The sequence below is a fragment of the Mercurialis annua genome, linkage group LG1-X, assembly GCF_937616625.2.
Source record: "Mercurialis annua linkage group LG1-X, ddMerAnnu1.2, whole genome shotgun sequence".
NCBI classification, from domain to species: domain Eukaryota; kingdom Viridiplantae; phylum Streptophyta; class Magnoliopsida; order Malpighiales; family Euphorbiaceae; genus Mercurialis; species Mercurialis annua.
The window spans coordinates 53,281,516-53,424,990 of record NC_065570.1 but is presented as its reverse complement, the minus strand read 5'-3'; the positions used below and the strand labels follow the sequence as shown (position 1 = coordinate 53,424,990).

Below are 143,475 nucleotides of genomic sequence, written 5' to 3'. Positions count from 1 at the left end.
TTTTCCACTCAAAAAATGCTTATCAAAATTATGTTACAATTAACGAAATTAAAACTTTAGTCAAAAATAAAAATAAAACGATTAAAATTATTTATATTTGAATTGAATATTTTGGCTGCAATTAAAATAAATGTATCAGCTAGGTAGCACAAAAACGGAAACGGAAAACGGAAACGACATGAAACAGACACGGAAAAACAACAAATTTTTAAAATGAAGGACACAAAATGTGGGGAAACGTGTAAATAATAAAAAATAGAGATATATTTATAATATTAGAAATTATAAAATATTATATATATTAAATTTTATGCCAATGAATAAAATAAATTAAACATAATTAAATCCAATAAAAATAAGAAAATAGTTTTATTGTAGATAAAGTAAATAATAAAAATTGTGGGTAATTGATTTAAAAATTATTAATTGAGAACTTTTTAGTTTTTTTATTACTATATAATTTTTTTTCATTTACGGAAACGGTTCGAAATGTTTCCTTATGAGTCTACAAGAGTTTCCGGTTTCTGAAACGTTTTCGAAACGGACACGCAATTTTGTCAAAGTTTCCGTGCTTCGTATCAGAGTTAGAATAAAAATTAACGTTTCTAAAAAATTACTCCCTCCGCCCATTTTTAGTTGTCGCTTTAGGCTAAATTGCTAAGATTAAGAAAGTGCTTCTTTTGTCTTAAATTATAAACATAAAGACTACTATAACCCTATTTATAAACTCCACTATTGAAAAATTTAGTTTTAAAAATAGAATTATTAACCCACTATTGGATGATTTAGTTTTGAAAATTGAACTATCATTTAATGAAGTGATTTAATAAGAAGGTCAAATTTGGAATACTAGTGTAAAAGTCACATAGAAATCCTAAAATAACAACTATTGATGGACAAAAATATTTGTCTAAAGCGACAACTAAAAATGGACAAAGGGAGTATACCATTAATAGAAAATGAAAACGTTGATTTTTTTTTTAAATGATCAAACATTTAGTTTATCATAAATCCCTCACTATAAAAACTGAATTTGATATTCATTTGTCACATGAGGTTTTTGCTTAGTACATGAATACAATTTTCTAGACGAAGTAGTCGAATAATATGCATGCATCTTAATTTTTCTTTGCTTCCAGATTGCAATCAACCTATCACATACGTTACCTCTCGACGTTGATGGGGTTAATTAGAATTTTCTTTCTATGAAGCAGGATTGAACTTCGAATTTTAGAATCTTTCCAAATTTAATTATATCCAAGTGTTCAAACCATAAATTTTAATATTTTTATTGAATAGGCAGCTCACCTCTTACCATCTATTTTTCAGGAGATAGGCCTCATTTATTTAGGTTCGTGCAGTCAGTTGATTAGTCTTATTAGGTGGGTTAACGGTGTCATCTGAATTTAAATTTTATTTAAGTATAAGTTTCAATTTTCTATGAAAAATTAATTATTATTTTTGAAATTAGTATTTAGCTTTTTTTAAAAAAAAATTCATCGGATCTCATTAAATTGAATATGAAACAGTTACATTTGTAAGAAACTCGGGATAATTTGAAAACTAAACCCGATGACCTGACATGGAATAAATAACATGTTGCATGATTCGCAGACCTTACTTACGAAAATAAAAATAAATTATTAACTGTTTCGCGAATTAAGTGCAGTTTTCAATCACTCTTCGTTCGAACTTCTCCAAACACCCACAAACTCACAGCATCTGATTCAATCAACACTTGATATATCTCCTTCTAAAAAAGAGACAACAACTCCTTCTAAAAAGGAGACAACAAACCTTTCACATAGAAAGGACAACAAACCTTTTATAAAAAAAAAGACAAAATAATACATTCAAAAAGAAGAAAAACAATAAAAAATGAATAAAACTAGTATAGCTCATAGACGAATCCATTTTATTAACTAAAGATCTTCAATCTATCGTCGATTCTTGATAATTGAATTGCGCTTCGTGATAAATTTTAATCCGTCAGAAAAATGAAAAAGAATTGACTATTTATTATATTCTATGAAATTCAAATAACATAAACAAAAGGGGGTGGCTACCGTCAATAGAAAAATTAAGCCATTGACGGCTGCCGAAGAAAAATTTAGCTTCTGTTTAAAAATTGATATTTATAAATTTAAAAAAATTGTATCATTTTAAGGTCGTTAATTAATGACCGAATAAAGAGATTTTTGAGATTGTATTTTGAGTTATGGTTTTATTATATTTTTTTGAGAGGGGGGCTACATATATAATTATTTTTATAAATGTATAAGAATACCTCTCTAGAAGCTAGTAAATTCAACTAACATCGTAAGTTTGTCGGCTAACAAATAATTAATTATCTTTTCAGTAAAATACTCTATAAAAGTATGAAAAGTGCATGCATCATTGCATATTACTGTGTGTATGTGTATATATAAAGTAACAGACAATTTTATTAATTTCTTTCGATATGTATATTGTTAAGAAAAAGTTTGATTTTTTAACAGGAATATGTTTTCCTCATCACTTATAAAATGGATAATTAATTCTGAAGGTGTCTAAACTATTATTTTATTATATTCTGTGATCAAATTTTATTTCGTTTTATTGTAATTGCTAAAATTTAATTTTATTAAGTTGTTCATCTAGAATGCTGATGCGGCAATTAAATTTTACCTGGTGGCAATGATTTTTTATTTGTAATTTTTGGACAAAAAAATACAATTTGAGTGCCACATGCATCTTTTGCAGAAACAATTTGGTTGAAATAAAATTGAAGCTTAATAATTAAATTGTAACAAAATTCAATTTGATAATAATTGAAAGGACTCAAAATTTAATCATCAAGATGCAAAAAAATCGATATTTTGGATACCCTCGACCCTTATAAAAATAATACCAAATACATCATAAAACAATAATTATAAAGTATTCGAAAATTATATTATATGAAACCATTAATTTATTTAAATAAAAACAAACAAAAATCTAAAGATAAAATTCTGGCGTCATACAAATAATTCGAGAAATTCAACTAATTATGAGAATTCTCGGACACTATTTATTTTCTTACAACTTTCATCTTCAATGTATGCTTTATTCTTGATATATCTCAATGATATGACAACAACTTTGATTCATTAAAAAAATGAATTTAAAGTTTAAAAAACTAAACAGTATTGATCTAATTAAGAACTAATACACCAAAATAAAAGATACTATCATCAAACACACATAAAATTAATTTATGTGTTAATTGTCCTTTATTTAATTTATATGTTAATTACCCTTTACTTAGAGCATCTCCAACAACGCTCTCTATTTTAAAGACCATCTTTAACTAAATAGAGAGCATCTTTATAAATAGAGATGCAAAATTTAAATTATATTCAATGGACTCTTTAAATTTTCTAATTTTTCTCTTTTTCTAATTTTATTATTCTCACTTTTTCTCCTTTTAAAGAATCCCAGCCAAACACAAGCAGAATTTTCTATACTTTAATTATTTGTAAAGATTGAAGTCTCAAATAATCAAATAATTTTAAAGAACATGGCACTTTGTTAATCTATTGTTTATGTTTTAGATGTTATGATAATTACTCTCACATGAACCAAGCATGTTCTTCAAATTTCCAGAATATGTGAGATATGTATTTTAAGAACTTTGAAATTTTTTGCTAGTATTCAAATCTGCTGGAATTAATCAAAAACCCAACAATAAAGAAAAGGGCATAGCAGCTAGAACTTCAATAATTCATCACAGTTAACTTTTCACCCAACTCGTTCAACAAAAACAACAACCAAATTTCAATCCTACAAAACCAAATTCATCAAAGTAAAATTTGACATACAATTACTTTAAACAGAGAAAAACCCTAAAAATCTCAAAAGTTAAATTAATTACTTACTTCAGTTCAAAAAGAAGAAAAAAAGAAGAGAATCAAAGATAACAAACATTAAATTACACAAACTCCATCAACTTGCCGATTGAAATTCAACTGAAATAAAAAAGAAGTGCAATATGAAAATTATTATTAAATCGGCAGTTTTACAATTAGTAGAAGAGAGACAATTTTCCTCCTAAAAATCAGGAAAGTTTGGAAAGAGAATTGATTAGTGATAAAATAAACGTGATTTTCAAAAATACAGAGTTGGTTTGGCTCTCTAGATGTGGAGAGCCAAACTCACTCTTTATTTTTAATTTTAAAAATAAAGAGCCCATTGGACCACCATTTTTAAATTATACTCTTTATTTTAAAGAGTTTTGGACTTTTAAAGAGTCCATTGTGGATGCTCTTACAAGTTGAGGAGACAAATTGTCAATTAAGTTGAAAATTTTATTACAGAGGAAAAATAGAGAGAGGTGAGAGGAACCACTGTTTCCTCATTTTTCAAATGATTGATATATCCTCTCTCTCTATCTTAATATAATAGTTTTATTTTTAAAAACACAAATATTTAAAAAAAAAATAGTTAGTATAGTTATAATATTATATTTTTTCAATTTTATCTCTAACTAGTAATTACGATTAAATTTAACTTTATTAAAAAAATTAAAATATTAAATAATAATTGAAAAGTATAAAATTTAATTAATGATTGTCAAAATTAATAATTTATAACCATTTTTATTGTAAAAAAGTCGACAAATGAGTTTTTTAAATATCTCATTTACTGCACCATATTTTTTAGATATTAACTTAACAATATTTAAATAAAAATTATGTTAATTAATGGGACTATTATTTTGGAACTGATAAAAATGAAAAATGATACTATAATTTTAGAACGGAGAGAGTATTATTTATTAAATGATCGATACATTTGAATATTTGATATTTAAATAACAAAAAAATTATTGTGTAGCTTATTTAAAGAGATCATCGAATTATTAATTTTATTTTAAAAACGGTGTTAAACTATGAACTTTGTTTTAAAAAGGATACTAACTTTGGTTACTAAAAAGAAATAAAATAATAATTTAACATTGATTTTTGATAAATGACATACGGTAAAATAAAATGATAACTTTAATGACAAACAAATAAAATAAAATAAAATAAAATAAAATATCTATTTTAAAATTAGTGAAAGTTTAGTCAGGACGGAATCAGGCGTATAGTTTGAGGGGTCATCCGCCCCGTATATCTTTTAACAAAAATACTCTTCAATTTTCTTTTTAAATTATAGTTAGTTTTATGCATTTAGCCTCCTAAAAAGAATTATATGATTATGTTTTCTCATTTAATAAAAGCTAGTTCCTCTCCTAAGTTTAGTAATATATAAAATTTTATATTTTATTAGAGAATTTTTTAGATAGATTCAGTTTACCACGTGATTTGTGTACTAGCCTATTATATTATAACATGTCATTAAAATAATGATACTATCGTAATATTACTATTTAAAAGTGTAAAAATATTATAAAAAAAATTATAACAGTGTCACTATTTTAATTACGTGTCATAATATAATAAGTTAGTATACAGATGATGTAATAAAGTGAGTCTATCTAAAAATTTCTCGTCTTATTAAAAGTGAGGCGGGTTGGAAGGAAAATTGAAGCAAATACTCAAAAGAAGGGGAAAAAAAGTCAAAAATGCAATCTATGGGTAGAAAGAGGCTATCCTAGTTTGAGTAGATGAGAAAATAATAAATGGAAAAACAGCCACTATAGATAAGAAAAACAGGAAATAATAATAATTAAAAGTTTGACGAAGGAAGTTTCTATAAAGATAGTCAAAAATGAACAACTAAGAGTAGACTAAAATTGAAGAAACATGAAGCTTCCTCTCCTCTCTTTCTGATGCTTTATTCACATTTCTTTATTCCCTATCTTCTCTTATATTTGCACATGCTTATGATTAAAACTACATAATTGCCCTTCAAGGCCGTAAGAAAGTGGTGTACTGAATAATTAATCGGTAAGAATAATTAATTTTATATAGATGAAAATATGATAATTTATTTATATATTATATAATATGCTTAGGTTCAATCATAATTTGATAACTAATACTAGTTAATAGGTGGTTGAATCTTAACATTTATAAATTTATTTATATTTGTATTCATAAACAACGTGGAATTATTTTTAACACTTCCTCCCAAGTACAACCAGAACTGAACATTCAGTTGTCACTTAAAATTGAAACTGCCCCTAAAATTCTTGCGATTTAATACGTAACGTCGACGTCAGATCGGGCCACTGAGACTGAACATCCAGATGGACAACCGTATATTTAAGAATCCGGGTCAGACCGCTTGTATACCATATTAGAAATATAATTTAATTAATTGACAAGAGTAGTTCATTTTATATAGATGAAAATGTGACAACCCACATACTTATGAAATGTTATTAAATTTAACCATGACTTAATAACCAGTACTAGTTAATAAGTGGTTGAGACTTCACTTATAAATTCATTTATATTTATATTCCTAAATAATGTGAGTTATCTTTAACATCACCAATTAAAAAAAAGTATATGTGTTGCGGCGTCTAATAAGATCATGAGTTCAAACTTCCCATCACTACTACTAATATTTAACAAATGAGACTTTAATAAGAACTTTATATATATATATATATATATATATATATATATATATATATATATATATATATATATAAAGTAGGTGCAGACCCACTAACTAAAAAAAAGTGAGAGATAATAAAATAAATTGCTTTCAAATTCTCCACATATATCATAATTTATACTTTCGTCTTTCTTATTTAAAATTAAATAATATAGTTTTTTTATTTTCGTTAATATTTTAGTCATTCCGGTCATTTTTATTGTTAGTCAATTAAATTAAAAGATTTAACTAAGAAAATTCAAGTTCAATTTAATACATTGTTTTTGATAAATAGTTCAATTTAATACATAAAATTATATTTTTAATATATAAATAAAAATTATACATTATGAAATTTATCGATTTAATAACTTTAATTTAATTTTTAATATTTTTTTAGAATTTTTATTTATTTTTTAATTTTAAAAAATGACTAAAGTAAGAAAATTTAAAAAAAGAAATAAAAAATGTATAAAACAAATTAAATTGAATTTTTTTGTTGACAAAAAAATAATCTTTCATTAATATCAAACAGTTACTAAAGTAAGAATTTATGAAAGTTATAATTGTTTTTGATAACTTGGCATGAAACAAGATGCAAAATCTTGTTAGCACATCGCCTCATAAAATTAAAATTAAAATTACGCAATTGTTTTACCATAATATAGATTTAATTTTTCGCTGTCTAACACAAATAAACCTTTCATAAAAAAATGACAATAAATTTTTCATATAAAAAGACAATTACCACAGTAAAAAATATAAAAAAACTAATATAACCTCTAAACGATTAGTCTCCAGGCTTAAAAGATCTTGATCTATTTATGATTCTTGATTCGTATATATATTGAAATTGATGTGCCTCGTCGATAAGTTTACCAACAAAAATAAAAAAAGATTAAAAAATTCGGCTATTTATTTTATTCTACGTAAAGCAATAAAAAAATGGCTACCGCCAAAAGCAAGAATACACCATTGACGATAGCTGAAGTAACAAAAACTCTTGACAGATGGATTTTTTATTTGAGAGGGAAAAAAGAGAGAAAAATTTATGAGCTCACTTAAATTAAAATAAATTTAATTTATGAAATTATTTAATCTCGTGAAAATATAATTTTATTTATATTTGTATCAATTATAAATTTAAGTACTAGATTAAAAAAGAGTCAGTGCAAATTAAATCACGAACTCTAACGTGACTTACAATTACAACACGAATTTTAAAATTTGACAATATCAATTACCAACTTTCATTTTTTGACAAGTCAAATTTATGAAATCATTTAACCTTATATTATTTTTAGCATCGCGTAAATGTGGTGAATTAGTAGGAACATAAACGAGTCGAGTTCGAGTTATACCAAGCTAGTGCTAGAGCTCGAGTGTATTATACAAGTTCGAGCTCGAATGAGGCTTAAACTTTCAAGCTCGAACTTGAGCTCTCGACGTCAACTCGAATTTATTAAATTAAAATTGAAAATTACCATATTTGATATATTTAATTTTTTTTCACTATATAATATGAAATTCAAACAATAGATGATATATACCTAAATTTAGAGGTATAAAAATGCACGTCTAAGCTCACGAGCATGACACGTCTTTAATTGATTTTTGAGTTTGATTTAAATTTTTTCGAATCTATTTTGATTTTTTTTTCCAAATGGATCTTAAAATAATTAACGAGCATCTCAACTCATTTACGCTCTTATGTACTACTATAGCAATATCATTTCATTTATTAAAAGTTATATTATATTAAACAAAAATTGAAGTGCTACCAAATAAATCAAATGACGAATAAAATCTACTTAAAAGATAAAAAAATAAAATAAATAATTAAGAATAAATTTAACGATATTAAATATGCAGAAAAATTATTCATGTGTGAATTTTCATAATACTATTCATATTCTTAAAAGTTTCATCTTCAAGAGTCCATCTATAATATGACTTCAATTAAATCTAAAAAAAACATTGATTCATCAAAAAAATTCCAACTTTAATGTAACTTATGTTTTCAATCTAGAGGAATTTGCACAAATTTTTTTTTTTAAATTTATTTGTTCTCAATGTCTCACTTTCAAAAATTTACTTTTTTATTTTATTTTTCTTTATTTTTAGTTGTACCTCAATTAGCAAAATACCGCATTTGCATTTTTACTCTCATTTTTTTAAATACATGCAAATTTCATTTTATCTTTTTTTTTTATCTCTCTCCTCTTTTTCTTATTCTTTTTTTCTTTTTTCTTCCTCCTCCTCCTTATTTTTCTTCTTATTTTCTCTACAACTTTTTTTTTAATTTCTTCCATAATTTCTTAGCAAATTCTATTTAAATTTTCTATAAATTATTTAATATATTCGATTTATAATACTAACAATCAAAGATTTGAAACAAATAAGAAATCAACGATGAAAAAATCAATCGTATTCGTCTCAGAAAATTTAAAGCTACGGAATATTACGTCATCGCCATCATCATATCTCTTATTCTGGATCTTCTTCTTCTTCTTCTTTTTTATTTTATTTTTATTTTTTATGTATTATTTTTTAATTTTTATTGATGATTTATGTTCACACGTTTGAAACTATTGTAAACCGTTTGAAACTGTTTTTAGAAATCGTTTTAAATTGTTTGTTTGAAACCTTTATAAACCATTGAACACTTTGCAAATTGTTTTTATAACTAATTTATTTTTTTTATGAAATGTTTGACACTGTTTTTAGAATCCGTTTGAAACTGATTTAAACTTTTGTAAACTGTTTGAAATATTTTTAAATTGTTTGAAACTATTTTTAAATTGTTTGAAACTATTTTTAAATTGTTTGAAACTATTTTTAGATAAAGGTTGCAATTTGTATTTTATGAAACTGTTTGAAACCTTTATAAACTATTTGAAATCTTTGTAAACTGTTTGAAACTCTTGTAAACTATTTGAAACCATTGTATAATTTTTTTAAATGACAATAAATATGTGTTTTAGAAATTGTTTGAAACCGTTTGAAGCCGTTTTTAATAGATTTTTAATGAGAATAAATAAATTAAAAATTTATAGTTTTTTTGTTTTTGGAGAAAGTTATGATTGTCGGATTTGGATTCCAAGTAGAATTTGAAGCGATTTGATTACGAATTAAAAATTCGAGCGGATCTGAAACTAAATTTAAAACTCACAATAAATTTTAAAAATGTGGCGATAGTATTAGAAAAATCAATCTATTTAATTTTATGAGCTGAAAATTTTAAATATATTGATTAAATTATTAGTTATTTTGATTGGATGAAGTGAAAAAAAGAAGAAAAAAGAAGAAGAGTAAGAAAAAAAAGGAGCATGAGTATAAATTCAAAACGGTAAAGTATAAAAATAAAAGAGTAGAATAAAAAAATAAAGACTGAACACGCTGGAGTATGGAAATCAAGTTGGAAAATTATAATCAAGAAGAAATGCTAATATATTATTTTTAGATATTTTGTTAATTATCCTTTTAATCTAACTTGTGGTCTAGGTACTCAAATACAAAATAACATCAAAAAACACCAAAACAATCATAGATTATAGTAATTTCTCGGTCAGAGGCTATAAAAATTATTCCTCCCAATTTAAAAATTGAACTTTAGTTGAAAGTTTTCTTTTAGAGAAAGAACACGGAGAGACAAAAGGTAAATGGTTCTTTTAGAATGAAAAAGATTAATGTTTTTTTTTTTTTTGAGAATTAGATTAATGTTATTTACTATTATTATTATTGATCTTTTTAATGAAATAGTCTTAAAGAATTCCTACTATTTTTGCCTTTAAGCAAGTAAATGAATATCGTGATTACTGGTGCAAAGCAAAGTGGGTTTTTGATTTTTGTGTCCGTAAGGCATTAAAATTTCCGATTTTATGCCTTCTTGAAATTTAATTCCAAAAGAGTGTCTGGGTTCACGCGTTCTGCATTGCGGGAATACGGAACACGTGGCGTTCCACATTCCTACAATGCGGAACGCATTAATCAACTGATTAATTACTCCCTAATGATTGGGGAGTACTTTTGTCTCCCCAATCATTGGTGTACCAATATTATTTATATACAAATTTAATCTAAAAATTATATATTCATTTCGTCTCAATAAAGTTCAACCGCTTAAAAAAAATATACCATTGAGAAAATCGATTTGACATTTGTAAAATTTAAAAAATTAGTATGATAATATTAATAAAAAAATTGAAACAACCCAGTTTAATGAGTTAAAAATATCATACTGCGTTTTAATTTTTTTTATCAATACCATACAAATTTTTTAAATTTATAAATGTCAAGTCGATTTTTTTAATAGTATACTTTTTTTAAGTGATCAAACTTTATTGAGACGAAATGGATATATAATTTTTAGATTAAATTTTTATTTAGATAATATTGGTACACTAGATTTGCTTTTTGTCATTTGTAGTAGATGTTGTATTTTTAATATATTATTTATTTTGAAAATCGTTGTTTAAATATAATTAATATTATATCGTATCTTAAAATTATATCATTTGTTAATTTATATCGTTTGTTAATATTAATTTAAAATCATTTATTAATATTATATCGTTTTTTAAAATTGTTAAAGTGCCCAAATATTAAAGTTGCTTAATTAGCTGATTATTAATTTAATCAGCTAATTAATGCGTTCCGCATTGTAGGAATGCGGAACGTCACGTGTTCCGCATTCCCACGATGCGGAACGCGTGGGCCCAGATATTTTTTGATATTAAATTCTAAAGAGACACTAAATCGAAAATTTCAGTGCTTTATAGGCATACAAAAATCAAAAACCCAGGCAAAGTTTAGTTGAGAAGTGATAGCAACGACTTTTTTTACCAGTTGACTCACCCATTAACGTTATAGTGGTGGAATTGTAATTATTACCATTTCCAGTGTCATTACACCAACCTTAATCCATTACATATAACCTCACTCCTACCCTACAATTTCAAACCAACCCATTCCCTTTCCCGGCAAAATCCCCCTCGCCGGAGAAACTAACCGTAACACAAAACTACCCCTCCAAAATGTCCAAATTCCCACTCCACTTCTTTTTTCTCTTCTTGATCTCAATACCCTCCAAAGTAATTTCACAAACCACCACCAACACAGAACAGTCCACTCTCTTGAGCATCAAGCAACAGCTAGGCAACCCCCCTTCCTTACAATCTTGGAACTCGTCATCCCCGCCGTGCACTTGGCCGGAGATTAACTGCACGGATGACGGCACCGTCACTGGTCTGTTACTCCGTGACAAGAACATCACAGTACCAATTCCATCAACAATCTGTGATCTCAAGAACCTGAGTTATCTTGACTTGGCTTATAATTACATTCCTGGTCAATTTCCAAAATTTCTTTACAGTTGCTCCAATCTTGAAAGCTTGGATCTTTCTCAAAATTATTTTGTGGGCCCAGTTCCTGATGATATTGATAATCTTTCTAATTTGAAATATATTGATCTTGGAGCTAATAATTTCTCTGGTGCTATTCCTGCTGCGGTTGGTAATTTACCAAAGTTGCAGACTTTGTTTCTTTATCAGAACCAGTTCAATGGTACTTTTCCTAAGGAGATTATTAATTTGTCTAATCTTGAGCAGTTAGGGTTAGCTTTTAATGGGTTTGTGCCTTCAACTATTCCTGTGGAGTTTGGTAATCTTAGAAATTTGAAGTTACTGTGGATGAGAGATGCAAATTTGGTAGGTAATATACCTGAAAGTTTGAGCAATTTATCGAGTCTCGTGGAGTTGGATTTAGCAGTGAATAAACTTGAAGGTAAAATTCCTGATGGGTTGTTTTTATTGAAGAATTTGACAAATTTGTATCTGTTTCACAATCAATTGTCTGGTGGGTTATCTCAGAAAGTAGAAGCTTTGGATTTGGCTGAAATTGATATTGCTATCAACAACTTGACCGGTTCAATACCAGAAGATTTTGGCAAGTTACAGAATTTAAAAGTTCTGCATCTCTATATGAATCAACTATCTGGTGAATTACCTCGAAGTTTAGGACTTCTGCCTGAGCTGTCGTCTTTTCGGATTTTCACCAACAACTTGAGTGGAGTTCTGCCACCGGAAATAGGCCTCCACTCAAAGCTCGTGTCTTTCGAGGTTTCGACTAATCGTTTCAGTGGTCAACTGCCGGAAAATCTCTGTTTTGGAGGTAAGCTGATTGGTGTTGTTGCGTATACAAACAACCTGACAGGACAAGTGCCTCAATCGCTCGGCAGTTGTGCTACTTTGATCACGGTTCAGCTTTATAATAACAGGTTTTTCGGCCAGATACCTTCAGGTATTTGGACCGCAATCAATATGACATACTTGATGCTAAGTAACAATTCTTTTTCCGGTCAAATTCCGAGCTCTTTGGCTCGGAATTTGACAAGGCTAGAGCTTAGCAACAATAAATTTTCAGGCTCGATTCCGACTGGTTCCTCTAGTTGGGTGAATTTGGTTATTTTTGAGGCAAGTAATAATCTGTTGTCAGGTGAAATTCCTGTGGAATTGACCAGCCTCTCTTTCCTTAACAATCTTTTGCTTGATGGGAATCAACTTTCCGGTCAGCTCCCGTCCAGGATTATCTCCTGGAAGACATTGAACACGCTAGATCTTGCAAGAAATGATCTTTCTGGTCAAATCCCAGCAGCAATGGGATCTTTACCTAATTTACTTTACTTAGACTTGTCTCAAAACCATCTCTCCGGAAAAATCCCATCCGAATTCGCCAATCTGAACCTTGTATCTCTCGACTTATCGTCTAATCAGTTTTCCGGTCAAATCCCAGAGAAGTATGATAACCTTGCTTATGAGAATAGCTTCCTGAATAATTCTAATCTTTGTGCTGTGAATCCTGTTCTAGACCTTCCAAATTGCTACACTAGAACTCGTAATTCAGATAAATTGTCCTCTAAGGTTCTGGCCTTGATTCTTGTTCTTACAATAACTGTTTTCATAGTTGCTGTTTCGTTAACTATGTTGGCTGTTCGAGATTACTTGCGAAAGAAGCAAAAACACGAGCTGGAAACATGGAAGTTGACATCGTTTCAGCGAGTGGATTTCACACAAGCAAACGTTTTGGCGAGTTTGACAGAAAATAATCTGATCGGAAGCGGAGGATCAGGGAAGGTATACCGAATTCCTGTAAACCGTGCAGGAGAATCTGTTGCTGTAAAAAGAATTTGGAATAACAGAATGTTCGATACAAAACATGAAAAGGAATTTCTCGCCGAGGTTGAAATCTTAGGCGCGATCAGGCATGCAAACATAGTGAAGCTGTTGTGCTGTGTTTCGAGTGAGGACTCGAAGCTTCTGGTGTATGAGTACATGGAGAATCAAAGCCTTGACAGATGGCTTTATGGGAAGAAGAGAATATCATCAGCGGCAGGGCCAAATTCTGTCGTCTTGGATTGGCCTAGGAGGTTGCAGATTGCCATCGGAGCTGCACAAGGACTATGCTATATGCACCATGATTGCTCTCCACCGATCATTCACCGGGACGTGAAGTCTAGTAACATCCTGCTGGATTCTGAATTCACGGCAAGGATAGCAGATTTCGGGTTGGCCAAAATCGTGACCAAGGAAGGAGAAGCCCGTACGATGTCTGCTGTAGCAGGCTCTTATGGCTATATAGCCCCAGGTGAGAGCATAAGCTATCTATGAAACTTATCGAGTCCAACGTTTTTGCATTTCGGATTTCATTTTTGAGAAAAAAAACAGCTTCCGAAAGAAATTCTATTTTTATGATCTTTTCTTGTAAAAACTATCATTTCTCTCTCTCTCTTTTTAATGCTTTCTGTTTCCACGTTTTCCATTGCAGAGTATGCTTATACAGTCAAAGTGAACGAGAAGATTGATGTCTATAGTTTCGGAGTTGTTCTTCTAGAATTAGTGACAGGAAGAGAGCCAAACAGCGGAGATGAGAACTCCAGCCTTGCAGAATGGGCATGGAAGCAAAATGCAGACGGAAAGCCGATTGTCGACTGCTTTGATGAGGAAATCAAGAAAACATGTTATCTGGAAGAGATGACTGGTGTGTTCAATCTAGGGCTTTTTTGCACTAGCCAACTTCCAAACCAAAGGCCTTCAATGAAGGATGTTTTGCAGGTTTTACGTAGATACTCTCCCAAGTTTAAAAAAGACAGGATAGCAAGTGAGTTTGATGTTGCTCCTCTACTAGGCACTGCTACATATCTTTCGAGTTATAGACGGAGTAAGAGAGTATCGGATGCCGACTACGAAAGCGACTTGGTCTTTAGCAGCGTATGATAATACAACATACACTAGTGTTGTTTTTGCCGATATTGTAGCATCGAAAATAATGCACAACTCTTACTAGGAGTTCATTGTGTACTATAGCTACTTTAGCAATACAATTTTCAAATTTTCTACTTCACCCATCAGAAAAACATGAAGATATTTTGCAGCTTGGGCCATCATTTTTTCTGATGCGCTCAGCTGAATCATCAACAGAGCAACCTCGGACAATCTCATCCTCGGTTTACTGCAGACTGAACTGGTATGTGTAAATTACAAAACAAATTGAGTGCAAAGAAGCATTATGCCGTATGTATTTCTTTTCAGATAAGTAAAGCCAGAAGTCTCAAAAAGACATGCTCATGTATCTATTTGTTTGATTTTTCTCGTACGGAAAATTTAAAAAAGAAACAAGAAAAATCTCTGTACTTGAATTACAATGTAATGTATAAAATGCCCTAAAAGCCACACAAAAGGCTTGAACATCAAAAAGAGAAGCAAACGCCCCCTTCCATTGTTCCATGTGAATATTGGGTCCAAGTAACCTTTAAAGGGCCCGACTGGACCAGAACCACCCAAAGTTTCAGGAAAATAAAAGCATAAAAATTCCTGAACTGTGCAAGGAGAAGTTATTCACTGCTCTAAAACAGCAGAGAATGTTATCAAAACATCAGCAAGTTCAACGGTTTCCTGGGAGCTAAGTCAGCAACAAACACTGCAAATCTGAGAAAACTGGCCCAAATCACCAAGCAAGCGCTGTTGATGCTAATCTCCCCGTCCACATCACAGAGCCAAGGCAGAAACCCGGTAAACTGATGAAAGCCAGCAATAAATATGTGCACTTACCAAATTGCTGGCCTCCCACTCTGAAACACCGAACCCGTCAGATAACGGATCCCGAATGTTGAGCTGTTGACTTCAGGCTCAACCTGCTAAACCAGAGGCAAGGAAACAAACAAATACAACAGCATAAAGATATTTTGATTAGGAAAACAAAATTGAGGTTCAAAATGCATGCCTTATCACCGGCTTCTGCCAAAATTCTGACCTAGCTCCTTCAGAATTTACAACCTTTCCAGTTTCAGTATTTGGCTAGAACAACACAGAGGAATCCAAAAAAAAAAAAAAAACAGTAGTTAGGCGTTTGAGTGCAAAAAATCAAGGTCGGTCATGTATCTGAGCCTTAAAACACTAAACATGGCCACATTCTTAAGCACAGTTACTTGAAGCATAGCACTTATAGTGGTGCAGAACCTGTGACCACATATGCACCAGTTAGGAGATCTTCTATGCAAAACAAATAGTATGAAGAAACAAATGTTTCAGAATTAGAATTTACTGAAATTGTAAAAAAAAAAAGCAACTTAGTATATAAGCAAAAGATAATATGCCAAATTTTAACCTATTAACATATAGAGATCTTATCAATTGAAGCACCTAATACTGAGCCTCATCTTACTTGGAAGTTCTGCAGCACTGAAATTCTCAGTGGAACTCTTTACCAGCTAAAATTTACAGATTACCTAAGTCATCATTATGATCCAAACTCCATAAAGAAAGCACAAGAAAATGATAAATAAGTAGGCCAAAAAGAAAGTTACTGGATAACACAAACTAATCAAACAAAAATAAGTTGAGGTCAGCAATCTAAATAACATACCTCTAATCTTCTGGCAATGCACTTTGAAATGCTCTGCCCGTATTTAAACAGCCCTGAAGTGTATCTGAATCCGCAGCTACCATATCACCCTGCAAAGATTCCCACTCTCACTATCTCCTCCATAACTTCGGCTAATGTTTCTGCCATCCGCTACAATCTTTAACCCAAAATCTTCAAACAGAATAACTCACCTCATAATTGAGGTTCCGAGCACTGGAATTTGAACCTAAAACATTTTGATCAAGTTCTACCACTGCTGTTTGATTACAAGGTCTGACTAGCTCTTCATCAACCTCCATAGCAATTGCTGCCCAACTTAACAATCCCTTGGTAGATCCATTCTCTTCATTCTCCATGGAAGCTGACACTGGATCTCCAGTTCTCTCTATGCTGCTGGTCTTATGTGCTTTCTCTATTTCAGCATTGGATGTTCCACATGGATCAAGCAACTCCACTTTCAGATCTGGACTGACGAATTTGCATTCGGCTTGCTCCATCTTATCTATTACTACAGGCAAATGTTCCAAATCCATAGAACTACCAACACTGGATACAGCTTCATATTTAACAGTTTCAGCCACCTGGACAACACTGCCAAAGATACCTTTTCCAATGTCTGACTGCCCTGTATGCGACTTAGCCTCAGAATTGCTATAAAAACCCCCAACAGTGGCAAACCCTATTTTAACCTCTTCAGAGAAGCTAGCCAGAGATGTTCCATCGCACCTACTACTATTACTTTCTGGAGAAACAGAATGAACCCTTTGTGGGCTTATAGAAGCCCGTTTCTCAGGTTTAACTGGCTTTACACCAACCACTTCATGGTCATTCTTTCTCTTAAGATGCCCCTCAACGGACCCAGCCCTTGGAGTATCTTCACTAGGTTTACCAGCCTGCTGGCTTGGATGCCTCGATGGACGAGACCTCTTGTATCCATCAGGAAAAACAAAAGCCGGAAGCTGCCTTCTGCGAACATGAGATACATAAATTTCCATTCCTGGTTTCCAAAACATATACATGTTTATATCTTGCCTAAACTCATCAACTGTTCCCCGTATATCAAATTGCTGGCCTTCCTGACCACTTAACCCCTCACTCCTCTGTAAGCCCATGAAGAAAGCACAATGTGGACATTGCTTGGATATGTCAATGTACTCATTTGGATAAGGATGGCATTGCAGCATCCCATTTGTATCTCTTTCTATCTGCATAGTGCACATAGGAACACATGAGAGAAATAACTCCGGCTAAATCTTTCGATTAAAAGCAAGGGAATATACAACTAGAACAGAGGAGGTAAAGCCCTTGCCTTCAAGGTCAATTGTCTAAGCCGAGACTCCACCCAGCCTTTCCAAGCCAGCAAATCATCAGCATCTGCCGCATTAATATCAATCTGCAAGTAGTTTTTGTATGCCTCAAAGAAAAGATAGGGCTCAAACAGAGCACTCCACTGAGCCTTGTTCAGCTCAATCTCCTGCAGGGGTGACAGAGATAAAAGAAAATGCGTCAGTAGCATAATGTAGGCAGCTGAGGCAGAAACTTAACACTTATGCTCTCACCTCACATATCTTGTTACCACATAGAAATTGCTCCATCATCACTCGGAGAGTACTCACAGACACATTGTAGCTAGAATTCATACAAGGATAAGCAGGTGTTATAATTGGCATTTGATGAAATCGGTCTCGAGGGTTTCTTCGAGGATCCCATACAGGAAATCCATGTTCATCTTCTTCTATTGAACACAGCATCACGGGGTTCGGCCATCGCCATTGTGTATATACTCTAAAAAATCGAGAAACTAGCATGCTAGGGATCGCATTGGGATAAAGTTGGCATAGCCGTGCGACTAAAAGAGCCCAATTTACACCACCAAGGAAACCAGTAACCTATATAATTCGAAGGCAAATGAAAAACTGTAATATTAAGGAAACAATTTCTATGACATAGGAAAGCGTGCTCATCTTACATTTGAATACACACCACGCCTTTTAGCCCAAAATTTCAAACATCTAAGCGTCGTTCGAAAATGCTACAATTTTGTCAAGGGTTAAAATAATATTTAAGTAACAAAATAGTAAAATAAGCCAGGTGAAATCGCACAGTATGTTCACCTCAACATTAGGCACAAGTTTAAGGATTTGATCAGCAACCCTGCACCCGTTAAGACTTCGAACAGTTTGCTCATCAACATCAGATAGCACAGACCCATGAGAGATGTCCAGGTCCTGTATAAATTAGCTCCAATATTCTACATTAAATGCTATAAACAATTCAAAGCATGACATCATAAACTCTAGAATACATTCATACGCAAATTGGTGAAAGAGCAGAAAACAACAAAATACAAATCTGAAAGAAACTAAGACCATATTACTCCACCAGTGCATAAGTTGATCAGTAAAACAAAAACCTGAGCATCAAATGCATAAAAAGATTAAATACAAAATTACATGGACCAACTAGCAACAAAATAAGAAAACAATGAACAAAATGCATCGGAACTGTATAATTATATTTGAATAGGTTATATAAAGATAACCAAACATATCTAAACTAAAATCCTAACTGCATCATTCCTCCATAAAAAGGGGCCATTTGTCAATAATATTTAGAAGAGAGAACTTACGTCAGGAACAACCAGACAAGAAATACTTGCATAAAGAAGATCAACTGATATTCCCTGGAACTTGAATTTCATAACTGGGACGTGCGCGTCTGGAACTGGTTGAAGCTCAGTAACTTCATCCATTTCAGCCAGAATGTCATGTAAAATAATGAAGAAATCTTCCTGAAAAAATGCACTCAAAAATGTTAAAGGAAACCTTATGTGGAACTTACTGAAAATTCCTTATGCAAGAAAGTCATGATTAAAAGTCACCTCTCGGTTCACATAAGATGGCCCGACGCATAAGGTGTCTATGTCAGCCCCAGGACCATGAACCTGTTAAAATAGCAATTTATTACTCAATCTCAGGTTGTACATTTCATTTATCTGCAAAAAATACACTTTGTTCAACAAACACAAGGAGTAGAGAATTAGAAATCCAGCTACTTTTGACAACCAACCGAGTAAACATTTTCCATCATTTCAAACCCACAAATTCAGGAAGGAATAACAGTATATACTCAGCCACGGTGAATTATCCATTACGAGGTTAATAAGTATTCAAATTTTTTAGCCAAAAGGCTAATCTTGAAGCTTGTGTATGCCTTTAAACTTCTAAACTATTACACATGCCCCAAAGACCACAAAGTTAGGATTGAAAAACTTTCCCAGTTTGACAACTGAGTCAAAATGTTTCCATCAATTCAAGCCATGAATTCAGCAAGGCAGAATGAACAGTTATATGCTCACAGCCAGCCATTACGAGGTTAACAAACATTCATTTTTAGCAAAATGAATGCTAATGTGGAGGCATGTGTATGATATACATATACTATTAAAATATTACACGCGCTCAAAGATCACGAAGTTTGAATTAAAAAAACTTTAACAATTTATACTTCATTCAGAGTTCAAAATTCCTAGAAAATAGTCCCATATAGGAATGAAAATGTGAAACCAACGTACAAGGATATATCAGCTACCAACTATAAATGCAACCTCATATAACCAGCAACGTACAAGGATATATCAGCTACCAACTATAAATGCAACCTCGTATAACCAGCTAGTTAATCACCTTAAGATCACATAAAAAATTAGTTCATAATGCTAGGGCAGTGCTTTTACAGCACAAGAACATATTAAAAATGACAAAGCGAAGCCTCTTATAGCATAAGAGGACTTATTGTTGGGCATGCTTACCCCCAAACGATAAGACCCAAAAGTGAAAATTACTGCATTTCCTTCCTCCACCATTTGTTCTGTGTAGCCCCTTTGGCGTGTCAGGTGCTTAACCCAACCTTTTACAATCTACGTAAAAAGCCAATTTTATCACAAACACTGTTTCAAAATATCAAACTGCATCCCATTAGAAACAAAATGGGATCACCTATTGCATAGGATCTGAAGAAAAATAAGAGACCCCTATAGGTAACGGTGCGAGATTTTGAAAACGTTCCACTAAAGATAAAATTAGTTTATAGTTAAGAACTGAAAATGAAAAATCTAGAGCTTAAATCAAATAAACTCAAGTTAAAGTTCTTTCTTGAATGATTAACGAAAGTCAGCAGGGATTGTAACCTTGCAAAATCATTTACTGGTGGCATGATTCTTTTGCCTTCAAAATTCCTTGTTTTTGTTTAAGTCCAAATAATTGAATTTAAGCAAGTAAGCAACTATAAGCTTTTCAAAGAGATTGTAACTAAATCTAATTTTTGCTTTCTTTTTCCATACTCTTGGGAACACTGTGTTGAACAGTGAAGCCAAAACCACCATAAAAATTCTAGTCCTCTTAAGAGTTTACTAGTTTAAATCGTTGGTTCAGCTAAAATAATAGCTAACATTTTGGCAATTACAAACTGAAATACCTGATCAATGCGGCGAAGAACCTCTTCTCTTTTCAAATTCTCCTCTTTGTTCTCGTATAAACCCGAATCAACCAGAAACTTTTCAAAACAAATGTACATTACAGATGAGATGAAATCACTAAAAAAACAATAAAAACATTAACTCCTAGCTGCCAAAATCAACATGAAATGCCTGAATGAATTTCCAACAGTAAATTTAAAAATGTGGAGTTCTTTTACCTTCTCCAGATCAGCATTACGAAGAAGATCAGCCTCAGTAGGGCCAGCAAGTGAAATTGGCTTGGTGATCCCATACCTCTTAGTAGAAGTTGTAGTACTCGTTGGTTGCGATTGTGAAGCTCCGTTAGTACCCGGAGAATCCCCCATTTTTCAACGATAAGACTTAACAAAAATTGAAAATCGCAAACCCTAAAAAATTGAAGCAATGGAATCAAATCCACAAAATAAAACAAAAGGGAGCTCAATGAGATTGAGAATCAATCGATGGAAGTAAAAAGCTGGAACAGATGGAAACCCTAATTTGAAAAAGTCAAAGATGAAGCACAACTTTTTTTTGAATCACGAGTTTGAAAATAAACCAATTATGAATCTATTAAAAAAATTTGAAAATCAATTAAGGGAAAAACGAAAGAAAGAGAGGAAAATAAGCAAGTGAGTGAGCTTGGGAATTTTTTCTTTTTTGGTTTTGGTGGAAACAAAAATAGAATTGGAAAATATGTTTTTACAGTTTGGCACGCGGTTTCTCCGTCTCTCTGTAATTTATCTCTCCACGTGGATTTTTATTCTTTTATTACTATAAAATTATTTGATGAATGCCGTAATTAAAAATTAACCAGTTTACTACTCCTTCAAAAATTTCATGAAGTATAGGTGTATTGAAAAACCGTTCATGTAATTTTCGTTATTTTTTTTGGTGACGAGGACTCACTCTACTGAGCCGAAACTCAATATCATTGTCAAACCCCGGGATGTGGACCGCCCGCAAGTCCACTTACCTGGTAATTCCGGGCTATAATGGCCAGCAATCCAACCTCAATCACTCCATATTAAGAAAGGGCGTAGCCGGGGTTCGAACCCGCGACCTTCGGCGCCCAGATGACTGAGTTTTAGACCACTAGACCAAACCCGTGCGGGCAATTTTCGTTATTATTAATGAAAATTTTAGCCTTTGTTAAAAAAAAAGGGTGTGTAGCGGAATGAGGCGTGCACATAAAATTTTAGTAACCACAATACTATTAGTTATTAAAACTTGAGACAACTTGTGTAAAACAAGACAAAAAATGACGTGTAGTGTTAGAGGTGGAAAATGATTGATTTTGACGAGCGGGAGTTTTAACCTTCCGCGCTCTCAAAAAAATAGGGGGAGATTCGAAAGATTCAATGGGGAGATTCGAAAGATTCAATGGGGAGAATCTCTCACCAATAGAGATTTCATAACATTTTCACTAGCCCCTAGTCCAACCTACTTAAAGCGAAGTATTCTTGATAGAAATTGGATAGCGTTCAATTATCTATAACTCTCTTTCCAACTTTTCGATCTTCCCGTTCATTCCTGTTTGCAATACCTCTTCTTTTTCATCTTTTCGGGTTGAGAAGTTACTCGGAATGCTGCCAAAATATCAGTATCTTTGGTTTCATATTCAGGAGTATAATAAGTCAATTTATAATCTTTAACACCAGCCTTGAACCCTACACTTGCTTTTAGTCTCTGTTTGTGGTGACATAAGTCTCTCCCTACAAATCATGAATTAAGAGTTGATTCAGGAGCTTCTTCTTTAGTCTAGATTCTAAATAACAATAAAATAAAAAGAAACGGCTGAGCGAGAACAAGAAGCGATCGTAGTCTGCAGCCGATAGCTCTACTAAGCAAAGAACGGCTCGCTGGTCTAGAAAAGTTGTGCACCCTCAAAAAGCACAACCACACTCTATCTTTCTTCCTTACGAGTATTTCTTTTCATTTTGAAGACGGGCCTTGCGTTCGATTCGAAAGGCATGATTTTCAGTAATGTCTCTCTGGTTTGATGGTTGCACATGCTAAAAATCCGGCACATTCCGTTTTGTTTTTCATTCCAGTCTTTTGCAATACTTTCTTGAAAACTGACTTCAGATATGAAACTTCAAGTATTCAAAGACGCTCTTGTTATTTCCAACAATATAACTCGGTAACAGATGGCTTCTTCCAATATCGTGATTGGGTCGACCGGACCAAATCATGAGTGAAAAGAAAATCGAAAATGTACATAATTGTATTTTTTTTTGACTCTACCAATTGAATCAGAATGTCAACTTTATTCATGTTAGGAGGCCGAATAATCAAATTGCTCACGCTCTAACTAAGTGGGGAATGTTTTTTTTTGGTAAGAATTGTAATTATAGCGGAGAAGTGCCCGTTAAATGAAATTGTAAACCCCATTGTTTGATGAATAAAGAGCTTATTTCTTCTAAAAAAAAGAAAAAAAAAACTCTATTTCTGAAAAAGAAAAATATTCTCATCGGGGGCTGCAAATTTTCTCATTCTAGACCGCCGTTCCCTTCAAGCGAATTAAAAACCAATTAAGAGTTCAAATACTTTCTGAAACGAAGATTATTCATATATGCTCCCTCGCCTTTCTTCCTCCACCCTTCCAATGGCGCGTCTCTTCCTACGCGCCACCTCTCTTCCTTTCGCAACTGCCATTATCTCCTCTGCTCACTCTTCTTCTTCTTACGCACTTTCCTTCGTCACTCCCAAATCAAACCCTTTCAATTTCCCTTCAGTTTCTAAACAATTCCACGCTCTCCCCCGAACAAATCCCGAAATAACCGGCGCTACAGTTTGTCTTGCACAGAGAGGTTATCGGAAAGTACGGAGACGAGCACTCGCCAGAAGTAAAGAAAAAGAATTGCACCTTAACGTCAGTATTTGTATTGAAGACGGCCTTCCTGATGATCCCGAAATCTTGGTAACATTTAATTATGGTTAACTGTTCAAACATTATTAGTATTCTTGACTGAATTTCTTTTAATTTTTAATTTTGTGCAGAGTATAGCAGAATTGCTTAAACTAAATGTACCAATGGCAGTGAAATTAGCATTTGATGGATTAAAAGATTCAAATTACAAGACTCGAGATACTGTAATATCTGATCTTGGAGGTTTTGAAAGTGTGGAATTGTCTGTTTTACTTTGCAACGACGAGTTTATTCGCGAGCTTAATAAAGAATGGAGAGATGAGGATCATGCTACTGATGTTCTTTCAATGTCTCAGCATATTCCTGGTCTTGACCTCCCTGTTGTAAGTACTTTTGGGCAATTGTTATTTTATCTGTTTCGACTAAAAATCAATGAGATAAGTGCTTTGGAATTTTAGTTAGTTGACGTGGTAAAGTTCTTGCAGCTTATGTTGGGTGATGTAGTTATTTCCGTTGAGACTGCTGCTCGACAAGCTGAGGAACGAGGGCATTCTCTTGTTGACGAAGTTCGCATTCTCTTGGTTGGTGCCTAGTTTCAATGTTGGTTCAATTGAATATGCTATATTGGTAGTTTTTTTTTTTTGATTTTGCTAAATATTTGAAGATTGCTATTAAAAGTGTCAGTTGCCTATGACTTCAGCTGATATTCAAGAGAATCACCTATAGATAACACTCATCGTGGCAGTACAGTCATAATAACATTTTAAATAATGAGCTTGGGAAAATCTTTGACTTTGACTTTAACTTTGAAACCCCTACCCGCCCACGGAAAGTGAAACTTTTTCTCATTTTTCTAAGGGAAAGCAACCTTGTGGACATGCCTCTTTTTATTCTAATCTTCTAAAGGCTGTGAGTTGGATGAGGTTTTTGGAGAGGCGTTCAGCAAGGAGACGAGTATGTTTTAGTTGTTAATTTTTGAAGGATACAAACATAACAGACTGAAAAAGACGGCTCTATGTCTAGAAATGTAGTTGCGCCATAAGATTTTAACATCAACCACATTTCTAAATTCCTTAACCTATCATCATTTGCAGGTTCATGGCTTGTTGCATCTTTTAGGATTTGATCATGAGATTAGTGAAGAGGCTGAAGCTGAAATGGAGAAGGAGGAAGAACTGCTTTTAAAGAGTCTTGAGTGGAAAGGAAAAGGACTAATTCAAAGTGCATATGATAATGACTCTGATGTGAATCTTCAAACAGAAAATTTAGATGGTAATTACAATGTATTATTTTTTGTCAATGTAAGTTTAAGCTTGCTTTTAATATTTCAAAGTTACCTTCTGCTACAAACGCAAATGTTCTTACATAAACTTTGTCAAAAGACAGGAAGAAAGAAGGCAGCCTTCGATTCTATAAACCAAAATTCAGCTATATCTTTTGTGATATGGATGGTATGCTTACCCTGAAACTTGGAGAATGATGTTTCATGGCTTTAGCCACTGACTATTAATATTTTTTTCCTCTTTATTTCTGAATGTAAGGAACCTTGCTGAACAGCAAAAGTCTAATTTCCTCTGCAAATGCCAAAGCTCTAAAGGAAGCTTTGTCAAGGGGTCTGAAGGTGGTGATAGCAACTGGAAAAGTAAGAAACTGTAAATCCTTCCTCTTCCATTTGCAGTCAATTGATTACCAGGGTTTAAAGTGTATGTTTAGTCACAGCTTTTTTTAGATGAGCTTCTATTTTTTTCCGATTCATCTTAACATTGAAACTTAAGTTTCATGTTGCTTTAAACTAAGCTGGTTTGTCATTCTGTCTTTAATTATCTATTAGCTGAGGTTTCCTATGCTTTTTTTTTTTCAGTCAGTTTGTGATGTATATTTTGAAGCTTCTAGTTGATAATTCTTGATTTGAACTTTGGAATAGGCTCGTCCTGCTGTTATAAGTATTATGAAGATGGTAGATTTAGCCGGCAAAGATGGTGTTATCTCTGAGTTTTCTCCTGGAGTTTTTCTTCAGGTTTTTGCATTCTCCTTTATTCGTCAATCTTCATTTTGTTCAACTGGCTATAGCAAGTTTCGCTTATTAATGCATATGTTTTTTCAACATTTTTTTTCAGGGACATTATCCGCTGTTTAGAGATTTTATTTCAATACAATTGTCTATGCATTCTTTTAAATAGAATCATATGCATAAAAAATTTCTTAAGCTCAACCTGCATTGAGCATAGTATTTGTCATGCAATTTGATCTCTGTCTTTACATTCAGGTGCTCCAAGAGCACAGCTAGATTACTGCCTTTTCTTCTCTCTATGGCTACCACAAGCTAGAAAAGCACCAGTCTTGAAGTGATCCATACATTACATTTTAAGCTCTCCTGCTAATGTTACAAAATTAACAGTTCTAACTTGGGGCTTACATTTATAATGCTCAAGGAACAATGGAGAGGAGACATGTTTTTTAATTTGTGATTTGTATAAATGATTAGATGAGTAATAAATGAGGGGCCTGACATACTATCATGAATCCTTGAAGCTATAAAAGTAATGTCCAAATTCTTGTTTTCTTAGAGCTATTAACATGTAAATAAACACCTTTTCTTAAGATGTTGCACTTAAAACTTTCTCGTATGTGCTCTACCGCCTGTTTTTCTCTTTGAGTTCTAAACAAAAAGGCCAATATTGATTTAATTGTACTTCTGGTTGCATTTAATGTTCTTTCCTTCAGTCTAGCTGTTGATTAAATTCCTTTTGATAATCGCTTATTATTGGTTTCTACATGATCTCAGGGATTGCTTGTTTATGGTAGACAAGGTAGGGAAATTTATAGAAGCAATTTAGATCCAAGTGTCTGCAAACAGGTTAGTAAATGTTTGAACTCAGTTCAGTTTTAACTATATTCATGTGTGGGAATGTAAAAAAAGTATTTTACTTTAATTCAAACACACAGAAGTCTTAATACTATCTGTACAGTTGGTTTTAAGTTCCATTGTCTGGTGGTACTTCATTGCGACGTCATTATGGCATTTTTTGCAGTTGCACATTGTGATGTTATCATTGATTAGAAGTAGAATTTCATGTCCTTGTCTTGTATGATTATCTTCTCTGCTTCTTGGCTGCATGTGCAGTGCGGCAGTGTTATTTTGAGGTGGTTGCCTGTGAGATTGCTTTAGAATCCTGTTTAGGAGTCAAGTTGTTGGGATTACAGAATTTGTTTTAACTGCCCTCTCTTCTGGATTGACACTGGTGCATTTACCCGAGCATTGTTGAATTGTCTGTTGTTATCGTTATTGTTATTCTTCTCTTTGACCATCATATAATCATAATTGCAGGCATGCCTCTACTCTTGGGAGCATAAGTTTCCTCTCATTGCATTTAGCAATGACCGGTGCTTAACATTATTTGATCACCCTCTTGTTGATTCACTACATACCATATATCATGAGCCAAAGGTGCACACGTAATAATAGTTCTCTTGGTATTGCCTTAAAAATTTTGCTTAAAATAACTAACAAAAGCAATCTTTACAGGCCGAGATCATGCCTTCAGTTGAGCATCTCTTGGCTGCTTCTGACATTCAGGTATGGTCACAAACATCGTCTTCTGTTCACTCTAAGAAGTAGAATAAACATGTTCTACTAGAAAGGTGTAAATTGTAATAATTACATTTACAATGTGACTGACACCAGATGAGAAAACAAAAACACCAACAAATAGATTATTCATTTTATTTATTTGAGTGTGATTTACAAACCCATCTTTCAGTTTGAATTTTGTTAATGCTGTCAGTCTCTAATATGACTCTTAGAGTCAGAATATCAAAGGCATGCTTTGTCCAAGTTTGAGTGCATCTCACTCTAAAGCAAATTATTATTTCCCATATGATTTAATTAAATCAGATTTCAGAATAAGTGGGAGCATGTAATGTACTGACATCTATTCATTTATTTATGTATGTGAGCAAAAGAAAGTTGATGTTTCTATCTTCCTTCCTTTTTTACCACTCCCCTCTCTTGGACGTACAGAAGCTTATATTTTTAGACACGGCTGAGGGAGTGGCCACTACATTGCGGCCATACTGGTCAGAAGCAACAGGGGATCGTGCCAGTGTTGTGCAAGCTGTTCCAGACATGCTTGAAATTGTTCCGCGTGGAACCTCAAAAGGGAATGGAGTAAAAATGCTGCTTGATCATTTGGGTGTCTCCGCAAAGGAGGTATAGGATATTCTTCATTTTCTTTCATGCATATCTTTATTAAGAAATAATAAGGCATCTGAAGTTATAGGTGTAATGGCCCTTAAATATTTCAAAAAATGATAAAGTGGGAAATCAGTTAAAATAGATGGAAGTATGTGAAGCTAACTGGACAAATTTTTGGCCAAACATTGTATCTGAAATTCAGTCAAAAGACATGTCTATTTACTCTTATGAACTTGTTCCTGATTGGTTCTTGTCAAATAACCATTCCACATAAAAGGGGTAATTAATCCTGAGGGTACCCAAACTATCGCTTTATTGTATTTTGGTGACCAAACTTTGGTTCGTTTCATTTTAGTTATTAAACTTTATTTTTCAACAGAGATTTTCCGACCAAAATGCTGACGTGACAGTTATGTTTTGCCACACGGCAATCATTTTTTACTTGTATTTTTCTGAAAACTTGTCACTTATGCATAATTTCCATTTTTCGGGGAGTTTTTCGATCAAATTATGCATACATGTCAAGTTTTAAAGAAAAGAAAAAGTAAATTCTGGCTGTTACATATGCGATTTTTGTCGGAAAACCTCTCGTGGAAACAAAATTAAAGTTTAGTAATCAAATGGAAAAGAAATTAAAGTCTGGTAACTAAATTGAAACGAATCAAACTTTGGTGACCAAAATGCAAAAAATTATGATAGTTTGGGTACCCTTGGGATCAATTACCACATATAAAAGTTCAAGATGTTAGTTGAGGCTCCAATAATAATATTATTTCTAATACATCAACACACGCGAATGCTCATTAAATATCGAACTCTAGACCTTCAATTATAGAGGCTCTAATATCATATCAAATAACTGATCCACCTAAAAGTTCAAACTGATATGTGAGGCTCCAATAATAGTTTTTAAGTCTAACATTTCAATAAATTAGTAAAAAAACAAGTGATAAATCGATATAGTGAACTCATCTCGCGGATCAAAAGGAATCATTTTGGAATAAAATTTAAAAAGTTTCTTTTAATTTTCGATAATTGAAATTGAGACGGATAGTTTCTTTGTAAACTTTCTTTATAAATTATCAAATAATCAATCCACGTAAAACTTCAAGTTGTTAGCTCCAACAATAATGTTAATTCTAACACACTCTGCACATGGATGTCATTGGCCTTGAAGTATGAAAAAGTATAGGCTCACTTTACCTTATGTATCTAACTAATCAAATGGGGGTTGATCATAGAGGATACGGTACTATATCTTCACCTAAAAGTTCTAGTAGTATCATCTTTCAACAATTCTAATATCATAATTTTCAGATAATGGCTATAGGAGATGGTGAAAATGATATTGAGATGCTTGAGCTGGCCTCTCTAGGCATTGCCCTTAAAAATGGAGCAGAAAAGACAAAAGCTGTGGCTGATGTAATTGGTGTGAGCAATGATGAAGATGGTGTAGCAGATGCCATCTACCGGTATGCATTTTGAGCTTCGGAAAGCTTTGAGCAAAATATCAGAAACATATGGTGCAGGATTTAACTTGCCAGTTTTGATACTAATTTGTTTTCCTTCTGAAGAATCATTAGGCTATTATTACAAACTAGAATATCCTCACCCCTCATTTATTAAATGAACAAATAAGGGAATAGGCAAACAGCCAGCTCTGATCCTGCTGAAGCTGAGCCAGGATTACCTCCATGATAAATGTAGTTATTATTTCAGCTTCATAGAGGTTCTTATGAGGCTTATATTTTTTAAAGAATAGTGTTATTCTTTATTTATATGAGATTTCAGTAAATAGTTCTTGTTAGAATTGTTTATGCGATAAAGTCAAAATCTGCATTTATATTTACCCTCCCAGTCCGGTAGGGTAAGGTAACCACGCTTGACCGTAGGGGTATGCAAAAGCCGAATCAAACCTAATAGTCGAGCATAACCGACAAATTTGGTTTGGTTAGGTTTGACATTATAAATTTCTTTTGGCTTTCGGCTTGATTCGGTTTGAAAAGTAAAAAAGAAAAGATCAGTTTATTTTCGGTTCAGACAGAACCAAAAAATCAACCAAATTGGCCTATTTGGTTCGGTTTGATTTAAAAGTTTCTAAATTCCTGAATTCCGCTTGATTTTGAAAAAAATTAAAAATTCAGGTTTGATTCAGTTGGAAATTTTCTAAACCCTAGCTGACTGTAACTAACCTTATAAACAAAACAAATCCTAATCTGGCCAGCAAACAGTCAACAAACAAAACGATAGTTGCCGGAATAAACTTGTTTATCAAATTGGACGGACCATATGGACAAACTAGAAGAGCTTCTCTTAGGGACCCACTCGGTTTAATGAAAACAACATAACCATTAAACAAAAATGACAAATAAAATATTGTTTCATCTTCTGTAAGAGTCATTCATAGCAGAATGTTCATTATACAGAAGAAAAAAAAGAACATAGGCCTTACTCTCCTATGAATCAACTACGATTGCTCCTACTAATTCTTTGTTTATCGTTCTTCCATGCCGAAGCTCAAAACGCTTTCGATTCTGATCAATCCACTCTGCTCAAGCCGCTCCGGCCGAGCATTGCAGTAGTCATTGGCATCATATCAGTTATGCTGTCTGCAACATTAATCATACTCGCCTATGCAAAATTCTGTCGCGGAAACAGAACCAGTGATCGTTTATTCACCGATACCGATCACCAAAGTTCCATACTCGGTGGATCAAGGTCGAGATTTTCCGGCATTGATAGAGAACTCATTGATTCACTTCCCTTCTTCAGGTTTTCTTCACTCAAAGGCTCAAAACAAGGATTAGAATGTGCAGTTTGCTTATCGAAATTCGAAGACATCGAAATTCTCCGATTGTTGCCTAAATGCAAACATGCTTTTCACGTTAACTGCATTGATCAATGGCTGGAAAATCATTCTAGCTGTCCTCTTTGCAGATACAAATTCGATCCTTCCGAACTCAAGAGCTTCAGTTATTCCAGCAGCTTGCGATACTTACATAACCCGTCAAACCTAACCGATGATCCTAACATTGAGATTTTTATCCAGAGAGAGCAAGATTATCATCAGCAAGCGTCACCATCAAGATTCAAACTCGGAAAAGGCGAAAAAGAAGAATTACTTGTTCAACAAAGCAATAACAAGAAATTTTGGCACAAGTTCAAGCACAAGATCATTGTTTCTGATGCTATCATCAAGAGCAGATGGAGCGATGTTAACTCCTCGGATTTTTTATCGTTGAGTTCCGAGATGCTTCATATCATGTCGAGCAACAGATTCTCGAGTAGTGCAAGATTTCAGAATACTTTATCTATCAATGAACAGATAGAAAATATCAAAGAGGATATGGAGAGGAAAAGATCGTACGAATCCAAGATTATCCGAGCTGACAATTCTGATTCAGCTTCTACCTCGTATAAGGACGAATATGAAAATTCGTCGAAAATGATTAATAATGTTGAGAAAAGATCAATGTCAGAAATTACAGTATGTTCAAGGTTCAATGACTTGAGTTTAAAGGAAGACAGAACAAGAAGGCTTTGGTTGCCGATAGCACGAAGAACAGTTCAATGGTTTGCAGGTGAACAAGAATCAAATGTTTGATATTTGACATTAATCTTGATTCGTTGCAACTTTTCTACGATTATAGATTAGAAATTCAGATGATCCTTAGCAAATTTTGAATTCAATGTCCTTGTATTATTAATCTTGTGAATTCAACAAAAATTTAATTGAATATTACAAACATTCAACAAGAAAGATTATTTCAATTTTAGTTTATTTTTTTGTGTAAGTAGCTAGCTTTCTTCTATATAATATAAATAACAGTTGTTCTAAATAATGATCATGACATATCAACCTGCTTCTTTGTGTTGTTTTCAGCAAACGAATCTATTAGTTGCATTCAGACTCTAAATTGACATGCTTTTCATATTTAATTAGTGTAAATAATTGTATGACTTAAATAACAATATCTACATGAACATTTTACATGTCAGACAATTAGCATAAAAATTAAATTGATATTAATAAATATTTTTTTTAATTAATTTTCTGTAAAAATTAATGTTGGTGCTAATTGAACAAAACATACAAATTAGTATTTAGTTATTATCATAACCACCACGTTAGGTTCAGAAAAAAAAAATCACCATTCTAATCAAGTGGGTGAGTAAGTCATCACTAACTTATTAATTATAAAATAGCAAGGCAGAGCAAAATGCCAAAGAAATTGATGTTAGCATATGCAATTACTTGGATTTTTCCAATTGATAAAACTATTCCCTCTTGATCAATGCTTGTCTTACAATTCATAAGAGGTTCAAAAATTGACAAATAATTAAATTTCTCATAAGACCCTGTTATAATAAAAGTAATAAAAGATAATGACATCAAGTTTATAATAAATGATGACCTTTATTGCAATTTAGCTACAAATACATGCATGTATAATCCAATTAAAAGAAGGCTAAACCCATCTAGGAGCCCCTGTACTACTCACTTTTTATTCATCTGGTCCCTGTACTATATTTTCACTCGTCTGAATCCCTGTACTTACCTTTTTTTGTTTTAAAGGTCCTTATTTAACAGAACCATCCGCGCGTCCGCTCACACTCCGTCTACGCGATTCAACTCCTTTATTATACGCCACAACATTAACACGTAGGAAAAAAAATGCCACATCATTATTTTCATGCCTAATCATCAAATAACAAAACGTCACCGTTTTAATTCATGTTTCTTTAAACGGTGTAGCTTTGATACCTCAAGGTTAGGGATATTTTAGTAAAACCCGTATCACTGTATCAGTTGGGGGACTGAGAAAAGAAAACCCTAAAATCTAAAGAGGAAGTCGATGAGTTCTTCATGGAAAGAAATTTATGTGATACTGTTAAAGAGATAATCATTTAGGACTCGTTTAGGGTTCGTTTTGGGTAATTCGTTTTGAACAAGAATTCAGACTTGTAAGCAAAATTGTGGATGTAATTTAGGGTTCGTATTAAACAAGAAATTTCAGATTAAAGAATTTATTAGTGACGCGCAAAAGGACAAGGTTGTAGGGTTCGTTTTCAGCAAGAGAAGGATTTAAAATTCGCTGGGACCAGTGCCTTAACTGTTAGTAGGTAAGTGCTAGTTTTGTTTAGTAATTTTTAAATGCATCCTGATTATTATAATTGAAATTCTTGTTGAATGTGGTCCCAACCTTTATTGCATTGGCTTTTAGGGTTTGTTTATCACTTTTTTATGTTATATTTGTAATTTTGCTGACTTAGTTAGGGTTTGATGTAATTTTATGCATGGGTGTTGTTAGTTACTGCATTTTTTCATGCTTTAACATTAAGTGTTCTGGGTTTTTTTTCGTGTTACTTGATTTGTCCATGATTGTGTACAGTTGCTTGTGTTATTCTGATGCAGGATGGGAAAGGCATTTGAGGTTTTTCACACTTTGATTATACATCATGGTGGTTATTTGAGATTTGACAAGTATACAGGGGATAAGGTTACAATAGCCAACAGTAAAATTGACTTCGACAAATTTTCATATGTAGATTTATTGTCTTACTTAGAGGATGTTGGGTGTGTGAAAGTGCAAATGATTTATTTCAGGGCTGATGCAACAAGATATGTGTTAGTATACAATGAAGAAAGTTTGTTTCATATACTTTCACAACATGAGGATGCTTTAGAATGGCATTTTTATGCATGTGAGTCTCAACTACTTAGTGTTGAGTCTAGTGTTGTAGCTAGGGCTGAAACTAGTGTTGGAGTTGGTGTTCAATTTAGGGCTGGAAATAGTGCTGGATTTGGTGTTGAAGCTATGGCTGAAACTAGTGCTGGAGTTGGAGCTGGAATTGAAGCTGGCATAGAAGCTAGTATTGAAACTGATGCAACATCTGGAAATGAAGCATATATGGATGATGGATTGCCACAAAAAACATTTGATAATCTTTGTGTCAATGTCAGTATCATGACTGACGATGAAGATGATGATGAATTAAAAGCTGCAAGGCACAATGTTAGGAAGAATAAGGGTGGAAACAAACAAGCAGAAGGGGATGAACAACCTAATCTTCAAGCAAATGAGAATGACATCATGGACAATGAACTTTCTGAAGTAGATGCATCTGATTATATTTATTCAGATAGTGAGGTTGATGAAGATGGCACAGCTAGTGTTTACTATGATAGTGATCAAATTGGCAGCTTGTATAGTGAGAGTGATTCAGAATGTGCGGATGATGCTTTGAGGAGGTCAAGCAATAAGCTTTATTATGATTCTGAAACTGCAATACCTATTTTTTGTGTTGGAATGATTTTTAAAAATACTGAAGAATGTAGGGATGCATTGGCCAAGTATGCCATTTTGAAAAGACTTGCTGTACGGTTTGTTAAGAATGACAAAATCAGAGTTAGAGCGAAATGTGCAGCCGGCTGCCCTTGGGTTTTTCTTGCCTCTAAAAATGAAAAAGAAGGCAATTTTATAGTCAAGACATACAAGTCTCACCATCAATGCCACATTGTGAATGAGAATCCGATGGCAACAAGCAAATATTTGGCTAAACATTTGATGGCAAGACTAATGTCCCAACCACACATGAAAATCAAGGAGATTAGAACTTTGTGTAGGGTTGAGCTGAAATTGAAGGTCAGTTTTACATTGTGTCAAAATATCAAGAGACTTGTTCACAAAGATATTCAGACTTTATACAAGGAGGAATATTCCAGACTTCATGACTATGTGAAGGAGATCAAAGCAAGTAACCCTGGTACTACATGTATGGTAAAAGCTTCAAAAGAGGATAATGAAGATGGGGAGAATCGATTTGTTAGCTTCTACGTCTGCTTTGATGCTTGCAAAAAGGGATGGCTTGGTGGCTGTAGAAAAATTATTGGTCTTGATGGATGTTTTCTCAAGGGGTTGGTTAAAGGGCAACTTTTATGTGCTTTTGGCTTTTGTTTTTGTTTTGTAGGACATGAGTGCTGAACCAACTCAAAGACCTAGAAGGAAGAGGAATGCAAAAGAGTCAAGTGCACCACTAGATCCATCAGAAGAATTACTGAGAGAATTTTCTCGGTCAAAGAAAAAGAGAATGGAAAAAAGAAAAAGGGTGACTACACAGCAGAGTAGCCAGCCTTTGTCTGGCTGTGAACCACAACCATCTCAGGATGAGTTAGGCACGGTTGATCTTAGTCAAATGGCATACTTCTTTAATGACTTCACTAATGAGATTCTAGGTACCGTTGGTGATGAGATGCAACCTGCACCAGAACCACAAATTGGAAATGATGAAAGTTTAGTACCACCTCCTACAGCAGAAAATGGAGGACAGAAAAAGAAAAATAAGACTGCAAAAACATATCAGAGAAAAGGTTATAAAACACCTTATTTTAAGAAGCCAGTGTATGGCTATGGTACTCTTATCAATGATGAAAGTGGACTGGGAACACTAGATGTAAGTTCCATAATACTCTTTAGTCTTTATACTAGTTCCTGTAATATGATTTAGTTTCTTACAATATATTGATGTTGGTTTTGTTTTTGTTGGTTATGTATTGGTTTGTTATCATGTAGCCTGGAACAAACAGACAAAAGCCTTTGTACCCGATCTATCAGTCCCTGCAACCTCAGGTGCCCTCTAGGCCAATAGTTGGTACTGGTTCAAGCAATGACAATGACTTGGGGTTCAAAAGAAGGGGTTTGCAATGGAAAGGAAAGACAGCAATGACAGGTTCACAATTGTTGCAGGAAGCTGCTATTGAAAAAAGATGCTACTAGACAAGCTTCTTTGGCTTCTTTGGATAAGTTGAAGATTGGTGGTTCAAAGCAACGACAAAAGTGATTATAATAGTAGTTCACTATTTTTTGTGTTGATCAATTTTAGGTTTATATTTTGGATTGGTCAACTTTATGTTAGTATTTTGGATTGATCAACTTTAGGTTTAAGGTTGTAATTTTGGCTTGATCAACTTTAGGGTTCAAGTTGCTATTTTGCCTATTTTGGATGTAACCAGTTGTGTTATTAACATTCTGGGTTTTAATACCAAATGCTTGTTCAGGTTATCAATCAATTTTTTGGATTTGTATTTTGTTAGTTAATGATTACAGGTTTTATTTCAGGGACCTGCATAACTAAACCCGTATAGTACAAGGATCTTGTCAATAACACATGAGTTAAGCACAGGGACCTGCATAATTAAACCCGTATAGTACAGGGATTTAATTAATAATACTTTATAACACAAGTGTGATAGTGCCAAGTTAATTGCATGATCTTGCAAGAAGTGTACCTAAGCTACACTTGACATAATAATTCAGTTAACAATGTCCAAATACTATAATGACCTCAAATACAGTAATGACCTTCATATTTTAATTAATTAAGCTATAACACAAGGTTCTTAACAACAAAATACATTCAAAATCCATATATTATTCATGATAATATTTTCCAAAATACAAGACAACATAAGGCTCTTAACTAAACCAATCAACTGTAACTAGGATCAGTTGGTTGTCATTACAACACATTCACTTCATACCTAAAACAAACTAACTAAAGCATAACACAACATTTGCCTAAAACAAACTACACTAAATAGTCATAGCAAGGACAATGCACAAGCATAGAACAACAACTGCAATGAGAGACTTTTTGAATAAGCCCTTCTCATACTTCAATTCCTTGTTCTCTTTCTCCAATTCAATCATTCTGGCAGTATTTCCCGTTAGTTGTTCAATCTCAGTCTCCATAGCAATTGAGTCAAGAACGGTGGATCTATTATTCAGATATTTTTGGTAGAACAATTCACCTTTAAGCTTCTCCTCTTCTCTCAGCAGCGCCTCTTTCTCCCTTCTCATTGTTGTTAGCATATGCTTAATGTGGGGAGCATATTCTTCATCATACCAACTGAAGAATGTGCATTGTCTCGACTAAACAAAGAAACAAACATATAAACATCTTTAAATTACTGATTAATTGATAATATAATCAATTGAAAAAAAGAAACAAACAAACTCCTGTTTTACAGACTTCAGAAACACAAACCCTAGGACTTTAAAATCCTATCAATTATTAACTTATTTTTAAACTCCAACTAACAGAATTAAGAATTGTTTTACATACTCAAAACTTGTTATTTATAACCCTTAAAATAACAAAATTAAATTTCATTCAAAACCCTAAAATCTCAGAAATTTATGAACTTAATTTATTACCCTAAACTCTAGAAATTAAACTGCGCGATTTTATCAAGAAGAAATATGAACTGAAAAACTCAAAGACTTACCTTCCAATTGGCGCAACGGAAGAACCTTCGACCAGGATTTTTTTCAGTCCAGGCAACCATCACTTTCGCTTCAACTCCGCACTTGCAGTTCGGCACGTCAAAAACAGGGAAAGGATCTACATAGTCCTCTTGATTGTTGAAAGTATCGATTCCTCTACTTTGAGACATCACTTTTTTCTTTTCAATTTATGTTCTAAGTGTTTAATTATCCACAAAAAAAACGATGTACAATTTTATACAACTGAAACCCTAAAAATATACCCACCCACTAGTTTATGTCCCAACCCATGACCCATGACCCAACAATATCAAGTCAAGTGGTTTTAGCCAGATCATTCGCTTACATGTCATCGTTTTTTTCCAACGTGGAATCATTAAAGTACAACTCCGTTAAATAGACGGAGTGTGAGCGGACGCGCGGATGGTTCTGTTAAATAAGGACCTTTTAAACAAAAAAAGGTAAGTACAGGGATTCCGACGAGTGAAAATATAGTACAGGGACCAGATGAATAAAAAGTGAGTAGTACAGGGGCCCACAGATGGGTTTAGCCTTAAAAGAATGGAAGTAATTAAACTTAATACTAATACATGTGGTAACCTCCTTGATCAGAACTATCAACATCTGAATTACTACTAGAATCACATTTCTTCATACTCTTCAATTCTTCAACTCTACTAATGCTACTATTAGGAGTCCCATCCCTTCCCTTTTTCTGATTTTTCCTCCATTTCCATTTTCTAATCCAATGCTGAGCCAACAAATACCCTAATCCCATACAAATTCCAGCTGTGCACCCACCTCCTATACCCATGATTGCCACCAACACCCAAATTCCACCCCATCCATTCCCATGTGGCAAAATTGTCCACATCCCCGCCACGTACGCCGCCGCCATGAATGACATGGACACCCACATAACCTTATGAGTCAACGCCAACAATTTCATCATCGACTTTCGCCTAAAAGGGATAATGCTGACTAGGAAAATAACTATACCAATTGACATAAACAATGCCACCACGTTACACACAACAAATACCTTAAAAGAAGTTTTCATCCCCAATATTGCTTTGCCGTTATTTTGGTTAATTCCACCGGGAGGGTTTATGCCGGCGGCGAACGTGACGGTGGCGATTAAAACTGCCACAATTGTGATTGTATTTCTTGCATTTCGTAAGCCTTCAGTTTGGATTTCTAGCTGCTTTTCGCGGCGGCGACGGTGCTTGTGGCGATGATGATGGTTTGGAGGATCTAGCATTTTGTTTGGAGGGAAGTTAGGGTTTTTTTCTTGTAGAATATCGGTGAAAGTTGGTGGAACTTGGTCACTTCTTTTGCCGCCGGCATCCTGGATTGCTGGTAAAATTAAGAGTGCACCTGAATTGCTTACGTCTGATTCTACTACATCAAGAGCTGTTTGTCCCTTGCGATTTATAGCGTTCACATCAGCATTATGCTTCAGTAGATAGATCACCATCTAAAATACCATATAATCGATCTTAAAATATGTTAAGAGGTAGTAAATTTATAATCAAAAGTCTCACTAAGCAGTATTTATTTTTTGGCCTAACGGCTTTAACCTCCGACCTTTTAACCCTTTTTCAATTCTACCCTAACGTTGAAAATTGGTCAATTTTATCATATTTTATATTTTATCATTTCAAATGTACACTAATTTTTTAATTTTTGTCAATTTTTTATTTAAATGATAAAATCATTCAATTAACTAAGTTGAAAGATAAAATTAATTTTATTTCAATTCAAAAAAATACAAATAAGTCCTTTATTCTTAAAAACCAACTAAAATCCATAATCAAATTAAAACTAATTTAAATTCTGAATTAATTTAACTAAATGTAAATAAATTTTAAACACATACAATTAATATATGCTAGACATGGAGAACGTTTTTAAATTTTTTTCAAATGAAAAAGACGTCAATTTAATATTTTAGGGTACAATTGAAACATAAAAGTGCAAAATAGTTTTTTAAAACATTAGGCCTTATTTTTAAATTTTGGGTTGATTAATTGTTTGATAAAAGGAAACTCAAAACATAAAGATGATCGATATTAATGAGCTAATATCAATATCTAACTTAAACTTGATCTATGAAAAATCTATAGACCTATTTAATAAAATGTTAGAAAATCTAATTAATATATATTTCTCACTTTTTATAATTTTCTCTCTTTGCTCATTCTCTTAGCATTTGATTGGATATAGGTTCATGAATTTTTCATGGTTCGGGTTTAGGTACGTAAAAATTTCCCATGAGCTAATATCATTAGGGTTGCATAACAGTTGGTTCGGGTAGCTGCCTATATCCGGCCTTTAACATTTGAAATTTGGAAAAAATACCGTTATTTATCTAATTTTAATTTGTTTGTCAAATATATTACATGTTTACTGTTTTTCTATGTACGCTGAATAAAATTAGATTTGTCCATTAAAGATGTATAGCTTTCCCCACGTCAACTTCAAACAAATTATTAATTGAAAAGATGATGATATATGTAGAGTATTTCAAAATTATGACATATTTGCTAAACAGACTAAAATTATGGGCTAAGTAGCACGAAAGCAAAAAGCAAAAAGTAATACGAAACAGACCAAAAAAACAAAAATGTTTCCAAAATAAAGGACATGCAATGCAAAAAAGACGTGTAATGTAAATAGTAAAACTATGAAAATATCCAAATTATAAATTGTTATCATATTTGAAATTTCACCTATATATTTCTGCCATTTGCTATATAAATCTTTTGAATATGTTCAAAATGTAAGTTCACAAATAATAAATAATCTACTGACTTTATAATTATAATTGAAATTCATGTTTTAAATTTTTACAATTTTTTTCAAGTTCTAATATGGTTCAACAAAATTTTTTAAAAAGAATTTATTATACAAAATGTAAATAATAAAATATATAGATAATTAATTATATTTTTTATTTGCGGGTAAATTATTCTATTTTTATAATTGTCCAGTTTCTATTAGTTAACAGTTGGAAACAATGCATACGAGTATCTGGTTTTCGAAACGGAAAACACATTTTTGTTAAAGTTTCTGTGCTTCCTAGATTGTGGGTAGATAAAATATATTTTTGATTTTATTTTTTTTATTAAAATCAATATGAGTTCGAATCCGTATTAACTCCGCTTTTATATGGGTGGACGTAAATTCACTACAAGAAATATTGTATTTGATTGTAGCTAATTATTCTTTTTACTGCTAAAAGACTTTTTGCAGCAATAATCTTAAAAATTGTTGTCATTACTTAAGTTACAGCAGCATTTTTCAGCCATTTTATTGCCGATTACTTAAGACAACGTTCTATTAGCAGCAACATGTCACGATTTTTTTTGTTGCTATATGTTAATAGTAACAATTTTAGCACTATTAGTAGCAAAAATATCTGCTATTAATTTTAAAATTCCTTATGGTGATTTTTACAATTAATAGGTCTGAAAAAATCGACAAAGTCTACCTATTTGAGTAATACAAATTAGGTCCGAACCAAAGGCAGAACTAGGACCCATCTCGGAAATGTTAGAGACTGATGAGTACTGAATAATTATTGTAAAGAAGATTAAATAGTTTTATAAAAATTTGAGTCAAAGGACATATGTCGTTTCGTCTAAAAAACTTTTTAAAAAAAATAAACAATGTTCGGTCTAAACAAACATGCTGTTTTTTTTTAAAAGTTATAGGTTCTATAAAAAGTAAAAACCGATTCCAGCCCACTTGAACAAAATTAATAGTTCTGGCACTGGTCGGAACCAAATCCGAATTAACGAAGTTTGAACTTAGTACAGTAAACCCTCTGATAATTAATATTTAATAAATTAATAATTCTAATAATTAATAAAATTTTAGGACCAATTTGAATATTACGTCTTATAAAGTATTCAATAAATTAATAATTCTAATAATTAATAAATTTTTAGTCCACCATGTATATTAATTATCAGAGGGTCGACTGTATATATATAAGAAAGGTAATTGAGAAGGAAATGAAGGGACTTACTGTGCTAAGTTTTCCGGCAGTGGCCAAATGCATGGCTGTATTTCCGTCATGATCAGGCTTATTAATAAGTGTAGTAACGTTGAGATTTTCCATTAGGTACTTAACTGCATCGAACTGATTATTTTTGACAGCAAGATGAAGAACAGTCTCTCCATCTTTGGTAATCATCTCAGCAGATTCAAGACTCACACACAGAATCTCGTCGATTATGTTCACTCGTCCTTTGATCGCCGCCCAATGGAGCGGCGTTCTGCCGTTGTTGTCTTGTAAAGAAGACAGATCCACGTCCAATCGGAGCAGCTCCCTTGTCGTCTCCAGATGGCCTTTGCTACATGCTAAGTGTAAAGGAGTGCACCCATTATTGTCCTTTTTCCAAGCAAAGTCTTGCCGAATCTTCAGGATTTCCTTCACTATTTCTGCACCATCAAATAATTTAAATCAAATTATACTATTCAATTTTCGGGTTTATTGAAAAAATAAATTATGAACAATTGCATCTTCTGCGATTACAACACGAAGTCTAAGTTTTCATAAGATCAGTCACCTATTTCATAATAAATTGGAACACCAAACAATTTTTCATTGAAAAAATATCTAATATACCTGCCACATGGGTGTTTTTTTAAGGAAAATAGTTAGGTGTCTCAATTTGTCAAACTATGGAATTTGTTACTGATTTAGCCAAATTTTAAATTCCATATTTTATTTGCAAATCGAATTAAATTCTGATTTGATTTGAATTTAACCCTAAAATTTTATAGGCTTAATCACTCAAAACCCCCCCACCTTTAACCCCTTTTGCAAATACACTCTGACGTAGGAATTTCTCCAATTTTACCCGAATTTGTCCTTTTATGTTTCAATTGTACCCCAAAGCATTAAATTGACCTCTTTTTACTTATAAAAAAATTTAAAACAGTCTTTTATTTTTTATGTTATTAATAATATTAAGGTCTAATTGAAATATAGGCTAAAAATATAGGATTATTTTATACTTTTTTTTCAAGTGAAAAGAGGTCAATTTAATGCTTTAGGGTACAATTGAAACATAAAAGAATAAATTAGGGTAAAATTGGAGAAATTCCTATGTCGAAATATATTTGCAAAAGGGATTAAAAGTGAGGGGGTTTTGAGTGATTAGGCCAATTTTATACTAATAATGTTATTTAAAATTTATGACTGCTAACATATTACTCCTCCTCTCTCAAATTGATTGGTCATCTTATTATTTTTGACATTTCAATTTTTTTTGTGAGAATGACATTTCAAATTATAATATATATATATATATATATATATATATATATATATATATATATATATATATATATATATATATATATATATATATATATATATCCAAATAAATTAATTATTTCGTATTTTAATATAAAACAAATACTGATTTTACTACCAATACAAAATAAAATGGACTAGTCAACTTACATATAAAATGCATCAATAAAAAATCTAGTAAAAAATATGTAATATTGAAAAAAATTAAACAAATTAAATTTCAAAATAGATAAAAAGTTAATTTTAAACAATTTAAATATTTTTTTAATTTTATATTTGTTTAAACGAATTATCATTTTCTAACGAAAGAGTAGAGTTTTTCCATTACCAAACATAACTAAATTTTGAAATGATTTGGAAAAAAAGAAATTGAATATGTAATTCATTTGATATATCTACAAGACCCTCTGTACCAAAAAAAAAAATATCTACAAGACCGTCTATAAAAACAGGTAAATCATTTTTTTGACACTTGATTTTGTAAACTTTTTGGGAGCAAATATAAAGAATAGTTACTATTGATCATACTGAATTATAATTACATTTTTTTTTATAATTTTTACAAATTTATTGTTTCTTAATTCTTAGATATTAATAATTAAATAATTACAATTTTCTTATAATAATTTTAGTTTAATATTAGAAGTGATAATAAGTATTTATAAATATAAAAATTGTACAATTAATTTGTGCATTTAAGAAGAATCAAAGATTTCTAGAGGAAATTTTCCAAGTGCCCAAATTTTCGGTGTGAAAGGAAGTTGTCATGACAGTAACAGTCGAGAAAATTATATGATAAACCAAGACCAATAAGTAGTACTATTAGGTCTACTCCACACAAAATAATACTAATAATCATTGAAGTCGTGTCGAATTATTTATGAAAAAAACCAATGAAATATCTAAAGTATTGAAATATATAATGATTAAAATTAAATACTAAATATTAAAGAATAGTAACATCTAATTGACTTGTTCTATGGATAATATGTTATTAACTGTTGCATTAAATAATTATTAGAAAAAGACAAAACAAATAATTTAAAAAATTAAAGTATATGTATATTTTTTTTATTTTTTTTAATATTTACTAGTTAAATATAATTAATATAGATTACGAAATTATTAAACCAAATTAACAAATTTATTTATTTATATATTTATCAATTTTACTATAGTTTTGACTAATAATAATTCATTTTACCTAAAATTGTACATAGCAGTAGGGGCGGTTAATTTTTTATTAACCCGAATTAAGTTAAGTATTTCGGTTAAGCAGGTTTATGTTTTTGGGTAATTTAGTTAGTTCAGTTGTTTGGCTTCGGTTTATAAATAATTTTGATTTGATTAAAAGGTTTATCATTTTTTAAAATAATTATTTACATGAATTAGTTGAACATTTTCATTTTCATTTTTTATTGTTATATATAAATAACCAAATAACTTGGTCTATTAAATCGGTGGATTTTTAACCGAATCGACACTAACTGAAGGTATGTCATATACCTGTAAATCCTCCTAAAGCAGCAGCATAAAGAGAGGTAGTGACAGCATCAACCTCCGGCATAAGTAGCCCTTGAAATTCCAGTAAGTAGTTTACAACCTCAAGCTTACCCCTTTCGCAAGCAACAAATAAAACACTCTCATTTTCTCGATTAAGCTTATAAAGCACCCATGGATCTGTTTCCACCAATAGTTTCACCATCTCCACCTTCCCTTGTCGGCACGCCTCATGCAATGGACTCTCCATCTTCTTGTTCACCTCCGATACCATCTCCGGCCTCAGCTTCACGATCTCCTCCGCTAGCTCGAGATGTCCGAACCGTGCTGCCATGTGTAGAATGGTGTTTCTTGAGCCTGAAGGCATTTCTTGGTTAATTATGTTTTCATTTTCTTGAATTAGGGCTAGGAATGTTGGTATGTCGCCTTTTAGTATTGTTTCTTGAAGTCGTCGGTCCATTTTTAATTATATTTATAAGTATTAATGAAATTGTATCTGTAGCTATGATTGAAGGATAGTAGAAGAATTTATTGAGTTGTAGAAAATATTTAGAGGGAAATGGAAGTGGAAGAAATATAAATAATAGGAGAGGAGAAATCGGTTTTTGCTTTGACACAAGTTCATGTAAGAATCCATGAAGTTTCTTTGCAGTTTCTATATATGAAATTAATAATTTTTTCTTTTTATGGACGGGGTTGAGATGGGGTGATAAATTAAGACTCTTTTATCCTTAATTAGAAGTCTTAAATTAGATTTAATTATTTATCGTCCTAGCTACCCGATACAAATTTTTGGTTATCAGATTAATCAGAGCGGCTATGGATATCAGATTAATTTTTGGTTTAGGAATTTTTTTGTTCGTTTATTTCATGAAGTACTAGTGTACCTTTTTAAGTCCTGTGCAAAGTCAATGGGAGGAGGGGTGAGATGAGAGAGAAAATTGCTTGCTCATGTGTGAAAGCAAAGCAATTAACCAAATTTGGTAGTTGAGAATTGTAACGGAGTCGCAATTTTGGAACTTATTTTAGGCTTTCATTATTTTGGAGTTGAACAGTTGTAAAATTAATAATAGAAAAATCAATATTAAAACTTGAAGAAAGTACATGTTTAATCAATTTCAAATATTTATTTATAAAGACTAGCTAGTTTTCTTCGACACGTGTAAATTTATATTAAATATGATTTTTATTTGAGATTTTTCCACATAATACTATGGTTTATATTATATTTATATTGAATATAAATAAGTTAATACATAGAAAGACCCTATTATTTTCCAATAAGCTATCTGTTAGATAATTTTTGTAAGTTAACAGTATCAAAATTTGAATCGTTCATCCGCTTTTCTAATAGTATTTTGAGAAATGTTTCAAAGCCTACACGCAAAAATACTCAAGATAAGACAAGTCTAGTTGAATTTGCACAAGACAAAATGAAAATCAACAGTAGGTAAGAACTTTCAAAATTTTGCAATTAATAACACCAACACTGCTTTGGATATAAAACGACACCGTTTTAGATTAAAACGGCGTCGTTTTGAATGTAAAATAACTCAATTTTTCAAAGGAAAACACACGTGTTAATTGCAAAAAATTGGAAAGATCATGTTAAATATGCCAAAATTAAAAAATTGTCTTAAATACCAAAAACACGCGAAAGTTCGTGATTTTTAGTGTATTTAAGCCTATTATTTTCATCCGAATTTAGAGTTGCTAAATTATCCTTACTTTTGAAAAGATTTACTGAATTTGGAGCTGTGGTTTTGAAGGTTTCTTCTTTAAAAACCAATCAAATTGTTGAGCTAAGTCAAATTGGACGGTTTATTTTCAACCGGTTCGACGGTTTTTGATTTTTGAGGGTTTTTTTCGGTTCAAATAGGTTGAACCGGATTTTCGATTAAACCGCTTGAACCAGTCAGTCAGATCCAAATTTTAAAACACTGGTGTTTAGGTCTTCTTAGAATATGTAAATTTGTTATTCTAAAAAAAAGAATATGTAAATATAAAAAATGACCAATGAGCTGTAGCTCAAATGGTATAAGCGCTAGGCAGCAAACTGCTAGGTCGTGGGTTCATTTTCTCCCACAAGCGCTCTCTCCTCCCAAATTATCAAAAACAAAAATATAAAAAATGCATCAAAATTCAAAAACTCATTCAACGATTAAGATTAGAAAAATAGATTGGATTTTTTTCAGGTTCATTTTGAACTTGAGGGGTTTATATTCACGATTTACACTGTTTATTATAAAATAAACAATATAAATAAAAAAATACAATTTTTATTAAATTAATCTACACCGTTCATTTTATTAATGAACGGTGTAAATCGTGAATATGATTCCCTCAAGTTCAAATGAATTTGAGGGAATCCCTATCCTAGAAAAATATATATAGTGTATTTTTGTCCATAAATGAAAATGTTCCCCCGCTAATACACTTTTATATATTTTATAGATTTATAGATACAAATATTTTGAACTGTTTAAAATTACACTTCCCATTTTGCTTACTTTAATTTTTTTTTTTTAATTTTTTTTTGTTTTTTATTTATATATTACTGAAAATGAGGGCGTGGCAATTTTAAGAATAGCCGGTGGTGGCCATCAGCGGCAGCCGATTGCCAGAATTTGATCGGCCAGCGACGGTCAATAATGATATGTTGACGGATAACTAAATATTAATATTTATTATATATGAGTTGATTTTGCTTGATAAGAGAGTAGAAAATAAAAAGGATAATAATAACAAAGGAATGGAAGAAGAGAGCTTAAAAAAGAAAATTATATTACAAATTTGTTTGTGTTTGTATATATAATATGATTGAAAAGGTCAAAAAATAAAAATTTATTTTTATTTGGAAAAATAAGTTTTTAAAAAACAAAGATATCCTAAAGTTAATTATATTTTTAATTTATTTTATATCATTTTATTAAAATTAATTGACTATTAATTCGTACTTAAATCAATTACTTCACATATAATAAAATTTAAAATAATAGTATTCTTAATTTAATTAGTAAAAACAATAAATTATATGAAATTAATTTAATCATAATAAAACAAAAAAATTAAATAATAATAAAAATCAATTGAAAAGATGAGGAGTTTATTTATGATTATTGTCTAATAAACTAACTTTAAATAATATTATTAAGGCTTTTTAGAAGAAATTACTCTAAAGCACCCTACATATGTTATAATTTACACTTTGATCCATTTTGTTTGAAAATCAAACGATTTAGTCCCTCATTTTTATTTTTGTCAATGGTTTAGTCCTTCTGTCATTTTTTATGGTAGTTAACTGAGTTAAAGAATTAAATAAAAAAAATAATTTTGAAATAACGATGTGGTTTCCCATTTTTATTTTTTCTACGGTTTTATCCCTCAAATTTGAAATTAATTTACTATAAAGTCTTTTAACTTGGTTGACTAACGGTCAAAATAAAACAGAGAGACTAAATTGTTGACATAATCAAAAGTGAGAAATTAAATCGTTTGATTTTTAAATAGTAGAGATTAAAATGTGAATTCTAATAAATGTGAGAAATTTTAAAGTAATTTGTTATTTTTTTAATGATATAACAAAAACAAAGTAATATTCTAGAAAAGTTTAGCTTTCTGATCTCAATAAAAAAGAAAATTTAATTTACCTTTATATAGAATATCGTACTATATAGACTTAACTCATGTAGAGATCTTTATACTATATCATTTTTGTTTAAAAACCCTTTATACTATATTTTTGTTTTTTTGGTCGCTCTATTTACTTAATTTTTGATTTTTATGTCTTTTTTTAGCTTTTTCCAGTGTCTTTTACTTACAATTTTTTGTTCCTCCAGTTCCTTAGAAGGACCTGAAAATCAGGATTCGCCAAGTACAGGAATTCGAACGTGAACAATTTTTAGATAGGGGCCTTTCAAATAAAACCTGTAAAATAGAAGGGTCTCGAATAGATTTTGCCTACGATATATTGCCACCGATGGAAATAAAATTAGAACTAGCTAACCGGTTAGATGTTTGGATAAAAATTCATTGAAACAATTAGCAGTCTTCTGAAACTATTTTTGATTTGTTTGTCTATTTTAGGTGGTCATATGGCACAAATAACAACCGAAAAAGTGGGACAGATATAAAATTAGTATAGTAATACTCTAAAAATAAAATTTCCATTACCTATGGATAAGGATGATAAATCAAACAGACTGTGTCAGCCACAAGCCAATTATAAATATCGAAACAACAAGTTACAAAATCTTCATTCGATTCAGTGTTTTTGATTTTTTCTCACAATCTCTCTTTGCTAGCCTTTGTTTTTGAAATGGATCCCTACAAGAACCGACCATCAAGCGCTCATGACAGCCAGTTCTGGACTACGAATTCCGGTGCTCCCGTATGGAACAACAACTCATCCATGACCGTTGGACCCAGAGGTCCAATTCTTCTTGAAGACTATCATCTGATTGAGAAACTTGCAAATTTCGATCGAGAGAGGATCCCGGAGCGTGTTGTCCACGCTAGGGGTGCTAGTGCAAAGGGGTTCTTTGAAGTCACCCACAATATCTCCGACTTTACATGTGCTGACTTCCTACGAGCTCCTGGAACTGAGACACCAGTTATTGTCCGTTTTTCTACCGTTGTTCATGAGCTTGGAAGCCCTGAAACCATAAGGGACCCTCGAGGTTTCGCTGTGAAGTTCTACACTAGAGAGGGTAATTTTGATCTTGTGGGGAATAATTTTCCCGTTTTCTTCATTCGTGATGGGATGAAGTTTCCAGATTTAGTGCATGCTTTTAAGCCTAACCCTAAGTCTCATATCCAAGAAACTTGGAGGATTTTTGACTTTTTGTCCCACATTCCTGAAAGTTCGCACATGCTTACCTTTCTCTTTGACGATTTGGGTATTCCGCAAGATTACAGGCATATGGATGGCTTTGGTGTTAACACTTATACTCTGATCAACAAAGCCGGAAAAGTCCACTTTGTCAAATTCCACTGGAAACCTACTTGTGGCGTAAAGTGTTTACTTGATGAAGAAGCAATCAAAGTTGGAGGGACCAATCATAGCCATGCAACTAAGGATCTATACGACTCAATTGCTGCGGGTAATTATCCCGAGTGGAAGCTATTTATGCAGATAATGGATCCCGCTGATGAGGATAAATTTGACTTTGATCCACTTGATGTGACCAAGACCTGGCCTGAAGATATTTTCCCCCTGCAGCCTGTCGGACGCCTGGTTTTAAATAAGAACGTTGATAATTTCTTTGCTGAAAATGAGCAGCTTGCATTCTGCCCTGCTATCGTAGTCCCTGGTGTTTCTTATTCAAATGATAAGCTACTTCAGAGTAGGATCTTTTCCTATGCTGATGCTCAGAGACACCGTTTGGGACCCAACTATCTACAGCTCCCTGTTAATGCTCCGAAATGCGCTCATCACAACAACCACCATGATGGTTTCATGAATTTCATGCATAGAGATGAAGAGGTCAATTACTTCCCATCCACATTTGACCCGGTTCGCCATGCGGAGCCTTACCCGATTGTTTCCGCCGTCGTCACCGGAAAACGGGAGAAGGTTGTGATTGAGAAAGAGAACAATTTCAAACAAGCAGGAGATAATTATCGATCTTGGGATCCTGAACGACAAGAGCGGTTCCTCAATCGGATAGTTGAGGGCTTATCTGATCCTCGCATAACTCATGAGCTTCATACAATTTGGATCTCTTACTGGACTCAATGCGACAAATCCTTGGGTGACAAGGTAGCAAGCCGTCTCAACATGAAACCAAGCATTTGAAGATGTGTTCAGAAGCTGCAAAATCACTTGTTGTTAATATATACTAATAAATCAATTTAGCACTTATTATATGCTTGTTATCAGTGTTTTAAAAACCGGACCGGACCAGCCGGTTCGACCGGTCGAACCGGTAACCGGTCACATGTCCGGTTTTTAAAACTGGAGAATCGGAAATTCGGTCCAACCGGATTGGACTGGATTAAACCGGATGAACAGGTTAGAACCGGTGAAGGAACCGAATAGAACCGGCCGGTTCAATTATAAATTTATTTTATAATATACTTTTAAATTATATGTATTACCTTTTTTAATTATTTCTTTCTTGATTTAATCTTTCCATAATAAAATTAATAAAATGAATTAAAATATTTAATATATATGTAAATTATTTAATATTTGGTAACAAATCATGATAAATAATTTCATTATTAATTAAGGTAAAAGTGAAAAACTTGCAATTAAATCAAATCATTTGTTTCCATGTCAACTATATTCATATTTCATTCATATTTAAGATTAACTAATGTGATTTTGAAAATATACTTATACTTTAATTTTATTAGCTTAATTAAAAGTTAATTTATTTTATTTCGTATATAGTAATATATTAATAAATTTTAATAAATAATTTGAATTATTAATTGAATTTCATTCCATAAATGTAAATTTTTAACATTTTAAATTAAATAGGTTCTTTGTTTCCATGTTAATTATAGTCATATTTAATTTATATATGAGATTATATAATGTGATTTTAAATATATAATTATGTTTGATTTTCATTTGCTTAATTAAAATTTAGAGTGTAATATTTATTTAATTTTTTTAGCATTTGATAATAAAATATAATAAATAATTTTATATTTGGCAATTTTAATTAACTAATAGTAACAAGTTGACAATTTTAATATGTATTTGCGATTAATGACAAATAAATAGAATATTTTTTAGGCCTAATGTCTTAAGAAACCCCGACCTTTTAGCCCCTTTTCAATCATACCCTGACGTTGAAAATTTGTCAATTTTACCCTATTTTGCATTTTTGTGTTTCAATTGTACCCTGAAAAATTAAATTAACGTCTTTTGCGTTTGGAAATTTGTTTAAAACATTCTTCATGTCTCGCATATATTGATTGTATATTTTTAAAATTTATTTAAATTTAGTTAAATTAATTAAGAATTTAAATTAGTGTTAATTTGATTATGGTTTTTAATTAGTTTTTAAAAATAAAGGACTTATTTGTACTTTTTTGAATAAAAAAGAATTTAATTTCATGTTTAGACTTAATTAATTGAATGATTTCATCATTTAAGTAAAAAAATTAACAAAAATTAAAATATTGGGGTACAATTGAAAACGGAAAATCAAAAGTGGGTAAAATAGACAAATTTTCAACGTCGGGGTGGAATTGAAAAAAAATTTAAAGGTGATGGGTTTTTGAGTGATTAGGCCTATTTTTTATAATCTAAATAGGATGTTAATTTGTTTCTATATCGATTTGAACTGGTCGAACCATAAACCGGTGGCTACACCGATTCAGCCACTGGTTCGATTTTTAAAACACTGCTTGTTATGTATTTTTGGATGGTGATATCCCATAGGTGTATTCATCAATTTCTTTTTAACAATTGATTTGTGAACTTTTTGAGTTCAAGATAAGAAATAATTATTATTAATATTGCATTAAAATTATTTTTTTTATATCATTCTTATTATTTATTCTTTCTAAAATTTAGATATTAATAATTAAATAATTAATTTTTTCTTATAATAATGTTAGCCTAACATTCTTGAAATTCATTCCAATTTGTGATGGAAATGACAGAAATAATCCATCACAAGTTGTGATAGATTAGTGAAGGATTAATTAGAGTTTTTGTTACGTAATTTGCAACGAAAAAAATAATTTGTTGTATAAAATTTAAGCTGATTGAATCAAGTCAGTTCTTTTTTGGTAATTCCATAAGGTGTCCTGAACGGATTCCAACTATGAACGGCATTTTTAAACTTTCCACCTTCAGACTAATTCCCACTCGAGTCAGGTAGGTCCCTTGCGAGTAGGGGTGAGCATCGGTCGGTTCGGTTGGAATTTTTTTGGTTTTTCGGTTTGAAAAATTCTCAAACCGAACCGAACCGAACTTTTAGTTTGTAAGTGAAAAACCGAACCGAACCAAACCGAAAATTTCGGTTCGGTACGGTTCGGTTCGGTTAAAACCGAATTTCACTATTTTTTATTTTTTAAAATCTTTTTATATTAAAAGTAATTGAAATATTAAATAATTAGAGTCTAATAAACTTCCATATATGTTTAAATAACAATTATAAACTCATATATCAACAATAATTAAGATACAAAGACAAAAAATATATAAATGTAAGTATATATGTATATTATTTTTAAAATATATATATATATATATATATATATATATATATATATATATTATATTAAAGTTCGGTTAATTTGGTTTTTCGGTCGGTTCGGTATTGAAAACGCCCAAACCAAACCGAACACCGAACACCAAACTTTACCTAAAGTAGAAATTGAACCAAACCGTTTTCACCGAAAAACCGAACCGAACTACGAAGTTCGGTTCGATTCGGTTTTTTGGTTTGGTTCGGTTCTTGCTCACCCCTACTTGCGAGAGGGAAATCTCTGACCTCAAGTTTTAAACGGCTGCATACATGAGTATGGTTCGTTCCCGGGACCTCACTTAAGGCAGGAGAGTGCCTTACCAACTCACTTGTGCTTTGGAGTTGAATCAAGTCAGTTTTTAATAGTCTTCTAGTTTATTTTCTATGTTCATTTATGATTCCTCAGTTGGTCGTCTTAACTCTTGAGCGTTATCTGAGGTGTTTTTTATGGGGAGCTTATCGCTGGGCTTTAGCAAAGTTTCTTAAATTGATGTTTTCCTTCCATTCTCTAACATAGGTTTAAATATTTCTCCTTTAAAAAAAAGAATCGATCTTTGCTCCTAAAATAAATTTGGAAATTCATGCATAATAATTCCAACATTTATGGGTTTTTCGTGGTCTCTAATAGTTCTTGTATTGCTTCGTGGTATGATCTTGAATTTATCAATGCTTCGAAAATGTCTTACTTGTATAACAGAATATATTCTTCTTATTACAAGAATCGGCTAGTGTGGGATTGTTTCAAGCGTTATATATGTATGAGTTTGGAATGTGGAGATAAAATCAAATTCTGAAGGATAAATGGGCTTATGATGATTTGTTGCAAAACTTGTTCAACGGTTTTCTCATAATATCCATATATCAAAGGGCAAAGGTGACATATTTTAATGATATCGAGCACAATTATTTCAGCAGCAATAATATTTCTTGAGCATGAGACTGAGAATTGCGAGCAATATCAGTTCTTCAGTTTTCTCCAGATTCAGTTCTCGGTGTTCTGTGATTATAAATGTAACTGTTTCATATTTGATTAATGAAGTTTGATGAATTCTCAAAAAAAAAAATATAAACAATTATAAAAGTAAAAGCTCGGCTCAAATCCAAGACTCCAACAACATACCAATTATATATAAATAATCCAAACCAATGTAAACATGCCAACATGCATAAGGTAACAGTCAGACCAATATGACAACAACAGTTTTATAAAAGTAAAAAAATACTAGTACCACTACGGTATAAGAGTTTTAAGTAAATTCGACATTTTTATTTTAAACAAAAAATGTAAACCTCCGAAAAATCAATTAAAATAGAGATCCACTACTCAGTCAAACTGTAAACCTGAAAATTGTTGAATAACAAAGATCAGATATACTGAGACGAGTTCACACAACTATTTACATTTATTAAGTAAAAAAATTTAAAACCTCGAAATATTTTTATACTAATATATAACATTATGGAAAACTGTATGAATAAAGGGTCAACACACCCCCTGAACTTGTAACACATGGTCATTTAATCCAGTTTTTACTTGTTTGAGCAATCAATCCCAAAACTCTTCATTTTTGGGTCAGATAAGCCAATAATTATATTTCAAAAATGCATAACATACAAATCGAATGTGAGAAATGCGAAATAGAAATTAAAAAAATTTCTATTGTTGCGAGAAAATTATTCTAAACTTATTTTTTGAAATAAAAATGTAAATTATAGAATTATTTGACCCAAAAATAAAAAATTTTAAAATTGTTTGCTCAAATAAATAAATACTGGACTATATAACAAGTTCGAGGGCGTGTTGACCCTTTGTTCAAAACTGTATTGAAAAAGTGTATCGTTCTCTAACTGTTTATTGTCACAGCAATCAACACGGCTAACCAAAAATCTTTAATTAATTGGGTCCGTACTGTTTAATTGTTTCGAACTAACTTGTACCACTAGCTATAGGTCCTCCACTTTTTATTATACCAATTGACATAAACACCCCCCTAATTTTGAATCAAATACCCCCTAGTTTGGTCAGAAAATTTGAAAAACTGCTAGTAACTTTTTAAATCTATAACAACTGTTGTTGGAAAATTTCTAATTTGAATATTTTTGCCAACAACTGATAACTGTTTCAATATTATTAATTATTTAAACCAAATTATCCTAATAAAATATATTATTTTATAAATTATTAAAATTATTTTTAAATTATCTAATTATTTTAAAATTATATAAAATTAACTTATTTATATTATTGCAATTATAATTAAATTCTTTTTTAAATTAATTATAAATTTATTAAATCTTTTATATAAACTAATTTTAAATTAAATGTTGTTATTTTACAAAAAAATAATTTAATAATTCTTATTACATATAATATAATTTATTTATAATAGAAAAAATAGAAAAAAATATTATTATCTTTTAAGGTCATTTAACATATGAACAGATTCAACTGATCAAAATTTACAAAACAACTAATAATCTATTAGCTAACAGCTAATATCTATCAACAACAACCAATATCTACCAGTTAGAAGAAACAGTTGAACCAAATAGGATCTTAGTTTAAATTTCAAATCTAATGAATTTTTTGATACTTTTTTTTACTAATGTAAGTGTATTTTCAGAATTGTTTTATGTATAAATATTTATAATTAATTCTCAAAATCATGCAGTTATGATCTGACTGTCAATATATAAATATATTGTGGATATTTTTTTTTACGTCAGCGAAAATCGATGAAATTTTATTAAAAGACTATCGTTAATTTAAAATTGAAATTTAATAATTAACCAATAAATTTGATATTTATTTTGAAATAAAAAATAGTAATTTGGTTATGAGCACAATTTATTATCAGCTATATTTTTGGCAAAAATGCTAACAATATCATCATTGATGATATAGTATTACACATTTAGCTAAGAACTTCTAGAATATTATCCAAAATGAACTTCAATTGTATTTTGATGAATTCCAACTAATCATTAAAAGGAAATTATATGCATATTTAAATGAGCAAACCCTACAATGGGCCAAACTTCCTAACCACCATAACTATCCTATTAACTCTCAGTTCAGTCATAATACTTATAGTGAAGTTTACCGTCTTCACAAGTATAGTCTAGTGGCAGAAACATCATCATTCGATATGAAAGTTTTAGTTTTGTTTTTTAATTAACCAAGATAGAATACAAATAGAAGGATAAAAAGCAAACATGAATTAATGGAAGTTTTAGGTTCAATTCTTCCTCTCCACTAAAAAAATTACATCAATTCAGTCATATTGTTTATAATAAAATTATGTAAATGATGTCTGATTTTTTTATATATATAATTTAAGGGGAGCATTTGTGTAAGGATTTGAATCCATGATTTAACAGTTTACTTTTCAGCACTTATACTATTTGAGTTATAACTCATCGGTAAGTAATGTCTTAATTCTTAGATTACTATTTCAATAAAACTTTTATTATTTTAGGCAAATGATTTAGTCGTTGATTGTAGGAGAGTGCAAACACCGACCACAATTAAAAAATCAAACTAACAAATGCGGTTCGATATGATATTGTAAAGAATATAAACTAGCCAGTTCAGTTTTGTTTAGAGAATAATTTTTTTACTCAGGTTGTTAATGTAAACCGAACTGAAAAATCAAACCGAACCGACAAAAATGATCGAACCAACCTGTTCCGTGCATTCGATCTGAAAACTTTTTTTTTCTACAATTTTGATTCATAGTTCAGAAAAAAGAAATCTCGGTTCTGTTCGGCTCGGTTAAACCAAATATACACCCTAGTTATTCGGTCACTAGTGTGCTAAAAGATAAAAATAAAATTTGTTTACTTTTATTTTTTTTTATGTCAGATTAGGAAAAGATGATTATATATGTAATGCTACACTTGTGTATGTAAGATTAAAATAAAAATTGATATTAGGAAATTTAAAAATTATTTTTGACCGCATTAGTAGCCCGGTTATTGAAAATAGCTAAAAAAGTTTTATTTAATACACTTCTAAAAATTTGAAACACTAATTAAATAAATAAATTTTTAAACATTTAAATAGCACATTATAAAAAGTTTAGACGCCAATTTGTATAATTCTTGTTCATATAGCTAGCCATTTTCCCATTTTCTAAGTTATAATTAGTAATTAGGTGCATGAATAAAATATAAACCCGGTCTAAAATAAGAAAAGAGAATCCGATTTATAAAGCTAGCTAATTCCTATTTCCTACTCCTATATATCCTACCATTACTACCTCTTTCGATTATGTATAGCACTAATGCCATGGAATTCTATGGCAAGAAAACTCTCTTTAGCTTCATGGCTCATCATCAAGATTCAAATACAATTTTGCAATCTCCTCCTCCACCCTCTACTCCGACTACAAATCTCTCCCCAATAAGAACTTTTAATTATCAAGAAATGAATGATCAAGAACTCCAATTTAGCCCTCCACGCCCATCTACCACCACAAATCTTGCCTATATCTCACCATCTAGCCCCGAATCACCATGGACACTCTCTCCTCTCCGCACCCCTTCTCCTTCTCTTCTCTACCATTGCATCGCGTCCCTTCATCGCAACGACGGTAACATCTTCTCCATCGCTGTCTCGAATGGAGTCGTCTTTACGGGCTCGGAAAGTAAGCGTATTCGTGCTTGGAGACAGCCGGATTGCATCCAACGAGGCTGTCTTAAATCGAGTTCAGGAGAAGTTCGAGCTATTCTAGCCAATGGTAATATGCTTTTCTCTTCGCATAAAGATCGTAAAATTCGAATATGGAATATCACGGTGTCGGATAATTTTCGAATACGAAAAGTCTCTACTTTGCCTAAAAAAAACTCATTTCTTTCATTTTCTCGATCGAACACGCAATATCACAAAGATTATATCTCTTGCATGGCTTATTACCATGCAGAAGGGTTCTTATACACTGGATCATACGATAAAACTGTCAAAGTTTGGAGGGTTTTAGATAAAAAACGAGTCGACTCATTTACAGCACATGAAGATAATATAAACGCCATAGTAGTGAATCAAGATGATGGGTGTGTTTTCACATGTTCATCAGACGGTTCAGTCAAAATATGGCGACAAGTTTACAGAGAAAATTCGCATACTCTTACGATGACACTAAAAGTTCAACAATCTCCGGTTAATGCATTGGCATTAAGCTCATCGTCGCCGCCGAGCAATTGCTTTCTTTACTCAGGATCGTCTGATGGTAGTATAAGTTTCTGGGAGAAAGAGAAATTCTCCGGTCGGTTTAATCACGGTGGATTCTTACAAGGTCATAGGTTTTCAGTTCTGTGTCTAGCGACTGTAGAAAAGTTAATATTTAGCGGGTCAGAAGATACGACAATTAGGGTTTGGAGAAGAGAAGAAGGAAGCTATTTGCATGAATGTTTAGCGGTGTTAGATGGACATAGAGGGCCTGTTAGATGCTTGGTTGCTTGTTTGGAAATGGAGAAATTTGTGATGGGTGTTTTAGTTTATAGTGCAAGTTTGGATCATACTTTTAAGATTTGGAGAGTTAAGGTTTTGCATGAAGAAAATATGTGCTTAGATTGTTCAGATTCGAAAATGAAAGGTATGGAGTATGAGATGAGTCCTGTGTTGTCTCCTTCATGGGTGGAAAGGAAACTTAGGGCCAGTCCTTTTCAGTAGATGCAAAAGAAATGGTTAATGACATGATGTTAGTTTTTTTTCCCTTTAATTTTTTGTTGTTGTAGTGGCGATGATCTTAATCTAGTTTCTCATTTCAAGAATTTGTGTTAGGTTTTGGTTTCTAATTTTATTTGTTAGCTCTAAGTGGTTCTATTCACTTACTCAATTCACCTACTCAATTTACCGAATCTCAAATCCGTAAAGTTCCCGATTTATTCGCCGTATTTCCTTCTAGTCTATAAGTACCTATTCACATATATAATCTCAATTCATTCACAAAATATACTATATTCAGTGACAAAGCCAGCCCCAAAATTCAGGTAGGGCACAAATTCAATGTAAGAAAATTAAAATATCATACCATACAAAATATAACCAAAATATATAATTACTAAATTTTCTAATGCAAAACAAAATGAAAAGTTAAAAACCGCATTGTATAAAATGCATCATTTTTTTTATTTTTTGTAAAAATCTGCTTAATTTTTTAAAATATTGATGATTTTTAAGAGTAGTTTTTTTACATATTATAATTAATAATTATATAAATCAATTTATATTAGTTCTAAATTAAAATTATAAATTTATATATAGAAGCTTGCGTACCTTCAAACTGAAATTCGATGAGTGGTGTTGAATTTTTTAGATTAATAAAAGAGGATATAAAAAAAAGAATTATTCAAATTGTTGAGTTGCTAATGCACATCATGTACATTTTTATAGAAATTAACTTTACCGTATTCAAAAAAAGTTAAAAAAACTTAAGCGTATGTTTTTAAATAGAAAACACTAAAAAAAATTAGACTAAGAATTTATTTTGAATAGGGATTATACAATCTAACAATTTTTATTTTTATTTTTTTATTTTTTTGGTGATGACAGTGGAAAAGTTGACAGATAAGTCACTCTGACTGTCACTCTACAGAATCGTACATGATTTTCACCTCATATAAAAATTTAAATTTGCTATACATGTCTGTTCTAATTGGTATTTTAAGCTAACCCATAATGTACATTAAACTTTGCTATAAAAAAACAATTACGTCATATTATTTTATCAGGTGAAATTGTACATGGCTAACATATTAGCAAAGGTTTAAACTAACCTAGAAAATAGAGTTATTAGTTTAAATGAAAAAAAAAATTAAGGTAGGGCCCAGACCCTGCCTAGCCCTGCCTTACATCCGTTTTTGACTATATTGATAATTTACATAAAGAAACAAATTAACTAATAACCACAATCCCTTTTATAAACAGATTGTGTATTGACTTTACATTAGCATCATTTTTAACACACACACACCATCTATGCACAATATTGATATATTTCATGTATATATGAGTCTAATTTTATTTCTAATTAGAAGCACAATTGAATCAATAGAAAGTAAAGTATGCAAATTATAGTAGAATAAGGTCAAACTGTGTTTGTTAGCTTGAGCAACGCCTACCAATTAAAATTTCATCGCGGAACTTAGTTTGAAGGTGTTTAGTTTTACTTTGGTTATTTGGAATTTGCAAATGTGCCAGGTAAAGTTAAGTTAATACATTAACTAGATTAGGTATGAACAATGAGTTATATTATGTTGGTCTGATGGTATTTATTTGCATTTATACTCGGCCAGATAAACTGGTAGTACATATTTTTTTTTTGGATGTGATATATAAATGTATCAACTAAATTATAATTAATAAAGAAGGTTCGATATGATGTGTCCATTTCTGAACTTTATATGATATTAATATTCTTGCTTTCAAAGTTCACCTAAATTGTAGTACGAATTCTTGCAGTCCATATAACTTTTAGCATTACTTTCTTATCATCTTCTACCGACTGCTGCTGAGAATGTTCCACATTTCCACTTCTTTTTTTGTTTTTAGTGTATTATATATTTAAATCAATTAGCTACTTTTGTATTCCCTGTATATATCGGTACAAAAAGTCTATAACTATAACACATTTTAAATTCATTCTTATATTAGCTTTTATTTCGCTTACTTCTTAATCAATATTTTATATTTAACCAGTTTATGAACTATTTATTTTTTACTCTCATGATCCTTGTATGGAAAGAATTTGGAGCATGTAATTAAATGCGAGTGACGCCGTTTAATATTTAAGATTAAACGCACTCTAAAATTATTGCACTATTCACTTTTATTTCAATTGATCATTAATAAATATTTTACATTTAAAGTGAAAAAAAAATTAAAGCACATAACCAAATGTTTGTAAAAGTGTTAAATATTTAATATATCATCAGTATATATGGTATTAATAGACATGTGAAATTTCATTTAAGTGGTATGAGTAATAATTAAAAATGAATTTGAATATTTATATGAGAGTTAACGCACGCATATAATAGCATTATCAGAAAATTAAAAGAACAGAAGATTATAGAATAAAATATAACTTGAAATGGAAGTCAGAGAGAAATTAATAACTAGGTAGAAGACGTAATAATACAAACAATTTTTTTAAAGAGAATATCAAATAGTCGATAGTTGGAGGAAAAAAGCAGAGGCGGCAATGTGCAGTGTGGGTGCAAAATGCCATAGAAAATTTCTTGAATAATTCACAAAATGGATAAATTAACAAAGATGAGCTTCATAAATAAAACATAACAAAAAGTACATAACTAAGCATATGATACTCCAAGCTAAACACAAGAATCTAATACATTTAAAAAAACATTGGAATACTCCAAGCTACAGCATATTTGCTTGCTAGTTGCTACTACTTTAGTAGTCTTCTTCATCATTAGGAAGTGGAAGATGAGACCTTTCTATGAAAAAGTTTTCATAGATAAATCCAGCTAGTCCACCTCCAATAAGGGGCCCAACCCAGTAGACCCAGTGATCAGTCCAGTCCCAGCTCACCAAAGCAGGCCCAAAAGATCGAGCCGGGTTCATGGAAGCCCCGGAGAATGCTCCGCCCGCTAAGATATTAGCCCCGACTACGAAGCCAGTCATAGTTGGGCCCAGCCCATCAATGGAACCCTTCTTGGGGTGAACAATGGTGGCATAGACAGTGAAGAGTAAGGTGAATGTTAGAATAATTTCCCACACTATTCCTTGGAGATATCCAACTTCACTTGCTAGGGTATGTACCGGAGTTGCCTGCATCATGGAAATAATTACCCGCCAGGCGAAACCAGGTCGTAAAAATATATACTATTATTAATTAAAGATTAAATTAGTTTATTTGGAGGAATCAAATCAATAATGAACATTAATTAACACATGTAGTGATGGTCTATAAAACGAAGTAAATGATAGAGCCTTAATAATAATACAATTGAAAAAAGATAATAATACTAAAAAGAATAGGGAACAATTAGAGAACTAGCCAGTGCATTCTGTAATTTAATACGGTTCTGTAGTATAAAACGTACACTATTGAATTCAATTAGTATTTAATTTGGTTCTTTTATTTGCAGCCACCTAAGTCCTAACTCTAACACTAAAGTTGAAGAACATGTATTAAACCGTATGACCTAATGACGGGCAAAAAAAAATTTATATGAATGAATTAATTACCATTCCTCCTGTAAGGTAACTGAGAAGGAAACAAGCAACTGACGAAGCTAACAACTGATCAATCCAGTAGAGGATGGATCGGACGACAGTAATGTGACCGCCGACGAGGAGGCCCAGAGTAACCGCCGGATTGAGATGACCACCGGAAATATGGCCGGCAGAGATCATCACAGCCACAACTAGAGTGTGCGCCACAGCCACAAAAAGTAAGCCCACTAACGAATCTCCCAGCAACTTATCTGTTCGTCATGTCCAAAAACACAAAATAAATGAAGCTTTTACTATACAGAAAAGCTAATAATATATGGAAATTTGAATTAGGATGGTGTATAAAACACGTACTAGCAGCCATGGCGGATCCTACTCCGACAAAAACGAAGAGGAAGGTTGTAATAAACTCGACGATTAGGGCTTTGATGCAATCAGGCTGAGTGGCCTCTCGGCGTGTTCCTATTGCGATTTTCGCCATTTCTTGGAGAGTTTCTGTAGAAGTGTCCAATTTTCTGTAACTACGTACTGAACTGTGATGGTTTTATATTTTTATGATATTGATTATAGTATTTTTATATACAGCAACTATAATAACCAAAGTTATTGAGATAAACTTAAACTCTACTTACAGTAACTAATCTGTCAACAGTAGTTATCCTAACAAACATTAACTATACAAAAACTAAAAAAGTTACTAAAACATAGTGTTGAGTTGAGGGAAAATATTATATTATTTTATTATAAAAGTTTGAAAAAATACATTTTTTTTTTGATAATTTGAAAAAATACATTTGATCATTTTTAACTAAAAAGTTCAAAAAATATTCCGTATATTCTCCAACTAGGGATGTATAATAGTTTGATTTGTTTAAGATTATTACACTTTGATAAACTTCTAAATCAAATAGTTAATAAATTAATACAATAAAATTTAAAATTCCATTTGAACCATTATTTAAATAATTATTTTATTTCATACAAAATAAAATTTGAAAAATTATTTTTAATTTATTTATTCATCATAAAAATGTCATTAAATATAGTTTTCTCATGAGCTTTCATTTCCTTTTTAGATAATCCCCCACTACAAGTTGTTGATTTATTTGTATATTAAAAATTATTAAACATTCACTAATAATATACTACTTTTCCTGGATTTTTGATTTATTGTAGATATATTACTATAACATTCATATATCATATAAATATATTCTTATAAAAAAAAAATCATATAAATATATAATTTCATATTTACCATTAACGACATATTTAAGTCTTATTTTATTTTATACACAATTTTAAAAATTATAAATTCATTTTTATCTTTTATTTCTAATAATGGCTTTAAAGTTCTACTTAGTCATTAATTATATTATAAAGTGTATTCAATTGGTAAGATTAATAAAAGAGTTAAAAGATTTAAAAAGTAACCATTGAACTTTATAAATGAGACAAAGGAGTATCTTTGAAAATTACAATAATAATAAACATCAATTTTTTACCAACTGCAAAAGAACAAGGTAACACAAGCAAATTTAATGAACATCTTAAACATATTGATAATTAAGATATCCAGTATATATTTCATTACAAAAAGTAGCTATATGAAATCTTGATTTTTTATAATTAAAAAGAAAAAAGTCATGTCAAAATCAAAAAAAAGTCATTAAAGGTATAATCGAACGGGATTAAAAATTAAAACCTCGCACGCACGGAACTATCTTCGTCATGGAGAGCCAAGTTGGTAACTTTTGCGGAATCTAGACTTGATTTTTTTAATTCGATTAATTTTTTTACTTATACCTTTATACCTTCATATTTATGTTGTTTGTTTATTAAATTAGAGTTTGAAAGTTCATATAACTTGTTGTTCCATGATTTTCATATTTATACTTTAATCTTCTTCAATGAATCTATCTTTGAAAAAAAAAACTATAATTAGTGAAAATAAAATTGGAAAAAAAATTATAATAATAATTTTTTCAATTAATCTATCAAATTAGATTTTTAAAATGGAATGGATGAACTATCAAATAGTTGGTAGCCGAAGGAGAAAAGTAAAGGCAGCAATGTATATGCCGGGGCAAAATGGCATTAAATGTTTCTTGATTAATTCACAAAATGGCATACAAAATTTCTTAATTAATTCACAAAAAAGATACATTAACAAAGATGAACTTCATAAACATAACAAAAAGTACATAACTAATCATATGTTATTAATTGCAAGCTAAACACAAAAGTTTAATACATTTAAAAAACATTGAAGTACTCCAAACTACAACATATAATTTACTTGCTAGTAGTTTAGTATTCTTCTTCATCATTAGGAAGTGGAAGATGAGACCTCTCAATGAAAAAGTTTTCATAGATGAATCCAGCTAGCCCACCTCCAATAAGGGGCCCAACCCAGTAAACCCAGTGATCAGTCCAGTTCCAGCTCACCAAAGCAGGCCCAAAAGATCGAGCCGGGTTCATGGAAGCCCCAGAGAATGCTCCGCCGGCTAAGATATTAGCTCCGACTACAAACCCAGTCAGAGTTGGGCCCAGCCCATCAATGGAACCCTTCTTAGGGTCAACAATGGTGGCATAGACAGTGAAGAGCAAGGTGAATGTTAGAATAATTTCCCACACTATTCCTTGGAGATATCCAACTCCACTTGCCAGGGTATGTACCGGAGTTGCCTGTATCAGGGAGATAACCCGTCGGAAAAACCGGGTCGTATAATTATTATTATCATTTTTAAAATTTCAATTATAATTTCTTTTAGGCTGTAATAAAAAAAATATTGAATAAGTTAATAATTAAAATGTAGTTTATTTGGAGGAATCAAATCAATAATGCACATATACACATGCGGTGATGGTCTGTAAAATGAAACAAATAATAGAGACATAATAAGACAATTGAAAAAAAAGCATACTTAAAATGATGGAAACAATTAGACAACTAATTATTGAATGATAGGAGCTGCCACTGTAAGCATGGCTGTGCATTCAATAGTTTTGAGAAAAATAATCAAAATATATTTTTATCAAACAAAATTAAATTTTGGTAGATTGTTTGATTTGTAATTGGAAGTGTGTTTTCAATTGAGCCGAACCAAATTAATATTTTATAAAACCAAATTGAATTTACATGGATGTAAAATCTTTCTATCCAAATTGAATCAAACGATTCAGTTATTTTAAAGTTTGATTTGCATTAAAACTAAAAAATCTATATATTTAAAATCAATTTGGATAGAAAAATATAAATATAAATATCAAATAAAATTTAATTATTTAATTTGGTTGACTTATCAAACCGTATGATCTAATGATATGGGTGAAAAAAATATGTACATAAATTATAATATTATGAATGTGTATGAGACTTCATTAATTGGATTAATTACCATTCCTCCTGTAAGATAACTGAGAAGGAAACAAGCAGCTGAAGAAGCCAGCAATTGGTCAATCCAATAAAGGATCGATCGGACAACAGTAATGTGACCGCCGGCAAGGAGTCCTAGAGTGACCGCGGGATTGAGATGACCACCGGAAATATGGCCGGCAGAGATCATTACGGCCACAACTAGAGTGTGCGCCACAGCCACGAAAAGTAAGCCCACTAACGAATCTCCCAGCAATTTATCTGTCCATCATGTCCAAAAACATAAAATAAATAAACTTTTATGAAACACAAACACTAATATAGCAAGGGAATGGCAGTTTTTCTTTTTCTTTTTCTTTTTTAAAAAAAAAAAGAAAAAGAAAAAAAAAGGTACATATAATATGTTGTACGAAAACTTCTTGAACTTTACATTTCGGTTTTTATTTATTTTGTTTCTTGAAACATTTTTGAAACTAGAAATTTTATATTTCTAACTTATTTTATATAAAAATTTATTTCTATATTTTATCATTTCTCTATTTTCCTTTTTGGCTTTTTCATTTTCATGCTACATGATGTATTAATATAAACAAATTTGAATGGTGATCGTGTATAAAATACTTACTAGCAGCCATGGCGGATCCTACTCCGACAAAGACGAAGATGAAGGTGGTAATAAACTCGACGATAAGGGCTTTAATGCAATCGGGCTGAGTGGCCTCTCGGCGAGTTCCTAAGGCGAGTTTGGCCATTTTTTTCTTGGCTGCGGCTCACTCTGTAGGCTACGTAGTAAAGGGTGATGGTTTTGATGAGCAAATGGAGAATAAATATATATGAATCATAAGGTAAGGCCATTTTGTATTGGTGTGAAGTAATAGTGTAATGCTCAATTCTATAATGCACATTATTGTCTGGGTACCCATTACCCATTGACTTATTTAGGAAAAGCTATTTGTCCTTCACGTTTTGCTTTTCAGAATGAGGTGTCAATCACATTCGTTTACCTAGCTACTATAAGCAAATAACACTATAATATTAAGATACATTTTGGGGACAAAAAAAAGAAGAAAGAGTAATTAAGGATTATAAATGTCTAATTCAATATTTAGGAAAAGAAGGCAATAAAGAAGAAAAATAGCTGATAACTGAAAAAATGGAGTACAATGAAACAATTAAATAGATAAAAATAACGTTTAAAAGAGTAAAAGATAACTTAAGACAATCGATGATTGGCAACCAGAGAGTGACCATCTACACTCCCACTTTTCTACTCCCGAAGATAAACAATTGATTGTAGTTTAAATGTAAGCGATGAAAATTTATATATTTAATTCTTTGTGGATGTTAATTTTAAAAAGAAATTTCACATATAATAACTCAAATTGTTTTAGCACGTAATATATATGAATAAGCGTTTTGGTCCACGTACCATATATGGTTAAGAGAAAAAAAAGTACTAATTGTTAGTTCATTGTGACCCCGCTTATTTATAATTTTGGCTAAATGACTAAGAAATGACAAATCTTTCTTGAAAGTTTCACAAAAGTCCAAATTTTTCAATTTATTCTGAAACGCATGATTTCGTTTCAATTATATCCAACTACACAATGTTGTTTACGTGGCGCTAATGTGTGACATTATCACATCAGCGTCACGTAGGCGCCACATGAGCAAAATTACATATTTGGACATTATTGAAATGAAATCATGTGTTTCAGAATAAATTAAATAAAATTAAAAGGTTTGAATTTTTGTTAAATTTTCATGAACAATTTGACCTTTTTTTTTTGTTCATTTAGCCTATAATTTTCCATTATTTCCTACTATGCTACGTAAATGTAAGCTTAACCGGCGAAAGAATATCAGCTGGGGAAGGACAAGAATTTTATTAATAATACTTGTAGAAGGAAGAAAAGCATGTTAGCCTTCATTGTCCAAATGAGTTCAATCCCACTCTCCTACAATATAGTATTATTACCAATTGAACCCTACTACTACTATTATTATTATTATTATTATTATTATTATTATTATTATTATTATTATTATTATTATACTAAGAAAAGCATGTGGTGCTTCATTACTGATCCACCACTCAACACATCGGATCAATATCCTCAATCCTCGGCGATGTTCTTTTTAGTGATTCATCCTCATCGGCTAACCTCAATATCGATCACTCCCTGTGCTAGAGTTACAAACCATTATTCCATCAAAAACGTATATCATTTAGGGTTAATTGCTGAAAAATACGAGGTATTTTGAGTTTTTTTTTTTATTATGGTTTACATTTTTTAAATTTTAAATTTTATCTCATTTTTCAATTTTTAGTTTCAATTAATTGTAGTTATTTATTTTAAATGAACTCGGAAAAGGTTAAGAATATTGCTTTAACATTGCTTTTTTCATTCTCCATTCTTTAGTCATCATGAGACTTTTTTTACTTATTAAATTTTCAAGTTTATGAACCTTTTATATTATTTTATTTTGATCGAGAACTTTTAATTTATTTCATTGTAAACGTCAAATTTTTACATTACAAATAACAGATTTTTTTGGTCATTTCAAACTGATTAGTGTATGTGACAACCAAATTTTATCATATCATGAAGAAATAATTTATATCTTTGTATTAAAATAAAATAAAATAAAATTTAATAACTATAAAAATTTAATAACCATTATTAATATATATAAAAAATATGATGTGGTAAGATCTAGTTATCATGTAAATCCAATATAAATAGTTCTCGTCGATCAAAGTTTCAATTCAATTCTTAATTTTTTGGTATGGGCATCAGATTTTGCACAATTTTTGTGTCTCGTAGACAGAAACGAAGGCAAAATCTTCTCGTCTTTAGAAGCAGCTTCTCGGCATCGTCCTTATATTGTCTTAGCCACCTCTATAACTACTAGTTTTGCATTACGTGCTACGCACGTGGCTCGTAACGTGACTCGCCAATGCATATTTTAATATATTTTTTTGCAGGAATTTATTATAATTATATCATATTTATTTATTTATAATCAATAATAAATTAATTAGAATTTTTGTAAAAATAATATAATATATCCCGTTATAAATTTTTCAAATTAATTAACTTCAATTATATATATATATATATATATATATATATTATATATACACATTTAATTAATATATATATCAATGTATAATTAATATTAAATTAATAATAAATATTACTTAATATTTAAATTAATAATTTTAATAATTTAGTATTTTAACTAATAATTAAGTTTATAATTATAATCGTATTACAAAGTAGAAGATATTAAATAGCTGAACTTATAAATAATAATTTGTATGGATAGAAATTTAAATAATAATATATTGATCAAATGCAGTATTTTGATTTTGTAGTTCAACCTCAATCTATACTAAAAGGTAGCTATTTCTACTAATGTGGAGATAAATTAGGTAGCTATTCCTACTAATTTGGAGATAATTTAGCTATTTTTTTCATACTGAATTAGCAGGGTTCCACTTAAAAACTAAATAGAAGATAATTTAGCTATCTATCCTAGTTAGTATTTTAATTATAATATTTATTTAGTGATTAATTAAATAACTAATTAGTTAGTGACTATAAAAACCTTTATTTTATAATAAATTAAAAAGGGCTATTTGGTAAATTTGTCTGTCCCCCCCCCCCCCCCCCCCCCCCACACCCGTACTTTTATATATAGTGTAGATATAGATATAGATATAGATAACTAATAATTAAGTTTATAATTATGATCGTATTACAAATTAAAAGATATTAAATAGCTGAACTTATGAATAATAACTTATTAGTTAATTAGTTTTAAATTAAAATACCTATTTAAGTATTAGAGTTAGACTAGAATAAAAAATTGATTTGGATAAATATTTAAAGACCAATTGAAGCCCTAACAATTTAAAAACCAATTGAAAAGAGTTTTAGCCATTCAGAATATTTGCCGCATTCTTATTCAACAAAGCAACACTTTAACTTTTAAGTTTATTACAGTAGAGCAAATAACAGGATTAAGGGGAAAAGAGTTTTAAAGACAATTGTATCAAAAAATAATAATTTGACAAAAATAAATAATTATTTTACTGATATATTTGTTTTGGATGTATAAAATTAATTAAAATAATAATTTATAGTCAAACGATCTAAATTATACGAGAGATGATATTTAAAGTCAATTCAACTGCCTAATTTTTCAATTATTATATATATTTTGCTTAATAGAGTTTTTTTTCTTTTTTAAATTTAATGTTAAAAAATGTAAAATAATAACAAAAAAAAAACATAAAAAGATGCAATAGTGCACATATTTACAAATTCAAGTAAAAATCAATTATGATAAATGTTTATTTAATAAATTTAAAGATATTAGTTATAATATGAAAAAGTAATAATAAATTAATATAATTTTATTTTTCAAATAAAGTATTTATTTATCTTAAAAGTAAATTAAAAATGATATTTGTTGAGCAAAAAGCACAACTTGTAATAATCCGGAAGTCGGAATCGATCCCACGAGGAGTGAATCTAGAGCGATTGACGAGAATGAACTTTAGTTATGATTCAATTCGTTTAGCAAAACACGAATGATTGAAGTTCAAGTAAGATTAACACTAAATAGGCACTAAGACCATCTCCAAGGGGAGTCATCAAAATGGGAATTGATGACTCCCCATCTCCAAGGGAGTCACCAAAATGCATTTTGGTGACTCCCTCACACTCTCTTTCATCAAAAATGGTGAAGGAATTTTTCCTTCACCATTTCACTTTTTGAATATAATAATGTGGTTAATTTATATTTTGGTACATATAATTTGTTTGTAGTTATATTTAATTAATTACTTATTTTTTAAATAATTTAACGAGACAATGATATAAAAATATTACACGACTAATTTTATAAAATAATAACATAAAAATCTTACATGAATAATTTTACGAGACAATTAAAAAAATATTACATAACTAATTTTACGAGACAATAATATAAAAACATTACATAGATAATTTTACGAAATAATAACTTAAAAACGAAACATACTACGACATTACATAATAAATAAATAGAACACATATTCTATCAATAATCTGGTAAACGAAACATACTACGACATTCATAATTAAAAAAATTAACAATAATTTATTTTTTTAATATAAATAATACTAGAATTCGGATGAATATGAGCATAAATAAATTTGTGGGTGTAATTGGTAAAAAGTGTATAAAATATTAAGAATTAAAAATGATTATTATATTAAAAAGTAAAAAAGTATGTTTTTTGGTGAAGAATTTGGTGATGACCATTGGAGTAAAATTGGTGAAAATTCACCAAATTGAAAAATGGTGAGGGAAAAATGGTGACTCCCCTTGGAGATGCCCTAAACAACTAACAATTAAACTAACAATTCAAGCAACTATAATAATAACGAGTTTAATCAATAAGTAAAAGATGTCTAGGGGTTGAAATCATTCCTAGGTCATGCATACATAGTAATGGATGAATTGGTATCTAGCAAGGGCCGAGTTGTGCCTAGCGCACCGTTCCCGCTCTCTCGAGCCTCTAAGAACGACAAAATCAATAATCAAGTAATCAATTAATGCTTAACTCACTCTCGTGATACTAAACAAAACCAATTACCCAACATCAATTAATCAACAAACTCAAGGTCACCTAAATCCTAATCCGCTCTCGTGGTATTACAATCTAGGCTTCTAATTCCAAAGTCTATTCACCTAACCATTTCTCAATGAGTCAAGCAAACACTAAATCATGCATTAGATAGCTAGGCTAACACAAGCACTAGGAACTAGAATTAGAACAAGCATTTAACCAATCAAACATACCATTTAACATAACATGAAGGAAATCATCTCAACCCCCAAACATGGGGGATTAGTTACACATACCAAGAGCTAAATTAACAAAATGATAAATGGAAGGTATGGTTAAAGAGTACTTACAAGAAGATGAAAAACCCACAAATAAGAGTTGTAATAGAAAATAAAACTTGTTCATTCAATAAAGCTTCAAAGATCTCAACAATGATAGAAATATAAAAATCTGGAAATTCTATTGAAGAAGAAGACTAAAATTTAGGGATTTCTAAAATTAGGAGAAGATTCAAAAGTACACTAATAGAACAAAGTCTAGAGAAATCTTCCTAACCTAAAATAGAGGAAAGGTTCCTTTTATAGTACTTACAAAAGAAGGAAAAAGACAAACATTCATTTACACATGTGTTGGGCCCAAAATAGCAAATTAATAAAGCCTTGTTGCATCTTGAAATCAGATTTCCCCTTTCCAGAAAGCCCAAGTTCGAATAGAGCTCCTTGGGCTAAATGAGGAGCTCGATTCGAGCAACCATTTTCTGCTCCGGATCTCGATCTTCAAACCTTCATAACTCGGTGTAGAAATGTCCGATTGAGTCGATTCTTGAACCGTTGGAAAGCTTAGGACGTCTACTTTAACTTTCATGAAGATCACGAGTTCATTTGAGGCTTCTAGCTAGTCCAAATTGGTCAAATAGTGCACAGGGGTCAGCTTTTCAGATTTGCAAATGAGCTTCCGCATTCTTTTCCAACTTTTGCACCAAAATGCTTCCGCAATGCTCCTAAGTACCTGAAATACTAAAACACGTAATAAGGCATTCGAAATACCATAAAACCGTGATAAAACGTTAATAAAGCATGCGGAAACGACACTCTAGATAGGAGTAAAATACTCCTATCAATATTAATATTATATGGTGATTATCGAATACTGTTTTTAATTACTAATTAATTAAAATTATATCATTATTGTCTTATCACATTACGATCCACGTGCATAGCACGTAAAGCAATACTAGTGTACTAAAAGGTAGCTATTCCTACTAATTTGGAGACAAATTAGGTAGCTATTCCTATTAATTTGGAGATAATTTAGCTATTTTTCTGAATTAGGAGTGTTCCAGTTAAAAACTAAATAGGAGATAATTTAGCTATCTATCCTAGTTACGATTTTAATTATAATATTTATTTAGTGAATAATTAAATAACTAATTAGTTAATGACTATAAAATCTTTATTTTATAATAAATTAAAAAGGGTTATTCGGTAAATTTGTCTGTCCCCCCCTCCCATCCGTGCTTTTATAAATACTATAGATGACTAAGGGAGTAAATGAACCGAGCTGCTCGCACGGTAAGAGCTCGATATATTCGTGTTCATTCGCGTTCTAAATGAATCGAGTTCAAACTTAATTTTATATTCATTAATTTAAACGAGTCGGACATGAACATAGTGGTGTTTGGCTAGTTAAGAGCTCGGTTCGTATTCGTTCGTGTTCTAAATGAACCGAGTGCAAACTTGATTTTTTATTCGTTAATTTAAAAGAGACGAACATGAATATAATGGTGTCCGGATCGTTTACGTTCACGAACATCTTGACTAGTGGTTCGTGAACAAGCTCGTTTAGAAACTCGATTATGTGTTCGCAAATTGATTCATGTTTAAATTAATTATATAAATATCTTAATAATTCTAAAATTACATAAATTTAACAAAATTACGTAGTTTTGATATAATAAAGTAACGTATTTTTGTACTTGTAAATTTGATATGTTTTAGTTGTTAAACGAACGGGCTCGCAAACGAGCTCGTTTGGTACGTATTGAGCTCTTTCGCGAGTTTATCCGTTTAGCAGTTAAACAAACGAACACGAGTTGGACATGAGCTGAACATGAATACTATAAAATCTAAACAAACCAAACACGAGTTGGACATGAGCTGAACATGAATACTATAAAATCTAAACAAACCAAACACTATATTCAAAGATCAAATGAACTTGAACACCTTATTCGCTAAACAAACTGAACACGAACGCTTAAAATCTCGGCTCGACTCGGTTTATTTACACTCTTAACTATGACTCAAAGCTTTTAAAATCTCACGATACTTTTATCTATTTCACATATAGATTTTTTTATCTCTTGAAATTTTGTGTAACGAAAGTCTTCAAAATATAGACACAAAAATGAAAATGTTAACTAAGAGTAATTGAGATGCGTTGCTTGGAATCGAGGCTTTAGGAACGTTATTTTGGAAATGGATAGTAAGATAGTGATGGAGGCTCTTCTGAAAAACGAGAGCAATATTAATGCTAATTCCAGTCTGTTCAATGCTATCAGAAACCTTTGTGGAAGAAGCTGAAATCTCCGCATCAGACATACGTACAGAGAAGACAATTGATGTGCTGACTGGATGGCTAATCTTGATTTCTCTGAGGATCCTAGGTTGATTGTTCATGAGAGAATGCTTACTGGTTTCTTTGATTTTACTTTAGAAGGTATTGTTGGTGTTTCGCTTTCTAAAATGTGTAGATTATAGTTTCTTTGGCCTTGGCCTTTCTTTGTCATTAAAATTTTTTTTTTAGAGAAAAACCAAATAAGGTAAAATTCAATAAAAAGACTTCCGATACAAAAGTTGTAGATTATGGAGAAATGAGAGAGGTGGTGAGTTTTAGGGGTCGGGTCAAGAGGTTGACTATTTAAGTTTCTCATGTTAGGGCAAGACGACGTCGTTTGGACCAGCGGCAAACAGTGTCGTTTTGAATTAAACGTCTACAAAATAAGAGGATAATGTTAAAAAATGTGGTTTAATGTGGGTAAAATGGGGTTACGTATGGAGCGGTGTACGTGGGCGTCTGTATGAATCCATCTTAAAGAGAAAGCAGATAATGTTATTGTGAATCAAACTCCCGAAAGAGAAATGCTAAGAACACTGCATCCACCGTCACCTTCTTCAATTATCACTGTCTTGAAACAAAGCAGTTGCAGAGCTTCTTGTTTTCATATAAAGCTCTCTTCTGATAGTGATACCACCAGAAGACTTGCTCTCTTTCAACTTGGTGCAGCAGCTGGTAATGCATTCCTGCCTTTCTCTTCAACTTTGCTTCTTTCTTGTGTTATAATAATGAACTTCAATTCATCATGCAGCTATCCCCCACTCCCATTTGTTCGCTTTCAAAGCATCTCACTTATTAAGAGTGGATGCCGATGCTACCACATTTCCCAAAATGGTACCTGTGACCACTCATTTTGCTGACCAAAACGTATTGGAGTGGGTTCAAAATGATCAAAGAAGAATGCTTCATGCTGTTTATCGTGTTGGCAACCTGGACAAGACAATAAAGTACACACGTTTACGCCATACTTCATATACTTCAAATTCAGTACTATTAATGCTAATTAATTACCCTTTTGGAAATGCTCAGATTTTACACTGAATGTTTGGGGATGAAGCTGTTAAGAAAGCGTGACATTCCAGAAGACAGATATTCAAATGCTTTTCTTGGATATGGACCCGAAGTTTCTAATTTCACCGTAGAACTTACTTACAGTAAGTTGTTTCTTTTTTATTTATGTGCTAATCTTCACGCTTTCCATTCCGTGGCTGTATTTCACATGATATGATCTTGATTCTTCGCATTTTCTCTTGTGGGTTTTAACTTTATATTATAAACAGATTATGGAGTTGACAAGTATAACATCGGAAATGGTTTCGGCCATTTTGGAATTGCAGTTGAGGATGTAAGTTTCTCAAAGCATTTAACAACTCTTCATAATCTTTGCATTAGGCCTCATACATTAAACTTATGAATAAATGCTGTACGTATTTGAACTTGGTTCTTTCGATTCAGGTTGTCAAGACGGTAAATCTTGCAAAGGCAAAGGGTGCCAAAGTTAGTAAAGAACCTGGTCCTACTAAAGGTGGAAGTACAGTAACTGCTTTTCTTGAAGATCCAGATGGCTATACCTTTGAGCTGTTGGAGAGGGGACCTACACACGAACCCCTGTGCCAAGTGATGCTTAGGGTGGGCAATCTCGATCGCGCCATAAATTTCTATCAGAAGGTAAGCCTGAATTCATTTAGTCAGAAGCTGCTACATTATCAGAGTATATAAGTATGTTCCCAAAGATGTCATCAACATAAACTACATGGAGTAGTACTGATACTGTTTTTTTTTTTTTCGAATTTGAAGGCCTTCGGTATGCAGCTTCTCCGCAGAAGGGATAATCCAGAGTCAAAGGTGTTCGAACTTACACCCAAAATCCCATGATTCTTTTTCAAGATTTTCTTATCTTTTGTTTATTTGAACCTTTTTCAGTATACAGTAGCCATAATGGGGTATGGTCCTGAAGATAAAAACGCTGTGCTGGAATTGACATATAACTATGGAATAACAGAATATGACAAAGGAGATGGTTATGCACAGGTGAATTTTATTAACTTTTCTTGCAGAGTAGTTCATAGTTTAGTTTTTATGGCATCTATTCTATGTTATTCTTCCCTATATTTTATTGGCCAGATTATTGTTCATCATCACACTATTTCCTGTGTTATGTACTGATTTTTAGTATTTTACCAGATTGCAATAGGCACAAACGACGTCTACAAGAGTGCAGAAGCAATTAAACTATGCGGAGGAGAAATTATTCTTGAACCTGGCCCTCTGCCAGGGATCAATACCAAGATCACTGCATGCTTGGATCCTGACGGATGGAAATCAGTAAGGCTTCCACTTTCTGGGGGGTTTACCTTGAACTTTTTCAGTGGCTTGTTTTTTCTTCTTCTGTTGGGTTATAACTTTTGCTGCATTCATTTCTTTTTGACAAATGAAGGCCGGTAGGTAGATAAGTATGTTTATGATGAAAATGCATCTAGTGGAATGGCCATCATGATTTATCCTGTCATGTAATACTAGAATAGGTTTTCGTCTTATGAGCTTGAGCTTTGTATGGAATCAATATCATTGACCATAAGGGTCAATGCAATATTGTGTTTGGTCCCTTTGGAATATGTTCTATAACTATAGCAATTTCGGGAAAATGATGATTTCTATATCAGCTGATGGTGCTAAATTATAACTTTGAACGATAGAACAAAGTTGCACTGATTCAATACCAGTTGTTCTTCGTAAACTTTAATGTAAAAAAGTCAGCTCCATAATGTTCATTTTATTCCTTAGGGTGGTTGTTAACCACTTAAATTTGCTTTCTTTTCACTCTTTGCAGGTGTTTGTTGATAATGTCGATTTTCTTAAGGAATTGGAGTGATCAAAGTATCGATGGCAGCTGCTTCATCGAATCAACAGGAACCGGAAAGATTTAAGACAATCCTTTTCTCTCCGATGGCTGTCATATTTTTATTTATCCATTTACCTCACAAGAAAGAGCACCTGCTCTAATATCCCCAATCCCCAAGCCAATAGATTCCTTCCACTTGTGGATCTGTATATGACTACAGATTGCCACAGTGCATTTACATTTTGCTTAATACATTCCAAACACAATTGATAATTGCAATATACAATTTATGTTAATCCCTTTGCAGAGAAGAGATCAAAAACCATTTTTGTAACAATTGGTAGCCGTCTCATATTTTAAATTGGTTCTGCAATTCAACATATGCTGAATCCCCTCAGTCCACATCCGTTTGTCACCTTTACTTCGGCATTCAAATTCTATTACTCTTTCAGCTGTTTTTATCGCAAAGTAAGCTCTTTGCTCGTCGCAGTCGTCGTTCTCTCTTCCAGGCCATGCTGAGATGTCACTGTATACGCCAGAGACTACACCTGTGATCACATCACAGCATGGCTTGACTCAGAAGACTATGCTGAGTGAAAGGTAAGTATGAGTTCTGGGTTTGAGACTTTGCTTACACTTCTTCTTTTTCGTGAATGTTCCTGCCATGTGCTTGCTTTTCAATTTAGCTACCACCTGTTTTTATTAATAGTTTAGCAAGTGCTACTTTTTCTGAGAGAATAAAATGAGATAAGAAAACAAGTACTGCATAAATGTATTCTCAGTATGTAGATAAACAGCCTGAATGTATTTTTCGTTTTGAGTTAGTTTCGATCTGGTAATAACGTAGTTGAACAGTTTAAGTGTTTATGTTGTATGGTTACGTTTTGGCATTTCATTTCTGTTTCTGGAAAATGCTTTTGAAACTCCAAAACTCTATGTTCATAACCTTTTCTTGTGAAAATGTTGTTTCGCCGTTCCCCACTTTGGCATTTCTTGTTTCTCTGTTTTTTTTCGTTTTATCATTTTTATGCTACATAGGACTGTTCTAGCTTTACCTGCCAATTAGAGTTGATGCTAAAAGAAACTTGCTTCCAATGGAGAGCTCCTGCCATCAATATTTGCATAATAATAAGTGCGAGTTTCATCTATTATGTCGATTCGACTGTAATATTATCGATATGAAAAGAATGTACCTTTCCTTGTACGCTTGAGAAGTTCTCCACCTCTAGCCGCGAAGTTCAATGCTGCCAAGATGTTAGTTTCGTTGCTTTCTTCAAACTTTTCCTCCATGAGAGCAAATGTAGCTCCATGCCCCTTTTGCAGCCTTGCTCTTAAAGTGTTGGCTCCTCTCAAGGCTGCACATGTAAATGCCTCTTTTTTTTTAGAATTCCCAGTATCATCTATTAATATTTAATTATCTTCATTTGCAACTATACTTCTGTTTTCTCATTTGAGAACTAACATTTCTAGTTCAGGGCTGACTTTATTTGAGATACGGTGATTAGTCTACCACAAAGGATGACTATCAGCAGAATTTGATAGACTATATAATTGGGTGGGTTGATTGAGCATTAAAGTTATAGAATGCGCGGATTGTAGAAGATACTAAAGATGCTTTTCGGTACCTGTAGCTGCTCCGGCTGTTAGTGTCATGATATCTCCACTGCTCCTTGCATTAACCGCAGAGTTGACAACTGTTAAGATTTGATCATGATCGGCTCCCATATCTTCCGCAATCTCAATGCAGTGAGATGCTACTAGAGCTGCCGCAGAGGCCATTGCAACTGTAGTCTTGGAGGGTGGTTTTTGTTGGCTTGCTGCCATTTCTGCTGCCATGGCATTCGAGGCAGCTAGAGCAGCAATGGCTGCAGCAACCCCTGCGACGGACACTGCTGCATGGAGTTGAGCATTTTGAGTCCTGATCTCCTGCTTTTTCCGCTCCTTTTGATCCTTCATCCATCTTCCCATTGTTCTACCTTTCAATATGCTCTTGTACAGCTGCACAGCATTAAGGTAAACGTAAGATAACGATAATAATTGTGTTAATTTTCTTTACAGGGTTCCATAATATGATACCCCGGTTTTGAGCAGTTGCTGACTGGATAGGAAGTCTGGATTGAGTGCCTGATGTAGCAAAAACAATTCCTGCATTGATTAAATATCATGTTCACTATGTGGCATGGAAACAGAAATACTGGAATGAGAAACACCGAAAGGATATTTTTCTATAAGAATAGATTATAAATATAGAGTTTCGAAGTTTCTGAAGCATTTCTAGAAGCTGGAACGAAATAATGAGAATCAATAAGTCTCCGCATAATATAGCATGTTCATTAATCAGAAACAGCTTATTCTTGATTAAATGCTTAATTCTACTAGAACTACCTTCATTTCTTCACTATCTCTTGGAGAAATTGGGGGGCTGCCATTACCAGTACTTGGAAACTGCTGAAGCAACTGGAAAATACAGATTACAATAAACATATGAAAAGGAAGATGACAAATGGTGTCTGATAACCCTTAATAGGTAGAGGCAAGGGAAGTTACAGATTCTTTAGGAGCTGCAGCATTAGCATCTAGCCCTGGAGGTAATTGATCACAAGTACTGGAAAGAGCTTTAGAAATCTCCATGGCAGAAACACTCCATGATCTAGCAAGAAACACCATTGACTCAGTAGGAGTTTCAGGAGCATCACAGGCCACCGCTTCCCAAATTGCATCGCTATTTTCATCAATATTTTCGAGCTTCTTATTAGATAAGCTCTTTGAACTGCTACAACTCACTGAGTCACACACACACACATGAAAAAATAACATCATATTGAACATTGTCACTAAAGAAAAAAGGTTAACTAGCTTTAGCTTTATTTAAAAGCATGATGAAAAAGGAAACTTACTTCTGGACTTGCTATTTTCACTTGGTTCAGAGTCTTCTGCACTTTGGTCTTTAGTGCAACTTCTCATGCTAACAAAGAAAGAAAGTGGATGAAGAAAGCAAGAACATACGATTTTGGTATTTATTAAGGGGGAAATGGTGAAAAATGCATGTTTCTTTCTTGAAAAAAGGTAAAATGCATTTTCATGCTATTGGTAGAAATAAAATAGTACATCTTTTTACAAAAGACTAATCCTGGTTTAATATTTTTGATAATTATAGAAATGTTATCAGATACTAATGAATAAATTATTATTACATACTGGTTTTTAGATGTATTTTTGAAGATTTATGCGTATTTTATGTATTTTGTTTATGTTTTTGCTCTTTTTCTGTTGTCTTTGACTCATTGTTGTCATGCTCGCTGTTGTCTTAAAATGTGTTAATTTTATTAATCTTTTCAAAAATTCTTTTAATTGTGAATAAATTTATAATAAAATAAATTAAGGGATTAAATTATATTATATTTTTATTAATTAGATTTTTGACTGACATATGTATATACTTGACGAAATTCACATATAAAATGGATTAGAATGATATAGATTTTAGTATAGAATATATATATAACGAAGATTCATTTTGCCCCTTGAAATTGGGACAAAGATTAAATAAGGTAAAACTCATGGTTTTGAAGAAAAAAAAACTTTCAAAATATACATTTTTAACAAAAACACCCCTAAAATAGACGTGTTGGACAAAAAACACTCCAAAAAGGCATTTTGACTCGTTTTAGCCCTTCAGCTCCAAGTGGTCTAATAATTTATTGCCACATCAGCTTCCATTGCTCCAATTATTTTGTGCCACTGCAGCTAAGGAGGTAAAATGAGTCAAATTAACCAAAACATGGGTGTTTTTTTCCAGAGCCAAGAGTTTGTCCTTAATTGATATTTTATGTCAAATTGAGGAGGAAATTGGCTCTTTGTAGTGTATATATATATATATTTAATTTTTGATAGAAACATATATTTTCCCTCAGCAAAAAGAAAAAGTTGATAGAAAATTAGGGACCCTCTACCAAAGGGTACTTCATCTTTGTCTTCAACTTCCATTTTAATGTTTACTTTTGATCTCCACTCTCTTGTGTTCTATACATTTTCTTTTCTTGAGCGGCAGGATCATTATTACTACCCTTTTTTTCCACATTTTAAAGGGTTTTGAATTGTGATATATATCACATCGTCATGATCACATCCTGTAGAGGTTGGAGATTCGGACTCTTATGATTGGATGTATTCAAATGTGATTCTATGTTCATCTCGATAACATCAATATAAACCATTTTCCTATATATTCATACTCAACGCTTCATAATTCTATTTTTTTTCATGGACAATTGATACTATGAGAAATTGTCGAGTTTCAGGAATGTCTACGGTCTAAATTTTTTATCTTCCTTCTCACTAAGACATTTCCTTGCAATGTTTTTAAAAATAGATAAAAGTTAGGCCAAATGTTGTAAAAAGGCCAAACCTTTCACAAAAGTTTCACAAAAGTCCTGACCTTTCAATTTTGTCGATTTTGGCCAAAAATAAATTATTTGGTTTCAGTTGTGGCCAACTCTCAATTTGATTTCAATTTGGCTATGTGACGCCTATGTGGCGCCTATGTGGCATATCAAATATTGAAAGGTCAGGACTTTTGTGAAACCAAATAATTCATTTTTGGCCAAAATCGACAAAATTGAAAGGTCGGGACTTTTGTGAAACCAAATAATCAGTTTTTGGCCAAAATCGACAAAATTGAAAGGTCAGGACTTTTGTGAAATTTTTGTGAAAGGTTTGGCCTTTTTACAACATTTGGCCTAAAAGTTAAACAAAAACATACATTTTTTATCTAAACATGGAGTGACGAAAAGAGAGAAATAAAAAAAATCTAGAGATACATTACAAAAAATGTAATCTTAAAGTTTGCCATAGTTTAAATTGAATGTTAATTTTTAGGATTATCTGAAAAAGAAAACATCAACTTTTACCTTTTAGAAGTTTAAATATGTCTTAAAACTTAATACAAAAAGGAAGGACCAACTTTTCATCTTTTGATATATTACAGTTTTTTGACCAAAAAAAAGTTTTTTACAGTTTAACATCTTTAGCCAATACAGCTTCATTCATTAAAAATCGCCAAAAGCAATATTATTTGGAACGGAATATATTTTTTAGGCAAAGAAAAAAAAGATTTAAAGTGCATGCTTAAATCGCTAAAATTGTTATCAATGGTTTTTATTTTTTATTTTTACAAATACTCCTTAATTTTATTATTTGATGGATAGATTCCCATCATAACATTATAAAATTACAACTGCAAGAACTGCTTTTATCATTCTTGACTTATTTCAAGTGATCCCTTTCTTGACTAAGAAAAGACAAAAAAAATGGCAGTATTTTAAATATTTGGAAAGCAGAAAAGAGAATAAAAAGAAAAGTTGGAACATTACTGAAATTGGGGAATGACGGTAGGACAAAGAATCAAGTTTGAGATTTCGTTTTCATAATCTAATCCCATAAAATATTTTGTTATACTAATCACTAGTAATTAACAAATGAAAACTTTCATATTTAAACTCAAAATGTATGTTTAAAGCATTCGAAAAGAGACTTGTAAAGAGTTGTTTTTGGGAATTGCAGTGCAGCCAAAAAAAGTAAGAAAAATAAGAGTATTTCTATCTCACTGCAAAAGCTTTGTTCATCATTGCTTTCAGTCTCATCATGTCCACCATTAGTAAGTCTTCTAATTTATAAAAGCATTTTCACATCTCTCTTTAAAATATTAAAATTAATATCAAATTCAAGAGCTTCAGTATCTTCAAGGCCACAGGAGATTTAAAATCAAACCATATTTTAAAAAGAAAAAATAAAAACCAAACCACACCGGATATTTGTATAAAATCCAGTTCGCTCAACCAAAATTTACCATCGGTTTTTGGTTTCATTGGTTAAATATAATAATAAAATTAATATATATTAATTTATACATATATTTGTGTATTAGTTTATACATATTATTTTCATGTATGTATATATACACACTTATTATATATAATAAATGCGTGTATATATATATTTAAATAAGTAAATCATATATTTATTTATACATATATTAATAAAAATCATATTATTAAACAGTTTTTCGGTTGGTTCAGTTAATAAAAAAAAAACAAACTAAAACCAACCCTGAAACCATACTTTTTTATAATTCAAAACCAAACTAATTCATTTTAATCAAACCAAAATAAATTTCGGGTTATTTTTGGCAGTGTTATAGATTTTCGCGCCTGATTTTGGGCTGTCGGTTTTTGAATTTATAGTTTTACATGAAATATTATCTTAGTTGTGGGTCGACGTTTTGACGGACTAGCGGAGCCGATTGTGATAAAAGCACCAGCACTTCGAACATCGATGGAAAAATTGTTGTTCGAGACTATAAGTATTTAATTTTTGAAGGACATTGCCAGAGTTTTATAAATACACTAAATTGCTCCTCAAGTGATGATAGAGATGTTGAATAGTTTTTGATGACATCCTTTATTTAGTTTTTCGATTGTTACAAATTAGATTTTAATTTTTATATGATTGTAATTAGGTGGCTCATTTCGTGACTAAAAAGCTTTTGTGGACGACTGCTTTGTAGTATCATCATTTTCTTTATGAAATGGCTCAGTCGTTGACGAGTCATACTTTCTTGTACAGTTCATACTTCATTTGATGAAGTTTTAACCTTTGAAAAATGCATGCTAATATAGAAAACAGCGCCTAAAAACAACAATATGCTATAGAATTTAAGATTTAAAAATTGTATGTGAAGTAATGTTCTAAACAATGTGTATAAATCATTATAAACGCAAAGGTCAAAATTTCATATATGAATAACTTTAAATATAAAGGTATAGTTGTTTTCAATTTAAAATCATTGATTTTTTAAAAGTCGAATATTGGTCACTATATTTATTTTTGGCATTGTATTTCTGCACATTTATTAAATCACTACACTTTTAATTTTATAAACACTAAATTAATTTTACAATTTTAATGCAATTTAGATAAAAAAATCATTCATTTACATTTTTATTTTTGTTGACATTAAATTCCTAAACTCATTTTCTTAATATGAAATGAACTGTTAAAACTTTTTATGACAAAAAAAACCAATGTCTACAAAATTATATGCCGAAAACAAGACAAATATAAAAACCCAAAATCTCTTATGCCATTAAATTTCAAGGAGATACGCCTTGTGGGGTTTTTTTTTATAAAAAAAATTGTTAACATTTGCTCTACCTGTTTTTTTCTTTTTTTCTTTTTGCAAAAATATGCTTTTCAATTTTATTTTATTTTTGAAATACAGTTTTTAACAATCTACCACAATATGTCAATCTACTAATCTACCAAAACGTACCTTTATAAAATAAAATAAAAAGTTTGCAAAAAGAATAAAAAAAATCAAAGCGTATTTTTACAAAGATAAGTATCTTTTAAAAAAAACCCTTATATTTTCTTCATTCAAATTCTAGATGTTCATATTAAACAGACTAGTCGTATTACACACTCCAATCAGCCCCCTCGGCAAGACAAAAGATAAACTTGAGTGACTGTACAGTCCATATTTTCAGCCTAAATTTTGAAGGAATAGAATGTAACAGAAATATTATAATAAAAAAAATTAAGATAATTGTTATCTCCCTAAAATTAAGTGAAAATTACTATTTTCTTCCTCCATTTAACTAAAACCCTCTCTTTGAGAAGGTTTTAGTTATCTACTAAGAAGCACCGCAAGGAAAGGGTACAGATAAGGATTCGGTGAACAACATGTTAAAATAAATGAGACATGGACTCGGCGGAGGCAAAAATCAATTATATAGTGTTTTTTAATATATGCAAAACCATCTTAATTCAACTTAAGGATGATAATAACTAGGTCAGAACTACTGTTTCTGCAATTTTAAAAAATTACTATTAACCCCCTAATTAAAATGTTTCATAACTGAAACCCCCTTATAAGGAAGGGTGTTAGTAAAAAAACTAAAATGTGGGGAGAAAGAGCGATTTTTCAGAACTCATGCAGAAAACAATAATTCGGACGTAAACTTATTGGGGTGATAATAATTAATCCTAATAACTATCCAAAAGATATTACTCCTCCGTCCCAAAATAATTGTTTACTTTGTCATTTTCACTCATTTAAAATATTAATTGTTTTTTTTATAAATTTATCTTCATTTTTTTTCTATTATACCAGTTCACTTCCTTACGATAATGACAATAAATGGTGGACTTTTTAACTGTTTTTAATAAGGACAGTTTAGAAAGATTGAAAAGGCTGCAATCTACTAGAAATGGACAAGTATTTGGGGGGAAAAGAAGGAAAGAGTGGACAATTCTTTTAGGGGGGGGGGGGGGAGTATATGATAATGGAAATGAGATTCCCATTAATAGGAAGGTCTCATTTCTCTATGGAAGTAAATTTCATTCCTAGTTTTCTTTGATTTTCATTCTCATTCTCTACACATCCAAATAACGTCTAAAAGTAATTTTCCAATCTGCTTTGAATCTCATTCAGCCTTATCCATGGCTCTTTTTACAGTAGAATCAAAATCAAATATAAATAAGTGAGCTCTCTAGCCACAAACTCCGAAAAGCAAACCTAAGAGATACCAAATTGGGATAACAGTATAATGCAAATCATCCTTCTGGAATTTGTAGATAAGTGATCATAAGTTATGCGTGCAATTCTTATGACAGCTTTAACAGACAAGTTCCAAAACCTAATTTCCTCTTAAAATAGACAAAATACCAGTTTTCAGTTATGTGATAGCCCAACTGTTACAATATCTACTAGACTACCTAATAGACAAACCGAAAATGTAATGGTATCTACACTTACTATCTAGTTCATAAACAAATTCAACATTGAAATCGAGGTACATAAAGGAAATTTTGACATTTGCTTACCTCAGCAAAGAATAGAGTTCCAGAGTGGCCATTCCTCTTTAACACATCCAGCGACTCTTTAAACTCCCAAACCAAACCCATTTCATATCAAAGCATAAGCACTGATAATCTGGCAGGAAAAAAAAATACATATGGTCAAGAAAAAAGTTTTCATAAATGAAAATAGGTGCCCAGATTACCATACAATATAGCTTGTACATGAAACACTAGGTTACCATACTATTTTAGGATTCTGAAGGAAGAATGCACTTAGGTTCAAACTGATCCAGTTAAAAGTCCAAAGCGGAGGGTTCAAACATAGAAGGCAAGACAGGAAGAGCAGAAAGCAACTTAATCATGAATAAATGAGATGAGATACATAGTCAAGAACCCTTATAACATCTGAGAAATTGTATACTCCATTAATGGAGGAGAGGATGAGATACTTTACATATCATTCATCAAACAACTAAACATATAAGAGGCTTGATCATATTTCATCCATGCAGAGCGTAAAAAGAGCAAAGCAGCAATAGGCTAAGGCCCAGCACCATCGAATGTGTCTGTACGATGTAGTCACCTAGTGAATAATACATTCCAAGGTTCATGCATCAAGAGATCAGACCTTCCAAGCTTCATAATAGCATAATATCTGAATTTTGTCCCTAAAAATCTGCACCGAAAAATACGAATAAAAATTAAGAAGAAAACCCAGTATAGGTTATCAATATTGGCTCCAGAACAAATTTTCAAGTAAGACGTAGAAAGAAATTATCAATACAAATGACCGGGAGTAAGGCTATCATACCGATTACTTAAATGAAGAGATTCTCAGCAAGCTACTGACGCCAGTTCTGCTCCCAATTCCACGACCAATATTTGTAGTGTCAGTTGAAGCTTCCACTTTCTTAACATATCTTTTAAAGGAGCTGGGTCTAGCAAACGAAGTAGATGGTGTTGGTGTATTTGAAACAATCTGCAAGCATAATATTTGAAACAGGTATTATTCATCCAAATATAAGTAGAACAAACAGCAAGCCGTTACCTTTATGGCTGTTATCTTATCCTTATATTTTTTTTTGTATAAATAACGGCCGTTACCACCGTTAGGTAAAGGTAAAGGCCGTTTTTGTCCCGTTACCTAAGGTATCGGTGCAAACAAATGGAAAAATTCTGACATGCAGACTGCAAAGTTAGAATGCAGTGTTAACTTCCAAGTGCTCATGGACCCCTCCATTTGTGAATAAAACAAAATTTACCTATATATTAAAATCCCACACTAAGCTATTAGCATTACATAATTTTCTATCCTTCTTTTTAATTAGGAAAAAAAACTCTCTTTAAATTATTGCCTAGGATGCACGGAAACCTTATGTAGGGCAAGTTTCCCCGTTTCGGAAACTCTCAGAAACTCTTCGGAAACGTTTCGGGCCCGTTTCCGTAAATAGTAAAAGTTGGAAACTTGTTTTAAAAGGAAACCTGTTTCCTATATAGAAAAAAATTCTTAAATAGTTAAAAAAACCCTTAAAAAGATTACTATAAATAAAAGGAACTAATCAATTACTCATAAACTTTTTAATTATGGAATTTATTGATATGTTATATTTGTTATATATTCAAATTATAGACTATATAATTATGGAATTTATAGATATGTTATATTTGTTATAAATTCAAATAATTTATCTTATTGATTGTTATAATAGTTTATTTATAAGAAAATAAATTTTTGTAAATAAAAATATTACATATTTTTATAACTTTATATATTTATAAATATACCCCTACATTTTTACTATTTACACGTTTCCCCCCACGTTTTTGTTTCCTACATTTTGAAAAAATCCGTTTCGCCGTTTCCATTTCAGTTTCCGTATCCGTTTCCATGCAACTTAGATTATTGCATGTCTGAAACTAAAATTTTAAATTTTACATAAAAATGAATGGGCATTTTACGACATGAGCTGTTATTTTATTTAAAGTCTCTGCTCAAAATAAGCTATATTCAACTATGATAAAACAAATGAAAAAAAATGCATTTTTTTACAGTTTTTTTATTAGATGGTTGTAAAATTAAATTTCATTTTAGTTCTTTAAATTAATGTTAATTTCATGTACTTTACAAAATATTTTAAAAAAATTGCGCTTCGGTAGACCGTTACGCAACGTTACGGCCGTTACTGATCCGTTACCATTATATACGGCCGCGGCCGCTACTGCGGCCGTTACCGCGATTTAAATCCATGCTAAGAACTTGCATTTCTCACAATGGAATAGAAAAGATGTCATAGTGCATCCTAAAAATGACTCACATGTTTGTCGATTGCAGTATCAGTGCCTATTTTCTGAGGCGATCGTGGCTGTACATGAATATTAGGAGAAACAGCATTACCACTAGATATTCTACGTTCTGTAACTTCAGCTGAAGAAGAATTACCATTGACCCCTGAAGATAAAACAGAAAGAGCCTAAGCATGATGCAATTTATATAAAAACAGAAGCTTACAATTAGGCCTCTATAGTCCATTAAAACAAAAAGCTCCCAAGTTCCTAGAGTCTTCTATAATGCAGACCAAATGCTTAATATATGACCATTAACATGCATTTTTCAGTGTTTAATCCAGGACCTGACCTTTACGCTTATCCAGCTTCATAGCCACAGCTCGACTGCTTGTTACTTTAGAACCTGGCAGCAAGGTCTGCAAGATCTCACGTAAAACAAATAAATCAAGATGGAATACAGACAACTCTAGAAGCAAAGCAGAAAATATTAAAGTGTGAGTTGAAATAAATTAATCCATCTACCAACTAAAATATGTAACCTATATGTAAGCAGATACAACTGTCCAACAAAAAGTGAAGACTGACAGCTCAAATGAGCACAATCAAAAGGCTCTCAGAGAAGGCTTGGAGTGATTCATAAGAATCGGCTTCCATAAAATAGAAACATAGAAGGTGGGGGGGACTAACCGATGCTTGAGCTTGTGACTTCTGCTGGTACTTCAGAATTGTCCAGTCAAAAACATAATCAAATTCATATCCTGCCAGGTATGGACCAAATAATATAAGAAATTAATTGAGAATCAATTTTTCCATAAAAAGTATGGATATGAAAGCAATTAACTGTTCAATTATCAACTTCCCAGGCTTACATTTGACATGAATTAAGTCCCAGAAAAAGGGGAATAAACAACATAATACCACCAGATTGCATATTAAACAGGGCATTGTAATCCTCTACATCCAAAGGAAGGAAACTTTCCATTTTTCATTTGTTTTCCGAAAATAGAACTAAGAAATTCTCAAAAATTTAACTATTTGACTACCTTCCCGAGAAAACAAGTCGCGGAATAGGCGCTTCAAGAAACCATAATCAGGTCGCTGATCAAATGTTAAGGAGTGGCAATAATGGAAGTAGGACGCAAACTCCACAGGATGTGATTTGCATAAGACCTTTCAAACACAAATATCAACAATCTTTAGATGTAGAAGGAACAAATATAAACTGAAATAAGAAGCTAAAAGAGCACATAAAGAAGTTTGTGAATTATAGCCAAAGCATTTGATTTTTTCTCCCAAAAGTCCAACCCCTGTTTTGATGTCAGTCTTTTATTCTAAGAAAAGCTTCCTACAATCAGCTTCAACAACTTCACCAGGTTATTTAACAAATTATACACAGAAATAGGTTAATCATTTAAGCAGATAAGCATGATCGCCACACTTGTGGACAGTCTTTAGGAGTCCCACCACTGTATTTCAGTCAGATTGCCACTGTATTTTTACAATGAATGCAAGAATGCGATAATTTAAGTTGCATGGTGAAATTCTGAAAACTAAATAAGAGAACAATTTAATTATGAAGAAAGAAAAAGGAAATACAGGTCCAAGTCAATTACATTTGGCACGCACCTCTATTGGAGTTGACACCTTCTTTTCACATATTTTATCATATTTCTGCTTCTTCGTTGCTGCTTTCAGCCCTTGCCATGGAAGGCTAAATAAATAAACAAATATTAAATAGTCATGACCACCTCATCATACCATCTAATCAGATATTTCATTCATTCTGAAAAAAACTATCAGAATCCTAGCCGAAAAATCCATCAAGTAACCAGCTACAGAAAAAGCATTCATGCCAAAAGAACATACCTTCCTCTCAAAAAGTACAAAAGAACATAGCCCAGAGACTCTAAATCATCCCGACGGCTTTGCTCTGAAAAGATAATCAAACAGCGAGTACAGTTACTGAGTTCTGTCAGTCAGCAAATACATGAACAAACATTTCTACTTACCAATTCCAAGGTGAGTATTACAACTTGCATAGCGTGCAGTCCCCGTCAAGCTTTTGTTCTCTCTGTAAGATTTTATCAAAGTAATTTTTAGCCAATCAAGGTACACATGAAGGTAAAAGAATACAGCGACGTACTCAGAAAAAAGAACATAGATAAGAATGGAACAGCATATATGTTTATAAGAATAGGTTGCTTCTTAACAGCTTTTAGCATAACTGTTTTCTTTCACTGACAATGTCTTAGAAAGTAAAGTTAGTGACTTCTCAATCCATGTGTCCAGGTGCTAGGGAAAATCTAATAAACATAAGGTAGAGAAAATGTTCATGCTATAAATGAGGACCAGACATGACCAGCAGCTCTCTGTTATAGAGCTATACCACCTCACATATCAAAAGCCAATGCTATATTCTTGTACGCTGGTCAAAACATAAGAAATGAATCACATCCTCTATCTTCACAAGGAAATTGCAATACTAAATTTAAGGTCATTTCTATAATGAAAAACCAGACGACTTCAATACCATGACCATCATTGTAATAAAAAGCCAAAGCCTAAATCTCATCTGGAAGTTAAAAAGGAAGTGCTTGCAAATAATTACTTGTAAGAAATGTGGCGATTTGTTGTTGAATCCCTGTATCGTTTTGCTAGTCCAAAATCAATGATGTACACCTGATAGAGATGATAAAATAAAGAGAAATTCAAAGATAGAGTATGAAATCCCTACCTGCGTATGTAAGTAATATTGGAGACAAAGTAAATTACAGGAGTTTCTAGTTTCTACCTGATTGGCTTTCTTTCCAAGACCCATGAGAAAGTTATCTGGTTTAATGTCTCTATGTAAAAATCCTTTAGAGTGCGTATATTCTATTCTTGAAATCTGCATTTAGTAACATTAATTGGAGTTGATTGGAATAAAATCAACACCATCAAACCAGATGACATAACAATAAAGTATCGAAAGCAAATACTATTAAACTAGCTTAGACAAATACCATCTGATCAGCCAACATCAGGACTGTTTTAAGTGATAATTTCCTTCCACAATAAACAAACAAATCTTCGAGACTCGGACCTAGCAAATCAAGAACTAACACATTATCATCCCTATCTACACCACACCATCTTATGCTTGCAACACCACCTGAAACAAAACATAAAAAAAGTAAGTACATTAAGCAAATCAAATAAAACTAATAAATGCAAAAAATAATTTAAAGTTTATAATCAAAACTCACTTGCTCCTTGTAGAATACTATATAATTTAGCTTCATACATCAATTGTGGATGCTTTGTTTTGCTATTCTCCTATAAAATAACACAAATTAAATCCTTAAATAAATCAAAATCAAAAACATTAAATATTAAATATTTTAAATAAATGTGAAAATTAATAAATACTTACAATTTTAACAGCAACAATTTCACCACTATTAATATGGCTAGCTGAAATCAAATTAAAAATCAGCAGAAATGAAGCTGAAAATAACATAAAAAAAAACATGAATTTTGAAAAGCAAAAATACCTAGAAAAATTTCACCGAACGATCCGCTTCCAATTTTGCGACCCAGCTTGTACTTGTTTCCTATTAGCCTCTCCATGTGATCAAACAATAATTAGGGTTCGCAAAGAAATATTGGGGACTTCAATGGATGCTAGAATCTAAAGAGAGAAAAATTCAGTCGAATCGAAATCGTTTATTTTAGTACGTAGTATTTGGGATTAGGGTAAACTTTGGGGGAGGAAATTAGAAATTTGTTAAAATAAGGGGCAACGGTTTTCAAAATCGTGAAATTTATGGAAAGACAGCAATTATCATGGGATCAATGAAGAGGATTAATTTAAGTGGGGCAGTAATTTTTTCCGGTCCAATCATCCATAACTGAGCTCCAAATTCCATAATATTAATCATTAAATAATATTAATCATTAAATAATGAAAAAATTAGGAAAAATACTCTCTTTTTGAAAATAATATGATTTCCTACTTCAACAAATAAAAGATAGAGAAAATACCTCACCATTTTAATATATTTATTTTTTTACTCTAACACCTATTTATATTATAATTATACTTACTCTTTATTATTATTTTACTCTAACTATATTATTGGTGATTCATAAGTGACAACTGTCACTTTTTTCCTATTTTTCTCTCTCTTTTTCTCTTTCTTCTCCATGGCTTTCTTCTTCTTCTCTGTTCTTTTTTCCGCCATTCTTTTTCTTCATTTTCTTCTTCTTCTTTTTTTTCTTTATTTCTTGTTCATTTTTATTCTCTTCTTCTTCATCGTTAATTCATCGCTCCGTCGTCGTTCCGCCATCATCCCGCCGTCGCTCCGCCGTTTTTCATATTTGATTTTAGCGAGTTTTCTCAACTCGTGGTGATTAATACGATTTCTTTCAACTTTCAGATCTAAATAAATTACTCTTGAATTTTTCCAATTCTAAATCTAAAAATCTGTATTAAAAACGATTTTCTGCACAAAAAATGATTTTCTGCAAAAAAAAAACAGCTTATGATTATCATATAAGTATCATCACTGCATTATCATGTAAGTATCATAACACTGCTGAGAAAATTGATCTTTTACTAAAAAAAACAGTGTCTGATTATCATATGTATTAACATATCGTTATCATAACAATATATGATTATGATAAGGTTATGATAATCCAAATGTACGATAATGATAATAGTATGATAATGTTTTTATGATAATATAATGATAAGCTTATAACAGTATGATAATATGATCCTTACATGGAAAAAAATTACAGAAATAGTGTCATATGATAATGTTTTATCATATGATAACGAGATGATAATATTTATGGTACATATATGATAATATCTATGATAATGTATGATAAAATAGTGTCTGATTATCATGTCGTTATCATAACACTAGAGTATGATAATTAGATGATAATGAATTATGATAAGGTTATGATAACTGGATGATAACGTACGTGAAAATAAAATTACAAAAGATTCATGACACCAGTATGATAAGCAGATGATAATAAAATAATAAAATTATGATAATAGTATGATAATATGATACCTATATGTAAAAAGATTACAGAAAAATTATGATAATAAGATGATAATGTAAAGATAATAGTATGATAATATGATTTTTGTATGAAAAAAGTAATTACAAAAGAATTAATGATAACGAGATGATAATGTGAAGATAATAGTATGATAATATGATACATGTATGAAAAACAATTACAAAAAATTTATGATAATAAGATGATAAGGTGAAGATAATAGTATGATAATATGACCTTATTATACTTCATTATCATACTATTTTCTTCACATTATCATCTCGTTATTATAATTTTTATGTAATTCTTTTCATATAGGTATCATATTATCATATTGTTATCATAATTTTTTTATTATGCTGTTGTCATAACATTATCATTTAGGTACAATAATACATTATCATCTCGGTATCATATGATTATATTATGATAACGAGATGATAATACAGTGATAACAACATGAAAATCAATTTTTCTTTTGTAGAAAATATTTCTTTATACAGTGTTATGATAACAACATGATAATACAGTGATACTCATATGATAATCAGAGACTGCTTTTTTTTATAAAAAATCATTTTTTCTGCAGTGTTATGATAATCATATGATAATCAGATGCTGTTTTTTTTGCAGAAAATCGTTTTTTTTGTGTAGAAAGTCGTTTTTTTTATCATAACATCGTTTTTCATGCAGATTTTTATATCTAAACTTGAAAAAAAAATCAAGAGTAATTTATTTAGATCTGAATGTTATAAAAATCGCAATAATCACATGAATTAAAGAAAAGTTTGTTAAAATAAAATATGAAAGAATAATGCAGTGATGGTGGAGCGATGGAGAAACGGCGGCGGAGCGATGAAAGAACGAAGAAGAAAGAAAGAAAATGGAGAAGAGAAGAAATAAAGAAGAAGAAAAAAATTGACGAAGAAAAAAAGAAATATAGAAGAAGAAGAAGAAGAAGAAGAAGAAGAAGAAGAGGGGAGACAGGAGAGAGGAGAGAGAAATAAAAAAGAGAGTCATATAAAAATGACAACTATTATATGCTAAGAGTAAAAAATTAAAGAAAATGAGGTATAATTATAATATAAACATGCTTTAGAGTAAAAAAATAAAAGCATTAAAATGATGAGGTATTTTCTTTATCTTTTCCTTATTGAGGTAAGAAATCAAATTATTTTAGAAAATAGAGTATTATCCTAATCTTCCCTTAAATAATAGGCTTAATCTCTTAAAAAAACTCCAACTTTTCGTCCCCTTTTCAATCCTACCCTGACGTTGTAAATCAGTCAATTTTATCCTATTTTGCATTTTTTTCATTTCAATTGTACCCGAAACATAAAATTGGATTTTTTTATTTGACAAAAGTTCAAAAAAATTCTCTAAATTGACCTTTTTTACATTAAGTTAACTTTTTATATTAAATTGATCATTTTTAAAGAATTTTTGGAACTTTTATTAAATAAAGAAAATACAATTTTATGCTTTAGAGTACAATTGAAATGAAAAATACAAATTAGGGTAAAATTGATAAATTTTCAATGTCAGGGTAGGATTGAAAAGGGGACGAACGGTCGGGAATTTTTAAGGCATTAAGCCTAAATAATACTTTACCAACCATAAATAAAAATTTATAAAAATATTACATGTACCGTTATTTTAAAATATTTTTATGTAATATAAGTATGTATTCTACCTATTAAAATTTATTAATTTACTCTAAAAAAATATTTTTAATCATATACCATTAATTTGGATTGAGAATTAATTTTTATAATTAATCAATTATAGTTTCATTTCAGTTAAAAATATTGGGGACTTCGATGGATATATATATATATATATATATATATAAAAACTAAAATTTCTAACTAAAAAATATTAAAATTTAGTAATTCTTAATTAATTATAAATAGTAACAATGTTGTTATCAATAAATAAGATATTCGGTTTTTTTAAGAAGTTACTAAAAATACAATGTGGGAATATTGTACTTAAACTAAAAAATTAGTGGGTCATATGTGATTTTTTTATATAAATTATATAAAAAAAAAAATCAATGTAATATGCCTCGCTTGGTTCGTAATCATATATTTTCCGGAAAAAACTTTCCAGAAAGTTAATTATTACTTAGGAATTTGATTATTAGGAAAGTAGGAAATATTTTATTTGGTTGTTTTTCAACTTTCTAAGAAAGTTATTTTTTATTTTTATACATTAAATGATAAAGACAATAAAACTCTTGATAAATAATTAAAACAATTAAATATAAGGATATTATTGTATTTTACATCTATTTATCTAAAGAAGTAAAATTTATCTAATTTTTTAATAAAGTTATACTTCCCTTTCAAGGAAAAGTTTAACTATCAACCTTTCAGAAAATAAGATATATAAAATGAATCAAGTAAATATCTTTTATCACTTTCCGGAAAATTATACTTTCCTAGTTAACTTACCTCCAAACAAGCGATGTTATATTATGGAATGTGTTTATTATAACGGTTGTTAACAATAATTTACTTTTTTTTACTAATTTCCTAATTTTTACCACGATCATGAGATATAATTGAATTTGATTCATTTGATTGGTTACTGAATTTATTGAGCCATCTCATTCAATCTGTATAAAAATGAATACTCATTTTCTCATTTCAGTTATTTTCCTGTTGTGAGTATATTCTATGAATCTTTCCTAAATAAAATGAATGTTGGAAATTATATATTTTCATATTGTTTAGATTGTATTTCTAATATATTTATTTAGTTCAATATTTCATATGTTTTATTAACCAATAATATTCAATTAAAGACAATCGTAACTAATCGGAGCATTAGATTTTTTTTGGTAAATATTATAATTAAATTGTTAATATAAATATTTGAAAATACTTACAAATAACCATAAAAGAAATTAATTTTTAATACTGATATACAAAATAAAAAAATTGTATAAATTATAATCGAGTTCAATATTGTTATCACTAAATATTTACTTTATAACTAACTTATAATATACACATTAGATATAATTTTTTTCACCTTAATTTGGTATGTTAATATATAGTTTCTATTTTTTCAATTTATTTATTTTCTGACATTATGCATTTAAATATACATATGTATATAATGAACACCATAATTTGTATACTATTTATAAAATATGAAGGTTATATGCTACAAATCATTGCATCAAAAAAAATCAACAATTTGATTTGTAGGATAAAATTGAATTGAAAAAAGTACTCGTTTTTCTATTATTATGAATTGATACTAATATAATTTAACCATGGAGGACCTATATGTATAGCATATAATGATAATTGTGCACCTTATAAAGTTAATATTTAAAAAAATTGTCACAAAATAATTTTGTTCGTCTTAATTTTTTTTTAATTTTATCAACCTTTATAAATTATAGTATCTTTATAAAATATAACAAAAATATACGTTTTAATATATTTTATATATTTCTTTTGGATCCACTATTGAATAAATTATTAATAAATTCTATTAAATTGACATAGAATATTAAGTTAAAAAAATATGGGCATTGTTCTAGATTCACTACCACACAAGTCACTTTCAGCAACACTAGCATAGCAACACTATTGATACTGTTGCAATAGTATATATAAGGCAACAGAAAGGTTACGGTTAAAAACCGTTGCAGAGAAATTAACAAAATTCTGAAATTTACAACATAAGGCAGCAGATATGGAAAACTGCTGTATTAGCTTAAGAAAATGCAACAGTTTGACTGAATCTAGCAACACTTTTAAACTGTTGTCTTTTATCATTCATACCAAATTATATTTTTAACTATATTATAAGTTCTAATAAACAATAAACTATTTAATATTGAAATAGTTGTTTAAAATTAGTAAATAACACTGTAAAAAATTGATGTTGTAAGTACCGAATATTTGCAAAGAAATTTAATTTGGTCGCAATAAGTTTAGTAACTGGGATTGTAGTTGTATCCGGTCGGAATATGTAAAAATATAAATAAAATTTAGGACTTAATTTGTTTATCCGGTCGGAATATGTAAAAATATAACTAAAATTTAGGACCTAATTTGATTCTTTTCCTCAAATAAAAAAATTTCGGGTCGCAATAGCCTAAATTTATACTCAAGTTAAAGAGGAAGAAGAAAATCATAGCATTCCATATAACGAGTCAAAAAGCCCTTAACCCTCTTTTTCAACCTAACTTTCTGTTATGCTGTGTACTGCTCTGCTATTGCCGTTACTCTTTTCCAACTCTTCTCATTTCTAATCTCTCTCGCCTTCGCCGGAGATTTCTCTCTTCATTTCCTGCCGCCACAATTTCCGCCGCTAAGAATGCCACAGCCAAGGCTTCCCATACTAAAGAGAAAGATTATCTCAACGCGGTAATCAAAGATCGAATCCAATTGTTCGAATCCATCAAAGAACAGCAAATCCCGCGCTTTTAATCGCTCGAGCACGACACAGTTAAGTAAGACTAACAAAATTAACAAAACTCCACTTCTTTCACTGCTAATGCATCGAAGTTTTCGTTTAATTAATTTGAATTGTAATTATTTAGTTTGTTTTTGTAGGATTAGCTTTGGGATATGAATAGGTTTGTTTTTCCATTTTTTCTCCGTCTCTCTTCCTTAATTTCACTTTTTAGCAAAGTTAATCCAAGTGTTTGTAGAAATGTCTCAATGAAAATTGCTGTCAATTCAGTACTATTACTATCATAGCATTTCACATCTTGAATTTAGAAGTGTATTGATCGATAAATTTTTAGGTTTTAGAAGTGTATTGATCCATAATTTTTTAGGTTTTAGAACTGTATTCATCTGTAATCTGTATACTTGATTAATAATGGAATTGATTAATGATATTTGTGGTTTCGTTTTGTGCTAAAAAATTATCTGAGTGTACAAGTTTATCCTTATCGTCAATTTTTTAATTAGATACTGATTTCACTGTCGGCTGTTCAACCAACTACAATTACTTGCTTCGACTCATATATCTTCTTGCTCTTTATTTCAGGTATGTGTTTATAGTATCTGCTAATCATTGATTTGCTAATCTTTTCTTATTTATCATTTGTTTTATTGATATTTTTGGTGATGAGTGATTGATCTGTGAAAAAAACCAAACGGCGAGAGAGGGGGAGCTGCCGGAGTCGATATTGACGCTAATGCTGACGCCAAAGACCTGCTCGTTGCCGATGTCGATATCGACGTCGTTGTTGACGCGAAAGCCAGTGCTCGCTGCCGACGCGAAAGGCGGTGCTTGATGCCGACGCCGATGTTGAGGCCATCGCTCAAATGGTTACGTAGGTTTAACTGTAAAATTAATTGTTTGTTTGCATTTGTTTTATTTGATGTTAATTAGGTTTAACTGAAATTCTTTTATATTTGGTTTAATTTAGATGGTTAAATCCTTTCTATGTGAGGAAAGGATTAAAAAGATACGATTCACATTGAAGAAGACCACCAAGTTTTATGGTGTAAAAATGAAATCTCTATATGTGGGCAAACATTTTGATAAAAATATAAATATCTTTTGGAATTAATGTATGGTATAAGCTCAAGGTCATTATGCTGGACTATATGCGCGATTGTACTATCTGTGGGTTATTTGACCTGTAGGTCATGCTTGTGTGTTGGAGTGATAATCTAAACTTGAGTTTTATATGAGGGTTGATACAGCTCTATATTAGCTGCTTATGTTCTTTGAACTAATACCATCTACCTATATGTTTATTTTTTTATGGCTGCTTGGTCATTTTAAGTGATTCATTTGTTGTATATTGTAGGTGTTTTGGAGAACATCTCCTTATGCCCCTTTTTGTGTGTACAATTTTTGTATTATTGAAAGCTTTATTTTATGGAAAGCTTTATTTTAAAACTGGAGCAGGGTCTCGTATATTCAAGATCATCGATCTCGGAGCTGCTGCAAATTTACGGGTCGGAATCAACTATATTCCAAATGAGTTTCTTTTGGATCCAAGGTATTCTAATTTTCAGCATAATGCACTAGCATGTTATTGAAGTCTGATTAAATAAGCTTAATGTCTCTCACCTTTATCAACATCAATGGTCTCAGTAATTGCATAAAGCTCTTACTTCTATCACCACCATTTTGTTTTTTCTAATATAAATTTTTTAATCTTTGTGGCTGAATGGACACGGAAAACTCCTATTTTTAATTTGGCGATTATGATATTTTTCCATCCCTTTTCAGATATGCTGCACTAGAAATAATCTTTCCCAATCATATATATATTTGAATTGACTTCTACTTTTTATAATGGAATGGAAAGCATAGGACAATCCATATGAATACGAGTTGCCTTGTACAACTTCGTAGTCCATTATTTTATTGTTGTGATATTTGTGCAATGCAATCTATTTCAGGTTGATTGGGGATCATTACATGAATGTAACGGCGGAGGAAAAATTGACCATGATTTAGCCTAATTTTTTTACAAATGGTGAGTAACAAAAACTGCTGAGTTACTTTAGTTACCGTGTTAAATTCACGGAATGCATTGAGTCATGGTTATGTCTTGTTGATATTCTAAATAAGCTTAAAGTGAGAAGACTTTTTTTTGTTCCAGGCATTTTCAGAAAAGGTATATAGTTCCTTCGGAAAGAAAAAGATGGGTTTAATTTATATGAATCCTACTCCGGCGCCTGTGGATGCTTTTCAGACATTTGATGGCAACTGGCTTTTGTTGTAAGTTATTTCTTGTGCTATATCCTTGTTAGCCTGTTTGTTTTTAAGTTTTTCTAATAATGCCCAAGTAAAACGGAACTTCTATTAAGAAATAAATAAATAATCAATTGTAGATTATTGTTGATTTGCCGTCATTTTTGTATTAATTATTTACATGTATGAGTTTGGTTTGTCTTATATTGTTAAATAACTTGTAGATTCATACTGTTGGTCTATTGATATAATGTCAAAGCCTATTTATAATGTTGGCATTTGAATATTTAACCCTTGCCATGTTGGTTGATGTGTTTTAATGTTGTATGTTATCATTGAGAAATATTCAATAGGTTAATTCTCATCTCGATGATTTTGAATGATGAGACGGGTCCTTATATGACACTTTAGAATTACAAAAGTTTATGATTTGTTTGTTTAATTTGAGATCTAGCTATTCTTATATTTATTTATGGCAACTATATCAACTACAATGTGATTCTATGATGAGTTCCCATGTTAAGCAAGATTGTAAGTTTCTCGTCTATAGCTCTATTTTTGCAATTAGAAATTGTTGCTACTCTACTTTTGTTGAATTAATTTTGTGTTATATCCAATTAGTGGTTTATTAATTCTTATCGTTCTTCATACTAATTTCTGGTGCACTCCAAAATTACAGGAGCTCCAAAATATTCTTCAATAATTTTGATGGAATATTTTCCGTTTTTGGTGAATATTTTTTGTTTTTGGTGTAAAGAATGAAATATTTTTGTGATGTAATAGATGAATGGAGTATTTTCGTGATGTAATGGATGGAATATTTTCCGGTTTTGACTTTAATCAATATTTTCCGTTTTCTAATTTTAGTGAATATTTTATGTTTCTAATTTTAGTGAATGTTTTCTGGTTCTAAATTTAGCGAATAATTCGGTTTTTAATTTTTATTCCTCAAATAAAAACCGTTGTCTTTTCTATATAAACCGTTGCTTAAAGTTTTAGTCAAACCATTGCAAATAGTATATATAAGTGTTGCATAAAGTATTATATAAACCGTTGCCTTATAAAAAGGACTACTGCCTAAACTACGTTATTCAACTGTTACATAAGATGTTTAAAACCGCTGCCTTTGTTATTAATTGCAACGGTTTTATTTCTATTACTATAGATTAAAAAATCTGTTGCAATAGCTATTAAAACCTATTGCAGCGGCCGCAAATGTAGCTGATTTAAAACCGTTGCAGTAGACTTACGGCAACGGTTTTTGTACATTATGCAACAGTTATCCACTGTTGCCGAAAGTGAGTTATGTGGTAGTGATTGTTGAATTAATTTTAAGTTAATTTAAATAATTTTTATTTATAATAATACATTCAAGCTATTTTTATCTTTCCTGAATGGAAATAAACTCACTTTTATATACAAATTATTAAAATAATAATAATAGTAAAAGATAAACTCACTTTTATATACAAATTATTAAAATAATAATAATAATAAAAAAAGATTAATATTTATTAAAAATCAAGTATATTATTCGTCAGAAATATTAAATATATTTCTAAGTAAAAACTGTGAATAATTTTTGTGTTATACTTAAAATATTCATTCAAATTATTTTAATTGTTATTTAGTTATTTTAATTATTTTTTCGAAGTGGAACGATGCTTTTGTATAGTAGTCTACTAAAGTAAGAATGAAAACACCATTAATGTTTTTGGCTTTCTTTAAACCAAAGAAGACAATTTTGAATTTGACTACGGGTATTCAGTTTCGAAGAAGAAATTAGAGATTTTAACTGGCAAGCAGTTCTGACACTTGGTTTTCATGCAACCAATTGCGTATGACATTTTGACACACCGAACCTATTGTTTTTTTGTTTGTCCATCCGATTTACAGAGTTTCGCTCTGACACACCAAATCTTTTTTTTAGTAGCATAATGGAAGAAATTGATGCAGTTGAATTAAGGCTTAATCACTTAAAAATACCTCACCGTTAATTTTTTTTTCAATTACACTCTTATATAGAAAAATTCTCTCAAAACTCCCCCATCTTTAGATTTTTTTTCAATTGTACCCTAAAATATTAAATTGACCTCTTTTCACATGAATTTTTTTTTAAAATAATCTTTCATTTTTAATCTATATTCTAATTAAATACTAATATTATTAATAATGTAAAAAATCATTCTTCCTAAAATTATATCCAATAATTTTTTAAAATCAAAACCATAAAAATTTCCAATTTAGGGTGTAATTGAAAAAAAAAGGTAGGGGGATTTTAAGAGGATTTTCCTACGTCGGGGTGCAATTGGAATGGAATTTAAAGGTGGGAGGGTTTTGAGAGAATTTTCCAACGTCAGAGTGCAATTGAAAAAAAATTAAAGGTGGAGGGCTTTTGAGTGATTAAGCCTTGAATTGATGATCACTTTCTTATTTTGTTCTTATCAAAACCAAAGTTATAAGTTAATTAATTGTGAATTTACGGGTACTCATGTATATATCTGTTTAAAATTTGAAATCAGAGTTTTGTTTCTCATAAGGGACTTATGCGGCTCGAGGGAGAATTAATCTAAATGTGAAAATTTTAAATGTTCCGTTTCATAGTTGGAATCTGTTTATAACACCCTCATGGTCAAATAAAAAAAATAACACAATTTAGGACTCCGTATGTTTCTATAGAGTTTTAATATGATACAAATAGATGTAACTGTTATTATAAAAAAAATACTAATTTCATTTTATTATAAAAGGCCATTGAATCATATCTTTTATTATAACAGGAAGTCACCAATATAAAAAGCACCGTTTCACAATAAAACACACGTTTTTTGCTTACGTGACAAGATAGAATTACAAGAAGTGATGTAATTTAGTGACCTTTTTGTAATTCATGATAAGCTGAGTGACCTTTTTGTTATAAAATTTAACTGAATCCGCCGCAATGGTCCATTGTAATAAAAGATATACCTCGGTGATCTTTTTATAATAAAATGAAATTTAGTATCTTCTGTAATAACTGCTAAGTTCAGTAAGTTAGAGTGTTTCATATTCCAATATCAAATATATTTTCAAATATTAAAAATTTATTATAATCATAATTATTTACTAAAATCATTGGAATTATACTAAACTTACATAAACTGCATTTAAATATACTGAAACTATATATTTTTTTATATATAATTTGGGGAGGGGGAGCGCTTGTGGGAGGAATCGAATCCACGGCCTAACAGTTTGCTGCTTAGTGCTTATACCATTTGAGTTATAACTCATTGGTACTGAAACTATATTTAAAACATAATTTTTGGATATACTAAAATTCTACTAATATATATTTGATTAAAATTTATTGAAACTTAACTCATACTTAATTGATGCTTGTAAAAATTTAGTAAGACTTAAATGATACTTGATTAAGATTTACTCAAACTTATTAAGATTCAAACTTATTAAGATTTAATTGATATTTGATTACAATTTATTGAAACATAATAAGTATTTGGTTGAAACTTGCTAAAACGTGATGCTTAGTTAAAATTAACTGAAACTACTTGATACAAAATTACTGGAACTAAAGTTACACTTTATTGATATTTGATTGAAGCTTAGTGAAATGTAAATATTGCTTAATTAAAATTTACATAAATCCTACTGAAACTATATTAAAACAATTACAAAACTATTTATGCATATTAGAAACATACTGGAATCACATTTATACTAAATTGAAACTAGTATGACCCAATTGAGGTATTTCATCAAACATACCGTGGTAAAATCAAACAAAAAATATGAGAGAATGTTAACAAAAAATGTGATTTTAGTATGTTTTTTGCAACAACCGACTCGAGTGAGGATTGGTCTAAATGTGGAAGGTTTAAAGGTGTCGTTTCATAGTTGAAATCCGTTTAGGACACATTATGGTCAAATTAAAAAGTTTCACAATTTAGGATTCTCACATATTTATATTCAGTTTTAAATGTGACCTTTATAACAAAATGAAATTTAGTATCCTTCATATAATACAAATGTTATTAGTACTAACGTCACATTCATCATTAATAAAAATATTATTGTTATTATTAAAGAATACTAAACTTAAATCTTAATTCCATCATTGTTTTTGTTCACCACATCCAAGATTGTTGATATTGTGTTAAAAAAATTCAAATTAATTTCGAACTACAAAAACGAAATTAAAAGCGAAGATGATAAAAAAAGAAACAAAATACAAAGTCTTTTTTTTTCGAAAACAAAATAAACAAATTTAGAGATGAAGGTGGCATTTGATAAAACTGAAAATTAAGTGCTGAAAATTAAGTGATGAATTTTAAGTGCTGAAAATAATAATTGCTGATTTTTTTAAGTGCTGAATTGAATAAGTCTGTTTGATAAATGCAAGTCTGCAATTATTAAATATTATTGAAATTATTATATTTGCATATGAAACCTTTAAAGATTAACTATTTTAAAAATAAATTAGTAAATATAAATTATATCTTATCTAAATTTTTAAAATATAAAGAAATAATATATATAAATAAATATATTTATGAATAATACATATATTATAAACAAAAACATTAAATTTTAATTGCATATGTTGATAATTAGTCCTTAAAAATTATAACAATGCTCCCCTTTAACTTGAAAATTAGCTCTTAAAATTAAATACTAGTTTTTACAATTATAAAAAATCGTTTAAGTATGATGATCTTCAAGTTTGGCGAATTTCATGGAATCGGGTGTCGATACCATCAGGCTTTTGCCTTTTAGGCGAGTGTAAGATTCTCCTATAAGGGTAGATTGTATACGACTTGATTATATTATAGTTATATTTGAGTTCGGTTTTCATCAATTACAAATACAAATTCAAATAATATTAAAAAGCGGAAATATTAAATAAATGACATATAGACTATAAAAAAAGATAGAAAATAAAATATCTCTAATTGCAATTTTAAGTGCTGATCTAAGTATAATACACTTATTGTGATATTAAAAAAAAATAAAAAAAAAATATATGTGAGATAAAATATTTTTATTTGTGAGTAATAATTGACAATAAAAAGGATATAAAGTTTATTCAATGATAAAACTAATATTTAATAATTTAATGTTTTCAGTAAAAAAAATAAGTCAAAATTTTTGACTTATTATTTTAAGGAGTTTTTGGCTTAACTGAATAAGTTAAGTTGAACTTTTTTGAGTTATCAAACCAATTTAAAATAATTAAATGTTTAATATATTAATTTAAGTCATAAGTTGAGTTATCAAACACCCTCGAAATAAGTGAAAAGATAGTATACAAATGAACTTGATAATGAAAGTCGTGCGGTGTATATGTTGAAAATCATTGGGTCGTATAAAAGGTTGGACGTAAATAAAAAGAGAAGAAAAGAAGTAATTTAGGTTAGGAAAATAGTTATATTAAATTAAAAATTAAAAGAGTTATTTTAAAATTAAATAAGAAATGATTAATTATATACTATACGAGGTAAGTAGTGCTCCAAAATCTGTTTCAAACATTTGATACCATTTGAGTATTAAAAGAATTATAATCTGGATATAGCTTACTAAATATATATGTTGATATTAGATTTGATTTGAACAAAAATAATAACAACTACATTGATGTAAGAGATTCATGTATGTACATTTCGAGAGAATATATCAATAAAACATAATATTAAGAATAATTTATTATTATTTTTAAAATTGTGAATCTTTGTATTTGCATAACGTTAATTACTAAAAATAATACATTTATATACAAAATCTATCAATGTCATATATAATATAGTGATTTTAGTTAATTCTATAAGATTGGAATAAAGTGGTAAAAACTCTTTCTCACTTATCCCATAAGTCTGGAGTTTAAACATCATAGATACGAAGTAGTTTTAAAAACTTTTGAGAGAATTTTATCGCTAATCAATTAATCGAATAATGATTTTGGATATCTTATAGTAGTACCTTTATTAAAAAAATTAAAAAATATATAATTATTTGTGGAAGATTAACTAAAAAATTAAAACTAATACTCCAACCATATGTAATTACCAAAGTTGCCTATTAAGTTTCCTATAAATATTCACATAAATGAATCCGCCTCTTGAATTACCCACTATCTCTCTATCAAAAAACCGTCAGAATATAGAGTTAATAGAAAATGGAAAGCGATCAAACAGAAACCAGTGATCAGAATATGATTACAGAGCCACTTCTTTTGAGCAATTCTAATGGCGGATTCAGAACCTTGCCCTTCATCGTAGGTACGTATCATTTCTTAATTTTAAAATATTTAAAATATGAACATGCAGATGATAATTCATGTTGTCGGTGATTGGTTACAATAGTCAGGAGATAATTAAACTTGATTGGCTTGGATTTTCATTGATGATTGATTATTTTTGTTGCAGCAAATATGGCATTTGAGAGAGTGGCGAGCTATGGGCTATTGCCAAACATGATTCTGTATTTGACGAGAGAGTATAGAATTGAGGTTTCTAAAGGAGCCAACATACTGTTTTTCTGGTCGGCGACCACCAATTTCATGCCCATTCTCGGAGCTTTTCTTGCCGATTCTTACGTCGGCCGATTTTGGATGATTTCTTTTGGATCACTGGCTACTCTTCTGGTAATCTTTTTCTATTTCCTCAGTTTTTTTCTTTCACCTGGTCACTGAGGTTCAAATAATTCGTAACTTCAATTAAAAATTATAGTACTTTCAATTGTTAAGTTAATTGAGGACAATACTTTCAGTTTTAGGTCAGTTAAAAACAAATTTAGGCCATTCTGGTCTTTAATTTGTTCATTTTATTGTCCTTTAAAAATAGAGAGTATTATTTTTAAGGAATTAAAAAATTTAAAAGTGAGTTATTTAACCCTAAATTGAAGGACCAAGTGGAGTAACTTTTTTTCTATTTAGCTATTAAATTTATTAAATTCGATATGCACTAATATTTTATTCTTCTTAAATCCGCACCAACTTTTCTTTTGCCTACTGTCCACAATTCTTCAGGATTGTTAAAGCGGTTGTTTTTGTAATCTTGCTTGATGTGTTGAACTAAAATAACGACTTCCCTATTTCTAAAGAAAAAAACACACGACTTCACTGATTTAAAATGATATGTTTTTTATAAAATTGGATTCAAATAATATTTATTTATTTTTTAAAACTTATATTTAATTTATATTAAAAAAATATATCATCACTAAATACTATACTATCAATTTAAATTTAAATTAAGATCACAACAATATTTTATATTTATTTAATTAGAAAATATGATTTCTCTAAAGTTTTAGAGAATAAATTATATTATTAATTAAAGAGAAATTTAGTCAAATTAGAAAACGAATCAAATGAAAGAAATTACTACTTTCTGAAAAGTACTTGCGTCGTATGCTCCTGTCTCTAAAGAAGCACTAATTAAGAGTGTTTTCATTGGACTTGCGTAATGTTTTCTTTTAAAGCAATGAGAAAACGAGTCCAAACACCACTAAACTCATACTAACAATACTCTATTATTACACTAAAACAGGTTTGTATTTGTCTTTAAGTATAATTCAATAACATATAACCTAGCAAATTAATGCATAAATGAACTGTAAAGCGTCTCTTACTATAAAATAAAAGATCTAATGATGCCAAAAAGCTAAATATTTTTGACTTTTTGAAAATCTATCCAAACACTTTAAAAATGTAAATTTATCCCAATAAATTCATTGTAAATCTATCTAATATTCCAAAATTGATTTAATATGCTAACATAGCAATTGAATGTGATTTTTTTTGGAAAATGAAAAGAAAAAGAGTCGTTGATTGGGGGATGCCACTTGTTTCGTATAAATTAAGTTTAAAACGTATTAAATCGATTTTGAAAATTGGATAGATTTTCAATAAATTATCCAAATTGGGATGATATTAATAACTTTTAAAGGTCTGTATAGATTTTTGAAAAGTCAAACTTCTTGATACCATTAACCAAAACAAAATGAGAGGTTTTAGTGATTTTCAGATTTAATGATACATCTTTAACATTGCATTACATTAAAATGATACTAAAATAAATTAAAGATAGTTTTTGGAGGAAGAGGGCAAAGGTCATAATGTCCCTCTTAGTTAGTTAATTAAAACTAAAACTAATTTTGTAATATTTTTTTTTCATTATTTTTTTTACTTTGAACCCTTGAAAATAATTTGTTTTGTTATTACTATTTGTTAATACCTTCATGCTATGTCAATTTGAAATTTAGAAATTATTTACATCGATCTCTTAGCTAATAATTTTGTTGTTAATTTCTAGATTCATTAATTTCTAGATTCCAATTTTTTAGGTTAATTCCAAGTTTATAAGGACAATTAGGACAATTTAAAGTTAATTCAGCAATGCCCTTGAAGAACTATATTTACTAGATGAAAATTTTGAGTGATATCAAATTTTTATTTTATTGTTCAACTTTGATATTAAAATTTTACTAATTTATATTAAAATGATACTAAAATATAATGCTAATGATTATTATAGCAGTCTTCGTATTAGTTATGAGATGTGACACGATATATAGCATCATATTCTTAAAATGTATTTCTACCGATTACCATATTTGATATAAATTAAAGATTTGATATCCTTTAATCTACTTTCTTCATTGCACAGGGAACAATTCTGTTATGGTTGACAACAATGATTCCACAAGCAAGACCGCCACATTGCGGTCAATACAGCGACGATTGCCAATCCGCGACTACATCACAGTTTCTACTTTTATATTCATCATTCGGTCTTCTCTCCATAGGAGCCGGTGGCATTAGGTCTTCGTCTTTAGCCTTCGGTGCTGATCAATTAGGCATGGGAAATCACGACCTGAAAAATGCAGGAATATTAGAGAGCTTCATTAGCTGGTACTATGTTTTCGTGTCGTTTTCAGCAGTAATTGCAATCACTTTTATTGTTTATATTCAAGATGAGCTGGGCTGGAAAGTAGGATTTGGAATTCCTGTAGTGCTGATGACCATTTCTGCAATTTCTTTCTTCTTGGCTTCTCCAATTTATGTCAAGTCTAGACCTGAGGCTAGCTTGTTTACCAAGTTTGCTCAAGTTTTTGCTGCAGCTTATAAAAACAGAGGAGTTTTGTTGTCGTCTCGAGCTACTGACGAAGAGTATTTTAGTAGAAAGGGTGCGTCTCTTCTGGCTCCAAGTCATAAATTAAGGTATGTATCAGCGTTGGTGATATTTTAGTATTGAATTTTTTATGAAATGCACATTAATAGAAAGACTTAAGTGTGTATTTTGTTCGAACCAAATTAATTTTTTTTTTAGAAATTTGAACTTTATAGAACCAGATAACTGTTTTTAATATTTTCTAATAGAAGAAATTTTTTTTTTTTGGTTTGGTTCAGTTTTTGTATACGTTTATCTCTTTTATTTCATACATTTTTTCGAGTAAATTTGACTATATATGTTAGAACATTTAGAGAATATTTGTCATATATTAACGATTCAATCAGACTTAATTTGTATCATTAAATAATAATAAGTACCTATGATTTTGATTACCTGCAAATTCTATTACCCTTTTATCAAAAGAACAATTTCCTCTTTACAACTAAAGATTTTACTTATATTCGTCTTAGGTTTTTGAACAAAGCATGCATCATCGAAAATCCTGAAGAAGACTTGACCCCAGATGGAAGAGCATCAGATCCATGGAAACTCTGTACAGTGGATCAAGTAGAAGAGTTGAAGGCACTCATCAAAATCATCCCATTATGGTCATCAGGAATGATAATGTCTATAAATCTAGCTCAAAGCTCTTTCCCCGTTCTCCAAGCATCCACAATGGATCGACACATTACTTCAAATTTCGAAATTCCTGCGGGATCCTTCAGCGTTTTTATGGTTATATCTCTAGCAATATGGGTTACTCTCTACGACCGCTTGATTATCCCGCTAGCATCAAAACTAAAGGGCAAGCCTATTCGTCTCAGCTTGAAGAAAAGAATGGGAATTGGGATTCTTTTATCATCGTCGTCAATGGCAGCTTTCGCGATCATAGAAAAAAACCGGAGAGAAAAAGCGATCAAACAAGGATTTTCAGACGACCCGGATGCAATTGTGGATATGTCCGCAATGTGGCTATTGCCATATCATGTTCTAGGTGGATTAGCAGAGGCATTCAATGCAATCGGACAGAATGAATTTTACTACACTGAGCTGCCTAGAAGTATGGCAAGTATTGCTTCTACTCTTTTTGACATGGGAATGTCTATTGCAAACTTGATAGCAAGTTTGTTAATGAGTAGTATTAATAATTTGAGTAAAAGAGAAGGAGAAGAGAGTTGGGTTTCAAGTAACATTAATAAGGGTCATTATGATTATTATTATTGGCTTCTTGCTTGTTTGAGTTTGCTTAACTTTGTATATTTTGTTGCTTGTAGCAAGGGTTATGGTCCTTATAGAAGAGAATGGGTTACTAGCTAATTGATAAAGTTTATAATGATGTGAAAATGTATGTTACAAATTTAATCGAAAAGAAGTTAGATTAGATATGACTTTAAGGTGTAGTGACCGATGAGGTTTTGAATATTTTATTTTAAGTTTAATGGTGTTAAAATGCCAATTATTTTCAATTTTTTGAAAATCTATTTAAAAATTTTAAATTTATCTTAATTTGGCCACTTTGTAGGAAACCTATTAAGTTTTTTTTTTTTAAATTAATTTAAATTAATTCTAAAAAATTAAATAGGTTTCCTACAAACGTGGCCAAAAATTCCGTGACATCTTATTTGACAACTTTTTTTTTTCCTTCTAAAATAGAGCACATTCAATTGTCGCATTGACACAATTTTAAAAAAATTAGATAGATTTTTAGTGAATTGGTCAATTGAGATAAATTTACAAATTTCATAAAGAAAAGTCTGAATTTTCCACGGAAGCTGGCTTGAAATATTTGAGGTGAGCGGGAGGTCTGTTAGATAGACATTATAGAATAACACCTTTTGATGAGAGATATGAATAAGAGGCTTCGAGAAAATTAATATTTTCTGAATTATATGAAACTGGTAAGCAAACAACAAATACATGACTATTTGAACCCGATCATCCGGGGAGATATTTTCCTCTTTATACATGTATTGTTTCAAAATTCAAGTTTATACTTATTTAAAAAAGAAGATTCAACTGTATACCAATATTAACTCCTACGTGCCGTTTCAAATGGTGCATAGGTATTTTTTCGTATTTTTTCTAAAGTCATTGGCAGATTCTAAATCTATGCGGCGTTTCTAATGGCATATAGTTCTGTGACTTCCACAGTGCAGAGCAACAAGTCGTGTGTTGTTTCTACGGTGTTTTATTTTTTTAGAAAACTTAGTTCAATTTTTTAAATATCGTAGATTCTGCTTTACATATTTTTTAAAATGAGATATGATTAAAAGGTATTAATCAGAGTTAGTTGTGTTATTAACTCTAATTTAAAATTTTATTTTTTGAAAACAACCCACTGGCTGGCATAGGGAGGATCGAATCCCTACCTTTTTAAGAATATTGCAATATAGAGAATAGACAATTGAGCTATATTTCACATACTATTCTTTAAATATTAAGTTGTAAAACCTAACATAAAAAATTAAACAAATTAAACAAAAATATAATTAAATTAAAATAAATACTAAATTTCAAATTAAAATAAACAAAATAAATATTCAAATGAAAAACTAAATAAATATCTAATGCAAAATCTAATTAAATTAAAAAATACCTACATAAAAATATAATTAGGTCTAGATTCAAACATTTATTTTATTTTATTTTAGTTTATTTAAATTTAAATCTAATATTTATTTTGATTTAATTATATTTTTAATCAAATAAATTTATACCGTCAAACACTTGATGAATTTATCATTTTATGTCAATAATTTTGGATTTATTTTTATTTTATAAAATTATTTATTTAAAACCCATGCAAAGGCTCCTACTTTACTGATTTTGTTCGAAAGATCCTTACCCCAAAATTTGTCACATTCAGGTTCCTATATTTGGCAAAATTCCGATTATAACACCCTTATATGAATGGAAATTGGAAAGTGGAATTCACTCTCCATTAATTAACGGAAAAAGGTGACATAACATTTCTTCTCATGTATTGAGGTACACGTGTCATTAACTTTAAGATTTTTGTCTCATAAAATCATAATTTAAAAAAAATGTAAAATAAAATAATTTTGACTTCATTTTTTGTCAAAGATGGAAATCGACTTTTTAAAATCTCAACTGTTAGTTTGTTAGTTACAGAAGCGTGGTTCAAACTCACAACGTCTTAATGCACTTAGAGGTGCCGTAACTATCCAAATTAGGCCCACATTGGCTTCTTCTTTGGAATTCATGAACATCACCCCAAATCCTCATCGTGTGTTTTTTCTTCCATACATAAATCTTAATCCCAATCTATTCTTCAAAGCCATACAAAAGTTGAAAAATAGCAGAACACAACGCTTTTCTCTACTACATTAACCAATATGAACTAAGTTTATTGCATCTAAAAAAAGGAAGCAAATTCTCTTGTATACAAACTCAACAAAACAGCTTCACCGGAGCTTTAACTAAGCAGCGGCAATTTTTACTAACAGAAAACAAATTACAGCTTAAGGAATTATAAAACAGCCAGGCAGAGCATAATGTAGTTAGTATAATGATTAAAGAAACAAAAAAAGAATGATATGAAACGGAGATTACGGCGTTATCTGTGCTTGAAAAGATGATCAGAAACCCTAGAGAAAAATGTTTGTTAGTTTAAAATAAAATGAAAAGATTGGGTTTTTATGGTTTTTGTTGGAACTTGGAAATGGTCGTGTGGGAACAAGTGTGGTATTGATTAGGCTTGGCCAAATGTCGTAAAAAGATCAAACCTTTTACAAAAGTTTCACAAAAGTTCTGATCTTTTAATTTTGTCGATTTTGGCCAAAAACTGATTATTTGTCTGGTTTCACAAAAGTCCTGATCTTTCAATTTTGTCGATTTTGGCCAAAAATCGATTATTTGGTTTCACAAAAGTCCCGACTTTTCAATATATGTGCATGCCACGTAGGCGCCACATAGGCAAATTGAAATCAAATTGAGAGTTGGCCACAATTGAAACCAAATAATCAGTTTTTGGTCAAAATCGACAAAATTGAAAGATCAGGACTTTTATGAAACTTTTATGAAAGATTTGGCTTTTTTACGACATTTGGCTATTAGGCTTTGATTTTATGGAATGAAAGGAACAGTTGCTGAGGTATGATTTTTTATGTTTGTTTGAGATATGAAACCGTTCTTACCTATCGTACCCACTTTTGGGTCTGGAAGAAGATCCATTCCCTACATGACCCACTACTCAGTGAATAATGGAGTGGGTTACGATTAAAATGATGGGAATTATGTTGGTTTTGGTGGGTGTCAGATGGGAATTAGTGCTTGAATATCTATAATTTCAAGATGAGTGTTTATCCCATGCAACCGTTGCGCCACGTCATTTTTACATCAAGCCAATGAGCATTTGCGATAGGGAATCTTTTAATTATTACTTATTTTTTTTATCATTCAATTTTCCACATGGCTAACGCATAATTGGTTTGTTGCACAAATGACATGGCGCAACGGTTGTTTGCAATAATTTTTCTTTCAAGATTCTTGACTATTTGAAAATCGTGAAACCTTTGTGAAGAAAAAAAAAGGAAAATACATTTAAAGTCTTTTAAATTTATGTATATTTATGAAAAATAAAAATAAAAATGTTAGAGTATTTTTATTTTCACACTTTTATTAATGGATAGTGAATTATATTTGCCATTTCTCATCCATGTAAGTGTATTATAGTCGTAATTTTGCTTAATACAGGGACCTAGATGTGACAAATTTTAGGACAAAAATCTTTCGAAAATTGATAAAATAGAGGGACTTTTGCATGCGTTTTGCCTTTAAATAATTGAATTGTTATTTTTGTAAGAAAAACACTACACGCTAATCGCTATGCTATACTATACATGTTAAAAACGGCACATGACTTGTTACTCTGCCTCCGTGGCAGAGTCTACAATGCTGTGTGCTATTAAAAAGGAAAAACAAAAAAGAGCATTGTGCCAATACAAATGGCATTTACAGCTGACTTTTTAATAATTGATATAATCTGCTTTCTAATCCCATTGACAGCAAAATAGAGTAAATAGCCAACCAGACAGTGGTTGTCCGTTTAACTATTCGATATTAAAATCAGTTTAAACTTTAAATAACATTTTACATATAGGCCAAATGTTGTAAAAAGAACAAATTTTTCATAAAAGTTTCACAAAAGTCCTCACCTTTCAATTTTGTCAATTTTGGCCAAAAACAAGTTATTTGGTTTCAGTTGTGGCCAACTCTCAATTTGATTTCAATTTGCCTATGTGGCGCCTATGTGACGCCTATGTGGCATGCCAAATATTGAAAGCTCGAGACTTTTGTAAAATCAAATAATCCATTTTTGGCCAAAATTGACAAAATTAAAAGGTCAGGACTTTTGTGAAACCAAATAATCAATTTTTGGCCAAAATTGACAAAATTGAAAGGTCAAGAATTTTGTGAAACTTTTATAAAAAATTTGGTCTTTTTATAACATTTGACCTTACAAATATGAATATAATTGTATTTTTAGGCATATCTCAAACTCTTTATATAATAGTTGAGAGAATATCTAATAGACTTCAAATAAGAAAGTGATTCATACTTAGTAGCGTTGTGTTTGAATACGAAATAGATTCCTTATTTAAAGAAAGTTTTATTCAGGAATATCATCCTGAATAAATTTATCTCTCTAAATAGGAGTTTGTATCTAATTAAAAGGCTAATAATTTACCTATGGCCCCTAACTTTTGAGGGTACGTGCACAAAACCCCCGATGTTTAAAAACGGACACAAAACCCTCTGATCTTTGTAGCGGCGCTCACAAAAAATTTCGGGTGGTTGGGTGGTTGATGTGGTGGTGGTTGGGTCGGTTGTTGGTTACTCTAATGGCGGAGATTAGATTGAGTTGATTTTTTTTGTCCTTTTCAAAATTAAATTAGGGGTATTTTGGTGCGCTTTGAATTTTTAAGGTATTTTGCTGACGTGGCAGCTAACATGGCGCCGTCAGTTTTTTCTAAAAGAATGTCAGTTGACCAAAAAAGACGGCGCCAAAGATATTTTCGTCATATTTGGGGTTTAGGGGGTTTTGAAAGCCCCGCCATAAAGATCAGGGGTTTTGTGCCCTTTTTTAAACATCAGGTGGTTTTGTGCACGTACCCTCAAAAGTCAGGGATTATGGGTGATTATTAGCCAATTAGAAAAGAGATCCCGTATATTTGGTCTTCTGAACATGATTCTTATAATTCTGGCGATACACTTATCGACACGCTTTTACCGAGTTCGGTCTTTCTGAAGATTCAAGTTCAAATTTAGCGAATCGCTAACTAATTTACTTTAAAACTAACCCAATTTAAGAATTAACACAAATTAACATTTTAATTCAACTATAATCATTAATCTAATTAACAAATTAAATAAACCTAACCTAATTATTTAATAATAAAAATAAAAATAAAAAACCTATTGATCAACGATGGATGACTAGCGGCAGCGAGGGGGAGACCAACGACAACAACTTAAAAAAATAACAAAAAATAAAATAATGAATATTAACCCGTACATCATTTTTAATCCTAAATACTTATGATAAACTGTTTTTAATTATAATTTATATTATTAAAATTAATTAAAGATACTTGTCGAGAACTGCGGCGACGACAGTGAAGAATGGTGGCTGTTGTGGACAGAGGAACATGTCGAAGGCGGTTGTTGCGGAGCAGAGGAGAAGACCGGAAAAAGAACGGCAAAAATTAATGATGAATGGTTAAAGAAACGACAAAGGAGGCCGGAAAATGGCGAAAGATTTATTTCTGAGAGAAAAAAGAATCTAATGAGGAAGAAGAAAGAGTCGAGTAAAATAGATTTTATTCAGCGACGATAAAACCTATATGTCGATTTGTGTAAGTGAAATGGTGCATTTCACTTACACACCAATTTAGCAACGAATAAAGAAATCCATCGCTAATTTTAGCGACGAATTTCCATATCCATCGCTAAAATGGATTAAGCGAAATGTTCACTTACACACCTGGATATGGAAATCCGTCGCTAAAATTAATGACAGATTTTCATATCCGTCATAGAAATGGACAAAAAAGGCGGCACAACTCCCGTCTCTAAATTGGAGGATTTCTTTTACCAATAAAATTATTTAAGCCACGAGAAGTGGCAAAAATTGCTACTTTAGCTTTTCGCACAAAAAGTAGTACACTCTAGGTGGCAGACTAAAGATTTAGGCAAAAAGAAGCAGACAGACAGATTAACTGTTCAAATACAAAATACTGGATGGATTCATAAAAAAATCCAAAACCGAATAGCAAAAACTCTTATTACAATTCTTAAAAATAAAAACTGCTTTAGAGTAGCAATTAAAAATAACCGCCTTGTTCGAAAAATTACATATGGCTATGGGCCGGGTCAGCCCATGAACCGGCCCGGAACCTATCAAACCCGGAATCAGACTAAAATCGGCCCGGAACCGTACAAAGGGCGGTTCCGAGCCGGTTCCATATTTGTTAACCGTGAACCGGCGGTTCCGGGTCGGAGCCGGCGGTTCAATGGTCGAACCCGTTGATAAAAAATATATATTATATATTTAAATATATATTTTATCTTTATCGTATAATATATTTACTTTTACAATAAAATATATGTTATTTTTGTTTTATTTAAATTTTTGGTTAATATTTTAATTTCTTTTTTTTTTAAATCTTTATTTTCTTATAATACTATCTCCGTGAGTTATTTTATTGTTAAATTATATTTTTTAGTAATTAAATTTTATTTTAATTTTTAATTTTTTTCTAAACCGTCCTAAACCGGGACCGAAACCGTCCAGTTCCGAACCGTCTCTTAGGAGGTTCCGGGCCGGTTCTACTTTTTCTTGAACCGTGACCCCGACGGTTTCGAATCGGAACCGCCGGGTTATGAACCGTGGCCACCTCTACGAAAAATCATTCCGAAAAACTCTGTCGTTCCTAAATTTTCATATTTTCCATACAACCAAATACCACAAGATCTCTCACAGTTCCCTATTGCGACGAGTAATAATCTGTCGCTAAATTTGTCGGTAAAAAATTCATTAGAGCTAAATTTTTTCGCTAATTAAGTGTTTTCTATTATTGTTGTATCTCTTTTCAATCAATGGTATTTGCAATTTTCCATTAATATTATCACGAGTTTTCCTCCGTACGCCAATTTAATCCTTTTGAATTCTATCAAGCTGGTCGCTAACTCTTCACCCGGACTTGAAAATTATCATCGTACGCTTCAATCTTTTATCAGTTTTCTATCTGTCCAAAACAATATCTACATATACAATAAAAAGACATGTACTCCCTCCGTCCCATTTAAGAAGTACCATTTGCTTTTACATATAATTAAGAAAACATTCGTTATCTTTATCTTTTCATGTTTTTTTATATTTTACTCCTATTAATGATGATGAAATTTTTCATAAAATCCTTTAAAATAAGTAAATGAAGGATAAAATAAGATATTCATTGGAAAAATATTATAAAAATGAAAATGAGACTTCTCAAATAGGACATCCCAAAATGAAATATGAGACTTCTTAAACTGGTTGGAGGGAGTAATTTTTTTAATTTAATTTATTAGTTCAATAAATTAAATTTTAGAATAATTTGATAATTAATAATAAAATAATTTAATAATTGTATCTTTTAGTGAATACTTCTTAGTTCTTACACAATAAACAAATTTGCTTACATTGAAAAAGGTTCAATAAGTTTGAGTTGCGCACCTTTCAATTATTGTTTTAGCTAATAACCCTAAAAAACAAGTTAGATTAAACATGAATTTAAAGAGTAGTGACCAATGAAATTACCGATATTTTATATTAAACTGATATCGTGCACATATATTTAATTTTTTGAATCATTACACTTTTTTTTATGAAAATTACACTTTATTATTTTATTGCAATGAATAAAACGTTTCTCAACATTCTCAATTTTGAAAATAATGCGTCCACCGCTGCAGTATTCAGAGTTATAAAAATGTCAAAAAGTTAAAGTCTGCTAATAAATACTCCATCCGTTCTTTTTTAGTTGCCCATTTAGCCAATTTTATTTGTCTACAAATAGTTGGCCATTTAGTAATTCTATGTGATATTAGCTACTTATCTTCCAAGTTTACCCATCTCTAATAAATGACCCTATGTTTTAATTTAAAAGGCATTTATTAACTAATAGGATTATATTAGTATTTTTCTTTATAAATTAAGACAAAAGAAGCACTATCTTGATATGTGCAATATTGGCTAAATGGACAAGTAAAAAAGAACGGAAGTAGTACCTATCATGCTGATATTATTAGATATGGTTGGTGAAACGCAACAGAAGAGTGAATACTTAAATAATTTTTTTAATTATTTAAAAACATCTAGTATTTTTTTAGTTAATAGTTCAATTTTTTTAAAATTATCTATTTTAATTTATTTTTTATTTTCAGTTATAGCTATTTAATTATTTTAATTGGAGTGGAAAAAAAAATTCAAATATGCGCTTCATATTATTTTATAGTGTTTTAATCTGGTTTTTTATTATTAAATCTTTCAAATATAAAATAATATGAATAATATTATTAGAATTTTTTTTTTATTTAAATAAATAACTATAATTAAAATTGAAAAATAAAATAAAATTGATAATTTTAAAATTTGGATCAAGGTTCATAAATAAAAAAATTCCTAAATTTAGAATGTTTTCAATGATTAACACACACACAGCCCCACCCACCCACCCACCCCCGTAGATACTCATCTCTGTGTCTCACATTCTCACATCTCTGCGTCTCAAAGAAAAAAGCAGAGGAAATTAATAGATTCACCAGAAGAACAAGAAAATGATGTCAGAGCCACTGTTGAGCAACCCAAAGCCAAAGGGTGGATTCAGGGCCTTGCCATTTATCGTAGGTAAATTCATGCATACTGCATGAATATGATAAATTCTTGTTGGGTTTTTAACATTTTTATTTGATAACATTTAAATCTCCTTTACAGCAATTTCAGCATTCGAAAAGGTGGCAAGTTTTGGGCTATTACCCAATATGATATTGTATTTGACAAGAGAGTATAGAATGGAAGCAGCTAAAGGAGCCAACATTATTTTTTTCTGGTCAGCTGCCACCGGTTTCATGCCAATTCTTGGAGCTTTTCTTGCTGATTCTTACGTCGGTCGATTTCCGATGATCGGTTTTGGATCTATAGCTACTCTTCTGGTATATATTTATATTTTTCGTGAATATATAGAATTCATAAACTGTCATATTTTTCATTCCGATACTTTTTGTCTACTAAAAGGAAATGTCAAAAGTAATAGTCAAGTAAGTAACCATTTTGTAAAGAAATTATAGTTCGATAACTATTTTATAACTTTTTGTAATTCGAATCTTCTAGTTAGCACTTGGATATAAACTACTCAAAAGATAAAATTATTAGACTAAACTGTCATTTTTTGAGTTAATTACATATAAAATCACCACTATGAGTGTAAATGAACCGAGCCGTTCGCGAGCAGCTCGGTGTTCGGCTCGATAAGAGCTCGGTTCATGTTCGTTCGTAATCTAAACGAACCGAGCTCGAACTTGATTTTATGTTCGTTTAGATAAACGAGCCGAACATGAATATAGTGGTGTTCGGCTCGTTTATGTTCGCGAACAGCTCGAATAAGAGTTCATGAACAAGCTCGTGAACGAGCTCGATTAAGAGTTTGTAAATAAGTTTGTGAACGAGCTCGTATCTAGTTCACAAACAAGCTCGTTTAGAAACTCGATTAGGTGTTCACGAACTAATTCATATTTAGATTAATTTGTATAATTATGTTTCTAATTTATTCAGCTCATATTCGTGAACGAGTTCGATTAGATTTTTGTAATTTATTCAGCTCATATTTGTGTTTGTTCGTTTAAAAGTCCGTGTTCGTTCGTTTATCCGCTAAACGAGCGGGCTCACGAACGAGCTCGTTTAGTACTTATCGAGCTCGTTCGTGAGCTCGTTTAGTACTTATCGAGCTCGTTCGTGAGCTCGTTCGTGAACTTGTTCGTTTACCGGCTAAATGAACGAACACGAGCTGAACAGAACCGAACATGAAAACTATAAAATTTAAACGGACCGAACATGAACACTCTGTTTAAAACTCGACTGAACTTGAACCGAATATGAACACCTTGTTCGCTAAACGAGCCGAACATGAACACTCCAACACTCGGCTCGGCTCGGTTCATTTACACCCCTAATCACCACCTTTACACGAATTCTAAAAAATAACACGACCTCTAAAACGTGTCAATTCAGTTCATCTCCTTTCACTTCTTTTCAAAAACAACATGAGCACGTCTTTAAATAAAATTTTGATGACTTGGACATGTCACGTCAGTAAAAACGCCACTACAAATGTGTCCATGTTATTTTTGAAAAAAAAAAAGTTGGTGCCCTGAATTGCTACATTTTAAAGGTCGTGTTATTTTTGCAATTTCGTATAAAGGTGGTGATTTTATTATGTAATTAACCCTTTTTTTTTTCAATTAGGAAAATATTTATTAATTTTAGACATATTCAAATACAGGGGACGATTTTGTTATGGTTAACGAGTATAATTCCAGAAGCAAGGCCATCCTCATCTTCTTGTATTCAACTCAGTGACAGTTGCGAATCTGCAACTACATTACAGCTTCTACTTCTATATTCATCACTGGGGCTCATGGCTATTGGAGCTGGTGGTGTAAGATCATCTTCTTTAGCTTTTGGTGCTGATCAGCTACGTATAGACAGCCAAGAATCCGACAATAACCTTAACAATGCAAGAACTTTGGAGAAATATTTCAGCTGGTACTACGTTATAATCTCCATTTCTGTAGTTGCTGCAATGACTTGTCTTGTGTATATTCAAGATGTAATAGGCTGGACGGTCGGTTTTGGTGTTCCTGTTGTGCTCATGATCATGTCTTCTCTTTCATTCTTATTGGCTTCTCCATTTTATGTCAAGTGTAGACCTCAGGCAAGCTTGTGTACTAGGTTTGCTCAAGTTTTTGTGGCTGCTTTTAACAAACGAAGTATCCCTTTGTCACCACAAGGCACTCATCAAGAATACTACTATGGCAGAAAGAGTGTAATGCTTGTTGCTCCAAGCGAAAAATTAAGGTATTTTCATGTCACATTAAAAATATTTAGGTAACCGTTTCTTATGATACCCAAAGCGTAGGTGAGTTGGTAAGCTGCTCTCATGAATTAAGTGAGGTCGCGGGTTCAAACTATACTCATTTATGCATCGTTTAAAACTTGGGTCAGAATTTGTCTCTCTCCTACACTACTCGAGTGAGGATTAATTTGAATGTGGAAGGTTTAAAGATAGCGTCTCATAGTTGACACACGTTCAGGAAACCGTATGGACTATTCCAAAAAAATATTTATCTACCAACAATTATGTGATCTTTAAATCTTGTCAATTTGGTATATCAATTTGTCGAACATTGTCAAACATACCAATAACTCATTCGGAGTTGAGGTGGCACAATATTATATATGTCATGTAGAATTAAATTTTATACACGTAGATGTGCAATATTGTGCCATATCAGCTACAAATGAGATGGATCAAACTAGTAAAGTTTAAAGATCATGGTATATATGGCAAATGAGCTAGCAGATAAAATCTGGAGTTTGAGCTCTAGTTACAGCCACTTATCAGAAATGAAAAACAATTTAAGCTGACATATTTTCTTATGATATCTCAGGTTTCTAAATAAAGCTTGCATTATTAGAAATCCGCAACAAGACCTGATGCCAGAAGGAAAAGCATCAGACCCATGGAACCTTTGTACAGTGGATCAAGTGGAAGAGCTAAAGGCACTAATCAGGATAATCCCATTATGGTCATCAGGAATGATATTGTCTATAAATCTAGTGCAAAGTTCTTTTCCAGTACTCCAAGCATCCACAATGGACAGACACATTACTTCAAATTTCGAAATTCCTGCAGGATCTTTTGGCGTTTTCATATTTTTATCACTAGTAATATGGGTTAGTCTCTACGACCGCGTAATTATCCCGTTAGGATCGAAATTAAGGGGCAAGCATATACGTCTCGGTCTGAAAAAAAGATTGGGAATTGGGATTCTTTTATCATCGTTATCAATGGCAGCTTTTGCAATTGTAGAAAAAGCTCGGAGAGAAAAAGCAATCGACCAAGGATTTTCAGATGACCCGAATGCAATTGTGGAAATATCAGCACTGTGGCTACTGCCATATCATGTTTTGTGTGGAGTAGGGGAGGCATTCAATGCAATTGGACAAAATGAATTCTACTACACTGAGTTGCCTAGAAGCATGGCAAGCATAAGTTCAACTTTTCTTGATATGGGAATGTCCATTGGAAACTTGTTGGCAAGTTTTCTAATGATTAGTACAGATAATTTGAGTAAGAGAGAAGGAGAAGAGAGTTGGGTTTCAAGCAACATTAATAAGGGACATTATGATTATTATTACTGGCTTCTTGCAAGTTTAAGCTTGCTTAATTTTGTATATTATCTAGCCTGTAGCAAGGTTTATGGTCCTTGTAAAGGAGAAAGGGATAATGCCTAGGATGATTTTAGAATAGGAGATGCCTACTAGCTCTCAAGGTCTAGATAGAATTTTGATGATATTTGTATGTATTCAATATTGGATCCATCAAAAAGTGCATATTGTTGGTGTACGAACAACTAGATTTATTTTTTATAGAAAGGAATTCTTTTCCTATATAAGAGATGTGTTGTATAGGAAATAATTGGTATTCGAATGTGAGAGATTGAAGGGGTAATCTAAAAAAAATAAAAATAAATCTAGTAAATTTTGTAGGAAAAACATATTCGAAGCACGTTGAATCAAGAACCGACCAATAGTTGCGCGAAAGATTGAAGAGAAATATAAATTTTACTGTCATCTTGGGCTCAAACTCGAGCTAACCGTTCAAGCCTGACTTGAAATGAATTAGCAAAACAGCCTATCTCGAAGACACTGTTGTCTCAACAAGCAACAACTCTTGCTCGAGCATGACCAGCTCTGGACCATTGTTGTCTCGACGAGACAACACTATCTCGTCCAGACATGATATAAAAATTAAGACAAGACATCATCAACTCAATTTTGGAGGTTGATGTCGTCTTTAAAGGATAAACTTCCTTTTTCTAAATTTTGTTTTCTTTTGAATTAAAGTTAATGTCATATCTAAAGTATAGCGTGAATAAATGTTGAAATAGAAGTATCCTACATTAGTAAAAATTGGTTTTAGGAATTTTTACAAAAATTAAAAGAAGAAAATTTAATTTTTTACCGTACAAAAAAATACTCTACTTCAAAATTACCGAATTTTCTTAAAAATAATTATAAAACTACCCGGAGTTACGCATGCACTTTAGCCACAAAAATACTGAAAACTTTTGTTCCTTTTCCTTTTAAACTGGTGATATGATAAAAAAAAAACAGCTTTGATTTTTGTTTTAATATGATTCTCATTGAGATTTGAACTTGAGAACTTTACAATTGGAGACGGTATCAATACCAATTGAGCTAGATACTCGTCTTTGCCAGCTACTTTAGTTTGTATTATAAAGAATGAAAGAACCATGCGCAAATCTAGAGCAATTGTCAATATGATGTAAAGCTTTTGGTCTTAGTCGATGGGGGCAATCGCCTGATAAATTCCACAACAACTGCCGCGGAATTCTTTGAAGCAAGAGACAAGAATGCGTCTTCAGGTATATGATTACTCTGTTCAGATTTGCCACCGCACAAAGCCCTGATAGAAATAAACGGTACCTTTTGCTGGTAACAAACCAATGCTACCGACGCAGATTCCATATCCATTGCGCTAACATGAAAGTTTTCGTATAAGAAGGTTTTATAGGCTTCATTCTCAAGGAAAATGTTTGCACTTGTTCCCCTTTCGACTGTCACCACTTTGGGAGTCTCGGATAAACATGTTGTGGGGTTTACGCAACGGTCTAATGGCACGTCCTGCAATAAATCAAACCCGAGAATATGTAAGATTGACGGTAAAATAATTTGAGTTAAGCGATAGCCAATCTTTGTAAGGAAAAGATATGATTATGTACCTTAAGATTTTTGGAAATTTCAAAATAAAGTGGATCAATAGGAACCCAAAAGGCATGTTGTCTTTGTTCAGGAACTCCATCTACTGGAAATACTTCTTCTGGCTGGTACCATACGTTGTTTAGCAAGTTATCTTTGTTTCCGTCGGTGTTGCTGGTGATTCCGTTGACATTTGCATTGTACTTGGCAATTTTGATATACCCAAATTGTCTTGTGTAGTCTCCGCTTGATTCTAGAGGAAGCTCGTCTTCAGGACCACTTCCATATTTCTGCCAATTCCAAAGACCGGTATGAGACCAGTATTTAGGAATGGTAACATCTCCACCGTTGAGCAAAGGGTTTATAGCTCCGGCGGTTCCATAGTGCACCACACCTTCTACGTTGAACAAACTCAGTAAAAGCTGTGTGGTTATTCCTGTATTTACCATGCCGAGCCCTGTCATTACTAGAATAACTCTTTTTCCAGCAATACTTCCAAACCTGAATCTCCTACCTGAATATAAGAGCATTGGTTAGCATTCAAATACTGAAGAAGTGAAGAAAGAAAGGGTTAATTATGCAATATTGAATTACCAGAAAAATCAATAACGAGAGTGCTAGCAGTGAAATTTGGCGAACGAAGAAGCGGGTTCATCTCAAACATATTAGGAATGACCAAACCAAGATAAGGCCCATTCATGTTTGCTCTATCGATCATTTTGAGCGTACGATGAGAAATTGCTCCGTAAGCTTGATGTTGTTTAAGAAAAAAGAATAGGGCAGAAATATAAATGACAAACAGTTTTAGAGCAGCCATTTTTATGAAGTTTTGATTGTAAGATACAGTACTAAGCTTCTTTCAAATTGACGAATATCATGCTTCCCACCCTTCACTTATATAGTCACTCCCATTTACGCACGTGACATCCAATTCTAAATACTGCTACTTTTTTAAAATCTCATTAGATTAAATCCTTTGCCCTCATGGCAGTATGGCTTTGAACATGGTCAGTTTCAAGCACAATTATTCCCTTATATAAATATACTATTAATTAGACATTCAAGCACGTGCGACTTTTCTTCTAGGTTTTTTTTTAATTATCTGCTATATAAAAGTAACTGCTATTTGTTTGATTAATAATTAACTATTATTTTATGATTACTTATAATCCAAAGCCATCCATCCAAGCAACTTCCTCCTAACTCCTAACTATTGCTGCATGCTCAGTTGCCTTTTTAGTTTCCAAGAACCATATAAGAAAAGGAAAAAAAAGATATACTTATTTTCTTTTTTAATCTATATATACATGTGAGTGTTATTTGTTTCACTAATTATATAAATTTCAGTTTTATGATTTTTTATAATCAAAGTTTATTTAATTTTTTATATTTAAAAGTTTTAAATTCTTAATTTTACGAAATTTATATTAACTTTGGCATTAAATTCAATTTTTTTTTTTAAAAAAAAACTATTAATTTTTTTTATCAATTTAGTATTTTAATCTCATCAAAAATAAATATTGAGAAAATTATATTTTCACAGTTATATATTATTTTTTAATAATTAGTTAACAATTATTTATAATGAAGATTTCTTTCTAACATTTTTTTGGTATATATTACCTAATACAATCGCATTAGTAATCAGTTAGTATTTGTTTAATTTATTTTAATTCGTAGTTCCATGCAAAACATATGTAATGGAAATTGTGGGTTTTAAATTTTCTAATAAAAGATGCCACATCCCATCCCATAGTGACAGCCATCCATCGTTACAATTGCTTCTCTAAGTGTACTGCAATCGCTTAGTGAGCACTGCAGCTCATGCGTTTTGTCATAATTCTGTATAATTAGTAATTACTCATATAAATTATACATATAAAATGTTTCATGTAATACTCAAATAAAAATAAATTTTCATAATAGTCTCATAAGTTCATAAATATTAGATACATGTCTAGTTTACTATTTTTAGAAGATTTAAATATTTTTAAGTATCTTTTGGTGGATATTCCATTACAAGACGGGACTTTCACTTGGCAAAGTTTGCAGTTAAAATCTTGCATTTACAAATGCTTAATCTCGGCTATGATATGTACCCTTTGGCGTGAAAAAACCGTATTGCCAAAGATGCCTAATCTCAGCTATGACAAATACGGTCTGAAAGTCCGTTTCCTTGTCGGCGATGCCTAAAGGCTAGCTAGACCATTGTTCCCATCTGTTTCAAATCACCATGTAGCTTTGACTGGGGTCCTAAACGCTTCCGTTCTTTGATTGTTTGGTGGAATCATGGTGGTTCTGGTAATTTTATCACTCACTCTTGGTTTTGAATTGGTACCTGATACACGTGTTATATATATATATTCTTTTTTTTAATGCGTTTAATATTGGTTAATTTTGATTTATTATGCTTGAAAGGGTCACTACAAGAAATACTAGAATTAGCAGCAAACATTTTTACTGCTAATAGTGCTTAAATTGTTACTATTAATATATAGCAACAAAAAAATTGTGGCATGTTGCTGCTAATAAAACGTTGCCTTAAGTAATTGGTAACAAAATTTGCTGTAAAATGCTGCTATAACTTAACTAATAGCAGCAGCAACTTTCAAAATTAATGCTGCAAAATATTTTTTAGCAGCAGAAAAAAATTAGCTGCAAAAGAATTTGTAGCCAAATACAGAATTCCTTGTAGTGGGTAAGGATTTTGTAGAAAAATCATATTTGAAGCACTTGAATCAAGAACCGACCAATAGAGCGGAAGATTGAAGAAATATATAAAATTTTACGGTCGTTTTGGGCTCAACTCGTGCTAACCTCTCAAGCTCGAGTTGAGATGATCAATTAGCAAAATAGCCTTTTGAAGACACTAGCTGTCTCGACAAGCAACAACTCTTGCTCGAGCATGACCACCGCTGTCTCGACGAGACAAGGCTATCTCGTCCAGATATGATAAGAACATTAAGACAAGACGACATTAACTCAATTTGTGATGTCGTCTTTAAAAAGGTAAATTTCCTTTCGCTAAATTTTGTTTTCTTTTGCATTAAAGACAATGTCATATCTAAAGTGTAGCGTGAATAAAATGTTGAAGTAGGAGTATTCTACATTGGTATGGGTGCGAATAGACTTATGTTTATATATAGTTGGACCTTTCCATTTATGCCTAATTACTTAAAAACCACCCATCTTATAACCTTTTTTCATTTATACCATGACCTAGGAATATTTTCAATTGTACCCTATTTTTAATTTTTATGTTTCATCTCTACCCTAATAAGTTGAATTGACCTATTTTCTCTTGAAAAAGAGTTTAAATTAGTCCTTCATTTTTAACCTATATTCTAATAAAACGTTAATGTTAATCATTTATGTATCTTGTTTTTAATATTTTCATCTTTAAATTAATTAAATTATCAAAATTTTTATTTTTGGAGTACAAATGAAACATAAAAATCAAAAATAGGGTACAATTGAAAATTTTCCTAGGTCATGGTATAAATGTAAAAATGTTACAAGGTGAGTGGTTTTTAAGTAATTATGTCACGACCCAAATTATTGAGCCGCGACCGGCGCTAGGGAATGGGAGTGGTAGCTCCAAAACCCGTAGCAAGCCTGAAAATACATATAAATTTTTCGCAAATCAAATCATATTTTATATATGACAATAATATCAAAATACGCACGACCCCTGTTTAAAATATACATCAGAGTTAAAGCGTTTTACAAAATAGAGCCTGTCTATTCTAAACTACTGCGGACTTGCTAGAATGAGAACCTAGTCTCATGACTCGTACTACTTCCGAGAATTAAAACTTCGGAAGCTTCGTTCTCCACATCATACCTAACTCAACCTGTAAAAATTGGAATAACAACGGGGTCAGTATAAAACTGAGTGAATACACATAATTACAAGTAATATTGCATAAAGGGTGAAAATGTTTGAAAACCTCTTTATGTAGAAAATATTCTTTTTGAATTATACTTCACACGATCTTACTCACAAACATACTTCGTATGTTCGTTCATACTATCGGAGGCCATGTACGTGTCATAAACTAAGCGTTTATGTTATAGACGTACTTGATATTCTTGCCTCATTCTTATATTTCATGTACGTTTTTATTACGTACATACTTGACATGTTTTGTTTACTGTTATAATTTTGATTGTCTTTATTCTTCTCATTAAGCTTCTCTAACTGCATCTTTCTGACATCGATAGCAAAGCCAACCGATGTAATCACTTTTCTGACATCGATAGCAAAGCCAACCGATGTGTTTTACATATCTGACATCGATAGCAAAGCCAACCGATGTGTTTAACATATCTGACATCGATAGCCAAGCCAACCGATGTGTCTTTAATCATCTGACATCGATAGCCACGCCAACCGATGTGTCTTATCTCATATCTTAATTATTGCTCTTGTTTCATATTGATTCTCGGTATATATATACTTGATTTTATCTTTATATGAGTCCCGAGGACTATTATCAAGAATGGGTAGATACAGGTCTCGAGAAACCTCTACCGAGATCAACCTTGTATCTCAGTTCTTATATTTGGTTGTACCATCGTACAAATTCTCGTTTTACGTTTATTATTTAATTATATATTTTCCGTTATGTTGTATTGATCCTTTATGGACCATGACATGCACATTGCAATCTATAATCATACATCTATAACACACGCACGTATGGTATTTGTTATAATTAAAAGTACGTATGGGAACGTACTATGTTTCTTTGTAAACATATGAATAATAGTACATATAGGAATGTACTATACTTTTCTCGTACATATTTGGTTCGATGCTTGTATATTGCTTAACCCCTTTCCCAGTATTTTAAACATATATGTCCTTTTCATCTATTTATGTTATTCTTAAAATAACGCAGTACGGAAAGTAATCATTTTCAAAACATACATACATATACTTTTTCAAACATATTATTAAACATATAAGTATTCATATAGTCGCCCGTATATAAAAATACGCGACTTTATGAATATTAACGAGTAATTAAAATGTACTCACAGTGACTGCTATCCAATCTACCGCAATGCTACCAATCTATCACACAGGTTCTATGCATTGTCCGATCTTGTAGCTATTCCAGCTCGTCGGCCTGGTAGCTCGTCGGTACGTCCATTACTTATCCAAATTACCTGTACGTTTAATTCATAAACGTAAACTTAGTACCGAAATCCTAAGTTGTAACCTTAGGTTATCACGATCTTATTCTAAATATGTTTTTTAACTTTGATCGTGTTCTAATACTTAGTCGAGATACTTATTATATCTCTTAATCGCATTCCTATACGTATGATAGTTTCAAACTTCAGGGTTTACTTTCATTCCGATGAAGTTTCAAGTAGTTTTCAGGACAATGCGCAGGTGCTGCCTGCACACTGACACTGTTTAGTAAAACAACGATCTCTCCCAATTGAACCGTTGGATCGACATGAAATTTGACAGACGCGTTCCTAAGAGGCAAATCTATAAACTGACCGTTGGGATTTTGAATCTGGCAAGTTTTAGGTAGTGTGCGAACGCACACCCTAATTTTAAGGAGTGTGCGAACGCACACTCAATGTGTGCGAACGCACACCCTTATTTTTAAGGAGTGTGCGAACGCACACTTAATGTGTGCGAACGCACACTCTTAACAGCCCCCGGAAAGTCGTTTTCCGGGGCTTTCAGCCATCCCGACGTGCTATACATCCAACTATACAAAACCCGCATCTCGGTTTTCATTAAAATGCTATAATAACTTCAAAAACGTCGAATTCAATCCTAAAACTCAATCTCACTAAAAACAGCATTATATATTCGATTTTTAACCAAATTTCTTGAAGATTTACCTTGAAACGAAGCTTAGGATCGATAGAGGATTCGATTCTCAAGAAATCGCCGCGAAAATCGCTCGAATCGGACGTCGAACGGCGGCGAAACGACGGTAATCGGCGTTTGAAGCTTCTGGAGATCACCCTTCTGATTCTCCTTTCTTCATATTTCAATCCTTATATATTAAGGTTAAATGCTCACTTTGGTCCTTGCTCTTTTTGTTTATTATCCTTTATCCTTTAAACCTTTCTTTCGTACGATTTAGTCCATAACTAAATCGATAAACTCTTAAATTATTACTTATACGTATTATGTATATCCAATAAATAATACGAAGCTCGATATTAATACTTTCCCGTCAAAATCCAATGTTTCCATTTCCGACACAAAGTGGCTAAATTACCACTTTGGTCCCTGTACTCTATTTTGGGCTTTTCTTGCCATTTTTCCTTTTAATTCCAATTCTAATTTTAGAATTGAAATATAACCGAAATTTCCTCATAATTAATTTCCCCCAAACCGACCTACTAAAACTTATTTATCTAAATTTTATCTGAAAACTTTCTGATAACGCCACCCTGGCGAATCCAGACTGGACACGTTTTCCAATTAGCTAATTAATTATTTTGGGGTATTACATTCTTCCCCCCTTATAAAAATTCGTCCTCGAATTTTCATATACCTTCCTTAAATACCTTGTTCAATCGTATTCTTACAAATTGCTATAATAGTTTACCTTTTTGATCTTCCTCGATAGTGAGTTCAGTTGTACTCACATATATACTTTATCATTAGGGACGATAATCTTCGTCACCAGGCTTCCTCGTTTAGACAATCCATTACTCTTCTTTGTTTGGTCGTTGTCACGACTTGATCTTGTTTTCCAACATCGTTTACTCCTATCATTATTCCTTATTGAGTGATATGGACACTCAAATTATACGTGTTTCACTATCTACGTAGTCTCATTACCCACCATCTTCTCTTGTCTCGTTATTCCACTTATTATATATAAGTTCCTTCTTTTACTACTTAGTACTAGATTCATATTTATTATGAATCATTTCTCTTTCATCGACCGTTTACGATAATATCTTATTTATATTCCTCAACAAATCCTTGTTCATAACCTATCATTCTTTTTCTTCCACACTTCCGCTGCGATACTCTAATTAATCCTTCACTAACTGTTGACTTTGCAGTTAGGTTCATATGGTCTCTTATCTATTATTATTCCTCGGTGACAGTATCTCGATATACTTATCGAGTAACTTCCTATGCTAAAAATCCTTAACCCTCTTAGTACTACTTGATTCATAATCATTATGAATCAGTTTTCTTTATTCGACCTTCTCGAACAACGTTGGTTTATACGTAGGGTTCATATCCTTGACGTAATTAACTTCTATGTTCGATTTCCTCGTTCTAGAGATACACTAGCTCTTAGCGTATTATATGTGGTCGCTATCACTTTACAAACGTGTAAAGTAACGCCATTGTACTTATATTCTACATACAAGACTGCTTTAAGGATTTGCAATTCAAATCTTGATACCTCTCGCTTCACGATACACTATTCGTTATTCTATACACGTATATTATTATGTAGGCCTAACAAGATGATCAGTCTTGTTCTATGCCTCTAAGTACAGAGTCATTGTCTGAGCGTACTTACGTTTGAAAACTCATTCGTTTAAAATCACGATACTTTTCATTTTCAAATCATGTCATAATTGTGTGCCAGTGTGACTTCTCTCATCACAAGAGTTGCAATGACACTCCTCTTTTCATTTTGCAGACATACACAATGTATATGATGCATGTCCTATTAGTGAATGCAATATGGATGTAGTGATGCAATTCTATTCATGTCAATGCGATGTTTTTATGATTCGTGTCCGGACACAATTATGTCTTTTCAAAACATCTTATTTCAATCAAATACTTTTCTTTTCATAAAACGAAATTTACGTAAGTTTCTATCGACATAAGACTCTGTACAACTTTTTATTTATAGCGATTAACGCTCTGTCATTCACAAACTAAACATACCTATTACATACGAAAAGATGTAACCCTATTCGTCTGTTTCAGGCGTCGTGCTAAACTCACGTCCTAAACGTTCTCCTTTGTATTAGATTAGCTCCAGAGGTCCAATCATTATTGAGCTTCTTGTGTCTGGATTCCATAACTTCCACAGCTACTATGTGGTCTATCTTGTAATTTTTTTTTTTTTTTTTTTAACCAAACATCATTGAAGAGACAAAATTGTTGGGCATTTCACATGATTCGTGGTATTCTGTTACATGGAAAGTGGGCATTCGTTCTCGTAGTGACCTTGTTGTCCACACTTAAAGCATACATCCCTTGCAGCCTGACAGACACCTAAGTGTCTTCTGCCACATTGTGGACATATGGGGTTTGTAAAGCTTGAACTTCCTTGTTCAGACTTCAGACTAATGGTTCTAGCCCTTTTGGCTGCTTTTCCTTGTCTGCCCTTCTTATGAGTCCGGCCATGTCGTCGTTCAGTTTCTTCTCTCACTTGACTAGACGTTTGATGTCCATAATTCAAACGTTCACTTCTTGTCTGATTTGAGCGTGAAGGATCAGGGATTTCGTTGAAATGGATAAGTGCCCGTTCCATTTGTTTCGCACTATCCACAAGCTGGACAAATTCTTTATCAGTATGACTCAATAATCCTATAAATTGAGATCCTAATCCATTCACGAATCTTGTATTAACTTGAACCCTATCTATCATTAAATCTGGAGCAAATCTGCTCAATCGATTAAACTCAGCGACATAATCGTGAACCGATCCATCTCCTCGAGATAACGATAATAATTTGTCTCTATTACCTTCAACCACAGCAAATGGTAGGAAGAATTCTCTGAATCGGGTCACAAACTCTGCCCATGTTATTTGACCCATTATCGGTCTGATTACTTGTCGAAACCAATCCATGGCTGAACCTTTCAATGACATCTCCGTCAATATTATTGTTTGTCTTTCATCTGCTTGGAGTCTACGAGCATTCTGCTCAACTTCTTCTAGGAAATCGAGTGCATCACTTGATCCGTCAAACTTTTTTGAGTTTAACTTCGTATAAGCCAATAACAAATCTCTATCCGTATTTCTCTCTTCGCGTTGATACTGTCGTTGTATCAACTGCCCCATCATTAACATACAATTCTGCATATCGGTTACTTCTGCGGCCAGTCGATTGACATCGACATTAAGTGGTTGCGGCACTCCTGGTGCCTGCACGTTCCCGGCTTGGCCTACTCCAGGTTCCTCTTGATCTCTGCCCCGTCCACGGCCCCTACCTGCCGATTGGGCCGGGTCATATTCGCCCGTATTACCTCTGGCCTCCTCGCGGGCCTCGTTTACGAGTTGTGCGACTGCACGCGCTTGTATAGTTCTTTGCTCATCCATTCTATTCGTATAGAACTCTTGATGTGTCCCTTAAAACATAACATAAACAAACCATCACAAACAATTTCCTTTTGGCCTAACTTGGCCATGTCACAAACTTGATAACTTATTCCGCTCTTTGTAGACTTAGTGGAACATTAAGAACATATAGTCATACATATATGTTTCATTCCTATGCTACGGATGTCTATAAACATTCTATGTCGATCAAATCCAAAGAAAATCAATATTCCCTAGATTTCCCTCGGTGACGTCGCGTATTTTAAGTCTTGCGAGCATTCCGCTCACTGTAGACTTAGCAAAATTAAGCAGCATCTAATCAATAAGCGCAAGTTCTATTCATAACAACCAATCACAAACACACATTTCATATATCGTATATATTATCACAGGCGTACATACCTGTGAGAATATCACTCTCCTGAGTGATCGCGTTTTGCAGCGCGTCGCATATCTCATCAATCATATAATATCCAATCAATTCAAAACCATTACGATTCATAACGTTATTCTTATATAATATGAGTCTCGAGAGTATATAACTCTTTGCAGATTATAGATACTCGAAAGCGTACTGCTTATTCGAGTAAACACAAACATATATTGTGCTCGCGCACACATCTAACTTGACTCCTATTAGCACATATAAGGAAGGACGTTTTTATAAGACGTTTGAAAAATCGATGAAATCGATGATAACGTTTAAAAGACATTACTGGAAATCCCTATAATCCGCAGTAGTGCCTAGGTACTGACTGACTCTTCCCTAAACTCCAATCACATAAGAACAATGGCCTAGGAATTTAAACCAGGCTCTGATACCAACTTTGTCACGACCCAAATTATTGAGCCGCGACCGGCGCTAGGGAATGGGAGTGGTAGCTCCAAAACCCGTAGCAAGCCTGAAAATACATATAAATTTTTCGCAAATCAAATCATATTTTATATATGACAATAATATCAAAATACGCACGACCCCTGTTTGAAATATACATCAGAGTTAAAGCGTTTTACAAAATAGAGCCTGTCTATTCTAAACTACTGCGGACTTGCTAGAATGAGAACCTAGTCTCATGACTCGTACTACTTCCGAGAATTAAAACTTCGGAAGCTTCGTTCTCCACATCATACCCAACTCAACCTGTAAAAATTGGAATAACAACGGGGTCAGTATAAAACTGAGTGAATACACATAATTACAAGTAATATTGCATAAAGGGTGAAAATGTTTGAAAACCTCTTTATGTAGAAAATATTCTTTTTGAATTATACTTCACACGATCTTACTCACAAACATACTTCGTATGTTCGTTCATACTATCGGAGGCCATGTACGTGTCATAAACTAAGCGTTTATGTTATAGACGTACTTGATATTCTTGCCTCATTCTTATATTTCATGTACGTTTTTATTACGTACATACTTGACATGTTTTGTTTACTGTTATAATTTTGATTGTCTTTATTCTTCTCATTAAGCTTCTCTAACTGCATCTTTCTGACATCGATAGCAAAGCCAACCGATGTAATCACTTTTCTGACATCGATAGCAAAGCCAACCGATGTGTTTTACATATCTGACATCGATAGCAAAGCCAACCGATGTGTTTAACATATCTGACATCGATAGCCAAGCCAACCGATGTGTCTTTAATCATCTGACATCGATAGCCACGCCAACCGATGTGTCTTATCTCATATCTTAATTATTGCTCTTGTTTCATATTGATTCTCGGTATATATATACTTGATTTTATCTTTATATGAGTCCCGAGGACTATTATCAAGAATGGGTAGATACAGGTCTCGAGAAACCTCTACCGAGATCAACCTTGTATCTCAGTTCTTATATTTGGTTGTACCATCGTACAAATTCTCGTTTTACGTTTATTATTTAATTATATATTTTCCGTTATGTTGTATTGATCCTTTATGGACCATGACATGCACATTGCAATCTATAATCATACATCTATAACACACGCACGTATGGTATTTGTTATAATTAAAAGTACGTATGGGAACGTACTATGTTTCTTTGTAAACATATGAATAATAGTACATATAGGAATGTACTATACTTTTCTCGTACATATTTGGTTCGATGCTTGTATATTGCTTAACCCCTTTCCCAGTATTTTAAACATATATGTCCTTTTCATCTATTTATGTTATTCTTAAAATAACGCAGTACGGAAAGTAATCATTTTCAAAACATACATACATATACTTTTTCAAACATATTATTAAACATATAAGTATTCATATAGTCGCCCGTATATAAAAATACGCGACTTTATGAATATTAACGAGTAATTAAAATGTACTCACAGTGACTGCTATCCAATCTACCGCAATGCTACCAATCTATCACACAGGTTCTATGCATTGTCCGATCTTGTAGCTATTCCAGCTCGTCGGCCTGGTAGCTCGTCGGTACGTCCATTACTTATCCAAATTACCTGTACGTTTAATTCATAAACGTAAACTTAGTACCGAAATCCTAAGTTGTAACCTTAGGTTATCACGATCTTATTCTAAATATGTTTTTTAACTTTGATCGTGTTCTAATACTTAGTCGAGATACTTATTATATCTCTTAATCGCATTCCTATACGTATGATAGTTTCAAACTTCAGGGTTTACTTTCATTCCGATGAAGTTTCAAGTAGTTTTCAGGACAATGCGCAGGTGCTGCCTGCACACTGACACTGTTTAGTAAAACAACGATCTCTCCCAATTGAACCGTTGGATCGACATGAAATTTGACAGACGCGTTCCTAAGAGGCAAATCTATAAACTGACCGTTGGGATTTTGAATCTGGCAAGTTTTAGGTAGTGTGCGAACGCACACCCAAATTTTAAGGAGTGTGCGAACGCACACTCAATGTGTGCGAACGCACACCCTTATTTTTAAGGAGTGTGCGAACGCACACTTAATGTGTGCGAACGCACACTCTTAACAGCCCCCGGAAAGTCGTTTTCCGGGGCTTTCAGCCATCCCGACGTGCTATACATCCAACTATACAAAACCCGCATCTCGGTTTTCATTAAAATGCTATAATAACTTCAAAAACGTCGAATTCAATCCTAAAACTCAATCTCACTAAAAACAGCATTATATATTCGATTTTTAACCAAATTTCTTGAAGATTTACCTTGAAACGAAGCTTAGGATCGATAGAGGATTCGATTCTCAAGAAATCGCCGCGAAAATCGCTCGAATCGGACGTCGAACGGCGGCGAAACGACGGTAATCGGCGTTTGAAGCTTCTGGAGATCACCCTTCTGATTCTCCTTTCTTCATATTTCAATCCTTATATATTAAGGTTAAATGCTCACTTTGGTCCTTGCTCTTTTTGTTTATTATCCTTTATCCTTTAAACCTTTCTTTCGTACGATTTAGTCCATAACTAAATCGATAAACTCTTAAATTATTACTTATACGTATTATGTATATCCAATAAATAATACGAAGCTCGATATTAATACTTTCCCGTCAAAATCCAATGTTTCCATTTCCGACACAAAGTGGCTAAATTACCACTTTGGTCCCTGTACTCTATTTTGGGTTTTTCTTGCCATTTTTCCTTTTAATTCCAATTCTAATTTTAGAATTGAAATATAACCGAAATTTCCTCATAATTAATTTCCCCCAAACCGACCTACTAAAACTTATTTATCTAAATTTTATCTGAAAACTTTCTGATAACGCCACCCTGGCGAATCCAGACTGGACACGTTTTCCAATTAGCTAATTAATTATTTTGGGGTATTACATTCTTCCCCCCTTATAAAAATTCGTCCTCGAATTTTCATATACCTTCCTTAAATACCTTGTTCAATCGTATTCTTACAAATTGCTATAATAGTTTACCTTTTTGATCTTCCTCGATAGTGAGTTCAGTTGTACTCACATATATACTTTATCATTAGGGACGATAATCTTCGTCACCAGGCTTCCTCGTTTAGACAATCCATTACTCTTCTTTGTTTGGTCGTTGTCACGACTTGATCTTGTTTTCCAACATCGTTTACTCCTATCATTATTCCTTATTGAGTGATATGGACACTCAAATTATACGTGTTTCACTATCTACGTAGTCTCATTACCCACCATCTTCTCTTGTCTCGTTATTCCACTTATTATATATAAGTTCCTTCTTTTACTACTTAGTACTAGATTCATATTTATTATGAATCATTTCTCTTTCATCGACCGTTTACGATAATATCTTATTTATATTCCTCAACAAATCCTTGTTCATAACCTATCATTCTTTTTCTTCCACACTTCCGCTGCGATACTCTAATTAATCCTTCACTAACTGTTGACTTTGCAGTTAGGTTCATATGGTCTCTTATCTATTATTATTCCTCGGTGACAGTATCTCGATATACTTATCGAGTAACTTCCTATGCTAAAAATCCTTAACCCTCTTAGTACTACTTGATTCATAATCATTATGAATCAGTTTTCTTTATTCGACCTTCTCGAACAACGTTGGTTTATACGTAGGGTTCATATCCTTGACGTAATTAACTTCTATGTTCGATTTCCTCGTTCTAGAGATACACTAGCTCTTAGCGTATTATATGTGGTCGCTATCACTTTACAAACGTGTAAAGTAACGCCATTGTACTTATATTCTACATACAAGACTGCTTTAAGGATTTGCAATTCAAATCTTGATACCTCTCGCTTCACGATACACTATTCGTTATTCTATACACGTATATTATTATGTAGGCCTAACAAGATGATCAGTCTTGTTCTATGCCTCTAAGTACAGAGTCATTGTCTGAGCGTACTTACGTTTGAAAACTCATTCGTTTAAAATCACGATACTTTTCATTTTCAAATCATGTCATAATTGTGTGCCGGTGTGACTTCTCTCATCACAAGAGTTGCAATGACACTCCTCTTTTCATTTTGCAGACATACACAATGTATATGATGCATGTCCTATTAGTGAATGCAATATGGATGTAGTGATGCAATTCTATTCATGTCAATGCGATGTTTTTATGATTCGTGTCCGGACACAATTATGTCTTTTCAAAACATCTCATTTCAATCAAATACTTTTCTTTTCATAAAACGAAATTTACGTAAGTTTCTATCGACATAAGACTCTGTACAACTTTTTATTTATAGCGATTAACGCTCTGTCATTCACAAACTAAACATACCTATTACATACGAAAAGATGTAACCCTATTCGTCTGTTTCAGGCGTCGTGCTAAACTCACGTCCTAAACGTTCTCCTTTGTATTAGATTAGCTCCAGAGGTCCAATCATTATTGAGCTTCTTGTGTCTGGATTCCATAACTTCCACAGCTACTATGTGGTCTATCTTGTAATTTTTTTTTTTTTTTTTTTAACCAAACATCATTGAAGAGACAAAATTGTTGGGCATTTCACATGATTCGTGGTATTCTGTTACATGGAAAGTGGGCATTCGTTCTCGTAGTGACCTTGTTGTCCACACTTAAAGCATACATCCCTTGCAGCCTGACAGACACCTAAGTGTCTTCTGCCACATTGTGGACATATGGGGTTTGTAAAGCTTGAACTTCCTTGTTCAGACTTCAGACTAATGGTTCTAGCCCTTTTGGCTGCTTTTCCTTGTCTGCCCTTCTTATGAGTCCGGCCATGTCGTCGTTCAGTTTCTTCTCTCACTTGACTAGACGTTTGATGTCCATAATTCAAACGTTCACTTCTTGTCTGATTTGAGCGTGAAGGATCAGGGATTTCGTTGAAATGGATAAGTGCCCGTTCCATTTGTTTCGCACTATCCACAAGCTGGACAAATTCTTTATCAGTATGACTCAATAATCCTATAAATTGAGATCCTAATCCATTCACGAATCTTGTATTAACTTGAACCCTATCTATCATTAAATCTGGAGCAAATCTGCTCAATCGATTAAACTCAGCGACATAATCGTGAACCGATCCATCTCCTCGAGATAACGATAATAATTTGTCTCTATTACCTTCAACCACAGCAAATGGTAGGAAGAATTCTCTGAATCGGGTCACAAACTCTGCCCATGTTATTTGACCCATTATCGGTCTGATTACTTGTCGAAACCAATCCATGGCTGAACCTTTCAATGACATCTCCGTCAGTATTATTGTTTGTCTTTCATCTGCTTGGAGTCTACGAGCATTCTGCTCAACTTCTTCTAGGAAATCGAGTGCATCACTTGATCCGTCAAACTTTTTTGAGTTTAACTTCGTATAAGCCAATAACAAATCTCTATCCGTATTTCTCTCTTCGCGTTGATACTGTCGTTGTATCAACTGCCCCATCATTAACATACAATTCCGCATATCAGTTACTTCTGCGGCCAGTCGATTGACATCGACATTAAGTGGTTGCGGCACTCCTGGTGCCTGCACGTTCCCGGCTTGGCCTACTCCAGGTTCCTCTTGATCTCTGCCCCGTCCACGGCCCCTACCTGCCGATTGGGCCGGGTCATATTCGCCCGTATTACCTCTGTCCTCCTCGCGGGCCTCGTTTACGAGTTGTGCGACTGCACGCGCTTGTATAGTTCTTTGCTCATCCATTCTATTCGTATAGAACTCTTGATGTGTCCCTTAAAACATAACATAAACAAACCATCACAAACAATTTCCTTTTGGCCTAACTTGGCCATGTCACAAACTTGATAACTTATTCCGCTCTTTGTAGACTTAGTGGAACATTAAGAACATATAGTCATACATATATGTTTCATTCCTATGCTACGGATGTCTATAAACATTCTATGTCGATCAAATCCAAAGAAAATCAATATTCCCTAGATTTCCCTCGGTGACGTCGCGTATTTTAAGTCTTGCGAGCATTCCGCTCACTGTAGACTTAGCAAAATTAAGCAGCATCTAATCAATAAGCGCAAGTTCTATTCATAACAACCAATCACAAACACACATTTCATATATCGTATATATTATCACAGGCGTACATACCTGTGAGAATATCACTCTCCTGAGTGATCGCGTTTTGCAGCGCGTCGCATATCTCATCAATCATATAATATCCCATCAATTCAAAACCATTACGATTCATAACGTTATTCTTATATAATATGAGTCTCGAGAGTATATAACTCTTTGCAGATTATAGATACTCGAAAGCGTACTGCTTATTCGAGTAAACACAAACATATATTGTGCTCGCGCACACATCTAACTTGACTCCTATTAGCACATATAAGGAAGGACGTTTTTATAAGACGTTTGAAAAATCGATGAAATCGATGATAACGTTTAAAAGACATTACTGGAAATCCCTATAATCCGCAGTAGTGCCTAGGTACTGACTGACTCTTCCCTAAACTCCAATCACATAAGAACAATGGCCTAGGAATTTAAACCAGGCTCTGATACCAACTTTGTCACGACCCAAATTATTGAGCCGCGACCGGCGCTAGGGAATGGGAGTGGTAGCTCCAAAACCCGTAGCAAGCCTGAAAATACATATAAATTTTTCGCAAATCAAATCATATTTTATATATGACAATAATATCAAAATACGCACGACCCCTGTTTGAAATATACATCAGAGTTAAAGCGTTTTACAAAATAGAGCCTGTCTATTCTAAACTACTGCGGACTTGCTAGAATGAGAACCTAGTCTCATGACTCGTACTACTTCCGAGAATTAAAACTTCGGAAGCTTCGTTCTCCACATCATACCTAACTCAACCTGTAAAAATTGGAATAACAACGGGGTCAGTATAAAACTGAGTGAATACACATAATTACAAGTAATATTGCATAAAGGGTGAAAATGTTTGAAAACCTCTTTATGTAGAAAATATTCTTTTTGAATTATACTTCACACGATCTTACTCACAAACATACTTCGTATGTTCGTTCATACTATCGGAGGCCATGTACGTGTCATAAACTAAGCGTTTATGTTATAGACGTACTTGATATTCTTGCCTCATTCTTATATTTCATGTACGTTTTTATTACGTACATACTTGACATGTTTTGTTTACTGTTATAATTTTGATTGTCTTTATTCTTCTCATTAAGCTTCTCTAACTGCATCTTTCTGACATCGATAGCAAAGCCAACCGATGTAATCACTTTTCTGACATCGATAGCAAAGCCAACCGATGTGTTTTACATATCTGACATCGATAGCAAAGCCAACCGATGTGTTTAACATATCTGACATCGATAGCCAAGCCAACCGATGTGTCTTTAATCATCTGACATCGATAGCCACGCCAACCGATGTGTCTTATCTCATATCTTAATTATTGCTCTTGTTTCATATTGATTCTCGGTATATATATACTTGATTTTATCTTTATATGAGTCCCGAGGACTATTATCAAGAATGGGTAGATACAGGTCTCGAGAAACCTCTACCGAGATCAACCTTGTATCTCAGTTCTTATATTTGGTTGTACCATCGTACAAATTCTCGTTTTACGTTTATTATTTAATTATATATTTTCCGTTATGTTGTATTGATCCTTTATGGACCATGACATGCACATTGCAATCTATAATCATACATCTATAACACACGCACGTATGGTATTTGTTATAATTAAAAGTACGTATGGGAACGTACTATGTTTCTTTGTAAACATATGAATAATAGTACATATAGGAATGTACTATACTTTTCTCGTACATATTTGGTTCGATGCTTGTATATTGCTTAACCCCTTTCCCAGTATTTTAAACATATATGTCCTTTTCATCTATTTATGTTATTCTTAAAATAACGCAGTACGGAAAGTAATCATTTTCAAAACATACATACATATACTTTTTCAAACATATTATTAAACATATAAGTATTCATATAGTCGCCCGTATATAAAAATACGCGACTTTATGAATATTAACGAGTAATTAAAATGTACTCACAGTGACTGCTATCCAATCTACCGCAATGCTACCAATCTATCACACAGGTTCTATGCATTGTCCGATCTTGTAGCTATTCCAGCTCGTCGGCCTGGTAGCTCGTCGGTACGTCCATTACTTATCCAAATTACCTGTACGTTTAATTCATAAACGTAAACTTAGTACCGAAATCCTAAGTTGTAACCTTAGGTTATCACGATCTTATTCTAAATATGTTTTTTAACTTTGATCGTGTTCTAATACTTAGTCGAGATACTTATTATATCTCTTAATCGCATTCCTATACGTATGATAGTTTCAAACTTCAGGGTTTACTTTCATTCCGATGAAGTTTCAAGTAGTTTTCAGGACAATGCGCAGGTGCTGCCTGCACACTGACACTGTTTAGTAAAACAACGATCTCTCCCAATTGAACCGTTGGATCGACATGAAATTTGACAGAGGCGTTCCTAAGAGGCAAATCTATAAACTGACCGTTGGGATTTTGAATCTGGCAAGTTTTAGGTAGTGTGCGAACGCACACCCTAATTTTAAGGAGTGTGCGAACGCACACTCAATGTGTGCGAACGCACACCCTTATTTTTAAGGAGTGTGCGAACGCACACTTAATGTGTGCGAACGCACACTCTTAACAGCCCCCGGAAAGTCGTTTTCCGGGGCTTTCAGCCATCCCGACGTGCTATACATCCAACTATACAAAACCCGCATCTCGGTTTTCATTAAAATGCTATAATAACTTCAAAAACGTCGAATTCAATCCTAAAACTCAATCTCACTAAAAACAGCATTATATATTCGATTTTTAACCAAATTTCTTGAAGATTTACCTTGAAACGAAGCTTAGGATCGATAGAGGATTCGATTCTCAAGAAATCGCCGCGAAAATCGCTCGAATCGGACGTCGAACGGCGGCGAAACGACGGTAATCGGCGTTTGAAGCTTCTGGAGATCACCCTTCTGATTCTCCTTTCTTCATATTTCAATCCTTATATATTAAGGTTAAATGCTCACTTTGGTCCTTGCTCTTTTTGTTTATTATCCTTTATCCTTTAAACCTTTCTTTCGTACGATTTAGTCCATAACTAAATCGATAAACTCTTAAATTATTACTTATACGTATTATGTATATCCAATAAATAATACGAAGCTCGATATTAATACTTTCCCGTCAAAATCCAATGTTTCCATTTCCGACACAAAGTGGCTAAATTACCACTTTGGTCCCTGTACTCTATTTTGGGCTTTTCTTGCCATTTTTCCTTTTAATTCCAATTCTAATTTTAGAATTGAAATATAACCGAAATTTCCTCATAATTAATTTCCCCCAAACCGACCTACTAAAACTTATTTATCTAAATTTTATCTGAAAACTTTCTGATAACGCCACCCTGGCGAATCCAGACTGGACACGTTTTCCAATTAGCTAATTAATTATTTTGGGGTATTACATTCTTCCCCCCTTATAAAAATTCGTCCTCGAATTTTCATATACCTTCCTTAAATACCTTGTTCAATCGTATTCTTACAAATTGCTATAATAGTTTACCTTTTTGATCTTCCTCGATAGTGAGTTCAGTTGTACTCACATATATACTTTATCATTAGGGACGATAATCTTCGTCACCAGGCTTCCTCGTTTAGACAATCCATTACTCTTCTTTGTTTGGTCGTTGTCACGACTTGATCTTGTTTTCCAACATCGTTTACTCCTATCATTATTCCTTATTGAGTGATATGGACACTCAAATTATACGTGTTTCACTATCTACGTAGTCTCATTACCCACCATCTTCTCTTGTCTCGTTATTCCACTTATTATATATAAGTTCCTTCTTTTACTACTTAGTACTAGATTCATATTTATTATGAATCATTTCTCTTTCATCGACCGTTTACGATAATATCTTATTTATATTCCTCAACAAATCCTTGTTCATAACCTATCATTCTTTTTCTTCCACACTTCCGCTGCGATACTCTAATTAATCCTTCACTAACTGTTGACTTTGCAGTTAGGTTCATATGGTCTCTTATCTATTATTATTCCTCGGTGACAGTATCTCGATATACTTATCGAGTAAC

The 143,475-nt window shown here is 31.7% G+C and overlaps 16 protein-coding genes and 1 long non-coding RNA gene across 25 annotated transcripts; 9 read left to right on the top strand and 8 right to left on the bottom strand.

Annotated features, from left to right (window-relative positions):
* Positions 1–11,526: 11,526 nt before the first annotated feature.
* On the top strand, positions 11,527–14,973 carry LOC126657823 (receptor-like protein kinase HSL1). The gene is made up of 2 exons (XM_050352611.2): positions 11,527–14,217; positions 14,398–14,973. The coding sequence occupies exons 1-2, from the start codon at positions 11,610–11,612 to the stop codon at positions 14,844–14,846; spliced, it is 3,057 nt and encodes a 1,018-aa protein (XP_050208568.1). The 5' UTR covers positions 11,527–11,609; the 3' UTR covers positions 14,847–14,973.
* Positions 14,974–15,119: 146 nt separating this feature from the next.
* On the bottom strand, positions 15,120–21,659 carry LOC126657839 (nuclear poly(A) polymerase 4-like). Of its 5 annotated transcripts, none has more exons than XR_007633471.2 (13): positions 21,190–21,659; positions 20,971–21,048; positions 20,306–20,413; positions 19,376–19,438; positions 19,124–19,285; positions 18,609–18,722; positions 18,464–18,526; positions 18,054–18,383; positions 17,804–17,968; positions 16,686–17,699; positions 16,495–16,583; positions 15,853–15,926; positions 15,120–15,766 (listed from the first exon to the last, which is right to left on the bottom strand). XR_007633471.2 is itself a non-coding variant. In XM_050352614.2 (13 exons), exons 1-11 carry the CDS (start codon positions 21,334–21,336, stop codon positions 16,497–16,499), a joined length of 2,331 nt encoding a protein of 776 aa, XP_050208571.1. In that variant the 5' UTR covers positions 21,337–21,659; the 3' UTR covers positions 15,120–15,766; positions 15,883–15,926; positions 16,495–16,496. The 5 variants fall into 5 exon arrangements, 3 of the variants coding, with proteins under 3 accessions (XP_050208571.1, XP_050208570.1, XP_050208569.1); XR_007633465.2 differs by having other exon boundaries at positions 15,120–15,763; XM_050352614.2 differs by having other exon boundaries at positions 15,883–15,926.
* A 1,812-nt stretch (positions 21,660–23,471) lies between these two features.
* Positions 23,472–29,866, top strand: LOC126657885 (endoribonuclease YBEY, chloroplastic). The gene is made up of 12 exons (XM_050352615.2): positions 23,472–23,912; positions 23,993–24,244; positions 24,347–24,442; positions 24,956–25,133; positions 25,244–25,312; positions 25,403–25,503; positions 25,786–25,878; positions 26,647–26,718; positions 27,190–27,309; positions 27,388–27,438; positions 27,883–28,071; positions 29,374–29,866. Exons 1-12 carry the CDS (start codon positions 23,565–23,567, stop codon positions 29,539–29,541), a joined length of 1,737 nt encoding a protein of 578 aa, XP_050208572.1. The 5' UTR covers positions 23,472–23,564; the 3' UTR covers positions 29,542–29,866.
* An 81-nt stretch (positions 29,867–29,947) lies between these two features.
* Positions 29,948–31,816, top strand: LOC126657901 (E3 ubiquitin-protein ligase ATL42-like). Its single transcript, XM_050352616.1, has one exon. It carries the CDS (start codon positions 30,515–30,517, stop codon positions 31,658–31,660), a length of 1,146 nt encoding a protein of 381 aa, XP_050208573.1. The 5' UTR covers positions 29,948–30,514; the 3' UTR covers positions 31,661–31,816.
* A 4,653-nt stretch (positions 31,817–36,469) lies between these two features.
* LOC126677358 (ankyrin repeat-containing protein At5g02620-like) lies at positions 36,470–44,811 on the bottom strand. Its single transcript, XM_050371965.2, has 4 exons — positions 44,179–44,811; positions 41,377–41,792; positions 37,346–38,820; positions 36,470–36,989 (listed from the first exon to the last, which is right to left on the bottom strand). The coding sequence occupies exons 1-3, from the start codon at positions 44,630–44,632 to the stop codon at positions 37,927–37,929; spliced, it is 1,764 nt and encodes a 587-aa protein (XP_050227922.1). The 5' UTR covers positions 44,633–44,811; the 3' UTR covers positions 36,470–36,989; positions 37,346–37,926.
* Positions 36,651–37,513, bottom strand: LOC126673032 (uncharacterized). Its single transcript, XM_050366987.1, has 2 exons — positions 37,346–37,513; positions 36,651–36,989 (listed from the first exon to the last, which is right to left on the bottom strand). The coding sequence occupies exons 1-2, from the start codon at positions 37,511–37,513 to the stop codon at positions 36,651–36,653; spliced, it is 507 nt and encodes a 168-aa protein (XP_050222944.1).
* Positions 44,812–48,420: 3,609 nt separating the features above from the next.
* On the top strand, positions 48,421–50,267 carry LOC126676471 (catalase isozyme 1-like). The gene has a single exon (XM_050370690.1). It carries the CDS (start codon positions 48,491–48,493, stop codon positions 49,967–49,969), a length of 1,479 nt encoding a protein of 492 aa, XP_050226647.1. The 5' UTR covers positions 48,421–48,490; the 3' UTR covers positions 49,970–50,267.
* A 6,369-nt stretch (positions 50,268–56,636) lies between these two features.
* LOC126664790 (protein JINGUBANG-like) lies at positions 56,637–58,274 on the top strand. Its single transcript, XM_050357341.2, has one exon. The coding sequence runs from the start codon at positions 56,659–56,661 to the stop codon at positions 58,057–58,059; it is 1,401 nt and encodes a 466-aa protein (XP_050213298.1). The 5' UTR covers positions 56,637–56,658; the 3' UTR covers positions 58,060–58,274.
* Positions 58,275–60,653: 2,379 nt separating this feature from the next.
* LOC126666295 (aquaporin TIP4-1) lies at positions 60,654–62,122 on the bottom strand. Its single transcript, XM_050359310.2, has 3 exons — positions 61,945–62,122; positions 61,603–61,841; positions 60,654–61,182 (listed from the first exon to the last, which is right to left on the bottom strand). Exons 1-3 carry the CDS (start codon positions 62,069–62,071, stop codon positions 60,805–60,807), a joined length of 744 nt encoding a protein of 247 aa, XP_050215267.1. The 5' UTR covers positions 62,072–62,122; the 3' UTR covers positions 60,654–60,804.
* A 1,593-nt stretch (positions 62,123–63,715) lies between these two features.
* On the bottom strand, positions 63,716–65,805 carry LOC130014664 (aquaporin TIP4-1-like). The gene is made up of 3 exons (XM_050359309.2): positions 65,595–65,805; positions 64,992–65,230; positions 63,716–64,278 (listed from the first exon to the last, which is right to left on the bottom strand). The coding sequence occupies exons 1-3, from the start codon at positions 65,719–65,721 to the stop codon at positions 63,901–63,903; spliced, it is 744 nt and encodes a 247-aa protein (XP_050215266.2). The 5' UTR covers positions 65,722–65,805; the 3' UTR covers positions 63,716–63,900.
* A 7,826-nt stretch (positions 65,806–73,631) lies between these two features.
* LOC126670089 (lactoylglutathione lyase GLX1-like) lies at positions 73,632–76,352 on the top strand. Its single transcript, XM_050363779.1, has 9 exons — positions 73,632–73,889; positions 73,966–74,161; positions 74,244–74,368; positions 74,495–74,559; positions 74,670–74,882; positions 75,012–75,059; positions 75,138–75,245; positions 75,399–75,539; positions 76,045–76,352. Exons 1-9 carry the CDS (start codon positions 73,739–73,741, stop codon positions 76,084–76,086), a joined length of 1,089 nt encoding a protein of 362 aa, XP_050219736.1. The 5' UTR covers positions 73,632–73,738; the 3' UTR covers positions 76,087–76,352.
* LOC126669910 (VAN3-binding protein) lies at positions 76,109–85,025 on the bottom strand. The gene is made up of 10 exons (XM_050363584.2): positions 84,940–85,025; positions 78,954–79,021; positions 78,604–78,839; positions 78,442–78,513; positions 78,133–78,201; positions 77,682–78,054; positions 77,250–77,411; positions 77,112–77,161; positions 76,692–76,749; positions 76,109–76,604 (listed from the first exon to the last, which is right to left on the bottom strand). The coding sequence occupies exons 1-10, from the start codon at positions 84,969–84,971 to the stop codon at positions 76,372–76,374; spliced, it is 1,353 nt and encodes a 450-aa protein (XP_050219541.1). The 5' UTR covers positions 84,972–85,025; the 3' UTR covers positions 76,109–76,371.
* Positions 83,366–91,066, bottom strand: LOC126670001 (casein kinase 1-like protein 3). 5 transcript variants are annotated; one of them, XR_008789612.1, is made up of 17 exons: positions 90,735–91,066; positions 90,614–90,654; positions 90,447–90,516; positions 90,204–90,352; positions 89,993–90,088; positions 89,810–89,880; positions 89,211–89,272; positions 89,068–89,131; positions 88,828–88,912; positions 88,245–88,371; positions 87,889–87,959; positions 87,551–87,617; positions 87,231–87,364; positions 85,727–85,894; positions 85,499–85,591; positions 84,940–85,048; positions 83,366–83,601 (listed from the first exon to the last, which is right to left on the bottom strand). XR_008789612.1 is itself a non-coding variant. In XM_050363682.2 (15 exons), exons 1-14 carry the CDS (start codon positions 90,808–90,810, stop codon positions 85,730–85,732), a joined length of 1,278 nt encoding a protein of 425 aa, XP_050219639.1. In that variant the 5' UTR covers positions 90,811–91,066; the 3' UTR covers positions 85,257–85,591; positions 85,727–85,729. The 5 variants fall into 5 exon arrangements, 1 of the variants encoding a protein (XP_050219639.1); XR_008789613.1 differs by lacking the exon at positions 83,366–83,601 and adding an exon at positions 84,503–84,631; XR_008789614.1 differs by lacking the exon at positions 83,366–83,601 and adding an exon at positions 84,661–84,762.
* A 5,375-nt stretch (positions 91,067–96,441) lies between these two features.
* On the top strand, positions 96,442–98,977 carry LOC126664864 (uncharacterized). Its single transcript, XR_007637478.2, has 5 exons — positions 96,442–96,742; positions 96,846–96,868; positions 97,209–98,254; positions 98,661–98,737; positions 98,864–98,977. It is a non-coding gene; the product is annotated as an uncharacterized LOC126664864 (long non-coding RNA).
* A 6,072-nt stretch (positions 98,978–105,049) lies between these two features.
* On the top strand, positions 105,050–109,516 carry LOC126679887 (protein NRT1/ PTR FAMILY 1.2-like). Its single transcript, XM_050374903.2, has 4 exons — positions 105,050–105,230; positions 105,378–105,595; positions 107,622–108,175; positions 108,599–109,516. The coding sequence occupies exons 1-4, from the start codon at positions 105,128–105,130 to the stop codon at positions 109,443–109,445; spliced, it is 1,722 nt and encodes a 573-aa protein (XP_050230860.1). The 5' UTR covers positions 105,050–105,127; the 3' UTR covers positions 109,446–109,516.
* Positions 109,517–117,895: 8,379 nt separating this feature from the next.
* On the top strand, positions 117,896–121,826 carry LOC126681513 (protein NRT1/ PTR FAMILY 1.2-like). Its single transcript, XM_050377058.1, has 4 exons — positions 117,896–118,041; positions 118,129–118,346; positions 119,693–120,267; positions 120,861–121,826. The coding sequence occupies exons 1-4, from the start codon at positions 117,972–117,974 to the stop codon at positions 121,705–121,707; spliced, it is 1,710 nt and encodes a 569-aa protein (XP_050233015.1). The 5' UTR covers positions 117,896–117,971; the 3' UTR covers positions 121,708–121,826.
* A 761-nt stretch (positions 121,827–122,587) lies between these two features.
* On the bottom strand, positions 122,588–124,078 carry LOC126665190 (bark storage protein A-like). The gene is made up of 3 exons (XM_050357913.2): positions 123,790–124,078; positions 123,219–123,709; positions 122,588–123,120 (listed from the first exon to the last, which is right to left on the bottom strand). The coding sequence occupies exons 1-3, from the start codon at positions 124,010–124,012 to the stop codon at positions 122,752–122,754; spliced, it is 1,083 nt and encodes a 360-aa protein (XP_050213870.1). The 5' UTR covers positions 124,013–124,078; the 3' UTR covers positions 122,588–122,751.
* Between the last annotated feature and the right edge of the window lie 19,397 nt (positions 124,079–143,475).

Coding starts and splice junctions, on each gene's coding strand:
- LOC126681513 (XM_050377058.1), top strand. CDS start 117,972: ATGATGTCAGAGCCACTGTTGAGCAACCCAAAGCCAAAGGGTGGATTC. Junction 118,042..118,128: donor GGCCTTGCCATTTATCGTAG/GTAAATTCATGC, acceptor TCTCCTTTACAG/CAATTTCAGCATTCGAAAAG. Junction 120,268..120,860: donor GCTCCAAGCGAAAAATTAAG/GTATTTTCATGT, acceptor ATGATATCTCAG/GTTTCTAAATAAAGCTTGCA.
- LOC126670089 (XM_050363779.1), top strand. CDS start 73,739: ATGCTAAGAACACTGCATCCACCGTCACCTTCTTCAATTATCACTGTC. Junction 74,560..74,669: donor TTGGAATTGCAGTTGAGGAT/GTAAGTTTCTCA, acceptor CTTTCGATTCAG/GTTGTCAAGACGGTAAATCT. Junction 75,246..75,398: donor AAGGAGATGGTTATGCACAG/GTGAATTTTATT, acceptor GTATTTTACCAG/ATTGCAATAGGCACAAACGA.
- LOC126677358 (XM_050371965.2), bottom strand. CDS start 44,632: ATGGACCGACGACTTCAAGAAACAATACTAAAAGGCGACATACCAACA. Junction 41,793..44,178: donor TGCTTTAGGAGGATTTACAG/GTATATGACATA, acceptor TTGATGGTGCAG/AAATAGTGAAGGAAATCCTG. Junction 38,821..41,376: donor CTGCCGGAAAACTTAGCACA/GTAAGTCCCTTC, acceptor ATGGTATTTTAG/ATGGTGATCTATCTACTGAA.
- LOC126669910 (XM_050363584.2), bottom strand. CDS start 84,971: ATGGCCACTCTGGAACTCTATTCTTTGCTGAG. Junction 77,162..77,249: donor TCTCAAGCGTACAAGGAAAG/GTACATTCTTTT, acceptor TATTGATGGCAG/GAGCTCTCCATTGGAAGCAA. Junction 76,750..77,111: donor GCATCAACTCTAATTGGCAG/GTAAAGCTAGAA, acceptor TAATAAAAACAG/GTGGTAGCTAAATTGAAAAG.
- LOC126665190 (XM_050357913.2), bottom strand. CDS start 124,012: ATGGCTGCTCTAAAACTGTTTGTCATTTATATTTCTGCCCTATTCTTT. Junction 123,710..123,789: donor TCTCGTTATTGATTTTTCTG/GTAATTCAATAT, acceptor TCTTATATTCAG/GTAGGAGATTCAGGTTTGGA. Junction 123,121..123,218: donor AAATTTCCAAAAATCTTAAG/GTACATAATCAT, acceptor GATTTATTGCAG/GACGTGCCATTAGACCGTTG.
- LOC126679887 (XM_050374903.2), top strand. CDS start 105,128: ATGGAAAGCGATCAAACAGAAACCAGTGATCAGAATATGATTACAGAG. Junction 105,231..105,377: donor AACCTTGCCCTTCATCGTAG/GTACGTATCATT, acceptor TTTTTGTTGCAG/CAAATATGGCATTTGAGAGA. Junction 105,596..107,621: donor GATCACTGGCTACTCTTCTG/GTAATCTTTTTC, acceptor TTCATTGCACAG/GGAACAATTCTGTTATGGTT.
- LOC126657839 (XM_050352612.2), bottom strand. CDS start 21,336: ATGGGGGATTCTCCGGGTACTAACGGAGCTTCACAATCGCAACCAACG. Junction 19,439..20,305: donor TTGGGTCTTATCGTTTGGGG/GTAAGCATGCCC, acceptor CTATTTTAACAG/GTTCATGGTCCTGGGGCTGA. Junction 17,700..17,803: donor TTAGACAATTGACCTTGAAG/GCAAGGGCTTTA, acceptor TGCACTATGCAG/ATAGAAAGAGATACAAATGG.
- LOC126664790 (XM_050357341.2), top strand. CDS start 56,659: ATGTATAGCACTAATGCCATGGAATTCTATGGCAAGAAAACTCTCTTT.
- LOC126657901 (XM_050352616.1), top strand. CDS start 30,515: ATGAATCAACTACGATTGCTCCTACTAATTCTTTGTTTATCGTTCTTC.
- LOC126670001 (XM_050363682.2), bottom strand. CDS start 90,810: ATGGAGAGGCTAATAGGAAACAAGTACAAGCTGGGTCGCAAAATTGGA. Junction 90,655..90,734: donor GTTCGGTGAAATTTTTCTAG/GTATTTTTGCTT, acceptor ATTTGATTTCAG/CTAGCCATATTAATAGTGGT. Junction 90,517..90,613: donor AAATTGTTGCTGTTAAAATT/GTAAGTATTTAT, acceptor GTTATTTTATAG/GAGAATAGCAAAACAAAGCA.
- LOC126666295 (XM_050359310.2), bottom strand. CDS start 62,071: ATGGCGAAAATCGCAATAGGAACACGCCGAGAGGCCACTCAGCCTGAT. Junction 61,842..61,944: donor AGGATCCGCCATGGCTGCTA/GTACGTGTTTTA, acceptor CATGACGAACAG/ATAAGTTGCTGGGAGATTCG. Junction 61,183..61,602: donor GTTACCTTACAGGAGGAATG/GTAATTAATTCA, acceptor TCCATGATGCAG/GCAACTCCGGTACATACCCT.
- LOC126676471 (XM_050370690.1), top strand. CDS start 48,491: ATGGATCCCTACAAGAACCGACCATCAAGCGCTCATGACAGCCAGTTC.
- LOC126657885 (XM_050352615.2), top strand. CDS start 23,565: ATGCTCCCTCGCCTTTCTTCCTCCACCCTTCCAATGGCGCGTCTCTTC. Junction 25,879..26,646: donor CTCCTGGAGTTTTTCTTCAG/GTTTTTGCATTC, acceptor ACATGATCTCAG/GGATTGCTTGTTTATGGTAG. Junction 28,072..29,373: donor TGGGTGTCTCCGCAAAGGAG/GTATAGGATATT, acceptor CATAATTTTCAG/ATAATGGCTATAGGAGATGG.
- LOC126673032 (XM_050366987.1), bottom strand. CDS start 37,513: ATGTCTCAAAGTAGAGGAATCGATACTTTCAACAATCAAGAGGACTAT. Junction 36,990..37,345: donor TCCGTTGCGCCAATTGGAAG/GTAAGTCTTTGA, acceptor TTCTTTGTTTAG/TCGAGACAATGCACATTCTT.
- LOC126657823 (XM_050352611.2), top strand. CDS start 11,610: ATGTCCAAATTCCCACTCCACTTCTTTTTTCTCTTCTTGATCTCAATA. Junction 14,218..14,397: donor TTATGGCTATATAGCCCCAG/GTGAGAGCATAA, acceptor TTTCCATTGCAG/AGTATGCTTATACAGTCAAA.
- LOC130014664 (XM_050359309.2), bottom strand. CDS start 65,721: ATGGCCAAACTCGCCTTAGGAACTCGCCGAGAGGCCACTCAGCCCGAT. Junction 65,231..65,594: donor AGGATCCGCCATGGCTGCTA/GTAAGTATTTTA, acceptor CATGATGGACAG/ATAAATTGCTGGGAGATTCG. Junction 64,279..64,991: donor GTTATCTTACAGGAGGAATG/GTAATTAATCCA, acceptor TCCCTGATACAG/GCAACTCCGGTACATACCCT.